At 46.7% G+C, this 142850-nt stretch overlaps 2 protein-coding genes across 4 annotated transcripts; one reads left to right on the plus strand and one right to left on the minus strand.

Moving 5' to 3' along the window:
- Positions 1-45800: 45800 nt before the first annotated feature.
- On the minus strand, positions 45801-68078 carry RRP1B (ribosomal RNA processing 1B). Of its 2 annotated transcripts, none has more exons than XM_033052433.1 (16): positions 67902-68078; positions 63821-63903; positions 62895-62952; positions 62142-62227; positions 60966-61027; positions 59469-59598; positions 58025-58089; positions 57358-57521; positions 57043-57137; positions 56123-56220; positions 55678-55697; positions 55155-55280; positions 53739-54475; positions 50907-51053; positions 50134-50200; positions 45801-49061 (listed from the first exon to the last, which is right to left on the minus strand). In XM_033052433.1, the coding sequence occupies exons 1-16, from the start codon at positions 68032-68034 to the stop codon at positions 48871-48873; spliced, it is 2262 nt and encodes a 753-aa protein (XP_032908324.1). In that variant the 5' UTR covers positions 68035-68078; the 3' UTR covers positions 45801-48870. The 2 variants fall into 2 exon arrangements, with proteins under 2 accessions (XP_032908324.1, XP_032908323.1); XM_033052432.1 differs by having other exon boundaries at positions 53739-54481.
- A 928-nt stretch (positions 68079-69006) lies between these two features.
- On the plus strand, positions 69007-100384 carry LOC117010461 (heat shock transcription factor 2 binding protein). Of its 2 annotated transcripts, none has more exons than XM_033084956.1 (8): positions 69007-69090; positions 71097-71247; positions 76528-76631; positions 80340-80489; positions 84283-84421; positions 85719-85836; positions 90210-90313; positions 99688-100384. In XM_033084956.1, exons 1-8 carry the CDS (start codon positions 69055-69057, stop codon positions 99894-99896), a joined length of 1011 nt encoding a protein of 336 aa, XP_032940847.1. In that variant the 5' UTR covers positions 69007-69054; the 3' UTR covers positions 99897-100384. The 2 variants fall into 2 exon arrangements, with proteins under 2 accessions (XP_032940847.1, XP_032940854.1); XM_033084963.1 differs by lacking the exon at positions 99688-100384 and adding an exon at positions 91740-92076.
- Positions 100385-142850: the final 42466 nt, after the last annotated feature.

Genomic DNA, 142850 nt, shown 5'->3' on the forward strand with positions numbered 1-142850 from the left:
CTGCGGGGTGCTGGAAGGGAGCACGGCGGATCACAGCCTGACTGCTAGCACACAGCACACGGTTGTGTCCATACGGCTCTGGAATGTGTCCAGTGCAGGACACTCCACACCCCCTCCGGGCTGTCTGTCCCAGTGCTCGGTCGCTGCGCACAGAAGTTCTTTCTCATGCTCAGGTGGAATTTTGGCGATCAGTTTCTGCCCCTCGTCTCCTGTCGCCTTGCTGGTGCCGCCAAGCAGAGCCTGGTCCATCCTCAGACAGCCTCCTTTTAGATATTTTTACCCATTTAATAAGGTCCCTCTCAGTCGTTTCTTCTCGAACCTGAGCAGCCCCAGCCTTTCTTCATGAGAGAGATGCTCCAGTCCCCCCCTCATTGTCCTGTGCTGGACCTGCTCCAGGAGCTCCGTGTCTCTCCTGTCCCGAGGAGCCCAGAATTCGACACAGTAAGGGAGCATTTTTGACCTGAAAAGAGATTGTCCAGTCTCATCTCTCCATGCCTACAGTGAGAGGACTACAGGAAATGGCCTTAAGCTGAGGCAGAGATGATTCAGATTTATTTGCAGTTTTAGGGTGCTCAGACATTGGAATGGGTTGCCCAGGGAAGTGGTGGAATTACAATTCCTACAGGTGTCTAAGAGACATTTTAAGAGGATGTGGCACTGGGTGATGTGGTTTAGTGGTTCAGGGGTTACACTGGTACAGTGGGCTGGACAAACCATGCTCTGCTGTGCCAGGCCATGAACCGCCCACAGCTGTCCACAGCCCACTGGAAAGCCAGGCCTGTCACCAACATCCCTCCTGTGCGACAGTTTCCCTTCCTCAAGTGTTCAGAAAACCCTGTGGAGTCACAGATGGCACAGCAATGCCTGGGGGTGGCACGCTGGCCCATGCTGTGGGTGCCCTGACAGAGCACCACCCTGGCAGCTGGGCTCGGAAGTGAGTGCAATTGTGTGTTATTGACCCAAAAGAGAAAAAAACCCCTTGGGAGAGCTGCCAAAGAGTAAAAGAAGATGTATGCGTTGGCTGGCAAGTGCTACAATACATCAAGACTCTGCTGAGATGGGACTTGGTAATGTGTTTGGGAATTTCATCATCCTCTGGCCATTTGTCATTATTGACCGTCACAGGTTCAGTCGCAGCTCACAACAAGAAATGGCACCTCATGCCTCTTGTTCTTCGTGGATAGCTTTGAATCGACTCTTGAAATAGCGTGCTTATTTCTTAACAAGGTGAAGGAGTATTTTCCTCATCATAAGTAATCTGTTGGAAATGGGGGAACGTACTGTTCTCTCTTCAGTTGTCACTTGCGTTAAAAAACTTAGGGCTTATTCTAGGCTGGCCTAACTACCAAGTGTTGTTTCAGCCCTTCAACACATATTTTTTTGAATTGCAGAAATCAGTGCATCTCCATGGAGGGCCAGAGCAATGAATTATCTGCATCATGTACACTCCCTCTCCTCTAGCTTAGAGGATAATTGTTGGAATACAGATTTTGTTTTTTCCCTTTTCCTTGGTCTTTATCCTTTGTTCAGCACTAGTGCTTATTGCACCACTTTGACCTTGTAAGCAAAGATACACACATACCAGTTCTATGCAGGATTGCTGCTCTCTTCCTAATATTCTGAAATGTCCAACAAAATCCAGTTCCTAGAAAATTTTATGCTTTCCCCAGAGGAATAGCTGAAGCTTCTCTTGATGGTTTTTAATGGATTAAGGAGTAGAACCTGCATACACAGAATATGTGTGACTCAACAGTACCCAGCAATAACATTTTTCAAAGTATGGGGGAATCTATATGACCATACACTAAAAAAGTTGTCATAAGCAAAAAAAAAAAAAAAAAAAAAAAAAAAAAAAAGGCCAGAAAACAATTATCCTTCCCTTCCAGAAACCAACTCATCTAAAGATGAGTACACAATTTCTGAGCAGACTTTGCTGTATTTAATGTGTCTCAGAAAAAAAAGTGAAGCTAATCTTCAATTTCATAGTGATCATGCTTCCTACTGTGCTACCCTTCTCAAAAAAATAACTCCCAGGCTCCCAGGTACTCCTCTAAATTTGGGGATTACTAAGATTGTTCAAAGAGCAAATAACAGTTCAGTGGATGACAGAAAGATTCATTAAGAAAAAAAGCAAAAGGCAGGGCAGGTTAGATCAAAATGTCAGCAATAGAGCAGCTGTTCTCAGCTCCCTACTACAGCTGCTGCTGTAGAACTGCTTGGATGACACCTCCTCAAGCTCCTGGCCTCAGTGGACTGTGCATGGAGTTCTGTGGTTTATTTTCTTTAAGGTAAGCTGACCTGTCAAGCCGAATCCCCTTGGTCAGAGCAGAACATTTGTTGGAAATAATAAAATCTGAGAAGTTTATCAGAATTCAATCAAGAAAGAGTAGAGTCAAAAAGACCACAGCTTATCAACAACTGGCAATCTTTCTTCCACCAATGTTCCTGCTGTGTTCTCGTTCTACAACTCACCTGGATGTTTCTCACATCTCCCTCACTCTCTGCTCAGCCTGGCAGTGCACCACAAACACACCCTGTGGCAGACCTGAGGCAAGAATACACATGAGAGTTGTCCAGCCAGCAGTTCTGAAGACACACATCTTTCCCTGCCTTTCTTGCTCCTGGGCAGACAGGAGCATCCTTTCTGGGCCAGTTGTTGCACAGGCTCCTGCTGCCTTCCTGTATCTGTATTGCTACCCTGTTGGAATCCTGGTCACTGAGAATTTGTGACTTTCTGTGCTGACAGGCACTGACTCCCAGAACAACACTGCCTTTGACCTGAAGCTGTGGAGAAGGCTTCCAAAATTGAATGATAGAACTGGGAGTGTATAGTTTGAATAGAAGTGTGTTTTATCACCTGGTGGAAAACTTAGAGTTCAAGGCTTTAGAATATAGTGATATATAGAAAGCAAAATGGAAGTATTAGGGCAGAGGTTTGTCCTTCTTCTTCAACTTCTTCTTCATGGGATTGGGTGATATTTTGTGATTGGGTAGAAAAGTCTGCATTGTGGGCCATGGATGGTTGTTATTGGGTTAAAAGTAAAAATAATTTAGGTGGCATTTCTTAGTTGGACAATTTACTCTTAAAAGGCCTTGTAGAGAGAGAGGTAGGTCTCCATTTTCAGTTTGTTAACTTGAAGTGCTGTAGAACTCACGGTTTGTGAGACTGTAATATAGATAAGAACTAATAAACGTCTGAGTCCGAACAAGAAATACTGTCTCACTCATTTAATCCCAACTGGCAAAAAGAAGATAAGACACAACCCTACCCTTTGGAATTCCAGCTCACTATGCATGAAGAAATTGTAAGATTACAGCGAATAACAAGCTTAACATGGGTCAACAATGTCACAATATTGCAATAAAGGTAATCACCTTTTGGACTGCATAAACACAAGCAGAGTCTGCCAGATATAGGAAACCACCCTGGACTCCTCAGCATGGTTGGATCTCTGGGGAAGTACTGCCAAGTTTTTGGAGTGGTGTTTTATTCAAAATGGGACAATGGCACAATGAAGGAGGCTGTAAGAAGGGTCCAAGGCTCAGAACACACAGCCAAGGAGGAAATGGTTTATTTAGTTTAATGAAAGCTCAACTGTAATGGCAGCCTGCAAATACACACGGCACAGAGCTGTGAGGGGAATAAACCAATTTCCATAATGGAGGGCTTGCTGCCATTATGCAAGAGATTATGAAACACACAGGAAGAAATTGCTTTAAAAGATTGAAGAGGTTTTCATTTTCTGTTTGTTTGTTTGTTTTTCATAACTATTGGAAGAAATATTTTATAAATATTTATGACTGTGTGTAAGTTTGTTTTGGAACAGGGGACAGACTTTTGCCTACCAAGGTCTCCTGAAGCCCAGGTTTTTGATATAAACACAATGGAAAAGATAGGGAGCTGCCAAGAATATGATACACTGAGCTTGATGGAAGATGCATAGAGAGAGGGCCTTAAATCACATTTTGTGAATTCTGTAAATCATCAGAGATGTGATGAAAATAGAAAGGTGATAGTTATGTGAAAGCAGTAGCAATACCCACTCCTTTCCTCAATAAGTCTTAAAGGTGGCAGAATGGGACCATCAGCAATAATTAGAATCATAGAATCTTTCAGGTTGGAAAAGACCATTAAGATCACTGAGTCCAGCTGTCAAGTCCATCACTAAATCATGTCCCTAAGCACCACATGATATCTCTCAAATACCTCCAGGAATGGTGACTCAGCCACAAGCAGCCAGTTTCAGTGCTTAACAACCCTTCCAGTGAAGAAATTTTTCCTAATATCCAATCTAAGCCTCCCCTGTTGCAGCTTGAGGCCTTTTCCTATTGTCCTGTTGCTGGTTACTTGGGAGAAGAGACCAACCCCTCCTACAATTTCCTTTTAGGTACTTGCAGAGAATGATAGAGTCACCCCTGAGCCTCCTTTTCTTCAGGCTAACTATGCTCAGCTTCCCCAGCTGCTTCTCACAGGACTCATGTTCCAGACCCTTTCCCAGCTCCAGTGAAGTGTACCAGTCCAAGCCATAAGCAGCCAGGTTTTTTCCAGAAGAATTCCATGGGAAAAAGGTGTCAAAGGCTTTGCTCATGTCTAGACAATTGTGCATTTCTCTGTCAGAAAACCATCCGGATTTAAGATACTGATTTTTGCTTTTCACTTGAATGTTTGCTAAGACAGATTGTTAAGTACCAATTTATCACAAATAATGGTGATAATTGCCATAAAATATTAGCAACATTTGATGTAGGAGGGCACTGTTATCCTTGTTTCATGCCAAATTTTCACTTGGCTTCATTAAAGTGATTAACTTTGTCAGCAATTGTCCGTATTAAGGGATGACAAGATCAGAAGATCAAGTGGGCTGTGTATTCCCTTACACTTTGACTCAAACCTGTTCTCTGTCACTGACTTGCCAAAGCTCCATGTAGTCTGAGCATTCTTGCCTCCAAATGTCAAGCCTAGTTTTGCAATCCTCACATCCATTGTTTTACTGAGGTAAATGGAACTGTTTCTGGGACAGCATCCAAGGGGCTGGGTGTCAAGCTGAGAGACAGGCCAGTGATAACAAAGTTCTGATTAAAATGCTGCATTGCTGTCACAAGTTGCCACAGCTGAACAGCACTGTATAGCATGGCATTCCTGATCCTCATCTCCTTCAGAAACCAAAAATACAGCTTTTGATAAAAACATGCAAGACCACTTTGCTGGGCAATTCTAAGCTAAAGCACTCCTTACATTGGTGTAACTCCCCATAACTATACACAAATATTATGACTGGTGCTGATGTCTGCCCATATTGGTTCCAGTGTCCATTTAATAAAATAGTCAAAGTTAATGAAAACCAGGAAGCCTCCTTTGCTTGGCTAAGGGAGCTGAAGTGCTTTGTTTTAGCTTGCAGTTTTGTCCTGAATGCTTGCACCTTCAGGAGCCAGTTCTGTTCCACTTTATATCTGCTGCCTAATGCTGGGGAAAAGTAACTAGTTGTCAGGAGTTTAATTCCACCTATCTCTTTTTTTCCCTTGAATTGTAATAATTATAATTTGTATAATAATGTAAAGGGTAGCTGAGTAAGTGGAAATACCTCTTTGTCAACAAATATATTTCCAGCAGAGAGAACCCTGCTCTGGAAAGCAAAGAAGCAGAGGATCCAAGCAGTTATGGGGTGACACAGTAGAACATGTGGTCAGGACACCAGCTCTAGAGAAATGTATGCAAATGTTTTTGTTTTGCTTCATTTTTAAGGCACTTTTGGGGAAAATGTGAAGAAATTGGTGATACTTTGTTATCTTCAACTCTTTGATTTCACAGACACTTCTGTACCTGGTTTTTGATCTTTAACCTTGAAAATTGTTTGACTTAGATTTTGGGTCAGAAATTGTGCACACACTGCGCATTTGTTTTATGAAACGTGGTAACAACTGGGAAAGAACAAGGCCTTTCCTGGCAATGGGAATAAACCTCTCAGTCATGAAGTGCATCTCTCAGCAGTTTGTCCCGTGTGTGTCTTGCATCACATGCTGTCGTCTTGCAGTCATGAGTCACTTGCTTCAGCTCCCACTGCTCGGGGATATCGGCTTGGCAAAGCTGCACAGCTTATTCCCTGGGGAAATGTGCACACAAAGCAGTGGGAAGCCAGGCCACTGCGGTGCTGGAAACAGAACAGATTTGCATTTGAGTTCAAGCTGCAGGCTGTACATGCTAAGTTGACTAATACCACATCTATTTCTAGTCCTGTTACCTGGGTAATGGTAATTTAATTTTGTTCTCTTCCTTCAGTGGTTACAAAGAGATTTTCTACTTTAAATTAACCTTTAAAAATCTGAATGAAATACAGTGAGTTCAGACATGAGTTACATAATTTTTACAGCTATTGTAATTTCACAAATTAGCAAAATACCAGTAACCAGAGGACAGATTTCAGGAGAGATACTGGTTCTGTCCCAGGATGGAAATTCCTTCTAATTTGCTCTTGTTTTTGTCTGTGTTATTAGGGGACAAGTTTCCCCACTCCTGTCGCTTTGACCATTGTAATTAGTAGTGAAGTCAAACCTATGGGATTCTGAAAGTTCCCTGGATTTTTTTTCTTAGTACAAAAGTAAAATAGTAGAATTAAATCACCAGGCATTAATGGTACCAGGATTTAATACCAAACTTTGAAACTTGCAATCTCAATGATTTTTCTCCAGGACAACTAACAACTTCTACAGTTGAATAAGCTAAACTGATAAAAAAGATATGAAAATTGCACAAGATAAATGGGGGAAAAAGAAGAGTTGTCATCTGGTTCTGGCAGATATTTGAGCTGTCTAACATTATCAGCAGCAGTGGCAGGTTCCTTGGGCAGATAACATCATTGTCCAGAGCCAGTTAATCAGCAAAAACGTGTGTGCAAACCCTGAACATGCCAGTGGCCAACTGCAAATTCCTGTGCCTGGCATTACAATGCAATGCAATACTTCCTACTCTTGGCAAGCACCTCTGTACAGCTCAGTCCCTCAGTGGCCAATTTTGCAGCTTGTGAACAACAAATTTCTTGCCCTCTTTCCAGGACAGGTTCCTGAGTGGATTTCTAAGGGAAAAAGGGTTGGCACACTCTGCTCTTTGAAGGTCTACTGGAAGACAGTGCAGGCCCTGTGAATGAATCCTCCTTTTCGAAGGGGTTAATTAAAGAGTTGAGGGCTTTATTTTCAGAAATAAAATTATTCCATGGCAATATTCTGCAAGGGCAAGTACACATTATTGAATGTTTAGAGTTTTAGCCTTCATTCTATAGAAGATGCGTCCCAGATGTTTACCGCAGTGGCAAAGCCTATGGAAACATGGGTCAGCACTGGAAGGACATCTGCTCCCTAAACTGAGACTGGACATCAGTTCCCTGAAGAGCCTGTTTTGCACTTTCAAGTTTTCTCACAGATTTGTCTCAGTGAGGTAGGATTTAGTCAGGGACTCTTTCCCCATCCCCATTCCTTACTAAAGAGCAAAATTTTCTTGCAGAGAGCTATTTTAGTATTGTATCCTCCTCTGAGCAAGATCATTGAGAAAGGTCGAGGCTGGAACCTGACCAAACCTTCATTGATTGAAATCATTCAACATCAGAAGGAAATTTAAAGGAATTACACAATCACAAATCTTACAGCACGTAGAGAAGTCTGGCAATTTTGTCATTAAGCAGATCTGGAACAATCGTTTCAACATTTTTCTGTTCAGTTTATTCTTTATTTTAGTGACCTAAATACTCATGGTTTTGTGCTGCTCTGACCACAGGAGAGCTGTGGGTTTGGAGGCTGAGCCATAAGAAATTGGCTGGAGGAACACAGGAATTATGTTCACTGCTCCATGTCCAGCTGCAGGACAGGGATGAGGGCTGTTCCTCAGGGCTCTGCCTTGGCCCCAGGGCTCTGGCATGGCTTCCCCAGTGACACAGACACTGGATCCAGCTCACTCTCAGCACATTTATAGGGGATGGGAAGCTGAGCAGGGCAAGTGACACCAAGGGAGGATGGGGCCATGCAGAGGGACCTGAGCAAGGTTGGGAAGTGAAAGCACAAGAACCTCATGAGGTTCAAGTGCAAGGTGCTGCACCTGAATCAGGGCAGTCCTTGAATCACAGAATCATCAGAATTGGAGGAGACCAGCAAGATCATCAAGTTCCATCATCCTCCCAGCACCACCATCACATCCTAAAGCCCATCCCAAAGTGCCACATCCATCCAGATTGCCAGGGACAGGGGTGGGGGCATGCAGGGATGTGTGTGTGGGATGGGTGTGCTGGGCACAAGTGTGAGAGTGCAAGCAGGGAGTGTGTGCAGAGCAGGAGCATGAGCAAAAGTAGGGTGTGCAAGCAGCACACCATGGTGAGAGTTGTAATGGTCGATTCAAAGATTGCCAGATCTGCCTCTCGACCATAGAAATGATTGGAGGACCCTGGGACCCTGAGGCCCTGAGGCCGTGAGGCCACAGCACTCGCTTAGGACAGGAGTTGCCCTGGCCAAGGTGGATGCGTGCCCAGGACTGTGTGCAGGTGTGTGCTGTACTGTCCCAGTACACTGCGTTCCAGCAGGTACAGGCCGGAGGGGCCGAACTTTCTGCACCTGCCTATCAGAGCGATAGGCCTCACACACAATAGTCCATAAATCTCTTCCCCTTTTGCCCAGAAGCCACTCGCTTTGGAAAATGACTATGAAATTATTACTCTCTGAAGAGACTTTGAGATCCTTTTCTCCCCACAGATGGAAAACGCGTTTATCGGCAGGACAACTCGAGGACGTCATCCCATCTGTTGGGAGCTATTCCCCCATCCTTTTTATCGTTCTCTCCATCCACTTTTGCTTCGTTACCTTTATCTCTCTCCCTCTCCCCTCTATCGCAAAACTGAGTTGTTGGCACTCAATAAACTGCATTGCTACTTGTTGCTGATTAAATCTTTAGCCTCTTCTCGTTTGTCTTTTGCACCCTGGGGTTAAATGAACCATCATGACCTCCCGTTCAGGTTGTGCAGACTGTGACAAGTGATCAAATAGCCAAGGCCCCATTGCAGACAGCTGAAGCAGCTCTGCAGCGTGGGAGTGTGCAGGGAAACCCTGGGAGTGTGCAGGGAACCCCTGGGAGTGTGCAGGGCACTGCCCTGAGCTTTTGATGTGCTGGAGGGGCTGGAATGTCCAGAGCTGCAGTTGGCAAGGGCACCTGAAAGCCTCTGGGGAAGGACTGAGGGACAAACCAGGGGAGAAGCTGTCACTGGGGCCACCCAGCCAAGAGGTCAGCGCCAAAAAATGATTCTTTAAGGAACCGAGGGACACCTCCAAATCAGCCACCCTTGTCCCTGTGGGGGAATTCAGCTTGCCAGGTGTGCCCTGGGAACACCACACAGCTGCTCCAAACAGCCCCAGCAGATTCCCCAAACACCTGGAGCCAAGTCCTCGGTGCAGGGACTCAGGGAGCTGGCTGGGACAGGAGCCCTCTGGGATTTGTTGCTCGTTCCCAGAGAGGCTCTCGTGGCTGATTTGGGATTGTTTTGGCCACAGCGACTGCACAGCCGAGTTTCAGATCTCTGCTGCTTTGCCTGCGCCCCTCTGGCTCCCGAGATGGGCCAGGCACAGATGAGCATGGCTGGAACAGCAGCAGCTTTTAGCAATGTGTCCATGGCAAAGCTGCTGTCCCAAAGCTGATTCTTTCCCCCCGTGTGCAAGAAACTAATCCTCACACAGAGTTCAGGTATTTCCTTTATTTACAATTCTGCACAGAAGGAGCTGCTGGGTGGCAGGTCCAGAAAGCCAGCACAGCAATTACCAAAACTTTTCACTACTTGTACGTTTTAGCCAACAAAGGCAATACTGTTCATTGGCTACCAGTTATATGGTTCTCTTACTAATTTCACATATTATTTCCTTTAAAAATTATTTTAATATTTTCATAGTATAATATCAAAATATTTAGATACTACATTCATATATAATATATAATATTGTCTATAATATATATCTTATAGTCAAAATATATTTTGAATAAATATTATGTATAAATATAAATATTACATATTTTTGAATATTTAATTTGTATGTTGTGATAGTATTGTGGTTTTTACTATTTATTCAATATTAATGTAGTAGTTTCTGTTATCATTAGTGAATATGATTAATTGTAATTTATAATTAGCTAATATAATAATATCTTATTATTATATTTTCTCCTATTGGATATAAGATTCCCTTGCTTCTTATGCTAACCAATCTTTCTCTATGCTCAGTCTTTCTTTTCTTTTGAAGACGTTCCTTCTTTCTCCCTGGGTTTCCGGGGTCACTGGGCCAGGAGTTGGTGGTTGCCATCTCCCTGTGCCACAAGTGCCTTTTCCCCAGCTGGAGCCCATTTCAGCACAGTTGCTGAGTTGGCTTTATGAGTTTGTTCCTCATCTGGGAAGTTGTGCCCAATGTCCCTGTGGCTGTCACTCGGGCATCCTTGGTGTCCCCTCTGAGCAGGAGCTCCTTCTCCCCAGGCTCTGTGCACCTGCCCTGGGCTCTGACATCGCTGCTGCCTCTCCAGCCCTAAGGCTCAGCCAGGCCATTCTCCCGACAAGGAAGTGCTGTCCCTGAGCCCTGGCCATCAAAGGCAGCCCGTGTGACAGCGGGCAGGCTGCGGGCACTGATTGTCCGGCTGTGGCCTCAGGCAGGGCCAGCAGAACAGCGCCCGCAGCACCCGCAGCGCCCGCCTGGCACGGGACGGGCGTTCCCTGGGAGGAGCCGGCTGCTCCCTGAGGGCCTGGGCTCCTGCCGGGGCAGCTGAGGGGCCTGGGGGGCAGCAGGGGCTGTGTGGGGCAGGGCCCTGGCTCTGGGCCCCTGCTGCCTGCACCTGCTCAGCCAAGGCCCCACAAGCTGCTGAGTCCTGGGCAGCAGCGTCGGGCTCCTGCAGGAGCTGGGGGTACTTGGGGTTGACCCAGATGGTGTGGATGGTGATGCATTCCCACTCCTCCAGGGACTCCTTTTTGTCACTGTCACCTCTCTCTTGGGACAGCTTTGGATACGGTCTGACTTCTCCTTTGGACAGCTCTTGGTCCATGGAGTGTCCCCACTGGAGAAACATTTGGTCACTGCTATTGTGGGACATCTCTTGGATTTCCATGTCCAACCACTTGGAGAGCTCTCGGTGTCTCTCACATTCCCAGTGGTACAGCTCTGGGTCTAATTCACCTTCTGAGAGCTCTTGTTCTCTTCTGTTGTACTGTTTGTACAGCTCTGGGTCTAATTCACCTTCTGAGAGCTCTTGTTCTCTTCTGTTATACTGATTGTACAGCTCTGGGTCTAACTCTCCTTGTGACAGCTCTTGTTCACTTTTGTTGTCCTCTTTGTACAACTCTTGGCCGTTCACATCTTCCTTTCGGGAGGACTCCTGGCATCTCACGTCTTCCCCATGGGACAGCTCTTGGTCTCTCTCAAATTCCAGTTGGGACAGATCTTGGCATTTCTCATCTTCCCACTGGGGCAGCTTTTGGTCACTCTCATTTTCCCACTGGGGCAGTTCCTGGCCCAGGCAGGGTTCCCACTCTCTCTCCTCAGTGACCAAGTCACGCTCCACCGTCTGTGGTCCTAGAAACTGTGTCCCCCCTACTACCCCCCCTACTACCCCCTCCTCCTGCTCCCAGAGGGCTTCCAGGCACCCAGGACAGGGGCTGGGGGAACACAAGGGGCTGGAGAGACATGAGGGGCTGGAGAGACACGAGGGGCTGGGGGGACACGAGGGGCTGGAGAGACAGGAGGGACTGGAGGGACACGAGGGGCTGGGGGAACACGAGGGGCTGGAGGGACACGAGGGGCTGGAGGGAGACGAGGGGCTGGGGGCACATGAGGGACTGGGGGCACACGAGGGGCTGTGCTGGGCAGGGCCCTGGCTCTGTGCCCCAGCTGTGGGGGAAGGAGCCGACTGCCTTGGCACAGCCCCCAGCCCGGCCCAGGCCTCCAGAGCGCTGCCCCCAGCCCCAGGCCAGCTCCCTCTGTCCCCTCTCCCTCCAGGCCTCGCCATCACCTGGGGCCTCATGCACAGGCCCTGCTGCTCCATGATAAAGATGGAGTTGGGGTTCCTTTCCTCCATGAGCATCTCCATCGTGCTGTGGCACAGAGGCTCTCAGGGGAGCTGCTTCCTCCTGACAGAGTGGCTCTGTGTCTCTTAGACACCCCTTGGATACCCCTCAGGTGCCCCTCTGGCAGGGCAGGGCTCTGCCATGTCACAAAGGGCTCTGGGCACCATCATGTCCTGCATCACCACGGGCCCTGGGACCACGGGCCTGTGTCACAAAGGGCCACACCCGACATCCCTTCAGCAGCCACCCCCACTGGAAGTGGCACAGCTCTGGCCCTGGCACTGCAGCAGCCCCAGAGCTGGGCACTTGTGGCCCTGCTGTGCCCAGGCCCCTGGGAGGCTTTGGCCACGCTCCCACACGACAGCCGCAGCCGTGCCCCACAGAGCCCTGGCTTTGGAGGCTGGGCCATGGGGGGCACGAGCCACTGGCCAGATGGACACAGCCAAGGAGTTGTGGGCACTGCTCCATGTCCAGCTGCAGGACAGGGATGAGGGCTGTCCCTCAGGGCCCTGCCTTGGCCCCAGGGCTCTGGCATGGCTTCCCCAGTGACACAGACACTGGATCCAGCTCACCCTCAGCACATTTATAGGGGATGGGAAGCTGAGCAGGGCAAGTGACACCATGGGAGGATGGGGCCATGCAGCAATCTCGGGAAGTGAAAGCACAAGAACCTCACGAGGTTCAAGTGCAAGGTGCTGCACCTGCATCAGGGCAGTCGTTGAGTCACCGAATCATCAGAGTTGGAAGAGACCAGCAAGACCATGCAGTTCCATCATCATCCCAGCACCACCATCACACCCTAAAGCCCATCCCAAAGTGCCACATCCATGCAGATTGCCAGGGACAGGGGTGGGGGCATGCAGGGATGTGTGTGTGGCATGGGTGTGCTGGGCACAAGTGTGAGAGTGCAAGCAGGGGGTGTGTGCAGAGCAGGAGTGTGAGCACAAGTGGGGTGTGCAAGCAGCACACCATGGTGAGAGTTGTAATGGTCGATTCAAAGATTGCCAGATCTGCCTCACGACCATAGAAATGATTGGAGGACCCTGGGACCCTGAGGCCCTGAGACCGTGAGGCCACAGCACTCGCTTAGGACAGGAGTTGCCCTGGCCAAGGGGGATGCGTGCCCAGGACTGTGTGCAGGTGTGTGCTGTACTGTCACAGTACACTGTGTTCGAGCAGGTACAGCCCGGAGGGGCCGAACTTTCTGCACCTGCCTATCAGAGCGATAGGCCTCACACACAATAGTCCATAAATCTCTTCCCCTTTTGCCCAGAAGCCACTCACTTTGGAAAATGACTATGAAATTATTACTTTCTGAAGAGGCTTCGAGATCCTTTTCTCCCCACAGATGGAAAACACGTTTATTGGCAGGACAACTGGAGGACGTCATCCCATCTGTTGGTAGCTATTCCCCCATCCTTTTTATCGCTCTCTCCATCCACTTTTACTTCGTTACCTTTATCTCTCTCCCTCTCCCCTCTATCGCAAAACTGAGTTGTTGGCACTCAATAAACTGCATTGCTACTTGTTGCTGATTAAATCTTTAGCCTCTTCTCGTTTGTCTTTTGCACCCTGGGGTTAAATGAACCATCATGACCTCCGTTCAGGTTGTGCAGACTGTGACAAGTGATCAAATAGGGAAGGCCCCATTTCAGAGAGCAGAAGCAGCTCTGATTCGTGGGAGTGTGCAGTGCACCCCTGGGAGTGTGCAGGAAACCCCTGGGAGTGTGCAGGGCACCCCTGGGGGTGTGCAGGGCACTGCCCTGAGCTTTGGATGTGCTGGAGGGGCTGGAATGTCCAGAGCTGCAGTTGGCAAGGGCACCTGAAAGCCTCTGGGGGAGGACTGAGGGACAAACCAGGGGAGAAGCTGTCACTGGGGCCACCCAGCCAAGAGGTCAGCACCAAAAAATGATTCTTTAAGGAACCAAGGGACACCTCCAAATCAGCCACCCTTGTCCCTGTGGGGGAATTCAGCTTGCCAGGTGTGCCCTGGGAACACCACACAGCTGCTCCAAACAGCCCCAGCAGATTCCCCAAACACCTGGAGCCAAGTCCTCGGTGCAGGGACTCGGGGAGCCGGCTGGGACAGGAGCCCTCTGGGATTTGTTGCTCGTTCTCAGAGAGGCTCTCGTGGCTGATGTGGGATTGTTTTGGCCACAGCGACCGTGCAGCCGAGTTTCAGAACTCTGCTGCTTTGCCTGCGCCCCTCTGGCTCCCGAGATGGGCCAGGCACAGATGAGCATGGCTGGAACAGCAGCAGCTTTTAGCAATGTGTCCATGGCAAAGCTGCTGTCCCAAAGCTGATTCTTTTCCCTGTGTGCAAGAAACCAATCCCCACACAGAGTTCAGGTATTTCCTTTATTTACAGTTCTGCTCAGAAGGAGCTGCTGGGTGGCAAATCCACAAAGCCAGCACAGCGACTACCAAAACTTTTCACTACTTATGCGTTTTAGCCAACAAAGGCAATAATGATGTTGGCTACCAGTTATACGTTTCTCTTACTAATTTCACATATTATTTCCTTTTAAAATTATTTTAGTATTTTCATAGTATAATATAAAAATATTTAGATACTACATTCAAATATAATATATAATATTATCTATAATATATACGATATAGCTTATAATCAAAATATATTCTGAATAAATATTATATATAGATACAATATATATTACATATTATTGAATATTTAATTTGTATGTTGTAATAGTATTGTGATTTTTACTATTTATTCAATATTAATGTAGTAATTTCTGTTATTATTAGTGAATATGATTACGTAAATATAATTTATAATTAGCTAATATAATATCTTATTATTATATTATATCCTATTGCATATAAGATTCGCTTGCTTCTTATGCTAACCAATCTTTCTCTATGCTCAGTCTTTCTTTTCTTTTGAAGAGGTTCCTTATTTCTCCCTGGGTTTCTGGGGTCACAGGGCCAGGAGTCGGTGGTTGCCATCTCTCTGTGCCACAAGTGCCTTTTCCCCAACTGGAGCCCATTTCAGCACCGTTGCTGAGTTGGCTTTATGAGTTCGTTCCTCATCTGGGAAGTTGTGCCCAATGTCCCTGTGGCTGTCCCTCGTGCATCCTTGGTGTCCCCTCTGAGCAGGAGCTCCTTCTCCCCAGGCTCTGTGCACCTGCCCTGGGCTCTGACATCGCTGCTGCCTCTCCAGCCCTAAGGCTCAGCCAGGCCATTGTCCCGACAAGGAAGTGCTGTCCCTGAGCCCTGGCCATCAAAGGCAGCCCGTGTGACAGCGGGCAGGCTGCGGGCACTAATTGTCCGGCTGTGGCCTCAGGCAGGGCCAGCAGAACAGCGCCCGCAGCGCCCGCAGCGCCCGCCTGGCGCGGGACGGGCGTTCCCTGGGGGGAGCCGGCTGCTCCCTGAGGGCCTGGGCTCCTGCCGGGGCAGCTGAGGGGCCTGGGGGGCAGCAGGGGCTGTGTGGGGCAGGGCCCTGGCTCTGGGCCCCTGCTGCCTGCACCTGCTCAGCCAAGGCCCCACAAGCTGCTGAGTCCTGGGCAGCAGCGTCGGGCTCCTGCAGGAGCTGGGGGTACTTGGGGTTGACCCAGATGGTGTGGATGGTGATGCATTCCCACTCCTCCTGGGACTCCTTTTTGTCACTGTCACCTCTCTCTTGGGATAGCTTTGGATACGGTCTGACTTCTCCTTTGGACAGCTCTTGGTCCATGGAGTGTCCCCACTGGAGAAACATTTGGTTGCTGCTGTTTTCCTCTTGGGACATCTCTTGGATTTCCATGTCCAACCACTTGGAGAGCTCTCGGTGTCTCTCCCATTTCCAGTGGTACAGCTCTGGGTCTAATTCACCTTCTGACAGCTCTTGTTCTCTTCTGTTGTACTGTTTGTACAGCGCTGGGTCTAACTCTCCTTGTGACAGCTCCTGTTCACTTTTGTTCTCCTGTTTGTACAGCTGTTGGCCATTCACATCTTGCTTTTGGGAAGGCTCCTGGCATCTCACATCTTCCCCATGGGACAGCTCTTGGTCTCTCTCAAATTCCATTTGGGACAGATCTTGGCATTTCTCATCTTCCCACTGGGATAGCTTCTGGTCACTCTCATTTTCCCACTGGGGAAGTTCCTGGCCCAGGCAGGGTTCCCACTCTCTCTCCTCAGTGACCAAGTCTCACTCCACCATCTGTGGTCCTAGAAACTGTGTCCCCCCTACTACCCCCCCTACTACCCCCTCCTCCTGCTCCCCGAGGGCTTCCAGCCACCCAGGGCAGGGGCTGGGGGGACACGAGGGGCTGGAGGGACACCAGGGGCTGGGGGGACACGAGGGACTGTGCCGGGCAGGGCCCTGGCTCTGTGCCCCAACTCTGGGGGAAGGAGCCGACTGCCTTGGCACAGCCCCCAGCCCGGCCCTGGCCTCCAGAGCGCTGCCTCCAGCCCCAGGCCAGCTCCCTCTGTCCCCTCTCCCTCCAGGCCTGGCCATCACCTGGGGCCTCATGCACAGGCCCTGCTGCTCCATGGCAAAGATGGAGTTGGGGTTCCTCTCCTCCATGAGCATCTCCATCGTGCTGTGGCACAGAGGCTCTCAGGGGAGCTGCTTCCTCCTGACAGAGCGGCTCTGTGTCTCTTAGACACCCCTTGGATACCCCTCAGGTGCCCCTCTGGCAGGGCAGGGCTCTGCCATGTCACAGAGGGCTCTGGGCACCATCATGTCCTGCATCACCACGGGCCCTGGCACCTCGGGCCTGTGTCACAAAGGGCCACACCCGACATCCCTTCAGCAGCCACCCCCACTGGAAGTGGCACAGCTCTGGCCCTGGCACTGCAGCAGCCCCAGAGCTGGGCACTTGTGGCCCTGCTGTGCCCAGGCCCCTGGGAGGCTTTGGCCACGCTCCCACACGACAGCCCCAGCCGTGCCCCACAGAGCCCTGGCTTTGGAGGCTGGGCCATGGGGGGCACGAGCCACTGGCCAGATGGACACAGCCAAGGAGTTGTGGGCACTGCTCCATGTCCAGCTGCAGGACAGGGATGAGGGCTGTCCCTCAGGGCCCTGCCTTGGCCCCAGGGCTCTGGCATGGCTTCCCCAGTGACACAGACACTGGATCCAGCTCACACTCAGCACATTTATAGGGGATGGGAAGCTGAGCAGGGCAAGTGACACCATGGGAGGATGGGGCCATGCAGCAATCTCGGGAATTGAAAGCTCAAGAACCTCACGAGGTTCAAGTGCAAGGTGCTGCACCTGCATCAGGGCAGTCGTTGAGTCACAGAATCATCAGAGTTGGAAGAGACCAGCAAGACCATGCAGTTCCATCATCATCCCAGCACCACCATCACACCCTAAAGCCCATCCCTAAGTGCCACATCCATGCAGATTGCCAGGGACAAGGGTGGGGGCATGCAGGGATGTGTGTGTGGGATGGGTGTGCTGGGCACAAGTGTGACAGTGCAAGCAGGGGGTGTGTGCAGAGCAGGAGTGTCAGCACAAGTGGGGTGTGCAAGCAGCACACCATGGTGAGAGTTGTAATGGTCGATTCAAAGATTGCCAGATCTGCCTCATGACCATAGAAATGATTGGAGGACCCTGGGACCCTGAGGCCCTGAGACCGTGAGGCCACACCACTCGCTTAGGACAGGAGTTGCCCTGGCCAAGGGGGATGCGTGCCCAGGACTGTGTGCAGGTGTGTGCTGTACTGTCACAGTACACTGCGTTCCAGCAGGTACAGGCCGGAGGGGCCGAACTTTCTGCACCTGCCTATCAGAGCAATAGGCCTCACACACAATAGTCCATAAATCTCTTCCCCTTTTGCCCAGAGGCCACTCGCTTTGGAAAATGACTATGAAATTATTACTCTCTGAAGAGACTTCGAGATCCTTTTCTCCCCACAGATGGAAAACACGTTTATTGGCAGGACAACAGGAGGACGTTGTCCCATCTGTTGGTAGCTATTCCCCCATCCTTTTTATCGCTCTCTCCATCCACTTTTACTTCGTTACCTTTATCTCTCTCCCTCTCCCCTCTATCGCAAAACTGAGTTGTTGGCACTCAATAAACTGCATTGCTACTTGTTGCTGATTAAATCTTTAGCCTCTTCTCGTTTGTCTTTTGCACCCTGGGGTTAAACGAACCGTCAGGACCTCCGCTCAGGTTGTGCAGACTGTGACAAGTGATCAAATAGGGAAGGCCCCATTTCAGAGAGCAGAAGCAACTCTGCAGCGTGGGAGTGTGCTGGGAAGCCCTGGGAGTGTGCAGGGCACTGCCCTGAGCTTTGGATGTGCTGGAGGGTCTGGAATGTCCAGAGCTGCAGTTGGCAAGGGCACCTGAAAGCCTCTGGGGAAGGACTGAGGGACAAACCAGGGGAGAAGCTGCCACTGGGGCCACCCAGCCAAGAGGTCAGCACCAAAAAATGATTCTTTAAGGAACCAAGGGACACCTCCAAATCAGCCACCCTTGTCCCTGTGGGGGAATTCAGCTTGCCAGGTGTGCCCTGGGAACACCACACAGCTGCTCCAAACAGCCCCAGCAGATTCCCCAAACACCTGGAGCCAACTCCTCGGTGCAGGGACTCGGGGAGCCGGCTGGGACAGGAGCCCTCTGGGATTTGTTGCTCGTTCCCAGAGAGGCTCTCGTGGCTGATGTGGGATTGTTTTGGCCACAGCAACCGCGCAGCCGAGTTTCAGATCTCTGCTGCTTTGCCTGCGCCCCTCTGGCTCCTGAGATGGGCCAGGCACAGGTGAGCATGGCAGGAAAAGCAGCAGCTTTTAGCCATGTGTCCATGGCAAAGCTGCTGTCCCAAAGCTGATTCTTTCCCCCGTGTGCAAGAAACCAATCCCCACACAGAGTTCAGGTATTTCCTTTATTTACAGTTCTGCTCAGAAGGAGCTGCTGGGTGGCAAATCCACAGAGCCAGCACAGCGACTACCAAAACTTTTCACTACTTATACGTTTTAGCCAACAAAGGCAATAATGTTGTTGGCTATCAGTTATATATGGTTCTCTTACTAATTTCACATATTATTTCCTTTTAAAATTATTTTAATATTTTCATAGTATAATATAAAAATATTTAGATACTACATTCAAATATAATATATAATATTGTCTATAATATATACGATATAGCTTATATTCAATATATATTCTGAATAAATATTATATATAGATACAATATATATTACATATTATTGAATATTTAATTTGTATGTTGTAATTGTATTGTGATTTTTACTATTTATTCAATATTAATGTAGTAATATCTGTTATTATTAGTGAATATGATTAAATGTAATTTATAATTAGCTAATATAATATCTTATTATTATATTACATCCTATTGCATATAATATTCCCTTGCTTCTTATGCTAACCAATCTTTCTCTATGCTCAGTCTTTCTTTTCTTTTGAAGAGGTTCCTTCTTTCTCCCTGGGTTTCTGTGGTCACAGGGCCAGGAGTCGGTGGTTGCCATCTCCCTGTGCCACAAGTGCCTTTTCCCCAGCTGAAGCCCATTTCAGCACAGTTGCTGAGTTGGCTTTATGAGTTTGTTCCTCATCTGGGAAGTTGTGCCCAATGTCCCTGTGGCTGTCCCTCGTGCATCCTTGGTGTCCCCTCTGAGCAGGAGCTCCTTCTCCCCAGGCTCTGTGCACCTGCCCTGGGCTCTGACATCGCTGCTGCCTCTCCAGCCCTAAGACTCAGCCAGGCCATTCTCCCGACAAGGAAGTGCTGTCCCTGAGCCCTGGCCATCAAAGGCAGCCCGTGTGACAGCGGGCAGGCTGCGGGCACTAATTGTCCGGCTGTGGCCTCAGGCAGGGCCAGCAGAACAGCGCCCGCAGCGCCCGCAGCGCCCGCCTGGCGCGGGACGGGCGTTCCCTGGGGGGAGCCGGCTGCTCCCTGAGGGCCTGGGCTCCTGCCGGGGCAGCTGAGGGGCCTGGGGGGCAGCAGGGGCTGTGTGGGGCAGGGCCCTGGCTCTGGGCCCCTGCTGCCTGCACCTGCTCAGCCAAGGCCCCACAAGCTGCTGAGTCCTGGGCAGCAGCGTCGGGCTCCTGCAGGAGCTGGGGGTACTTGGGGTTGACCCAGATGGTGTGGATGGTGATGCATTCCCACTCCTCCTGGCACTCCTTTTTGTCACTGTCACCTCTCTCTTGGGACAGCTTTGGATATGGCCTGACTTCTCCTTTGGACAGCTCTTGGTCCATGGAGTGTCCCCACTGGAGAAACATTTGGTCGCTGCTGTTGTGGGACATCTCTTGGATTTCCATGTCCAACCACTTGGAGAGCTCTCGGTGTCTCTCACATTCCCAGTGGTACAGCTCTGGGTCTAATTCACCTTCTGACAGCTCTTGTTCTCTTCTGTTGTACTGTTTGTACAGCGCTGGGTCTAACTCTCCTTGTGACAGCTCTTGTTCAGTTTTGTTGTCCTCTTTGTACAACTCTTGGCCGTTCACATCTTCCTTTCGGGAGGACTCCTGGCATCTCACATCTTCCCCATGGTACAGCTCTTGGTCTCTCTCAAATTCCATTTGGGACAGATCTTGGCATTTCTCATCTTCCCACTGGGACAGCTTTTGGTCACTCTCATTTTCCCACTGGGGCAGTTCCTGGCCCAGGCAGGGTTCCCGCTCTCTCTCCTCAGTGACCAAGTCACACTCCACCATCTGTGGTCCTAGAAACTGTGTCCCCCCTACTACCCCCCCTACTACCCCCTCCTCCTGCTCCCCGAGGGCTTCCAGCCACCCAGGACAGGGGCTGGGGGGACACGAGGGGCTGGGGGAACATGAGGGGCTGGTGGGACACGAGGGGCTGGAGGGACACAAGGGGCTGGAGGGACACGAGGGGCTGGAGGGACACGAGGGGCTGGGGGGACATGAGGGCCTGGGGGAACATGAGGGGCTGGGGGAAGATGAGGGGCTGGGGGGACACGAGGGGCTGGAAGGACACGAGGGGCTGGGGGGACACGAGGGGCTGTGCTGGGCAGGGCTCTGGCTCTGTGCCCCAGCTGTGGGCGAAAGAGCCGACTGCCTTGGCACAGCCCCCAGCCCGGCCCAGGCCTCCAGAGCGCTGCCCCCAGCCCCAGGCCAGCTCCCTCTGTCCCCTCTCCCTCCAGGCCTGGCCATCACCTGGGGCCTCATGCACAGGCCCTGCTGCTCCATGGCAAAGATGGAGTTGGGGTTCCTCTCCTCCATGAGCATCTCCATCGTGCTGTGGCACAGAGGCTCTCAGGGGAGCTACTTCCTCCTGACAGAGCGGCTCTGTGTCTCTTAGACACCCCTTGGATACCCCTCAGGTGCCCCTCTGGCAGGGCAGGGCTCTGCCATGTCACAAAGGGCTCTGGGCACCATCATGTCCTGCATCACCACGGGCCCTGGCACCACGGGCCTGTGTCACAAAGGGCCACACCCGACATCCCTTCAGCAGCCACCCCCACTGGAACTGGCACAGCTCTGGCCCTGGCAATGCAGCAGCCCCAGAGCTGGGCACTTGTGGCCCTGCTGTGCCCAGGCCCCTGGGAGGCTTTGGCCACGCTCCCACACGACAGCCCCAGCCGTGCCCCACAGAGCCCTGGCTTTGGAGGCTGGGCCATGGGGGGCACGAGCCACTGGCCAGATGGACACAGCCAAGGAGTTGTGGGCACTGCTCCATGTCCAGCTGCAGGACAGGGATGAGGGCTGTCCCTCAGGGCCCTGCCTTGGCCCCAGGGCTCTGGCATGGCTTCCCCAGTGACACAGACACTGGATTCAGCTCACTCTCAGCACATTTATAGGGAATGGGAAGCTGAGCAGGGCAAGTGACACCAAGGGAGGACGGAGCCATGCAGAGGGACCTGAGCAAGGTTGGAAAGTGAAAGCACAAGAACCTCACGAGGTTCAAGTGCAAGGTGCTGCACCTGAATCAGGGCAGTCCTTGAATCACAGAATCATCAGAATTAGAGGAGACCAGCAAGATCATCCAGTTCCATCATCCTCCCAGCACCACCATCACATCCTAAAGACTATCCCAAAGTGCCACATCCATCCAGATTGCCAGGGACAGGGGTGGGGGCATGCAGGGATGTGTGTGTGGGATGGGTGTGCTGGGCACAAGTGTGAGAGTGCAAGCAGGGGGTGTGTGCAGAGCAGGAGCATGAGCACAAGTGGGGTGTGCAAGCAGCACACCATGGTGAGAGTTGTAATGGTCGATCCAAAGATTGCCAGATCTGCCTCTCGACCATAGAAATGATTGGAGGACCCTGGGACCCTGAGGCCCTGAGACCTTGAGGCCACACCACTCGCTTAGGACAGGAGTTGCCCTGGCCAAGGGGGATGCGTGCCCAGGACTGTGTGCAGGTGTGTGCTGTACTGTCCCAGTACACTGCGTTCCAGCAGGTACAGGCCGGAGGGGCCGAACTTTCTGCACCTGCCTATCAGAGCGATAGGCCTCACACACAATAGTCCATAAATCTCTTCCCCTTTTTCCCAGAGGCCACTCGCTTTGGAAAATGACTATGAAATTATTACTCTCTGAAGAGACTTCGAGATCCTTTTCTCCCCGCAGATGGAAAACATGTTTATTGGCAGGACAACTTGAGGACATGGTCCCATCTGTTGGTAGCTATTTCCCCATCCTTTTTATCGCTCTCTCTCTATCCATTTTTATTTCGTTACCTTTATCTCTCTCCCTCTCCCCTCTATTGCAAAACTGAGTTGTTGGCACAAAATAAACTGCATTGCTACTTGTTGCTGTTTAAATCTTTAACCTCTTCTCGTTTGTCTTTTACACCCTGGGGTTAAACGAACCATCATGACCTCCGCTCAAGTGGTGCAGACTGTGAAAAGGCTCAATTGCAGACAGCTGAAGCAGCATTGCAGCGTGGGAGTGTGCAGGGAACCCCTGGGGAGTGTGCAGGGAACCCCTGGGAGTGTGCAGGGAACCCCTGGAATGTGCAGGGAACCCCTGGGAGTGTGCAGGGCACTGCCCAGAGCTTTGGATGCGCTGGAGAGGCTGGAATGTCCCGAGGTGCAGTTGGCAAGGGCACCTGAAAGCCTCTGGGGAAGGACTGAGGGACAAACCAGGGGAGAAGCTGTCACTGGGGCCACCCAGGCAGGAGGTCAGCACCAAAAAATGATTCTTTAAGGAACCAAGGGACACCTCCAAATCAGCCACCCTTGTCGCTGTGGGGAATTCAGCTTGCCAGGTGTGCCCTGGGAACACCACACAGCTGCTCCAAACAGCCCCAGCAGATTCCCCAAACACCTGGAGCCAAGTCCTCGGTGCAGGGACTCGGGGAGCCGGCTCGGACAGGAGCCCTCTGGGATTTGTTGCTCGTTCCCAGAGAGGCTCTCGTGGCTGATGTGGGATTGTTTTGGCCACAGCGACCGCGCAGCCGAGTTTCAGATCTCTGCTGCTTTGCCTGTGCCCCTCTGGCTCCCGAGATGGGCCAGGCACCGGTGAGCATGGCAGGAAAAGCAGCAGCTTTTAGCAATGTGTCCATGGCAAAGCTGCTGTCCCAAAGCTGATTCTTTCCCCCATGTGCAAGAAACCAATCCCCACACAGAGTTTATGTATTTCCTTTATTTACAGTTCTGCACAGAAGGAGCTGCTGGGTGGCAAATCCACAGAGCCAGCACAGCGACTACCAAAACTTTTCACTACTTATGCGTTTTAGCCAACAAAGGCAATAATGTTGTTGGCTACCAGTTATATATAGTTCTCTGACTAATTTCACATATTATTTCATTTTAAAATTATTTTAATATTTTCATAGTATAATATCAAAATATTTAGATACTACATTCATATATAATATATAATATTATCTGTAATATATATGATATAGTTTATATTCAAAATATATTCTGAATAAATATTATGTATAAATATTACATATCATGGAATATTTAATTTGTATGTTGTAACAGTATTGTGATTTTTACTATTTATTCAATATTAATGTAGTAGTTTCTGTTATTTTTAGTTAATATGATTAATTGTAATTTATAATTAGCTAATATAATAATATCTTATTATTATATTTTCTCCTATTGGATATAAGATTCCCTTGCTTCTTATGCTAACCAATCTTTCTCTATGCTCAGTCTTTCTTGTCTTTTGAAGAGGTTCCTTTTTCCTCCCTGGGTTTCCGGGGTCACTGGGCCAGGAGTTGGTGGTTGCCATCTCCCTGTGCCACAAGTGCCTTTTCCCCAGCTGGAGCCCATTTCAGCACAGGTGCTGAGTTGGCTTTATGAGTTTGTTCCTCATCTGGGAAGTTGTGCCCAATGTCCCTGTGGCTGTCCCTCGTGCATCCTTGGTGTCCCCTCTGAGCAGGAGCTCCTTCTCCCCAGGCTCTGTGCACCTGCCCTGGGCTCTGACATCGCTGCTGCCTCTCCAGCCCTAAGGCTCAGCCAGGCCATTCTCCCGACAAGGAAGTGCTGTCCCTGAGCCCTGGCCATCAAAGGCAGCCCGTGTGACAGCGGGCAGGCTGCGGGCACTGATTGTCCGGCTGTGGCCTCAGGCAGGGCCAGCAGAACAGCGCCCGCAGCGCCCGCAGCGCCCGCCTGGCGCGGGACGGGCGTTCCCTGGGGGGAGCCGGCTGCTCCCTGAGGGCCTGGGCTCCTGCCGGGGCAGCTGAGGGGCCTGGGGGGCAGCAGGGGCTGTGTGGGGCAGGGCCCTGGCTCTGGGCCCCTGCTGCCTGCACCTGCTCAGCCAAGGCCCCACAAGCTGCTGAGTCCTGGGCAGCAGCGTCAGGCTCCTGCAGGAGCTGGTGGTACTTGGGGTTGACCCAGATGGTGTGGATGGTGATGCATTCCCACTCCTCCTGGGGCTCCTTTTTGTCACTGTCACCTCTCTCTTGGGACAGCTTTGGATATGGTCTGATTTCTCCTTTGGACAGCTCTTGGTCCATGGAGTGTCCCCACTGGAGAAACATTTGGTCGCTGCTGTTGTGGGACATCTCTTGGATTTCCATGTCCAACCACTTGGAGAGCTCTCGGTGTCTCTCACATTCCCAGTGGTACAGCTCTGGGTCTAATTCACCTTCAGACAGCTCTTGTCTTCTGTTGTACTGTTTGTACAGCTCTCGGTCTAACTCTCCTTGTGACAGCTCTTGTTCACTTTTGTTGTCCTCTTTGTACAACTCTTGGCCGTTCACATCTTCCTTTCGGGAGGACTCCTGGCATCTCACATCTTTCCCATGGGACAGCTCTTGGTCTCTCTCAAATTCCATTTGGGACGGATCTTGGCATTTCTCATCTTCCCACTGGAACTGCTTTTGGTCACTCTCATTTTCCCACTGGGGCCGTTCCTGGCCCAGGCAGGGTTCCCACTCTCTCTCCTCAGTGACCAAGTCACGCTCCACCATCTGTGGTCCTAGAAACTGTGTCCCCCCTACTACCCCCCCTACTACCCCCTCCTCCTGCTCCCTGAGGCCTTCCAGCCACCCAGGACAGGAGCTGGAGAGACATGAGGGGCTGGAGAGACACGAGGGGCTGGTGGAACATGAGGGGCTGGGGGGACACGAGGGGCTGGAGGGACATGAGGGGCTGGGGGGACACGAGGGGCTGGAGAGACATGAGGGGCTGGGAGGACATGAGGGGCAGGGGGAACATGAGGGGCTGGGGGGACACGAGGGGCTGGAGGGACATGAGGGGCTGGGGGGACATGAGGGGCTGGGGGGACACGAGGGGCTGGAGGGACACGAGGGGCTGGAGAGACACGAGGGGCTGGGGGCACACGAGGGGCTGGGGGCACACGAGGGGCTGGGGGGACACGAGGGGCTGGGGGCGCACGAGGGGCTGTGCTGGGCAGGGCCCTGGCTCTGTGCCCCAGCTGTGGGGGAAGGAGCCGACTGCCTTGGCACAGCCCCCAGCCCGGCCCAGTCCTCCAGAGCGCTGCCCCCAGCCCCAGGCCAGCTCCCTCTGTCCCCTCTCCCTCCAGGCCTCGCCATCACCTGGGGCCTCATGCACAGGCCCTGCTGCTCCATGGCAAGGGGCAAGTTGGGGTTCCTCTCCTCCATGAGCATCTCCATCGTGCTGTGGCACAGAGGCTCTCAGGGGAGCTGCTTCCTCCTGACAGAGCGGCTCTTTGTCTCTTAGACACCCCTTGGTTACCCCTCAGGTGCCCCTCTGGCAGGGCTGGGCTCTGCCATGTCACAAATGGCTCTGGGCACCATCATGTCCTGCATCACCACGGGCCCTGGTACCACAGGCCTGTGTCACAAATGGCCACACCCGACATCCCTTCAGCAGCCACCCCCACTGGAACTGGCACAGCTCTGACCCTGGCAATGCAGCAGCCCCAGAGCTGGGCACTTGTGGCCCTGCTGTGCCCAGGCCCCTGGGAGGCTTTGGCCACGCTCCCACACGACAGCCCCAGCCGTGCCCCACAGAGCCCTGGCTTTGGAGACTGGGCCATGGGGGCACGAGCCACTGGCCAGATGGACACAGCCAAGGAATTGTGGGCACTGCTCCATGTCCAGCTGCAGGACAGGGATGAGGGCTGTCCCTCAGGGCCCTGCCTTGGCCCCAGGGCTCTGGCATGGCTTCCCCAGTGACACAGACACTGGATTCAGCTCACCCTCAGCACATTTATAGGGAATGGGAAGCTGAGCAGGGCAAGTGACACCAAGGGAGGACGGAGCCATGCAGAGGGACCTGAGCAATGTTGGAAAGTGAAAGCACAAGAACCTCACGAGGTTCAAGTGCAAGGTGCTGCACCTGCATCAGGGCAGTCCTTGAATCACAGAATCATCAGAATTAGAGGAGACCAGCAAGACCATGAAGTTCCATCATCATCCCAGCACCACCATCACATCCTAAAGCCTATCCCAAAGTGCCACATCCATGCAGATTGCCAGGGACAGGGGTGGGGGCATGCAGGGATGTGTGTGTGGGATGGGTGTGCTGGGCACAAGTGTGAGAGTGCAAGCAGGGGGTGTGTGCAGAGCAGGAGCATGAGCACAAGTGGGGTGTGCAAGCAGCACACCATGGTGAGAGTTGTAATGGTCGATTCAAAGATTGTCAGATCTGCCTCACGACATTAGAAATGATTGGAGGACCCTGGGACCCTGAGGCCCTGAGACCGTGAGGCCACACCACTCGCTTAGGACAGGAGTTGCCCTGGCCAAGGTGGATGTGTGCCCAGGACTGTGTGCAGGTGTGTGCTGTACTGTCCCAGTACACTGCGTTCCAGCAGGTACAGGCCGGAGGAGCCGAACTTTCTGCACCTGCCTATCAGAGCGATAGGCCTCACACACAATAGTCCATAAATCTCTTCTCGTTTTGCCCAGAAGCCACTTGCTTTAGAAAATGACTATGAAATTATTACTCTCTGAAGAGACTTCGAGATCCTTTTCTCCCCACAGATGGAAAACGCGTTTATCGGCAGGACAACTCGAGGACGTGGTCCCATCTGTTGGTAGCTATTCCCCCATCCTTTTTATCTCTCTCTCCATCCACTTTTGCTTCGTTACCTTTATCTCACTCCCTCTCCCCTCTATTGCAAAACTGAGTTGTTGGCACTCAATAAACTGCATTGCTACTTGTTGCTGATTAAATCTTTAGCCTCTTCTCATTTCTCTTTTGCACCCTGGGGTTAAACGAACCATCATGACCTCTGCTCAGGTAGTGCAGAGTGTGACAAGTGATCAAACAGGCAAGGCACCATTGCAGACAGCTGAAGCAGCTCTGCAGTGCGGGAGTGTGCAGGGAACCCCTGGGAGTGTGCAGGGAACACCTGGGAGTGTGCAGGGAACCCCTGGAATGTGCAGGGAACCCCTGGGAGTGTGCAGGGCACTGCCCAGAGCTTTGGATGCGCTGGAGAGGCTGGAATGTCCCGAGGTGCAGTTGGCAAGGGCACCTGAAAGCCTCTGGGGAAGGACTGAGGGACAAACCAGGGGAGAAGCTGTCACTGGGGCCACCCAGGCAGGAGGTCAGCACCAAAAAATGATTCTTTAAGCAACCAAGGGACACCTCCAAATCAGCCACCCTTGTCGCTGTGGGGAATTCAGCTTGCCAGGTGTGCCCTGGGAACACCACACAGCTGCTCCAAACAGCCCCAGCAGATTCCCCAAACACCTGGAGCCAAGTCCTCGGTGCAGGGACTCGGGGAGCCGGCTGGGACAGGAGCCCTCTGGGATTTGTTGCTCGTTCCCAGAGAGGCTCTCGTGGCTGATGTGGGATTGTTTTGGCCACAGCGACCGTGCAGCCGAGTTTCAGATCTCTGCTGCTTTGCCTGTGCCCCTCTGGCTCCCGAGATGGGCTAGGCACAGGTGAGCATGGCAGGAAAAGCAGCAGCTTTTAGCAATGTGTTCATGGCAAAGCTGCTGTCCCAAAGCTGATTCTTTCCCCCATGTGCAAGAAACCAATCCCCACACAGAGTTTATGTATTTCCTTTATTTACAGTTCTGCACAGAAGGAGCTGCTGGGTGGCAAATCCACAGAGCCAGCACAGCGACTACCAAAACTTTTCACTACTTATGCGTTTTAGCCAACAAAGGCAATAATGTTGTTGGCTACCAGTTATATATAGTTCTCTGACTAATTTCACATATTATTTCATTTTAAAATTATTTTAATATTTTCATAGTATAATATCAAAATATTTAGATACTACATTCATATATAATATATAATATTATCTGTAATATATATGATATAGTTTATATTCAAAATATATTCTGAATAAATATTATGTATAAATATTACATATCATGGAATATTTAATTTGTATGTTGTAATAGTATTGTGATTTTTACTATTTATTCAATATTAATGTAGTAGTTTCTGTTATTTTTAGTGAATATGATTAATTGTAATTTATAATTAGCTAATATGAATATCTTATTATTATGTTTTCTCCTACTGAATATAAGATTCCCTTGCTTCTTATGCTAACCAATCTTTCTCTATGCTCAGTCTTTCTTTTCTTTTGAAGAGGTTCCTTTTTCCTCCCTGGGTTTCTGGGGTCACTGGGCCAGGAGTTGGTGGTTGCCATCTCCCTGTGCCACAAGTGCCTTTTCTCCAGCTGGAGCCCATTTCAGCACAGTTGCTGATTTGGCTGTATGAGTTTGTTCCTCATCTGGGAAGTTGTGCCCAATGTCCCTGTGGCTGTCCCTCGTGCATCCTTGGTGTCCCCTCTGAGCAGGAGCTCCTTCTCCCCAGGCTCTGTGCACCTGCCCTGGGCTCTGACATCGCTGCTGCCTCTCCAGCCCTAAGGCTCAGCCAGGCCATTCTCCTGACAAGGAAGTGCTGTCCCTGAGCCCTGGCCATCAAAGGCAGCCCGTGTGACAGCGGGCAGGCTGCAGGCACTAATTGTCCGGCTGTGGCCTCAGGCAGGGCCAGCAGAACAGCGCCCGCAGCGCCCGCAGCGCCCGCCTGGCGCGGGACGGGCGTTCCCTGGGGGGAGCCGGCTGCTCCCTGAGGGCCTGGGCTCCTGCCGGGGCAGCTGAGGGGCCTGGGGGGCAGCAGGGGCTGTGTGGGGCAGGGCCCTGGCTCTGGGCCCCTGCTGCCTGCACCTGCTCAGCCAAGGCCCCACAAGCTGCTGAGTCCTGGGCAGCAGCGTCGGGCTCCTGCAGGAGCTGGGGGTACTTGGGGTTGACCCAGATGGTGTGGATGGTGATGCATTCCCACTCCTCCTGGGACTCCTTTTTGTCACTGTCACCTCTCTCTTGGGACAGCTTTGGATATGGCCTGACTTCTCCTTTGGACAGCTCTTGGTCCATGGAGTGTCCCCACTGGAGAAACATTTGGTCGCTGCTGTTGTGGGACATCTCTTGGATTTCCATGTCCAACCACTTGGAGAGCTCTCGGTGTCTCTCACATTCCCAGTGGTACAGCTCTGGGTCTAATTCACCTTCTGACAGTTCTTGTTCCCTTCTGTTGTACTGTTTGTACAGCACTGGGTCTAACTCTCCTTGTGACAGCTCTTGTTCACTTTTGTTGTCCTGTTTGTACAGCTCTTGGCCATTCACATCTTCCTTTCGGGAGGACTCCTGGCATCTCACATCTTCCCCATGGGACAGCTCTTGGTCTCTCTCAAATTCCATTTGGGACAGATCTTGGCATTTCTCATCTTCCCACTGAGACTGCTTTTGGTCACTCTCATTTTCCCACTGGGGCAGTTCCTTGCCCAGGCAGGGTTCCCACTCTCTCTCCTCAGTGACCAAGTCACGCTCCACCATCTGTGGTCCTAGAAAGTGTGTCCCCCCTACTACCCCCCCTACTACCCCCTCCTCCTGCTCCCCGAGGCCTTCCAGCCACCCAGGACAGGGGCTGGGGGGACACGAGGGGCTGGGGGGACATGAGGGGCTGGGGGGACACGAGGGGCTGGGGGAACACGAGGGGCTGGTGGGACACGAGGGGCAGGAGAGACATGAGGGGCTGGGAGGACATGAGGGGCTGGGAGAACATGAGGGGCTGGAGGGACATGAGGGGCTGGGGGCACACGAGGGGCTGTGCTGGGCAGGGCCCTGGCTCTGTGCCCCAGCTGTGGGCGAAGGAGCCGACTGCCTTGGCACAGCCCCCAGCCCGGCCCAGGCCTCCAGAGCACTGCCCCCAGCCCCAGGCCAGCTCCCTCTGTCCCCTCTCCCTCCAGGCCTCGCCATCACCTGGGGCCTCATGCACAGGCCCTGCTGCTCCATGGCAAGGGGCAAGTTGGGGTTCCTCTCCTCCATGAGCATCTCCATCGTGCTGTGGCACAGAGGCTCTCAGGGGAGCTGCTTCCTCCTGACAGAGCGGCTCTGTGTCTCTTAGACACCCCTTGGATACCCCTCAGGTGCCCCTCTGGCAGGGCAGGGCTCTGCCATGTCACAAAGGGCTCTGGGCACCATCATGTCCTGCATCACCACGGGCCCTGGCACCACGGGCCTGTGTCACAAATGGCCACACCCGACATCCCTTCAGCAGCCACCCCCACTGGAACTGGCACAGCTCTGGCCCTGGCAATGCAGCAGCCCCAGAGCTGGGCACTTGTGGCCCTGCTGTGCCCAGGCCCCTGGGAGGCTTTGGCCACGCTCCCACACGACAGCCCCAGCCGTGCCCCACAGAGCCCTGGCTTTGGAGGCTGGGCCATGGGGGGCACGAGCCACTGGCCAGATGGACACAGCCAAGGAGTTGTGGGCACTGCTCCATGTCCAGCTGCAGGACAGGGATGAGGGCTGTCCCTCAGGGCCCTGCCTTGGCCCCCGGGCTCTGGCATGGCTTCCCCAGTGACACAGACACTCGATCCAGTTCACCCTCAGCATGTTTATAGGGGATGGGAAGCTGAGCAGGGCAAGTGACACCAAGGGAGGATGGAGCCATGCAGAGGGACCTGAGCAAGGTTGGGAAGTGAAAGCACAAGAACCTCACGAGGTTCAAGTGCAAGGTGCTGCACCTGCATCAGGGCAATCCTTGAGTCACAGAATCATCAGAGTTGGAAGAGACCAGCAAGACCATGAAGTTCCATCATCATCCCAGCACCACCATCACACCCTGAAGCCCATCCCAAAGTGCCACATCCATGCAGATTGCCAGGGACAGGGGTGGGGGCATGCAGGGATGTGTGTGTGGGATGGGTGTGCTGGGCACAAGTGTGAGAGTGCAAGCAGGGGGTGTGTGCAGAGCAGGAGCATGAGCACAAGTGGGGTGTGCAAGCAGCACACCATGGTGAGAGTTGTAATGGTCGATCCAAAGATTGCCAGATCTGCCTCACGACCATAGAAATGATTGGAGGACCCTGGGACCCTGAGACCTTGAAGCCACACCACTCGCTTAGGACAGGAGTTGCCCTGGCCAAGGTGGATGTGTGCCCAGGACTGTGTGCAGGTGTGTGCTGTACTGTCCCAGTACACTGTGTTCGAGCAGGTACAGGCCGGAGGAGCCGAACTTTCTGCACCTGCCTATCAGAGCGATAGGCCTCACACACAATAGTCCATAAATCTCTTCCCCTTTTTCCCAGAGGCCACTCACTTTGGAAAATGACTATGAAATTATTACTCTCTGAAGAGGCTTCGAGATCCTTTTCTCCCCACAGATGGAAAACACGTTTATTGGCAGGACAACTCGAGGACGTGGTCCCATCTGTTGGTAGCTATTCCCCCATCCTTTTTATCTCTCTCTCCATCCACTTTTGCTTCCTTACCTTTATCTCACTCCCTCTCCCCTCTATCGCAAAACTGAGTTGTTGGCACTCAATAAACTGCATTGCTACTTGTTGCTGATTAAATCTTTAGCCTCTTCTCGTTTGTCTTTTGCACCCTGGGGTTAAACGAACCATCATGACCTCCGTTCAGGTGGTGCAGACTGTGACAAGTGATCAAACAGGCAAGGCACCATTGCAGACAGCTGAAGCAGCATTGCAGCGTGGGAGTGTGCAGGGAACCCCTGGGAGTGTGCAGGGAACACCTGGGAGTGTGCAGGGCACCCCTGGAATGTGCAGGGAACCCCTGGGAGTGTGCAGGGCACTGCCCTGAGCTTTGGATGCGCTGGAGAGGCTGGAATGTCCAGAGCTGCAGTTGCAAGGACACCTGAAAGCCTCTGGGGAAGGACTGAGGGACAAACCAGGGGAGAAGCTGTCACTGGGGCCACCCAGCCAAGAGGTCAGCACCAAAAAATGATTCTTTAAGGAACCAACGGACACCTCCAAATCAGCCACCCTTGTCCCTGTGGGGGAATTCAGCTTGCCAGGTGTGCCCTGGGAACACCACACAGCTGTTCCAAACGGCCCCAGCAGATTCCCCAAACACCTGGAGCCAAGTCCTTGGTGCAGGGACTCGGGGAGCCGGCTCGGACAGGAGCCCTCTGGGATTTGTTGCTCGTTCCCAGAGAGGCTCTCGTGGCTGATGTGGGATTGTTTTGGCCACAGCGACCGTGCAGCCGAGTTTCAGATCTCTGCTGCTTTGCCTGCGCCCCTCTGGCTCCCGAGATGGGCCAGGCACAGGTGAGCATGGCAGGAAAAGCAGCAGCTTTTAGCAATGTGTCCATGGCAAAGCTGCTGTCCCAAAGCTGATTCTTTCCCCATGTGTGCAAGAAGCCAATCCCCACACAGAGTTCAGGTATTTCCTTTATTTACAGTTCTGCACAGAAGGAGCTGCTGGGTGGCAAGTCCGGAAAGGCAGCACAGTGACTACCAAAACTTTTCACTACTTATTGGTTTTAGCCAACAAAGGCAATAATGGTTTTGGCTACCAGTTATATGGTTCTCTTACTAATTTCACATATTATTTCATTTTAAAATTATTTTAATATTTTCATAGTATAATATCAAAATATTTAGATACTACATTCATATATAATATATAATATTATGTATAATATATATTATATAGCTTATATAGAAAATATATTTTGAATAAATATTATGTATAGATACAATAAATATTAAATATTATGGAATATTTAATTTGTATGTTGTAATAGTATTGTGATTTTTACTATTTATTCAATATTAATGTAGTAGTTTCTGTTATTTTTAGTGAATATTATTAACTGTAATTTATAATTAGCTAATATAATAATCTCTTATTATTATATTATATCCTCTTGGATATGAGATTCACTTGCTTCTTATGCTAACCAGTCTTTCTCTATGCTCAGTCTTTCTTTTCTTTTGAAGAGGTTCCTTTTTTCTCTCTGGGTTTCTGAGGTCACAGGGCCAGGAGTCGGTGGTTGCCATCTCCCTGTGCCACAAGTGCCTTTTCCCCAGCTGGAGCCCATTTCAGCACAGGTGCTGAGTTGGCTTTATGAGTTTGTTCCTCATCTGGGAAGTTGTGCCCAATGTCCCTGTGGCTGTCCCTCGTGCATCCTTGGTGTCCCCTCTGAGCAGGAGCTCCTTCTCCCCAGGCTCTGTGCACCTGCCCTGGGCTCTGACATCGCTGCTGCCTCTCCAGCCCTAAGGCTCAGCCAGGCCATTGTCCCGACAAGGAAGTGCTGTCCCTGAGCCCTGGCCATCAAAGGCAGCCCGTGTGACAGCGGGCAGGCTGCGGGCACTAATTGTCCGGCTGTGGCCTCAGGCAGGGCCAGCAGAACAGCGCCCGCAGCGCCCGCAGCGCCCGCCTGGCGCGGGACGGGCGTTCCCTGGGGGGAGCCGGCTGCTCCCTGAGGGCCTGGGCTCCTGCCGGGGCAGCTGAGGGGCCTGGGGGGCAGCAGGGGCTGTGTGGGGCAGGGCCCTGGCTCTGGGCCCCTGCTGCCTGCACCTGCTCACCCAAGGCCCCACAAGCTGCTGAGTCCTGGGCAGCAGCGTCGGGCTCCTGCAGGAGCTGGGGGTACTTGGGGTTGACCCAGATGGTGTGGATGGTGATGCATTCCCACTCCTCCAGGGACTCCTTTTTGTCACTGTCAACTCTCTCTTGGGACAGCTTTGGATATGGCCTGACTTCTCCTTTGGACAGCTCTTGCTCCATGGAGTGTCCCCACTGGAGAAACATTTGGTCGCCGCTGTTTTCCTCTGTGGACATCTCTTGGATTTCCATGTCCAACCACTTGGAGAGCTCTCGGTGTCTCTCACATTCCTGGTGGTACAGCTCTGGGTCTAATTCACCTTCTGACAGCTCTTGTTCCCTTCTGTTGTACTGTTTGTACAGCGCTGGGTCTAATTCACCTTCTGACAGCTCCTGTTCACTTTTGTTGTCCTGTTTGTACAGCTCTTGGCCATTCACATCTTGCTTTTGGGAAGAGTCCTTACATCTCACATCTTCCCCATGGGACAGCTCTTGGTCTCTCTCAAATTCCATTTGGGACGGATCTTGGCATTTCTCATCTTCCCACTGGGATAGCTTTTGGTCACTCTCATTTTCCCAGTGGGGCAGTTCCTGGCCTAAGCAGGGTTCCCACTCTCTCTCCTTGGTGACCAATTCACACTCCACCGTCTGTGGTCCTGGCAGCTCTGTACCCCCTACTGCCCCCTCCTCCTGCTCCCCGAGGGCTTCCAGCCACCCAGGGCAGGGGCTGGAGGGACACGAGGGGCTGGGGGCACACGCGGGGCTGGGGGGACACGAGGGGCTGTGCTGGGCAGGGCCCTGGCTCTGTGCCCCAGCTGTGGGGGAAGGAGCCGACTGCCTTGGCACAGCCCCCAGCCCGGCCCTGGCCTCCAGAGCGCTGCCCCCAGCCCCAGGCCAGCTCCCTCTGTCCCCTCTCCCTCCAGGCCTCGCCATCACCTGGGGCCTCATGCACAGGCCCTGCTGCTCCATGGCAAGGGGCAAGTTGGGGTTCATCTCCTCCATGAGCATCTCCATCGTGCTGTGGCACAGAGGCTCTCAGGGGAGCTGCTTCCTCCTGACAGAGCGGCTCTGTGTCTCTTAGACACCCCTTGGATACCCCTCAGGTGCCCCTCTGGCAGGGCAGGGCTCTGCCATGTCACAAAGGGCTCTGGGCACCATCATGTCCTGCATCACCACGGGCCCTGGTACCACAGGCCTGTGTCACAAAGGGCCACACCCGACATCCCTTCAGCAGCCACCCCCACTGGAACTGGCACAGCTCTGGCCCTGGCACTGCAGCAGCCCCAGAGCTGGGCACTTGTGGCCCTGCTGTGCCCAGGCCCCTGGGAGGCTTTGGCCACGCTCCCACACGACAGCCCCAGCCGTGCCCCACAGAGCCCTGGCTTTGGAGGCTGGGCCATGGGGGCACGAGCCACTGGCCAGATGGACACAGCCAAGGAGCTGTGGGCACTGCTCCATGTCCAGCTGCAGGACAGGGATGAGGGCTGTCCCTCAGGGCCCTGCCTTGGCCCCAGGGCTCTGGCATGGCTTCCCCAGTGACACAGACACTGGATTCAGCTCACTCTCAGCACATTTATAGGGAATGGGAAGCTGAGCAGGGCAAGTGACACCAAGGGAGGACGGAGCCATGCAGAGGGACCTGAGCAAGCTCGGGAAGTGAAAGCACAAGAACCTCACGAGGTTCAAGTGCAAGGTGCTGCACCTGCATCAGGGCAGTCCTTGAATCACAGAATCATCAGAATTAGAGGAGACCAGCAAGATCATCCAGTTCCATCATCATCCCAGCACCACCATCACATCCTAAAACCCATCCCAAAGTGCCACATCCATGCAGATTGCCAGGGACAGGGGTGGGGGCATGCAGGGATGTGTGTGTGGGATGGGTGTGCTGGGCACAAGTGTGAGAGTGCAAGCAGGGGGTGTGTGCAGAGCAGGAGCATGAGCACAAGTGGGGTGTGCAAGCAGCACACCATGGTGAGAGTTGTAATGGTCGATTCACAGATTGCCAGATCTGCCTCACGACATTAGAAATGATTGGAGGACCCTGGGACCCTGAGGCCCTGAGACCTTGAGGCCACACCACTCGCTTAGGACAGGAGTTGCCCTGGCCAAGGTGGATGCGTGCCCAGGACTGTGTGCAGGTGTGTGCTGTACTGTCCCAGTACACTGTGTTCGAGCAGGTACAGGCCGGAGGAGCCGAACTTTCTGCACCTGCCTATCAGAGCGATAGGCCTCACACACAATAGTCCGTAAATCTCTTCCCCTTTTTCCCAGAGGCCACTCGCTTTGGAAAATGACTATGAAATTATTACTCTCTGAAGAGACTTCGAGATCCTTTTCTCCCCACAGATGGAAAACACGTTTATTGGCAGGACAACTCGAGGACGTGGTCCCATCTGTTGGTAGCTATTCCCCCATCCTTTTTATCTCTCTCTCCATCCACTTTTGCTTCCTTACCTTTATCTCTCCCCCTCTCCCCTCTATCGCACAACTGAGTTGTTGGCACTCAATAAACTGCATTGCTACTTGTTGCTGATTAAATCTTTAGCCTCTTCTCGTTTGTCTTTTGCACCCTGGGGTTAAACGAACCATCATGACCTCCGTTCAGGTGGTGCAGACTGTGACAAGTGAACAAATAGGCAAGGCCCCATTGGAGAGAGCTGAAGCAGCATTGCAGCATGGGAGTGTGCAGGGAACCCCTGGGAGTGTGCAGGGAACCCCTGGGAGTGTGCAGGGCACTGCCCTGAGCTTTGGATGTGCTGGAGGGGCTGGAATGTCCAGAGCTGCAGTTGGCAAGGGCACCTGAAAGCCTCTGGGGAAGGACTGAGGGACAAACCAGGGGAGAAGCTGTCACTGGGGCCACCCAGCCAGGAGGTCAGCACCAAAAAATGATTCTTTAAGGAACCAAGGGACACCTCCAAATCAGCCACCCTTGTCCCTGTGGGGGAATTCAGCTTGCCAGGTGTGCCCTGGGAACACCACACAGCTGCTCCAAACAGCCCCAGCAGATTCCCCAAACACCTGGAGCCAACTCCTCGGTACAGGGACTCGGGGAGTTGGCTCGGACAGGAGCCCTCTGGGATTTGTTGCTCGTTCCCAGAGAGGCTCTCGTGGCTGATGTGGGATTGTTTTGGCCACAGCGACCGCGCAGCCGAGTTTCAGATCTCTGCTGCTTTGCCTGCGCTCCTCTGGCTCCCGAGATGGGCCAGGCACAGGTGAGCATGGCAGGAAAAGCAGCAGCTTTTAGCAACGTGTCCATGGCAAAGCTGCTGTCCCAAAGCTGATTCTTTCCCCATGTGTGCAAGAAACCAATCCTCACACAGAGTTCAGGTATTTCCTTTATTTACAGTTCTGCTCAGAAGGAGCTGCTGGGTGGCAAATCCACAGAGCCAGCACAGCGATTACCAAAACTTTTCACTACTTATGCGTTTTAGCCAACAAAGGCAATAATGGTTTTGGCTACCAGTTATATGGTTCTCTTACTAATTTCACATATTATTTCCTTTTAAAATTATTTTAGTATTTTCATAGTATAATATTGACATATTTAGATACTACATTCATATATAATATATAGTATTATGTATAATATATATTATATAGCTTATATTGAAAATATATTCTGAATAAATATTATGTATAGATACAATAAATATTAAATATTATGGAATATTTAATTTGTATGTTGTAATAGTATTGTGATTTTTACTATTTATTCAATATTCATGTAGTAGTTTCTGTTATTATTAGTGAATCTGATTAAATGTAATTTATAATTAGCTAATATAATAATATCTTATTATTATGTTTTCTCCTACTGAATATAAGATTCCCTTGCTTCTTATGCTAACCAATCTTTCTCTATGCTCAGTCTTTCTTTTCTTTTGAAGAGGTTCCTTTTTTCTCTCTGGGTTTCTGAGGTCACTGGGCCAGGAGTTGGTGGTTGCCATCTCCCTGTGCCACAAGTGCCTTTTCCCCAGCTGGAGCCCATTTCAGCACAGTTGCTGATTTGGCTGTATGAGTTTGTTCCTCATCTGGGAAGTTGTGCCCAATGTCCCTGTGGCTGTCCCTCATGCATCCTTGGTGTCCCCTCTGAGCAGGAGCTCCTTCTCCCCAGGCTCTGTGCACCTGCCCTGGGCTCTGACATCGCTGCTGCCTCTCCAGCCCTAAGGCTCAGCCAGGCCATTGTCCCGACAAGGAAGTGCTGTCCCTGAGCCCTGGCCATCAAAGGCAGCCCGTGTGACAGCGGGCAGGCTGCGGGCACTAATTGTCCGGCTGTGGCCTCAGGCAGGGCCAGCAGAACAGCGCCCGCAGCACCCGCAGCGCCCGCCTGGCGCGGGACGGGCGTTCCCTGGGGGGAGCCGGCTGCTCCCTGAGGGCCTGGGCTCCTGCCGGGGCAGCTGAGGGGCCTGGGGGGCAGCAGGGGCTGTGTGGGGCAGGGCCCTGGCTCTGGGCCCCTGCTGCCTGCACCTGCTCAGCCAAGGCCCCACAAGCTGCTGAGTCCTGGGCAGCAGCGTCGGGCTCCTGCAGGAGCTGGGGGTACTTGGGGTTGACCCAGATGGTGTGGATGGTGATGCATTCCCACTCCTCCTGGGACTCCTTTTTGTCACTGTCAACTCTCTCTTGGGACAGCTTTGGATATGGTCTGACTTCTCCTTTGGACAGCTCTTGCTCCATGGAGTGTCCCCACTGGAGAAACATTTGGTCGCTGCTGTTTTCCTCTTGGGACATCTCTTGGATTTCCATGTCCAACCACTTGGAGAGCTCTTGGTGTCTCTCACATTCCCGGTGGTACAGCTCTGGGTCTAATTCACCTTCTGACAGTTCTTGTTCCCTTCTGTTGTACTGTTTGTACAGCGCTGGGTCTAACTCTCCTTGTGACAGCTCTTGTTCACTTTTGTTGTCCTGTTTGTACAGCTCTTGGCCATTCACATCTTGCTTTTGGGAAGAGTCCTTACATCTCACATCTTCCCCATGGTACAGCTCTTGGTCTCTCTCACATTCCATTTGGGACGGATCTTGGCATTTCTCATCTTCCCACTGGGACTGCTTTTGGTCACTCTCATTTTCCCACTGGGGCCGTTCCTGGCCCAGGCAGGGTTCCCACTCTCTCTCCTCGGTGACCAAGTCACACTCCACCGTCTGTGGTCCTAGAAACTGTGTCCCCCCTACTACCCCCCCTACTACCCCCTCCTCCTGCTCCCCGAGGGCTTCCAGCCACCCAGGACAGGGGCTGGAGGGACACGAGGGGCTGGGGGGACATGAGGGGCTGGGGGGACACGAGGGACTGGGGGAACACGAGGGGCTGGTGGGACACCAGGGGCTGGAGGGACACGAGGGGCTGGGGGAACATGAGGGGCTGGAGGGACACGAGGGGCTGGGGGCACACAAGGGGCTGGGGGCACACGAGGGGCTGTGCTGGGCAGGGCCCTGGCTCTGTACCCCAGCTGTGGGGGAAGGAGCCGACTGCCTTGGCACAGCCCCCAGCCCGGCCCAGGCCTCCAGAGCGCTGCCCCCAGCCCCAGGCCAGCTCCCTCTGTCCCCTCTCCCTCCAGGCCTCGCCATCACCTGGGGCCTCATGCACAGGTCCTGCTGCTCCATGGCAAGTCGCAAGTTGGGGTTCACCTCCTCCATGAGCATCTCCATCGTGCTGTGGCACAGAGGCTCTCAGGGGAGCTGCTTCCTCCTGACAGAGCGGCTCTGTGTCTCTTAGACACCTCTTGGATACCCCTCAGGTGCCCCTCTGGCAGGGCAGGGCTCTGCCATGTCACAAAGGGCTCTGGGCACCATCATGTCCTGCATCACCACGGGCCCTGGCACCACGGGCCTGTGTCACAAAGGGCCACACCCGACATCCCTTCAGCAGCCACCCCCACTGGAACTGGCACAGCTCTGGCCCTGGCATTGCAGCAGCCCCAGAGCTGGGCACTTGTGGCCCTGCTGTGCCCAGGCCCCTGGGAGGCTTTGGCCACGCTCCCACACGACAGCCCCAGCCGTGCCCCACAGAGCCCTGGCTTTGGAGGCTGGGCCATGGGGGGCACGAGCCACTGGGCAGATGGACACAGCCAAGGAGCTGTGGGCACTGCTCCATGTCCAGCTACAGGACAGGGATGAGGGCTGTCCCTCAGGGCCCTGCCTTGGCCCCAGGGCTCTGGCATGGCTTCCCCAGTGACACAGACACTGGATCCAGCTCACCCTCAGCATGTTTATAGGGGATGGGAAGCTGAGCAGGGCAAGTGACACCAAGGGAGGATGGAGCCATGCAGAGGGACCTGAGCAAGCTCGGGAAGTGAAAGCACAAGAACCTCACGAGGTTCAAGTGCAAGGTGCTGCACCTGAATCAGGGCAGTCCTTGAGTCACAGAATCATCAGAGTTGGAAGAGACCAGCAAGACCATGCAGTTCCATCATCCTCCCAGCACCACCATCACACCCTGAAGCCCATCCCAAAGTGCCACATCCATCCAGATTGCCAGGCACAGGGGTGGGGGCATGCAGGGATGTGTGTGTGGGATGGGTGTGCTGGGCACAAGTGTGAGAGTGCAAGCAGGGGGTGTGTGCAGAGCAGGAGCATGAGCACAAGTGGGGTGTGCAAGCAGCACACCATGGTGAGAGTTGTAATGGTCGATCCAAAGATTGCCAGATCTGCCTCTCGACCATAGAAATGATTGGAGGACCCTGGGACCCTGAGGCCCTGAGGCCGTGAGGCCACACCACTCGCTTAGGACAGGAGTTGCCCTGGCCAAGGTGGATGCGTGCCCAGGACTGTGTGCAGGTGTGTGCTGTACTGTCCCAGTACACTGTGTTCGAGCAGGTACAGGCTGGAGGAGCCGAACTTTCTGCACCTGCCTATCAGAGCGATAGGCCTCACACACAATAGTCCATAAATCTCTTCCCCTTTTCCTCAGAAGCCACTCGCTTTGGAAAATGACTATGAAATTATTACTCTCTGAAGAGGCTTCGAGATCCTTTTCTCCCCACAGATGGAAAACACGTTTATTAGCAGGACAATTCGGGGACGTCGTCCCATCTGTTGGTAGCTATTCCCCCATCCTTTTTATCGCTCTCTCCATCCACTTTTACTTCGTTATCTTTACCTCTCTCCCTCTTCCCTCTATCGCAAAACTGAGTTGTTGGCACTCAATAAACTGCATTACTACTTGTTGCTGATTAAATCTTTAGCCTCTTCTCGTTTGTCTTTTGCACCCTGGGGTTAAATGAACCATCATGACCTCCGTTCAGGTTGTGCAGACTGTGACAAGTGATCAAATAGGGAAGGCCCCATTTCAGAGAGCAGAAGCAGCTCTGCAGCATGGGAGTGTGCAGGGAACCACAGGGAGTGTGCAGGGAACCCCTGGGAGTGTGCAGGGCACCCCTGGGGGTGTGCAGGGAACCCCTGGGAGTGTGCAGGGCACTGCCCTGAGCTTTGGATGTGCTGGAGAGGCTGGAATGTCCAGAGCTGCAGTTGGCAAGGGCACCTGAAAGCCTCTGGGGAAGGACTGAGGGACAAACCAGGGGAGAAGCTGTCACTGGGGCCACCCAGCCAAGAGGTCAGCGCCAAAAAATTATTCTTTAAGGAACCAAGGGACACCTCCAAATCAGCCACCCTTGTCCCTGTGGGGGAATTCAGCTTGCCAGGTGTGCCCTGGGAACACCACACAGCTCCTCCAAACAGCCCCAGCAGATTCCCCAAACACCTGGAGCCAAGTCCTTGGTGCAGGGACTCGGGGAGCCGGCTCGGACAGGAGCCCTCTGGGATTTGTTGCTCGTTCCCAGAGAGGCTCTCGTGGCTGATGTGGGATTGTTTTGGCCACAGCGACCGTGCAGCCGAGTTTCAGATCTCTGCTGCTTTGCCTGCGCCCCTCTGGCTCCCGAGATGGGCCAGGCACAGGTGAGCATGGCAGGAAAAGCAGCAGCTTTTAGCAACGTGTCCATGGCAAAGCTGCTGTCCCAAAGCTGATTCTTTCCCCATGTGTGCAAGAAGCCAATACCCACACAGAGTTCAGGTATTTCCTTTATTTACAGTTCTGCACAGAAGGAGCTGCTGGGTGGCAAATCCACAAAGCCAGCACAGCGACTACCAAAACTTTTCACTACTTATCGGTTTTAGCCAACAAAGGCAATAATGTTTTTGGCTACCAGTTATATGGTTCTCTTACTAATTTCACATATTATTTCCTTTTAAAATTATTTTAGTATTTTCATAGTATAATATCAAAATATTTAGATACTACATTCATATATAATATATAATATTATGTATAATATATATTATATAGCTTATATAGAAAATATATTTTGAATAAATATTATGTATAGATACAATAAATATTAAATATTATGGAATATTTAATTTGTATGTTGTAATAGTATTGTGATTTTTACTATTTATTCAATATTCATGTAGTAGTTTCTGTTATTATTAGTGAATATTATTAAATGTAATTTATAATTTGCTAATATAAGAATATCTTATTATTATATTATATCCTATTGGATATAAGACTCCCTTCCTTCTTATGCTAGCCAGTCTTTTTCTGTGCTCAGTCTTTCTTTTCTTTTGAAGACGTTCCTTTTTTCTCTCTAGGTTTCTGTGGTCACTGGGCCGGGAGTTGGTGGTTGCCATCTCCCTGTGCCACAAGTGCCTTTTCCCCAGCTGGAGCCCATTTCAGCACAGTTGCTGAGTTGGCTTTATGAGTTTGTTCCTCATCTGGGAAGTTGTGCCCAATGTCCCTGTGGCTGTCCCTCGTGCATCCTTGGTGTCCCCTCTGAGCAGGAGCTCCTTCTCCCCAGGCTCTGTGCACCTGCCCTGGGCTCTGACATCGCTGCTGCCTCTCCAGCCCTAAGGCTCAGCCAGGCCATTGTCCCGACAAGGAAGTGCTGTCCCTGAGCCCTGGCCATCAAAGGCAGCCCGTGTGACAGCGGGCAGGCTGCGGGCACTAATTGTCCGGCTGTGGCCTCAGGCAGGGCCAGCAGAACAGCACCCGCAGCGCCCGCAGCGCCCGCCTGGCGCGGGACGGGCGTTCCCTGGGGGGAGCCGGCTGCTCCCTGAGGGCCTGGGCTCCTGCCGGGGCAGCTGAGGGGCCTGGGGGGCAGCAGGGGCTGTGTGGGGCAGGGCCCTGGCTCTGGGCCCCTGCTGCCTGCACCTGCTCACCCAAGGCCCCACAAGCTGCTGAGTCCTGGGCAGCAGCGTCGGGCTCCTGCAGGAGCTGGGGGTACTTGGGGTTGACCCAGATGGTGTGGATGGTGATGCATTCCCACTCCTCCAGGGACTCCTTTTTGTCACTGTCACCTCTCTCTTGGGACAGCTTTGGATATGGCCTGACTTCTCCTTTGGACAGCTCTTGCTCCATGGAGTGTCCCCACTGGAGAAACATTTGGTCGCTGCTGTTGTGGGACATCTCTTGGATTTCCATGTCCAACCACTTGGAGAGCTCTCGGTGTCTCTCACATTCCTGGTGGTACAGCTCTGGGTCTAATTCACCTTCTGACAGCTCTTGTTCTCTTCTGTTGTACTGTTTGTACAGCGCTGGGTCTAATTCACCTTCTGACAGCTCCTGTTCACTTTTGTTGTCCTGTTTGTACAGCTCTTGGACATTCACATCTTGCTTTTGGGAAGGCTCCTGGCATCTCACATCTTCCCCATGGGACAGCTCTTGGTCTCTCTCAAATTCCATTTGGGACAGATCTTGGCATTTCTCATCTTCCCACTGGGACAGCTTTTGGTCACTCTCATTTTCCCACTGGGGCAGTTCCTGGCCCAGGCAGGGTTCCCACTCTCTCTCCTCCATGAGCAAGTCACACTCCACAATCTGTGGCCCTGGCAGCTCTGTACCCCCTACTGCCCCCTCCTCCTGCTCCCCGAGGGCTTCCAGCCACCCAGGGCAGGGACTGGAGGGACACGAGGGGCTGGAGAGACACGAGGGGCTGGAGGGACAGGAGGGGCTGGAGAGACACGAGGGGCTGGGGGCACACGAGGGGCTGGGGGCACACGAGGGGCTGGGGGCACACGAGGGGCTGTGCTGGGCAGGGCCCTGGCTCTGTGCCCCAGCTGTGGGCGAAGGAGCCCACTGCCTTGGCACAGCCCCCAGCCCGGCCCAGGCCTCCAGAGCGCTGCCCCCAGCCCCAGGCCAGCTCCCTCTGTCCCCTCTCCCTCCAGGCCTCGCCATCACCTGGGGCCTCATGCACAGGCCCTGCTGCTCCATGGCAAGGGGCAAGTTGGGGTTCCTCTCCTCCATGAGTATCTCCATCGTGCTGTGGCACAGAGGCTCTCGGGGGAGCTGCTTCCTCCTGACAGAGCGGCTCTGTGTCTCTTAGACACCCCTTGGATACCCCTCAGGTGCCCCTCTGGCAGGGCAGGGCTCTGCCATGTCACAAAGGGCTCTGGGCACCATCATGTCCTGCATCACCACGGGCCTGTGTCACAAAGGGCCACACCCGACATCCCTTCAGCAGCCACCCCCACTGGAAGTGGCACAGCTCTGGCCCTGGCAATGCAGCAGCCCCAGAGCTGGGCACTTGTGGCCCTGCTGTGCCCAGGCCCCTGGGAGGCTTTGGCCACGCTCCCACACGACAGCCCCAGCCGTGCCCCACAGAGCCCTGGCTTTGGAGGCTGGGCCATGGGGGGCACGAGCCACTGGCCAGATGGACACAGCCAAGGAGTTGTGGGCACTGCTCCATGTCCAGCTGCAGGACAGGGATGAGGGCTGTCCCTCAGGGCTCTGCCTTGGCCCCAGGGCTTGTGCATGGCTTCCTCAGTGACACAAACCTGGCTACAGACTGCAGCTGTTTCAGTGTCAGAATTTCAAATCTCTGCTGTTTTCCCTGGCCCCCATGTCAGACCTGTCACAGGCGAGCACAGCTGGAAAAGCAGTATCTTTTAATGATGTGTCCATACTGAGGACACCCTGTGTCACTCCCTTGGGATGCTACACAGGCTCTGGGGCAGCCTTTTACAAAACTTTTCTCTGAAAGAACTCTGAGGATTCATGGTTTAACTTTACTAGTGACACTGGTAATGATAGATCCGTATTCTTTGAATAATTACATTCGCATTCCTGAAAATTATATGCCTGTTAAAACATGTGAATTGATCCTGAGCAGGTGCAGGGCCTGACACTGCTTGAGGTGGGGTTGCAGCACCGTGTGCAGGGCTTCTCTGTACACAAATTCGTTTGGATGTGTTGCTGGTAACAAGCAGGCCAACAGCTTTCCACGTGTCCATCTCTCACCTATCCTGGCACTCTGCAAAGCAGATCTTGCCATATTATCACTTCACTTACCAACTTTCACCACCAAGCAGTGACAGGGTGTGACCTACTCATTTCTCCTGAGCAATCTTTTAGGTGCTGCTATCTCTGACCCACTTCCAGAGGTATGAAGTTCAATGTGTATGAACATCTATGTCCTGTGCCAAGCATACTCCAAAGGTGTCTTAGTCTTCATTAGTTTGGGCTCTTTGTCTTATTAAATAAAAGACAGAGAGCAAGTGAGTGCCAGCAAGAACAACTTCCTTTGTGCTTTCAAGTGGGCCCCCAGATGTTACCCTCTCCAAACCTCCCAAATTCACAGATTTACCCAAAATACAATGTCCACAAAAAATATGGTTTATTGGATTAGATTAAATGATGCAATGCTTAGATATTGTATTAACAATGCTCTTGCAGAGGAACATAAAATGATACTTTATTTTCCTTCCCCTAATGAAATCTCATCGCAGGTAATTCATGACAAAGGGCACTGGATACTTTCCAAGTCACACCACTTTGACATCTTGCATATCCAGTAATTTAAATACAATTTCAACTTTTTGCCTTGCTGTGTTTTGTGCTTCTTAGTTCTCTTGAAGCTATGAAGAATTATAAACTATTAGAGCTTCACAAAGTTGATCAGATTTGTAACAAAAATACAGAGACAATCATTAAAAACCACCATTCTTTAAAAGTTAGGCCACATTATTTTTGACTCAGGGCATGGCTGGCAGCTAGGGAGCTGGAATAACACTGAAAAAAACCCATGAAGTGACATCAAACGGGTCAGATGAGTTTTCCTTTCTCTTTTCTTACCAATACATCTCTCCTCAGAGTAGCACTGTGCAGTGGATATTGTGAGTTACATTTCTTTTTTTCTTTTTTTTTTTTGTGTCTTCAATGTTATTGGCATTGCCACTATCCAATAATTTGGGTAGTGTATTCAAATGCATCCCAGCAATGCTGAACAAACTGCATTGACAGTGGTCAGGTTTTGTTTGTAAAGTTGTCCTGAATGAAATTCCAGATACCACTGAAGACAATATCCACCTCACAGATATATTTATAAAACATTGCACCGCTTTTGTGGCACAGATGGATTATGGATGCATCGCAACAAGCAATCACATCACTAAAATTTTAGATAAAAACCTGACTGCCATTTCTGCCCTCTCCATTTAACATCATGGGCAATAAAACAGTTGGACAAGCAACAGGTTCAGCGGATCTACAAGCAACAGAAAAAGACCCAGACAACCAATACATATCCATAATAAGTTATATGTATTAAAACCAAACCCAACCCCAATGTGTCTGGATCCTGGATTTTTCTGTGCACACCAGATCCACCAAGTGGTTGTTTGCATCTCTATCCTTGGAGGAACGTGGCATCTCCAACCTGAGGCATTCACAACCATGCACATACAAATGGTTTTATGCATATTCCACATGAGACTTTTCACCCACAGGACAAAGTACAACATATTGAACAGGTTGTTACACCCTACTCACCATCATCTTGTCAACAAAATCCATTATGCTAATATACAATGAGCTTTTAAAAACATAAATGAACAATACTTGCATAAACAAAGATCATTAATTTATCAAGGTATTCTCCAGAGTTCTTTATTGATCACAGAAATAGATACAGCCTAGACCAATACCATAACCAAATAAAATTCAGTCCTTCACCATAAATGAGAAAAGAGCAAAATTAATTTCTGACAGTACCACAAACCATGGACTGTCACAAACTTCGTGAGAGAACTGGGACGGATTAGAATTGAGCAGCTGAGCCCAACCAGCCATCTGGAAGTACCCCAGTATTTTGAAGCATTTGTAGATGAGCTACAAAAGCAGAGTTTCAATACCGTTGCTTATGAGGAGCAATCTGGCAGAGGCCAGACAACATCAGGGACTGGTAAAAAACAGCACTGAAGTATGCAAATATGTCACAAAATGTAATTCTGCTGGCTGAAGTAGCTAAATAAACATTTATCAGTTTATTTAACTGATAATCCAGTTATCCTAAGACAAGGTAATGAAGAGAAGTTCACCCTCTCTCTTACAGGGTCACAGGAATAACTGGTGTGAAGCTTCATGAACAGCTTTGCTCTGGCACCAGGCTGTGCTTCCAAGCTGAGCTCTAATGTAGAGATCTGCTGCAAAGCCTTTGCCTCATTCGCATAAAAAAAATTCCCAAAGATTTCAAATCTTCCAACTGCAATAAAAAAGGCTTTAATTTACTCCCCCCCCCCTCAGTGTTCCCATTCAAATTACATAAATGATCTCTTGCAGCAATGCACCTCAATCTTTACCAAAGAAGCAAACTAAAAACAAAACACGCAAAGAAGTAATAAAATATCCAAATAAAAACTGAACTCCAAGAAATGCCAGGTGGACATCTGATTCTACATCAAAACCAAAACCAAGTTGCATGGGCTGTAAAGTTTCACCCTGTACTGAGAGGCACCAAAGCTTTCAGAGATGTGTCCTACCCAAAGATGCACTACAGCCATCTAGCTCATTTCAGTCCAGGCACTGAATGAGGGCTGAGCTCTGGCACAATGTGGTGACAGCAGGAGTCTTGTCAGCCCTTCAGGAAAGGCAGCAGAGGGGGCTGAGGAAGACCTGGAAATAGCAAAGATTTCTCCTGCACAAGACCATGGATATCAGTTCAGTGAAGGAGCCAGCCCACAGTGTGACAGGCTCAAGCCAGCTTTGGCACTTGCATTACTGAAAATAATGTGGTGACTTGTCCCCAGCTCAGCAGGCTATGAAGGTTTATTTGCACCAGTGACCACTTGAGCAACAGCTAAGGGTTTCTTATCCCAGGGAAAGCTCATTTGCTAGCTGCAAAGCTACCCAAGTCCAGCTGTTATTAAACAGACATGAGGTAATCATTATTTCCAGAAGAATTAACAGGATGCCAGGGGTGACACATGAAAAATGACAGAGTAGAATTTTAAAATACATGACCAAGTAGGCTTAAAATTTGCATTGCCTTTTTCCAACTTAAATTCTGTCTAATTAAAGACAGTTTAACAGCATGAAGAGCAAGTTGTCTTATACTGGTTCAAAAAAAAAAAAAAATCACTGGAACAATCAAACCCTGAACATTCCTCAATTAAATGGACAAGTCTCTCGGGAATGACATGGGCAGAGACCATATTTTTGTAGACCAAACCTGAGCAGAGATTGGATTTTGTTTCTTTTCTGTAAAAAGACAAAACAAGTATTTCAAGGTAGAGCTGAAGTGGTTTCAAAATAGCAATGACCCAGGTCATAATCAGGATTTTGTATATACAATTTGTATTAACTTAAAAAAATAAAGAAGTTCAAAATACCTCCAGAGAACATTCTAGGTTAGCAAAATGTCCTGTACAAAGGTAGGTCACGTTTGTTGGTTTAAAAGAAGTCCACAGCAGTTGGTCTCTTCTTAGCTGACACATTAAATGGTCTCTTCATTTGGGGCTCTTTTGCTGGGGTGACTGAGGGTGACTTCAGCACCCCATGACGAGGTTTCTGTTCAGGATTGAAAGCCACACGGGAGGGTCCTTCTGGGCTCACCAAGATACTTTTGTCAGTCTTTTTAAATTCTGTTGGAAAACAAGTCAACAAGTTAAAAAGAAATGCAATCCCTGCAATAAGTGGGCTTGTCAATCAATTGTGTAATTTCCCAGCCCTAGAAGCCTGAGTAAGATCCTCAAGCCCAGCAAGGATCAGAAATCTAAGACTTGGCAGAGAAAAGAGATCGTGGTGAAGCACATTTCCCAGCAGAGCCCCTTGGGGAGCAGGGTCTGCTGCAATCCACTGTGAACCCTCCCTGTGGTTCCACAGACCACCAGAGACTCTGGGCCTTTTCCTCAGGGACAAGTGTTCCAGCTATCCTGAAAAACACCACACTGGACTGTAAAAGATGGCAGTGGGTAAGCAGTGTCTCTACTCTGTCTGCTGAACAGCTCTGGAGACTCCTGGCCATCCCTTCAGCCAGCAGGGAGGCATTTATTTTTCATTTTGGTCTGTTGTGTTATATTAACATGAAGACATTTACCTAAATGCACTGTTCCCAATTTGAATTTGACCTATTACACACCTCAGAGAGTTAAAAAGTAGCTAAATGAATACATGGACTACAATTCTATGCTATTGAGCAAGACATTTATTTAACAGGGAAAACACCACCTGCTTACAGAAGGGAAGTGACCTTTATCTACTCATGGCCACTAATAAACTACAAGCAGCCAAGATAAAAAGCAAACTTTGCTACTACAAAGTCTGATTTTATCAGCATGACAGCACCTTTGCCTTGGGAAACAGAAGTGAGCAATGAAGAGTGAAGTGCACGTTTCCAGAGGAGCCCTGCAAACAGGCAGCTCAGGAAGGTGAGTTCACCCTGCTGCAGTTTCCCATCCATGAGGCTCCTTCTGCAGCTCACTAATGCAGCACCCTGGAATTGCTCAAGTCTAGCTTCAGGGCTGCATGTCTTAAATGTTACCATCTCCTCTGGAAAGGAACTAGAGGAGGGTTTGTAAACTAAATACAAATATTGGGACAAAAAAAAGAAAAGAATCATCCTGTTTTAGAGGTGTTCCACAGGTGTGTGAGTGTGTTCAGCTTCCCCATTCCTCAGCTAAGCAGAGACTGGACACACACAGAGATCAGACTCACCTGCAGTCATGTTTTTATTCAAGCCAAACGTGACTCTTTTGGAGGTGGGTGTCTGCAGTTTGTTCAGCTACAAAGCAAAATAAAGACATGAAATGAAAATAAGATTTCTGAGGCAATGCTTTGAGTTCTTTCACCTGCACCCCACTCATGTACAGCAGCCTCCTTCTTCCTTCATTTGGTCTAGAACTGTCCCAATCCTCTGGCACTGACTGCTGCTAAGACAGCAGTGTTTTCCTAGCCAAAAGCAAACATATTCCATTTGTGCAGAAATCACATACTCTCCTTAATGTCATTATGTAATTCAACAACAAACAAGAAGATATTTGTGTGTTAAATAGATTGGCCCCACTGCACTTGGGCCTCAAACTGCTAAGAGGACTTGAAAAGCTTGAAATGTTAAAAAGCTCTAGAAGAGGGCAGCCTTTTGAAGCCCTGCAGTGTTTCCACTCTCCACAAATGAGAAGAAATGGAGGCTCAAAGTCTCTTTGCAAGACTGAAATCAGTTTATGTTTTTGCTTTCTTGTGAAATGAGCAGATTCAGAATGGTGTATGTTCAACAAGAAGGCTGAAAGCAGAGGAGAAGGAAGAAGAGATTTCAGAGACATCCATAACTCATTTTCTGAAACTCTAGTGCCATGTGTGACTCTGCTCATATTAGAAGACTAACAGGGAGTGGAAAAGAGAGCACCAGTGAGGTCACACCCTTTGCTGGGGAGTTTGCTTGGGAAGACACCTGTCCCCAGACTCAGCTGCCCTTTTTGAGATCACCTCACCTGCAGGGATGTCCTGGTGGAAGAGATGGTGCTTCTGGCTTTCCTGAAGAACACTGCCTTTGGTACAGTTGATTTTTCAAATTTTACAAAATCACTTCCTGGTTTCACTTTCTTTTTCTTTAATGGTGACAGAGCAGCACTGCTTTCCTGTGAAAAAGGGAAAAATGCTTCAGTACAAAGCACAGTAGTTAACTAATACCTAGTGCTGTGACCAGTGCTGACCACACACTCACATCAGTTAATCATCATGTTCAGATCCCAGCATGGAATTTTGCAATTAGCATAACTGAAAGCAGAAGTTTAAGGCAAGCTCTGTGCAGAAATAGGAAAGGCTTTGCAAAGCACAAAGGGAAGAATTTGCAATAGATTTGCCAAGCCATGCAGAGTGCAAACAAGTAAATTTTCTCCATGTGCATGAAGATACTCTCCAATTGATCCAGCTCTCCTGCACACAAGTGATCTTTTTTTTTCCTTCACCATAAGCAAAAACTCTTCTGTGGTACCTCTGGATGAATAAGATGAATAACTGATGAACAAACACAGCTTTGGGCTAAAATGGAGACTTTGAAAAAAAAAATGGAGTATGAAATCTGACTATACTTTCAGAAATTCATCTATTGTGTAGTGCTACTGGTCTGCTGCCTAAATTTCATACTTTTATGGCATTTAAAACAATTCTTGTGTCCAGCACAAGGCAATTCTAAGGACTTGGACTGGCAGAGCTTTCTAACCTGGAGTGTGATGAGGGGAAGTTCAGTTATGCTTCTGACATGGAATTCTGAAGGCATTCACTGACAAACTGTGGAAAATGTACAGCAGATATGGCCTCTTTTGATTTGAAAATCACTTCTGCTTCAAATAAAAGGGAAAACCACAAGACTTTTAGTTTTCTGAATTGCAGAGACAGCTCTGAAATAATGCTGGTTTTGTCTGGCTTCTTCCCCCTTCTCCTCCTCCTCTTTCCTCCGAATATTTGAAGCTAATTCTCTGGAGGTGTGTGTTGTCCTTGAAATCAAGAATCAAAACATGCCCCTCATTTCTGGGCACAAGGCCAGGATTACATAACTAAAATCAGGAAATAAAACAACATGTTATTTCTCAAGCAACGAAAACAAAATTAGCAAAGCTTAATTTCCTCCGCATTTGTGCCCTCTTCTTTCTTCCATCAGTATTCTCTCTCTCCTGACTCCACTTCCAAGTTTCTTTCCTTGTCTCAATCCCTCTCCGTTTTAACACACATACTCACACAACTATGTGGACTGAGCAAGAAAATGCAAATGCCATAATTTCTTTGGAATTCCACATGAAGAGTGACCCAGTAGCCCATGCCCTGCTGGGGTTGTGCTGCTGCCTTTCCCTCAGTGCCTATGCTAAGTTGTGCCAACAACTCATTTCCATGAAGTTTGCATTCTTATCTTGAATTTATCACAGGTCTTGGAACCTGTAGATCACCTGCAGCAAGAGATGGGGGTGTCATAATCATATTTTCTTAAAAATTAAACTTGGAATATTGAGGCAACAGGAGACAAAGCCAATGGTTCCTACTTTGGAAGCCCCACAGTGAGAGAAATGCAGTTTCAACAGTAGGGAGAAAGAAACCTTTTGGATGTTCCCTCTCAGCACCTCATCATCAAAAAATAGAAAATGTCAGTTATTTTATTACTGTTTAAGCAAAGTTTCAGTATGAATTTTTTCTCCTATGAAGGACTGACTAGTTATTCCATATACAAGGCTGCATTACTTAACTAATCCTACAGTTTTAAACTTAAGTCAAACAGAAGTGAGCTCACAGGCTCATAACATGCAATTTTAACTCGTTTTTTATACTCATAATCTAATCTGTGCTTTATGAAATTTTTTTCCACCAAAGTGAGACTCTCAGCAAGACTTCCAAGAATGTAGCTAAACCTCTGAATGTGTTAGGGTGAATATGCACATGGGAAATGAGCAGTTAAAAAGAATTTCAGTAGCAGGAGAGGGAAGAACACCTGCACTCTCTTAGACACACTATCAAAACTATACAGTGCAAAATGCTTTTTGACTCTCAAATCACTGAGAAAAATCAGCCCTATTCTACTTATTACAAAGAAGAAAATGGGGGTGCAAGGTAGAGAGGTCAAAAGAAGAGCAAGGCATACATTTTTGAAGAAGACATCAGACCTTTCTAGGGAACAAACACAGAATTGTCTTTATAAAAAACTGGACCATTCATAAATGTGATCACACAGCCACAGATGACAATTAAAGGTCCCAGTGTCATACTGTCTTAGTCCAATGTTCCAATGTCTATTCTCTTTCCCCAAATACTTTCCCCAGACAGTTGCTATCAGGCTTTTTAAGATGGAGCAGTGAGCAAGCAGAAGAAGCCACTCCTGGAATTGAAGTGAGCAGTCTCACAAGGAGCTGATCCTAATCTTTGGTGCTGCTGCTGCAGAAGGGATGTTCCATCTTCCCATTTCTCATTGTTTTACAAAATATGGTACCCTTTATGAGCATGCTGTAAAGCTCAACCAGAGACCCAATGCAAAAAGAATAATTAACCCAGGGACCAAAGAAAAAAAAAACAGACAAAAAAAGACGAGCCCATCTTGCCCCTAACATCCCATTTTTCAGCTGTGTGGCTGGCACAGGATTTACTGTCATTGTACAGGAGGGTGTGACACTGTATAGCAGTGTGTGGATTTTGGGGGAATCAGGTTTTTTTTTGGTGACAATGCATGATGACATCAGCAAGTAGCCTGTGCACCCCCCTGCTCAGAAAGCTAAAGCCAAATTTGAAAATGAGCCTGGCAGCTCCTGAAGCAGGCAGAGAAAACAATGAGATGTACATACCACCTTCTTGCTTTTCTTGCATACAGTCTCCAGAACTCCATTGGTTTCAACAGAGTTCAGCACCTCTTTCACTTTTCTCTTCTTTTTCAGAGTTGCTGCATTCTGACTGGAGACTTTCATCCCTTCCAAACCAGCTAAATTTGTCTTCAGTGTGACCTTTCTGGAGGGTGCAGATTCAGCCCCTGCCTTTCTTGGCAGGGTCCCCAGCAAGTCTTCCTTGCTGGGTTTCAGGTCAGTTTGCTGCACAGGGGGATCCCCATTCACCAGGGCAGCCCCTGCTTTCTGCTTCTTTTTCACAGCCTTAGGAGGTAATGGTGTGACAGATGGGCTGACATCCTCTGCTGCACTGGCAGCGACTGCTCCATTCTGACACGCTGGTTTTGCAGGAACATTCTGCACTTTGGGATTCATTTTCTTCAACTGACTCTTCTTACTCTGTTCTGCATCAGTCAGACTGTTTTGCACACAGATATTGTGATTTTCTCTGGTATCAGTTGTTGCATTTGTGGTCTCACTGGCCTCATTTACTAGCAATTTCTTTCTCTTCCTCTCCTTGTTATTTTCTGGCACCTTTTCCTGGCTAGAAGCATTGGATCCAGATGTTTCAGCTTTTCCCTCCTCAGAATTTCCATGAGCTGTTCCAGAATCAGCACTTGGGCTGTTCCTCTTCTTCCTTTTTTTCCTCTTCCTCTGGGAAACTGAAGGTACCTTCACACTTGACAGCTCTTCCTTATCCTCTAAATCTATCCCAAAAAGAATGCCATAACACACATGTGAAACACGAAGGTACTTACAACAACTGAATTCTATTCTTTTTTTTTTCTTTTCTTTTAAAATAGGTGCACTATTTTCCTGTTACCAGCCTGCACAACAGTTTCACTGTTACAGCTGCTCAGGATGCTGCAGTCTGATGATGTCTGGCCTAATTATTACTTTGCTGATTTTGTCACAGGTAAGATCTAAACCATTCCCTGTGGCAACTCTATTTTTCATAGCAACATCCCTAAAAAGAGGTGTTATTCCCCACCTGTTAAGCCCATCAGAAGGGCAGCTCAGGAGTTCAGTATTCCAACACCCCAAATTCTTATATTCTAACACTCATCCTGTTTTAAGACTCAGATGTTTGTGCTTTCCTACAGTAAATGCACCTGCTCAAAGGAGCAATGCAAACAGCTGCTTCCAGTTCTGCTTTTGAGTGAAATTTTTAGGTGATGCTTGCCTCAGAATTGGGAAGAGAACTCCTCCCACTTTCAAACAGAACTTATTTTCACATTTAATCTTCATCACAACAGGGTACAAATCAGCACATCCTGAACAATAGTGTTGCCTTCCTCAAAACAGCTGGTATCTGACACTTTGCCAAACTGCACAAGACACTGTAGATTGTCTCTCTCCCAAGTATTGATCTTGCCTTACCTTTTACTTTTTCCAGCTCGTTTTGCTGCCAGGGCTTGACAGCTTTTTTCTTTCGCTTTCGCCTACCGGATTCATCATCGTCTTCATCTGTAGAAACATCTTCAGGGATATCTTGGGGGAAGATTCCTGTTGAGGAAGGATAAGGTATCACAAAACTGAGAGTCCTACTTTTATGAGCAGTTATGGTGTTCATATACAGCATAACTCCCACAGAAAGGAAAACAACTCCTTTTTCCTCACCTAACCTCAAAGAAAAGCATACAAACAATTCCTTTTTATTTAAACAAAAATAACCATTTTTCATTTAAGGACAAGGTACAGGGTTGCTCAAATTGTGAAAAGAATTTGGCTGTCTCACAAAAGATGTGTAATGTATCTTAATGAGATCTTAAAAACCCACAAACCCCCCAACTTGAAATACACATTAAAAAAAAGAGGAAAAAATATTCCAATACACATTGTATGGGAATATTTTATATGATTTAATGGAAAATAACTACTGTCTCTGCTGCTCAGTCCTTACCTTCTGCTAAGTCCTGGAACCTGTGGTGAGAGGAAGGGAGAAAAGAAAAACAAAAACATTATTACTCATTCAGTACCAATAATAACACTAGCAGAACAGCACCACTGTACTTACTATGGTTTTGTCAAAACAGGAACAACATATTTTTGCACAGGAAGCTACAAACTCTAGAAGAGATCTGCCTCAGAAACCCCCAAACTCAAACCAAATACTGAAATTATTGAGAAAACAGCAATTTAACACTTTTCTTGCATCTGCTCTTTGCATCACACCCAACCTGATGTCACATCCTGAAGCTCAAACCCACACTGTGCAGATAAACCGCAGCTGGCTGCAGTTGTCTGGTACCAATGAGGAACAGCACGACAATGTCACCAGGACAAGAGAGGCTGGGCACAAAGAAAATCAAAGCACTGAGGACAAGGTGTATTTCAGCAGAACTCACTTTTTGACCAGCTTGTACAACCGCTTTCTGTTCAGGGAAGGTGTATTTTTCTGGCTTGCAAATTCGAAGATATTGTCAGCAACAGCCTTGTAATCAAACTGTTGGAGGGAAGTACAGCACAGCTCTTCTTAGTTTATCCATGCAAGATGACCCAGTGCAATTCATGTTATATCAGATATGAAGTTCAATAGGTAAAGATACACATCTTGAAACAGACACTTCCTTTAAACCCCAAATGCTTTCCACTGTTGAAATTCACTCCCCCTTCACACACTGACTTGTACAGATGGCTGCTTCATTAACAGAACAGCTGAACTTGGTATCACATTCTCAAACATTCCTAACCTTAATTCTTACATGAGAGAGAAGCCAACCCACTTCAAAACGCCCATAAATATTTCGCTAAATATCAGATTTAAAGTGTGCCATGTCCTAATTCTTGCTTAAAAGCCACAGATGCATGAAGTGTATCCACCTGCATGAGTGTTTGATGGGAGGATCTGTCAAAATCACTACACTGCACTGGTCTAGAAAACTAGAAAAATTAGAAAACTAGAAAATTGGAACATATTAACCTCTCTCCTATGTATCCCATCATCCATGTTCAATGAAAATCAGGATGATTTCTTCTCCACCCTCACTGACTTGATTTTTAGCATACACATTTTTTAACTCTTGAAACAGGAAGGGAGGAGCAGAAAACAGAAGGTATGGGAGAGAGAAAAGAGGCATTTAGACACAAATTTATTTTACTACCACTCACAGAATACACATTACATAAATACCACCTTACTATAAATTAGAAGGAGATTAAAATTTTGTAACATGTTTATCCATTACCCTTTACTTCTGCACCTCTGGAAGGAATGGGGAAAAAAAGAGAGCAGAAATATCAGTAACAGGGCAAAAGAGTCACAAACCTGAAGAACAGTCCCAATCCCATCATCAGCATTTTCACTGATATCCTCTGTTTCTTCAGAGTTCTGTGCTGATTTTCTTGACAGACCTCTGTCTGCTATTATAGAAAAAAACCTGAATATTAATGCTTTGTCTGAGATAGTGACTCCAAAAGAACAAGCTTTATTAAGCACATCTGAAGGGAAGGAGGGAAAACACAATTATCCTTCCAACACCCTGAACATGTGTTTGATTGGTTCAGAGCAGAAATATATTTTCAGGAAACAGGTTCTTCCATCCTAAAAACTCTTACCATGGTAATTTAGTTTCCTCCTTACCTTTGGTTTTAAGCATCTCTTCACTTTCCTGTTTGCTGTCTCCAAAAACATCCTCCTCATCACTGTTGGTACCCAGCTCTTTCATCAGGTCCTCGATGGCGAAGGGGGACTGATCCACAATCATCTCAAAGACACCAGTGGCCACAGCATGGAGCACACGGCGGCTGGGTCACAGGAGAGCAGGGTGAGCACAAAGGCAGGCCATAAACACCCTCCCCTCCAAGTTAAAAAGGGGGAATTTGAGGGAAAAATGGATGAGAAAGAAGGTGGAAGAACATAGAGTTCTTCAGATGGTGAAAGTGAACCTGTTACTCCCTAAACAGAAGTGCTTTAATCCAAGCAGTGTCCTGCTAATGTGCCCCTCTTAAATGTCACTGTTTATATGCTGACCTATGTTACACTGCAAAGAAGCAGCTCAGCTGCTCTATGCATTAAAAAAACTAAAATAACTGGACAAATTAACCAATAAAGCTTGATATAGTTCTTATAAATCCATGGATTTATCTACAGCTTTGATAAACACAAGTTACCTTCAAAGGATTGTGTACATTGCTGGTAAAATACCCTTCTTTCTCTACATTCTGAAATTATGATTCTTTGATCCATTTATTACCATATTCAGAGTTTCTTAATTCTTAAAAAATACTTATCCTTTCATTAAACTTACTCCTTTGATTTGGCGGCAATTTTGCAGAAAGGTTCTATGAACTTGAGATTCTGGTCTGCTGTGAGCTGTTTGATTAGAAAGAAAAAAAACCGTGAGCACAGAAAATGTTGTATGTGTACACTGGAATTCCTTGAATATTGGTGTTTGTACAGGAATTGGTGTTGGGGGATCTTCTTTAACAGAATATTATCTAATTCCAACTGGCACAGGTATCCAGGCCCTTCTGTTACCACTGCTACCACTAACTTCTAGATATTCCCTGGAAGTATTATCAAAACACTGACTGCCTTGCAGACTTTATCCTGCTGAGTGCAGAAATACAACAAAGCTTCTTACTCTAGATAATGAACCATGAGGCAGAGAAAGCTTAAATCATTTTGTGTACTTTCCCAAAGGTCTGTAGAAGACAAAAATAAGATTTGGGTTTCTCTTAACTGAGCTGCTTGCACCAAAACTTTCAGCTACAGTAGAGCTAAAGAGAAAGACCCTTCCCTTCAAAATCCAATTTATAAGCATCATCTGTGATTTCAATTAGTCTGAGGGACTTGCTCTCCACTCCAGGCTTCCAGTGAGTGGCTTAGCTACAATTGTGTGACTGTGGAGCTGCAGAAATTATTTGAGTTCCAAATGCCCACACTTCTCTGGTGCTGACTTCTTCTCTCTCTTGATCCACAATCCAGAACCTCAAAACCTGCAGGCAGGATTGGTTTGAATACTGACTGCAAGGAATAGGAATAGGAAACTGCTGACAGCTTTGTCAAGGAGAAGTACCAGAGGCCAGAGACAACGGGAGGTAACTGAGGAGGAGCCTGGAACAAATGTGGGGCAGCAGGAAGGGTGGAGGGACAGCAGAGATGCTCCTTGGCTTTGCTGCTGCAAAACTCTGCACCACTGGAACAGCAGCCAAAATTCAGGGCCATACATTGTCACAGCAACACACAGCAGAGCAATACAGATGTCACCAGCAAAACAAACATCTGGATGTGGAGGGTAAACTGCACAATGCACAACAATAAGCAAGTATTAGACAGCTGTGAAAGCTCACTTTCCTCCTCTAGGTGTTACACAACCAGCCAAGAGCAGCCTTTATGTCAGCCTTTGCAAAAGCAGACTGGAAAACATGTTCACACAAGGGAAATGACACTGAGTCCCCTCTGAAACAAAATGAGAATACTCGAACTTTTCTATCACTATTTTTCCAACCTCAATTTGAAGCAGCATAGCAGTACTCAGGAACTTGAGAGAAACTACCACATTCCCACTGTCAAAGACATGAATAAAAGTAAAAGCATAACTTTTAGTAAGTCACTTTCTTCATGCTTACTCAGTGTTGTTATATTTAGACCCATTAAAAATTACATAATCTAAAAATTACACTCCTTCTAAGATGCTTCATGCCACAGTAAACGTCAATCAGGAATAAAATGACAAAGTATTTTCTAACCTCTTTTGCACCAACTTTAGCCAATTCATCCAGATAGATATCAATGAAATGGAACTTTATCCCCATGGGAGAATTGCTGTCTGGGTCCATAACTTCTTTCATTAATAGCTGCAGCAATGGTTCAATTAGACTGAAAAAAAATAATAAAGAGAGAAAAAAACCCCAAGAGATTAATATTCAATTGCTCATGACTTATTTGCCTTGAAAACAAAACCTTGTCTTGACAACAAACTCCACTTCTTTACAGTTATGGACAGCAATCCAATTTGAATTTTTTTCCTATTTTTTGGTTTTTTTTACCCTGAGGCCTATCATTGCTATCTTTCAGGTAAGTGAAGTGTTGTATATTCCTTTCTTCCCTGACATTTTTTGGGACCTGCCACAATTTTGCCCAGAACAAACATTTCCAGTCCCAAAGAGAATTCCAAACATTGAAAACCCATTAACATTCTTTCAGGTTTACTTTAATACACCTTTCTTCAATAGCATTTTGAAAGACAAGGGAAGGAAGTCATACTAGGCAGCTTCTCAGCTCCACTCAAGAGGGAAAGACAGTTCTTGAGCTCCCTCCCTCTGCAAAGAAAGGAATCATGATCCTCTCTTCCCACACTGCCTCCTTCCAGTGAAAGATGGAGGCCAAAGAATGAGAAACCTTGTCAGAGATCAGTTTGGGTGACCATGTGTGTGGGAAGAAGGGCTTCAGCTTTATCAAACCCCCTCCCACACCTTCTGCTCCTGTCAGGAACATTTTCATCTCTCCACCTGAGGGCATTTACCCAGTGCAAAATTAAGGTGGGATGGGGTGTCCTTTAGCTCTGCATTCCCTTCTGTTTCCACATAAACATGCCTGTGTGCATCCCACATTTCAGAGGGTGAAAGAGAGAAAGGATAACCTTAACACTGGGTTAACAAGCACTTTCAATTAAAAGATTTCAATCTCTTCATCCATTTAAAGACAACTAGCCTAGAAGTGGCACAAGAACTCTAGACAGAGCAAATGACTGCAATTATTTGCCTTTTAATAGAATATGGAAGAAATAAAACCAAAACCCCTGATGGTTGCAACAAACAGGAGGGTAGTTTACAATTAAGGGGTTCTGTCTTATCAGAAAAGTCACCCACCATGATCAACCACAGTAAAAGAAACACTTTAAAAAATCAGAGCCAATCAGAAAACCATAAAAAACAAAAAAATTCCTCTTCTGTATTTTCTGGAATGCAGGTTCCCTGTCTAGTCTCTCTGTAGGTGATATTTCATTAGCAGCTTTTCTGGCTACATCAGAAAATGAAATACATTAAACAATGTATTTAATTCTATGACGTGTAACACCTTGCTGTGTTACTAAACAAAGTGATACAACAAATAAGCCTTAATGTTAAAACCTCATGACAGTGGCATCTATGGAAAAAACGATTCTATTAAATTAAAATATATTTGAATACAGTTATATTGGGTGACTTGTTAATGATTGTAACACAATTCAGAAATCTGCTTACCCCTCATCCCATTCATTTCTTTTCAGCACTTCAAAGGATTGCCTCAAAATCAGACGCATCAGCTGCAAAGCACAAAATCATTAAACACATTGCTGATGAAAACAGGTAAAGGAGTCACTGTGACTGTAGTATGAACAGATTTCTTGGTAAACTTCTATAGCACAAAGTGGAAGCTGCCTCACATGAAAGTTTTGACAGATTGTCATGTAATGCAACAGAAGGGTGCTGTGAAGCAAAAAAGACAACAAACTATTTTCATATGCTAAGCACAAAAATCCATGATCATTTCTGCTATACAGCTTTCTCTTGATTCACACCCCTGATTTCCTCATTAAGTGCTGCCTTGAACTAAGAAAAGCCACAGCTTACACTGGTCACAACAATATGGGACAAATAATAATAATAATAATGATAATGATAATAATATAACTTACTTGAAAACTGCACTAAGAGACAGTCACATAAAATAGCCACATTCAACTGGCTCAAAACACTTCACTTACTGAAATAACTTATATCTGCTAATATTGGGAAAGAAAAAACACCAATGAATGTGCCTGCAATTAACTTCTTTCAAAGAAGAAGATAATGGGATTTTGTTCTTTACAAAGGCATGTTTTTTAAGATTTTAGTTCCTATTTAATATTCTGTTTCATATAGAAAGCATTCTGACTACTGATTGTACTACAGCGAATACTTTACTAGTGGAGAGTTAGGGCTCTAGTGTAAAGTCATAGCAGAGTCTTTAAACAGTTTGATCTAAACAACTGATGCTGATACAGTGTCCTTTGAGACAATATTTATATTCCAGTATAGAAATCAATGAGAAAAATCACTATGTTAGAAGGGAGAGCACTTGAGCACAAGAGCACAACATAAACTGATACTGATACAGTGTCCTTTGAGACAGTATTTATATCCCAGTATAGAAATCAATGAGAAAAATCGCTATGTTAGAAGGGAGAGCACTTGAGCACAATATAAACTGCACTGGCTTTTAGATTCATGCAGTGAAGAGTGAAAGCCTTTAAAACAAACATCTCTTGCAATATGTCAAGAAGATGATACCTTGTCTTCTCTTACATTACACACCAATACCTGTGCAGGCAGAGCTGCCTTCCAGCACACCAGCACCACACATTTTCTAGGAAACACCACCCAGAGAGGTACAGTTACCATGTAGTACTTGTCCAGACGCAGATTGTCAATCCCGTTCCATTCCCGGTTCATCGTCTGCCAAAATGTCTGGATGAACAGGTGTCCTGCAAGGGAGCAAGGAAAAACACCTGCATGTCTGGCACAGTGGGCTATTCTGCTAATCTGAAAGAATCTCAATAAAGGATGCAGTTCCCTAGGACAGTTCTCTAGTGACAGGGACTGAGCTGTGGGAAGGCAGGCTTGACATTGGTATAAGAATTGATTAAACTTGAGAACAATACAAGAAAAGGCACACAGCTACTTTTGAAACCAAGTTTAATTACAGGACAGATTTGTATCTATTTTGTGTTGCATATACACAAGTTTGAGCAAAATATCTATTCTACACCCATTTCTACCAATGCATTTTTGGCATTGACTGAGTATTCCATTTCATAAACATTTTGAATACCAGCAGTTTAACAGATCATGAAACAATGTTGGTTTTAAGCAGGAAATACACAGAACAGTCTATGCAGAATGGAGAAGTAAGGGGACAAGTTTGTTTTGCTACTTGTCCTGAAAAATTCCACCTGCATCACACTGAAGACACAACTCTTCTGCAACAGCCAGAAAAAACCTGCAGCTCATGCTCTGCCAAGTTGGACAAAAAGGAAAGAAAAAAACCACCAAAACAGCCCCTCTATCTGTCTGTCTTTATTCTGGCACTGTGATAGTGGACTCAAAGAGGGAAGTACCCTACAAAGCATTAGGTAATTAAACAGCACTTACGAGCTTCTGTATTCTGAAACACGTGGATGAGCTGAGAGATATTGGCTGCAAGTTCCTCCTAGAAGTAAATAAACATAGTTAGTGTAGCATGTTTTAGAGTTTGGTCTCCTCACCAAACACACAACCAGCAAACAGCAAGAAGTATGAATTTCATGAAACATCCCTCAAAATGAAAAATATTCTCTCAACAGCTGCTTTAGTACTGCAGTCATCCTTGTACTGGGACTAGGCCAGCTGGAAGAGAAGTTTCAAGGGTATCAAAACCTGTTCATTTCACCAGATCTCAGCACGAATCATCTTTCTGACAGCAGACAAATTAAATTAGGATGAGAACCCCACATATTTGAATTAATAAATGATGGAAAACTTACAGGGCACTGCTCTCATATAGGTCTCTGGGGAGGGGTGTGAGCTATGTTTGAGAAAAACCTTGTTCACACAGACAAGTGATGTGAAAACTGAGGTTACTGAGAGCTGCTACTCCAAAACCTGTAGTTTTGGAAAGTAGGGAGACAAACTAGCAGAGGTTGACAAAAATATGCAGTAAGGACAAAGTTGATAGTAGAGGAAGTGCTACTGAACTAACAAAGGAAGTGTGGAACTTTCACACTAAAATCTACAGTGATGTTGTAGCTGCAGTTAAGGGCAACCTGCCATTACTGCTTTAGTTACACAAAATCAGCATTTCATGAGGCATCTGTTTTAGCTCTCCTCTTAAAGGTAAACAGCTACACCTGCCCCTCAGAAGGTGACTCCAAAGATGATTTGTTCTGTTCAGATCACCAAGTTACAGTCACCGCTTCTCCTGCATGTGCCACAGATGAAGAAAAATAAAAAAAGATAATGTTCCCCATTCTAAATTAGTATGTCCCTAGAGTGTATTTTGGAGGGGCCCCCTCAAGCAAATACAAACCCAGTTACTATACCTGAAGCAGAGGTTTATCCTGCATCCACATACAATAGAAAAGGCCCTTCCATATTTTCAGCAATTCTTCCTGACTGAAGCCACCTACAGTACAGAACAAGTCTGAATGAAAGGAAAAAACCACACATTTCCACCAAAATATATTCATGCAGTTCCCTCTGCTCCCTGTTTTCTTCTTTGTTTTTGTTATTTTTTCTGGGTTCCTATTGTAAGCACATAAATTAGAAGGCAATTTGGCACAGAACGGTGATTCAGTGACTGTAAGCTTCTACTTTTACTGAAACAACAAAGATTTCAAAGCAATCACATGTAAGATGAATACCAAGATAATTCTGATAAATATCTGTAGCATATTTTTAACACCAAGTCTGAAAGAAATTTTTAATGAGAGAATCAGATATAGTTTTACAAGAGACATGTTTTTTGTTTTGTTTTGTTGTTTTTAATGAGTCTCACTTTCTAATCCTTACTAGGGGTTTGTTTTGACAGAATAAATTAGTAATCAATACATTTATTTCTACATTAAGCTTTATAGTCAAAGAGCCTGAGCAAGTATAACGTAAGTATTTCTTGGGATGTAGTAACACTGGAATTTTAACAGCAAAAAAAAAAATATTTTCACTTTCCAGAAGTAAAGCACTACATGGAAAGTCACTACTACCTGCTCCAGAACTGGATTTTTCACTACATCAGCTAAATTTCTGTGAAGTAAAATTGTAACAGTACATTGCTACAAGGCAACTGCAATGACCTACTACATCTATTTTCAAACTATGGCCTATTAAATACTCCCAAGCAATCTCATGAAAAATCCCTTTGAAAATATCTCCAAAAAGATCACTGCCAGTCAAAAAGCCTGAGACCCAGTGCAAGAACTAAATTGTGCACCTTCTCCTTGGGCCAAGTCATTTGGAAGCAATCAAACAAAAACACCTGCTTGCTTAAAAAGAAAGGAAGTGAGGAAATATGCAAAATGCTATGTAGGAAGCAATGTGTCCAGTAATATTAAGCATTAATTACAAATTTAACTTGGATTTAACAGTACTGTTATGATAAAATATGAAACAATTTGATTAATTAATTTAATATTCATTGGAATATTAAAATTAATAGCATTTTTTAAAGGGAATGATATGTGACATACTGAGTGGTAGGAAGCAGTTTTAACCTCACAGCCTACAGAGGCATCACCTGCTACCTATAAATGTGGCTCAGGAGTTCACAGAACTGAATCACTGAATTATTTAGGGTGGAAAAGACCTCTCAGATAATCACTGCCAAGGCCTCCACCAAACCATGTCCCCAAGGGCCACATCTACACATCTTTTAAATCCCTGCAGGGACACTGACTCCACCACTGCCCTGGACAGGCTGTTTCTGGGCTCTGAGGGAAGAAAACACACTTCCATGGGGTTGCTTTTCATACACACAGGGCTTTTCAAAGTGTCCTAGGCAGTCCTGTGTCCATTCGACATAAAACTCTGACCAAATATTAGAGCAATTTTCTTATCCTAGTGGCTCAGAAGAGTAGTTTCAAGATTGTGTTTTCTGTTTTCCAACTTTATGTGCTGTTCCCAGTCACACCTGGCAAATAACAGCCATTAAAGTAAGGTTATTTTAAAACTTGAATGCATTGTATTAGCAACCAAGGTGCCAGAACTGAAGGCATTCTATACCTTAAACCTATCCTGAAGAAGATTTTGGTTCTAGGGTTTGACTTTTAACTGTCCCTAGTCACAATAACTCTGTCCTATGTATTGTGGGAGCTGGGATTAACATGCTATAATCACTCTCAGCTACTTTAATGGAAGCCTAGATAGCATTTCTGTTTGGGAGTTGGGCTGCTTTGGCACTGCTACAATTGAATTTGTTAGTTTTTCCTATTCTAGATAATTGCAGTGGACCAGACCCAGACAGGAACATTCCAGTGGAAATTACATAAATCCTTTACACATCCAGGCCCAAGTAAGTGCAGCTCTATCAGACAGGAAACCCTCCAGCAATCTTCCCTCTTTTACTAGAAGTTATTTCTGTTCACTGTTCTTTCATTGATTCATTTGGTAGTTCAATGCCTTCCACAGAGTTTAACTTCTTGCTAAAAATGAAGAGCTCTGACTCTCTGAAGAAGCTCCCTCAGCCTTAGCACAAAAAAACCTGTGTTTACCTGTCTACCTAGAAAACACCTGACAGCCCTGAACATCAGGTGAAAACTCCAGCACTTCTCCCAAAAGTCAGCACATTCTCAACTCCTCAGGTTAGGGCATCTTACCTGGATTGCCTGATGTGTGAGCCTCACCCCACTCAGAACACTGGAGGGGTATAAGGCTGCTAAAAAAATAAAAAAAATTAAAAATCCTCTCTGCTGTACATGATTTTTCTCCATCATCTCTCATGATGTTAATCTTTGTTTCAATACTACCAGTTTGGATAGTACCTAACAGCAAGTAAACCTAAGAGCTCTAGAAATTAGTCAACCTTGTTTCCTACTCATTTGCATTCCATGGTGTGCTGATTTTAACATGCAAAAAGTTCACAGCCCAACTGAGCAATTTCCCTGTGATGGTTTCATGACAAGCAGTGCCTGAACCTGCAGCTTTTTCCCTGACTTATGGGCACTCCTGTCCTTCTTGTGGCTGCTTCCACAAACTGCAAGGAATCTGCACTTTGCAGTGAGATGCACAGAGCACTACTGAACACAGGGTCCCCCTCAGAAAGTCTCCAGAGCTAAAAAATAGAAAGTTCTTGGGAGGTACATGATGTACACCATCCTAGTCCCCAGGCAATCCCTAGATCTATTTTAATTGTCAGAAATAGGATAATGATTGTTTGGCTCCTTGGCCTGTAAGGCTGTTTTAGGTGTCCTTCCCTCTGTCAGATGTACCTAGTGGGTCAAATACTACTTGGAGAGGTGAGAAACAATATTAATTCTACAGTCTTTCCAAATAATTCATTGAGGTCCAACCAGCACTCCAGCTGCAGTTCAGCTCTTGGGGCCAGCTGGTTCCCCAAAGCCACATAAATAATATATACCAACATATAAAATGTATGCAATAATATATAATTTAAATATATGGTAATAAAATAATGTATAAAACAGCTTGTAAACAATATGTTTTATATTAAAAACACATAAAATACAGATTATACATTACATTATATATATTATATGTAATGTAAGATGTAGGAATAACACATATCCATGTGGAAACTGTGAACATGAGCCACTTTAAGGTGCAGGAAGCTTCAGACTTCCTTGCAGCCCCAAAATGACTCCAGGGACACCACTGAACTCTTGCTTCTAAGTGCCAATATGCAGCTCCGAGTAGAATTTTTGGAAAAACATAGAAAAAAACCTTTTGATACCATGAAGGTAATGGGTAATCCAAATGGGTTACACAGAATCAGCTGCAATTACACAAGTGCTGAAACATAACCTAGCTTTCTTTGATTGTTATCCAGAATATCAGTGATGGAGACAGATAGATATCACCTCCCAGAAACAACAGAAGATAAAACTTTATGTTGCACACATGGAGATGTTTCTGGCTTGGATCAGTTCAGTGCACTGCACATTCACTGCTCCTTGGGAACCAGAGCACACGAGCCATCCTGCTCCCATCCTGGATTTGTTAATGCTGCCAGTAAAACCCTCCCTGGATCCTGCATCCAAGCTGATCCTTCCCGAGCCCCTCCAGTGCCCGGAGACTTTTCCCGAGGGAGGATCCACGAGTCCCTCGGCTCCCGGGTGCTGGGGCTGAGTTTGCGGCAGCACAGGGCAATGCGTGTGTATACATACGTAAAAGTAAAAAGTAAAATAAAAATAAAAAAAAATAATAATAAAGGCAAAAAGTAAAGTAAAAGAAAGAAAGAAAGAAAGAAAAAATAAAAAGAAAGAGCCCGAGATGTGCCCCTGAGGAGGCGTGCCGGGCTCAGGGCACACACGTGGTGCTTCCTTCCCTCCCCACGCCGCCCGTCCGCCGGGGCCGCCGCTGCCCCCGCAACAGCACCGGGACCCGTCCTCGTCCCTGTCCCTGTTCCTGTCCCCGTCCCCTCTGCCCAGCCCGGGCCGCCCCGCTCCGTACCGGCGGGCCGCTGGGTCCGCACGCCGATGTAGCCCCGCAGCTTTTTGAGGGCGCGGTCTCGGATGCGCTTCTCGTTGGCGGCCAAGCGCTGCGCGAACTGCACCTCGGGCGGCTGCACGGCCGCGGGAGCCATGGCCCGGTCTGCTCCCGGTCCTGGCCCGGTTCTGCCCCGCTCCCGGCCCGGCCCGGCCCGTGCTGCCCGCCAGGCCCCGCCTGATGCCGTCAGCGGCGCCGGGCTGTGCCGTCACCGCGGGGAAGGCGGGGCGCGGGGATGGTGTGCGATGGGTGAGGGCCCCCTCAGCTCTCCACCCCTCACATCACAGTCATCAAGGCTGGAAAAGAGCTCTGAGACCATCGAGTCCCGTGTGGGACCGATCACACCCACGGCACTGAGTCCTTCCTGAAGAGATGGGCCCAGGGATGGACACAGCACTGAGGTGTGTCCAGTACAGAGCCACAGTCATTGTCCTCGTCCTTCTCGGCCACCTGGGCACACCTGGCTCATGTTCAGCCTCTGCTGACCAGCACCCTTTTCCTCCGGACAGCTTTCCTACTCTCCTTCCCCAGCCTGGAGCTGCAGCGGCTCGTTGTGACCCAAGTGCAGGGTGCAGCAGCTGAACCTCACACCACCGGCCTCGGTGCTTCCATTCATCCTGCCAGATGCCCCTGCAGATCCTCCCTGCCCTCAGCACATCCTCAGCATTCCCTCCCAACTTGGTGTCACCACCTGGAGCCTCCAGCCCCAGCGGCACCGCAGCAGGGCCGGGCTGCGGCTCCCCACAACCCTGCCTTGCTCTGGCCGCCTCCGGCAGCCCGGTATCGTCCCGGCATTGCCACGGTGTAATCCCGGTGTTATCCCGTTATTGTCCCGGTGCTATCCCAGTGTTTTCCCGGTATTGTCCCGGTGCTATCCCAGTGTTTTCCCGGTGTTGTCCCGGGGCCGCTCGGGGCGGGGCTGGAGGCGGAGCCAGATGCACAAACCACGCCTAGACCACGCCCACGAAGGCACCCATCCAATCAGAGCCGGCGTGGCCGCAGGGGGCGTGGCCATCGCTATTTCCCTCCCGCCCTCACGCCCTCTCTCCGTCCCCCCGTCCCTCTCGACGCCGCTGTCGTCGGTGTCGCCTCTGTCGCCTCTGTCGCCGCTGTCGCGATGTGGCGCAGCGCCGGCCTCGCTGGCGACGCGCAGGTATCGCGAGCGGCTCGGGGCCGGCTCTGAGGCCCGGCCCGGCCCGGGGAGTCCATGGGGGCGTGGTGCCCTGAGGAGCAGAAGGAGCCGGGAGTTGTGTGGTGGTCCTGGGCCTCATGGGCCCTGAGGGGGCGATGGCGGGGGCGCAGGTGGAGGGAGCGAGGTGGGGCTGTAGAGCTGGGGCTGGTGGGGAAAGGGCTGGCAGTGATTCCTTGCTGGGTGCTCTGCCCTGTTGGCCCCTCCCGGCTGGCAGGGAAGGGATTCCCTTCGCTGGGCTCACACCAGGCAGGACCTGAGCTCTGAGTGACTCCACCCCTGTGAAAAAAATCAAATTTCCTACCTCCAGGCACCTGCTGTTACTGTAAGGACTGGACAGAAAACTCCTGTTCTCTGCCTGTATTTGCCATTAACATACTCTTGTGCTGCAGACAGATGTGGAGAAGCTGCTTAAACAAAAAATAAAACTTGTCTGCTGTAACTGCAGCGCTGCAAAGACCTGTGCTTACAGTGGGAACTACAAATGAGAATTTTCTCCTTACTGCATATTGCATATCTCCACACCAGTGATTCACAGTGTAGTTTGAGTTCAGCTTCTAGTGAACAGGGATATTTTTATGCACTAAATTTTGCTCTGTAAGTCTGAGCAATACTGAATTCTCTGTCATTCGTGGTTGCTGACATGCATTCCTCTAAAGATTCCTTTCCCATGTGTTTGTTCCATGCTTTCTTGAGACCTAGATGAGTGAGTTTTTCTGGGATCATGTTGTGTGGTGCAGTAAGCACTTCCTAGATGCATCTTAGAGCTTACAGTCCAAATTAAAGCAAAATCTTTCTTCCATACCTTCATTACAGCTCTGAACCTGCAAAGGTGGGACTGACCTGTCCCAAAACTCTCTGAATTTGAAAGACAGCTGTGAAGGAAATAGAGTAGGAAGCAAAACTGAAAGGAAATGCTCCATCTGAAGAAGCAGGGAAGCAGAAAGAATTGTAGGGAATGGGTGGAGAGGATGACATCTATTTGTGTCTGCTCCTGAGAGGACTGTGGGGATGGCACCTTTTGAACCTGTAGGAGATGAGATTTTGGTTTGTTAGCTTCCACCCTCAGGAGTAAGATGTGATACATTAAAAATCTCATTTTGTCAGCACTGTACTCAGTGCAAAGCAATACTAAGACATAACTTTGCTTTCTGAAATCATGTTAAGTGATTGATGTTTTAGTCAAAACATGTTAAAACTTTCTTATTGTTGCTGTGTGTGTATGAACCTTTTTAACATCCAGCAGAGTGCATCTGTATGTACATCAGAAATTGGACTTTATGGGTTTTTTGTACAGAAATTACTCTATAAGTTTAAAATTAACACACATTCTGCTGGAATATTGAATGAAAACTATTTTATAGCTGTAGTTTGGCAGGAGAGGAAGCTAGTAAAAATTTATCTTACGTTGAGATTAAATTATTTACGTGAGATTGGGTCGCAGATGGCTGCAAATAATTTTTGCTCTTAAAAAAAGATAAATGGTTTGAAAACTGTGTGGTTTCCTCCAAAATAGTTGTTGTAATTTGGGACTGAGGATCTTGCAAATGTTTGAATTAATTAAAAAGCTGAGTAATCGTATCCTTTACAACAGTCATGAAACAACAGCTTGGTGTATGCTGCTCACATTTAAAATGTCAGTGGTGATTTTTGCAGTGTTCTCAGAGGCATTGCACATTTGGGTGCACATTCATTTTGGGTGAAAAAACACATGCCGAGAGGTAATACTGTTAACTTTAGGCCACAGTGGCAAAAATTAGGGTTACAGTAAAAAGGTCAACCTCAGAGACTTTTGGGTTTGATTGTTGGATAGTTCTCTTTAAAAAGTTACAAATTTCTGAAATTATATCATAGGAATATTTTTGTCCAAGAAAAGAAATTGAAGCAGAAAAGCACTACAGAACTGTAACAGTGTCTTTGGTTGGTTGTTGGTTTATTTGTTTTTATTTTGCTTTGCTTTTTTATTTCAGAAGGCTGAGACCAAAGAGGAATTTGTAAAAGTTAAAAGGAGGGATTTGGAAAGGCTGACAACTGAAGTTATGCAACTGCGGGATTTCTTACCCAAAATAGTAAATGGAGATATCTTGGGGACATTCCAGAAGCTGGATGCTATTGAATCAAGTGAGTAGCACCATCTTACAAGCTCTTGCAATTTCTGCCAGAGCTGTTTAGAACAAACTGTTGTGCCCCAGAAATAGTTGTAGAGTTTGTGGAGCTATTCCAAATTCAACAGTGTTGTTCAGTAACTGCTTCAGTAAATTAATGTGTTTGTGGTGAAGAAAATTACAGGCTGCCTTAGGAATAATCAGACATGTCAAATTAATCTTTAAAAATATTTTACTGTGGATAAAAACATATATAGTTCAGGTAATAGGGGAAGCTGTATGAGGGAAAAAAAAGTGTTTTCTCTTTGAGAAAAGGCAAAAGCATTTTGTTTTCAAAAGGTCACTGCACAGGAAAAAAACACCTACAAAATAAATAAATAGCAGTGGGTAAAAATTTGAAGGAAGAGTAAGTTTATCTTGTATTTGGCCTGTCTTGTTTTTTAGCTTGTGTGCTTTACTAATTAAAAAATAGATTCTGTGATAAAAGTCCTTTTACTACTGTCCCCAAAGTCCAGTTTTTCAATGTTGGGTTTCTCTGTGCATTATTTTTTTCAAAAATTACCCCACTCCAACATGCCATCGGGTTTGGGTTTGCCATTGAGTTTGCCTGAAAAGACATGGAACAAGCACTGAGACAGATTATAGAGAGTGTGTCTCTTTTAGAATATCAAGTGGTAAACGGGAATTAATTTGCAATAGCCATCTAAGGAAGAGCAAGCTGGGGGCTCAAGGCCTGTGTCTGGCAATGTAATACATTGGGGCAGAGCATCCAGTGATCCACTCTTGGGAAGATTGTTCCATAGCACCAGCAGTGAACAGGATCTGGAATTCTCTTTCTGCTCTTGCAAGGCATCAAGATTGCACAACATCCAGTTGTGTTAAGTGTTCAAGATCCTCAATTAGTTGTTACCTACTTGTCTTGAGATTCGTCTCACTGATCCTTCTTACATTCCTTGTGCCAGGCATCGAGGAGATGCTGTTGGAGCCATCCAGAGCAGGCTCATGGCATCAACATGGGGATTTAAAGGCTCCTTGAAATGTTCTGCTGGCTGCCCAGCATTCTCTGGGTCCTCTAGGGCAGGACCTGAAGCTGAGTCAGACTTTGAATTCTCGTGAGTCTTTCTCCACAGTGGAGATTTCTCTTGCAGGTAATGAGGTTGTTAGAATATTTATTCAGCTCTGGCCATCATGTGCCTCTACAGCTGGATGAGTCAAGTGGAGATTTTTGCTGCTCCAGTCTTCCCCTACCTCTGCAGTATGAAGTAAGGCAGACTGAAAGGAGGCTTTGGAGCATCCAAATTGCTAAAGGTTGGACATCATAGGGGCACAAGCAGCCCTCACTCTCAGAATGGTGCTGTTTGCTACATCCAGCCTCTTGGTGTGGCATGTGAAGCCCCAGGAGTTCTGGCAGCTCCTAGAGATGTTTTTTCATGTTCTTATAGAAGCCTACTGTGTGATTTGTACATCTCCAGACATCCCTCAGCTGTTGCAGTTTTCTGGGTACTGTTGAAGTGTCTCTTGATCCTCAAGTAGTGCAGATTACAGTCAGAGACTTGCAACACCTCTGGCCCATTCAGTTGTGAGACTGATGGTGTCTTGAACACTGCTGGGTGTAGGTCAATAGACACCCATTTCCTGGCTTCCCAGGGGTGATGTCTGAGATCTCAGCTGGCAACACTCAGTGCAGCCAACACCTACTTTTCTGGCTGCTGTCAGGGTCTTCATAAAGATTTTTGCCAGAGTAACTGTTCATTTCAAAAAGAGGGTTCTGTTTTGTTCTTATTACCTTTCTCACAGGAAGAGTGCTTGGCTCCAGTAGTCTTAGAAGTACAGCTCCAGCAATTTTTCTGTATCATTATGGTTATGTTCAGTGCAACTTGCACCACTTGGGAAGTGTTAAAAATAGCATTTAACTTTGATCTAGCATTTGGATCAGTAGAGTTGGAATTCCATCACTTGTACTCATATTTGAATACAATCAATGAGCATATTGTACTCAGTTCTCCACCTCCCAGAGCTTTGAGATTAGATCTCTGATCCAGAAAATCTCCTGGTATGTTCCTGTGGATGAGAACGAGTCTGCCTCATCTGAAATGGGAGCCTTCCCCTTCTCTTTCCCCTTCTCTTTCCCCTTCTCTTTCCCCTTCTCTTTCCCCTTCTCTTTCCCCTTTCTCCTTTCCCCTTCTCTTTCCCCTTCTCTTTTCCCCTTCTCTTCCCCTTCTCTTTCCCCTTCTCTTTCCCTTCTCTTTCCCCTTCTCTTTCCCTTCTCTTTCCCCTTCTCTTTTCCCCTTCTCTTTACCCTTCTCTTTTCCCCTTCTCTTTCCCCTTCTCTTTCCCCTTCTCTTTCCCCTTCTCTTTCCCCTTCTCTTTCCCTTCTCTTTCCCCTTCTCTTTCCCCTTCTCTTTCCCCTTCTCTTTCCCCTTCTCTTTCCCCTTCTCTTTCCCCTTCTCTTTCCCCTTCTCTTTCCCCTTCTCTTTCCCCTTCTCTTTCCCCTTCTCCTTTCCCCTTCTCTTTCCCCTTCTCCCTTTCTCCCTTCTCTTTCCCCTTCTCTTTCCCCTTCTCTTTCCCCTTCTCTTTCCCCTTCTCTTTCCCCTTCTCTTTCCCCTTCTCTTTCCCCTTCTCTTTCCCCTTCTCTTTCCCCTTCTCTTTCCCCTTCTCTTTCCCCTTCTCTTTCCCCTTCTCTTTCCCCTTCTCTTTCCCCTTCTCTTTCCCCTTCTCTTTCCCCTTCTCTTTCCCCTTCTCTTTCCCCTTCTCTTTCCCCTTCTCTTTCCCCTTCTCTTTCCCCTTCTCTTTCCCCTTCTCTTTCCCCTTCTCTTTCCCCTTCTCTTTCCCCTTCTCTTTCCCCTTCTCTTTCCCCTTCTCTTTCCCCTTCTCTTTCCCCTTCTCTTTCCCCTTCTCTTTCCCCTTCTCTTTCCCCTTCTCTTTCCCCTTCTCTTTCCCCTTCTCTTTCCCCTTCTCTTTCCCCTTCTCTTTCCCCTTCTCTTTCCCCTTCTCTTTCCCCTTCTCTTTCCCCTTCTCTTTCCCCTTCTCTTTCCCCTTCTCTTTCCCCTTCTCTTTCCCCTTCTCTTTCCCCTTCTCTTTCCCCTTCTCTTTCCCCTTCTCTTTCCCCTTCTCTTTCCCCTTCTCTTTCCCCTTCTCTTTCCCCTTCTCTTTCCCCTTCTCTTTCCCCTTCTCTTCCGTTCTCTTTCCCCTTCTCTTTCCCCTTCTCTTTCCCCTTCTCTTTCCCCTTCTCTTTCCCCTTCTCTTTCCCCTTCTCTTTCCCCTTCTCTTTCCCCTTCTCTTTCCCCTTCTCTTTCCCCTTCTCTTTCCCCTTCTCTTTCCCCTTCTCTTTCCCCTTCTCTTTCCCCTTCTCTTTCCCCTTCTCTTTCCCCTTCTCTTTCCCCTTCTCTTTCCCCTTCTCTTTCCCCTTCTCTTTCCCCTTCTCTTCCCCTTCTCTTTCCCCTTCTCTTTCCCCTTCTCTTTCCCCTTCTCTTTCCCCTTCTCTTTCCCCTTCTCTTTCCCCTTCTCTTTCCCCTTCTCTTTCCCCTTCTCTTTCCCCTTCTCTTTCCCCTTCTCTTTCCCCTTCTCTTTCCCCTTCTCTTTCCCCTTCTCTTTCCCCTTCTCTTTCCCCTTCTCTTTCCCCTTCTCTTTCCCCTTCTCTTTCCCCTTCTCTTTCCCCTTCTCTTTCCCCTTCTCTTTCCCCTTCTCTTTCCCCTTCTCCAGTCAGCTTCTTAGGACTCACATCCACATACTCAGAAGTGCATGAGACTGAATTTTCTTCACTTGACAGAAGGGAAGTTTCTTGCCACTGACCAGAGTTATCCTCAAAAACTCAATGAATCCATTCTTCCCTTCATTCTTTTCCTTTGGGCTGCAGGTTGAAAAGGAGTGAGTTGCTCAGAGAGCATGTCCTGGCACACAGATATTTCTCAGCTGAACCCTTGCCTTGCCTCTTTGCTTTCTGCTAAAAAGTGTTGCTGGCTTGGAATCACACAGAGTGGGAATGTGTTCAACCTCTTCACAGAAATCAACCACAGCTTTTCTCCTTTTGTACAGGCTACTCAAAGCAATGTGTGACTATTTAAGATGATAAACCTCTCAATTAGGACCAAAACAGGAAGGTATTTCTTTTCAAATCAGGTAGAATTACAAAGTAGAATGCCAGAAGCCAAGTCCATTGTTTAATAAGAACATATTTGGATAATTTTAAATGATGTTACTTTTTATGATAGAATTTGATATGCTTTTTGGTAATTACATTAAAAAATACTGTCACATGTTAGGGGAAGTATTTCAAGTGTGTTAAGCCATAGACCGAACTGTCATGTTCAAGGGTGGTGTTTGAAGTGGGATGTAATTTATTTTTTTTTAACTAACCAAGGTTACAGTAGATGTTGTTTGGATTTTACTTTTTGGAACTACTTAAACATGTTTCTTTTCTTCAGTATAAATACTAAGAATCCAAGATCTGGTTGTTTAAAGTAAAATACAATATACAGCTATATTGTATTTTATTTTAAAAAAAGTAAAACGAACTGAACTGTCTTTCAAAGAGAATTTTTTTTTAAGAGGCAACATGCTGATGAAATGGAATACTTTAAACTTGATTTCTGTTCACTAAAATAAAGTGCCTAAATTAGAATGAGTTTCTGATAACATAAAAAAATTGATAACATCAGAAATTAATTTTATAAGGGAATCATAAAATTTGCTTGTAACTGACAATGTTTACATATTTTGCAATCATAAAATCACAGAATGTGGTGGGTTGAAAGGGATCTTAAAGGTCATCCAGTTCTAGCCCCATTACTGTGGCCAGGGACAACTTTCACTAGCCCAGGTTGCTTCTACTACTTTATAAACATTGTTTAAAATTATTTGGAATAGTTGCTTTTCATTCTTGCTATCCATGTAAGTTACAAATTGTAGATTGAAGCACTCACTTTTGACTACTGTTGATATTTTTCTTATGTTTTTAATAAAGTCACTGACTTAGGTGAAATTTCACTCACGGAGTTTTCATGGAAAACAACATGCAAACAAAATAGAAAACTGAGTAAAGTTTCAAAAATCTTCTCAGCCCCCAGTGTTTAACAGCTAGATGTGATTCCTTTAAATCAGATGTGTTGTTTGCTTTCTCAGAGCCGCTGCCACACAGCAAATTGTGAGATTCCCGTTTAGCCACAGGGAGGTGATCTCGCACAAGCAAACGGCTGAGGCACCTCTGTAAAGTCGCACTTGGTGGATTCTCTTTGCTTTAGTGCAGGCCCGATGACCATCATGTGTTCTTTCTTTTATCTGGTTTATCCTGTCACAGACCTGGAGAAGAAGGAGGAGGAAATAGAGCAGCTGAGAATGGATTGTGAGCACTTCAGAGCCCGTCTGGAAACGGCCCAGGCAGATTGCATGAGAGAGAAGAAGGTAGATCTGCTGCCAGGATATTGATATCTGTGTGATTGAATTTTAATAACAAAAACAGTAATGGCAAAATTTTCATTTCCATGTCACAAAATGAACCCTCAGTTTCAGAAACAATTTGGGATTTCTATCCCAAATAGTCATGCATATCCATATTAACATGACAAAGTAGAAGATTGTGATTGGGAAGATTGTGGCATAGCTGGAATCAAAAGGTCCTTCACAGAATCAGTTCTTGTGAATTTGACATTGCTATAACATATTTGCAAAGAGGACAATAGAAGATAGTTTAAGCAGTGGGATGTGCAGAAGGAAAGCAGCCTCTCTTGGTTTGCTGTGTACCTTTGTTTAGTGTTAATAGTCTTTCTCAAAGCACCTATTGATCCAATTGCCATGTACAGCTGAGAATCAAAGAGCAATTTCAGGGCTGCTCTTGCTCTGTCAATATTGTATTTAGTGATTATGAGAGGGGGTATTCTTAACAATTAAGGAATAGCAAAGACACTGACTTCTCAGACTGTGAAGCCATGTGGGTTCAAATGAGTCTCTGTGAGAATCAGTGGTGATTACTTGCTGCAAAATTTCATTTCCTTGGAGCCATCTTCAGTAGCCAGCAATGGAGGTTGTACAGCTGGCATTTGCCAGCCTTGTGATTGCACAAGGACAGATGAACCACAAAAGTTACTTCATTTTTGAGAAGGGAATAATGAAGAGTTCAGAAATGCACTTTCAGTGCACATCTGCCTATATGATACACTGTGGAATGAAGTTTGGTGTGATGGAATAGTTGTCAGTCTGGATATTCCTTGTTTCAAAATAAATATCTTCTGGGATGCATGTTGCAGTTCAGCAATAGGTACAGAGTTCATTTTGCTGTGCACTGAGGTCTTCACTTGCAGGATAAAATCCCTGTAAAATTGAATGCTGCTGCTTTAGATATTAACAAAGCAAGTCCCACCCATGGTTCTTGTTAATAGTACAAAATAAAGTGCAGGTGCTTTGGGTTTGATTTCTTTTGGATGAGTTTTACTTGAAGCATGGGTAGTTTCCTAGGAGCAGTTGTTTTGGTATTTTGGTGTTTCAAGGCTCTTTTCTTCGTGTCTTTGCTGTTGTGCAGTGTGTGGCAGTTCCCTGACTGGGTTCTGTTAAATGCCAGGAAGGAGTATCTCAGTGCACTGTGCTCATGATGTTGTGAAGTCCTTCAGCTCTTCAGGATACAACAAGATGATGTGTGTATATGAGTGATTTTTGTCCCTGCTAATCACTTTACTGGTGTTTTTCATTTAGTTGCTGTTCTGCTCTAGCCATCCTTGCATGGAGTTTCTGAATTTATGTTCTGAAGGAGAAGAAAATTATTCACTGAAACAAACATGGAATAAATGCATTTCTGGTTGAGCAGTGTCCTTTTCTGAGGCCATCATAAATCAACATTTTGCATTCCAAATTCTCTGTGCAGAGCTGTATCCCTGATTAGGGCATTGCTGTGCTTTCTGAACCTGAGCAAAACTTGAAGTGCACATGTTATTCTTGGCTAATGGCTCCTTTGTCTGTCTTTTTGCAGTTCCATACTTGGGCACTGCTGTGTTCTTGTGCCTTGACCTTTTCCTGAAGATGGTGGTGTTGCATAGCACAGGGATTGCTGGGTGATGTGAGCTCTTAGGAGTGTTGCTTCCAGCCAGGTTATTTGCTTTTGCAGGCTCTGTTTATTTTCCTGGCTCTTGCATGTACTATTTTGTTTTCCTTGCCTCATATCTTTGTTCTGATGTTGCTTTTGATCTATTAAAAAGTCTGGCTTTCTTTTTGCTGGCTTTGCATGCTTGTTGGGGGATCTAGGTTTGGTATTACTGGGTTTTATGTCTTACTCAGTATTAGCATCCAAATGCAAATAAAATGTCTTAAAGATAGATTTCCCTAAGACTAGGACAGTGTGGAAAAGACAGGGAGAATATAGGGATTAGGCAGGAAGATGCCTGAGGACATTTTGTGGATGCACATGGTGGCAGAAAAGCTGATGTGCCTGGCAGTGAGTCATGTAAAAGATGGAATTTGGCTAATTTGCTTAAAAACGATCAAAGTATTAAGAAATGAGAGACTTTTCCTGGGAGGTTCTGCCTATGGAATCAGCAGCAAGTGTCAGTCTTTTGCATATATAGATGAGAGAGACTCCAAAGAGTAAATACACACAGAAGTCTACTTGAGAAATGAAACTTGAACTTTACAAATCCTCACCTGCGTGTTCCATCAGCAGCAGTGCAGATCAGGCTGGCAGGTGTGATCAGGAGGCTCAGTAGGTGGCTGGTGACAGAGCACACATAGCTCTGTGCTGGTTGACACCATATTATGGAAATTTTCAGATGAGTTTACATTTCTGTTCTTTACAAACCCTCAACGTGAAGCATTGAGGTGAACCCCAAAACCAACAAGATACTTTAAAGTCTTAATGACAATACATGGTTGAATGTCTTGTTCTGTTTAGTTGCTTTCAAAACTGACATAGGAAGGATTCCTTCTCATTTCCCCATACCTCATCCTGACAGTCAAACACACTGGGAAGGTTGAGCTGAGGAAGGTGTTTTCTGCAGTGAATTTGGAAATATCATGTCTGTAAAATGGGCAGAGTGAGATTCTTCTGTTTTTTGACATTGTGCAATCTGTGATTCTCTCTTCTAATACTTGAATTAATATCATTTTTCTGGACTGGCCTTGGTCCCTGCAGCACAGTCTAATACCAGCCTACCTGGAGTTAGCTGGGAGCCCCCACCCTGAGACAGATGGCAGAATCCCTGCCTTGATCTTGCTCTCTGTGCTGGCTCTAAACTGAGAAGTGCAGCAGTTTTGCTGCTCCTGTGGCAGCTGGTAGGAAGAGACCCAGAATCCTGCCCAATTCTGTGATATTCTTCCAGCCACCTTCCCATGTTACTGGAAAAAGGTACTGCCAAGTGGAAGTTGTGCTCTGGTTCTGTAGGGTTGATCTGTTCTCTCTTTATTCTTTGTGACAAGAACCACTTAGCAGCTCACTTATGTGATCACAGAATCATTGTGTCACAGAATAGGTTGGAAGAGATCTTGGAGCTGTGTTACCTCTTTCCAACCCCACTACTGTGGGCAGAGACAACTCTCACTAGACCAGGTTGCTCAGAACCTCATGGATACACAGTGGTGCCTTGGCTTTTCCCAGACTTCAAACCTTAGGTGTGTTTTCTGGGGGCTCTGTCTTTGCCATTGCTGTTCAGGACTGTGCCAACAGGAAAGAGTTGGAAGAGACAACAGCAGTATTTATCCCAAATATCCAGCAAATGTCCCATGTTGGCTAGAGCAGAAGCCTGTCTTGAAAAAGAAAACAGCCTCCCCTCCTGTGAGATGTTTCCTGTATCTTTTGGAAGGTGTCAGGGAAGGCTGGCCCCTGCTGCTGAAATCCCCTCTCTCTTGCAGAGACATGGAGCTGTTTGCTCAGCAGATGTCTCCTATCAGGCTTCTCCAGGTGCCACTCCGTCTCGGTGGGTCGCTTGGTTTGACCTCGTGGACAGTTTCTGGTTCCTGTCAGCCTGCACTACTTAGAGACAGCTCAGGAGAAGGAATGAGTCTGCAACTGCTCTGGGTTACCCTCCATTTCAGAAATGGCCATGATTGTGTTTCTTGTTCTGTCCCTTAGCCTAGAAACTTGGTGTGGGAGACGTGAAGTGCAACCAAAATTTCCTTACGCTGTTCCAGGAGAAACTGGACCTGCGGCAGCAGCTGAACGAGGCCAAGCAGCAGCTCCTGCAGCAGGCAGAGTATTGCACAGAGATGGGAGCAGCAGTGTGCACCTTGCTCTGGGGGGTATCCAGCAATGAGGAGGCTGTGAAATCCATTCTAGGAGGAGTAAGTATGGCAGCTGAATACTGGCTCCTGGGAATGCTCTCAGGCCTTTGAAACAAGGAGCTTTAAAGTAAGGGCCTGGCTGTGGAACACACTTTAAGGATGTATTTCAGAAACTGGACAGCAAAAATGTTTTCTGTTGGCACATTCTTTGGGAACCATCTATTTTTGTTTAAGAAGGGTGTGAGCTGTGAAGTGTTATGAATAAATGCAGTAATTGTTTCTTGTGGTACCAAGTGGGGTTATCAGTTTTCCACCACACACCGCTGAACTGGAAGTAGGGCTACAGTAAGCACAATGTAACGTCTTCACAAGCTAACAGGAGAGAATAGTTCCTGGGCACATGCAGGAGTTTCCATGCCTTAATATATAAATTACTCTTGGAAATTTAGAGATCCTCACTGCTCATGGATCATATTAAATCATCAATATTAAACATGGGCAAGTAGACTGTTTGGAAAAAAAAACCCAATAACAAACCACAAAACCAGAACAACAACAGTTAGTGGCAATGGTAATATTGCAACTATCACAATTTCAATGCTAAGTGCAGCTGATGGAAATAGGAGAGACTAGGGCAACAGGCATGATAAAAATGATTTTCATTCTTGACACAGCCAACATGAGAAGGAATTGCTGTACTTAATCTGAGTGAACTGATGCCACAGTTTCTTTTGGCTTGATTTTTCAGCAACACGATGAACAACTGAATGAATAGGATTAGTTCATTATAGTAAGTGGTAAACCAATGTGTTTGTGAGAGTTGTTCTAGTTGGGTGTTCTAAAATACAATTACAGCTTTACATTGGGTATTAGAAAACTGTACAGTGATTCCTTATTAGTTATACCTTCTGATGATTCCAAATCAGCAGCAGCAGTTACTAGGAAAAACATCTGTAAAACACTGTATGAAGCAGTTAAAATGCAAAGAGCAAGGCTGATTGCTGAAAGCAGTCTTTAGTATTGTTATTCATTTGAATTAGTTAAAAACAAAACTGTTGCCTGAAGATTTGTTTGAAGGTAAAAAACCCAACTGTGAAGATGCAGTGCTTTGAGGGTTAGGTTGGTTTGAAATGCAAAATACTTCTCTTAGTCATTTCCAGCAATCATTAAAGCCTGTTGAACTGCTGTACTTCTGGTGAAGATCAGAGCAGCATTTGGGGGCATCATTTTCTTGGGATGCTGCACATAACACAGTAAAAAACGTGCCTGGGCTTGCAACAAGATTCCTAGGAAAAGCATAAATGGATTGTGTGGAGTTGTGTCAACCACAGATTGCAACTGGCAGTGAGTCAGGTCATTAAAAGATGATGAAGATTTGTCATACAACATATTTGGTTTGGGTTATTTTGGGACAAGTTGTACAGCTTGTAGCTTCTTTCCTCCTCCCCTGAGAAGGTGCTGTGAAACTAAGGAAATGTATGAGAACATCAAGGGTGCTTTGAAACTGTTGCTGATATTTAAGCACAAGGGGAAGGTGGCATCAATTCAGAATCATGTCATGCTTTATGGAACAATGCCCGAGCTTTTCTCAGTCTTTGAAGCAATACAGAAGTAGGTCTTTCTTCTAGTCCTGTAATGCAAACAGACTGATGTTAGTGTGTCCATAAGGGTTGGGAAAATCACAGCTTAAGCAGCAGATTTGAAATGTGGCACAGGTAGTTCTCAAAGCAGTGGGGGAGAGATGCCTGCTGGTTTTGCCCATGTTCCTAGAAGCACCATGAGAGAGTTTTCAAAGTTTCCTACCTGCATGTACCAAAAAAAGAAGTAAATTAATTCCCATGAGATTGTTTTGGATGTCTTTCAAAAAGCTTCAGCCAGGTATGACAGGCTTCTCATTTGGAAATACAACCTGGAGGCTTGACTTCAGAGCAGCATCAAGGCTTGCTTCAACTTGAGAAATTTTGGATCCTACAAGGTGTTTTGCTACTTCAGTTGTCTGATATGGTGACAAACGACTTTATATTTTGTGGCAGCAATTTTTCATGTTACCTGGAGCTTTCACACAGGAGTTCCACAGACAGCAGAGGGTTCATTGCACCATCTGAGCTCAAGCACCTTAATGGCTGCTTTCAGAACTGTCCTTATCTCAATGTGTGTGGGTGAGACATTCTTCAGTCCCATCAAAATGCCGTCAAGTTCATAAGAGACTGTGCAGAGTGTGCAGTGTTTGCTATTTATAAACCTGATGGGTCTCTGCTGGAGCTCAGCACTAGTTAAGTAGTGGCTGTCTGGAAAGGAGGATCAGCAGAGAGGGGACATCAGTGAAACCTCAAGAGGTTGGCACATAGAAGATTTCTCTTGTTTTCTGTGTTTTCTCTGCAATATACCAACTACTCAGGGTGCTTAGTGCCCTCATGTTCCCATGTGAATGTGTTTTCATAATGGGCTGGGCTCTTCATTTTCTATCACACCCTCTTGCTTCTTGAGCTATAGTCAGTGCTTGTGTTAAAATTGCTAACTTTGAGGAGTGGTGTCCATATAAAAACTACACCCAGCACATGCAGAATTGCACTTATCCTCCTCCTCTTTCTCTGTGATCCCTCCATTCCTGTTGTTCTGCAGCCCCAGCATCATTTGTGAAGATGCTGTGTGTTGTGCCTGCTTTTTGTCCCCTCTTGCTGAAGTCACCCCACAGGAATGGTACATCTTTAATGTGGTGAATGTGCAGCATTGGAAGAATAAATGAATAAATAAATAAATGTTACTGCTAGCTTTGCACATACTGTGAAAGCAGTAATTTTGCAAAAGTGTTAAGTTTTTCAGTCATTTTACAAAATGAATAACAGTTCAGGAATTTCTTGAACTCTCTCATTGGGTCACTGCTGGGAATGACTAAAAGTTTCAGCTGCTTCATGAAACAATTGGAAAAATTATTAAAGACACTGGGAAACCCAGCATTATGGGCTCCCTGCCACACTGTTTTGGTTATGAAAGCCTTCATCTGCTGTATGAAATAGAGTTCAGCAGTGTTTTACTACTCACAATTACCAATAAACAGAAATGGGTCTCTCTGTCCTTTGTGGACTCTGCACCTCAGGGCAGGCTCTGACTGCCCTGAGCTTTGTACCAGGTGCTGCTCCCTCAGCTGAGATACCTCCAAATGGAGCAGGACTACAGCAGAGGAGAAAAAACTGTCCCATAATCACAGCCTATGCTGTTTGTGTGCTCTGCTGTGATTTTTTTTTTTCTTTCATGACATGGTTGACTTAAGTTCAACCTGTGGCCCAGGAGAGACCTCCATTTCCTTTTCCAAAGAACTGCTGCAGAGCCTGTTACTCTCCATGCTGTATTGAGCAATTAATGAGTCCTATTAGGATCCATTTGAATTCTGTTTTTTTTTTTTTTTTTCCCTGGGGACTTCATTGTTTTCTTAGGAATTTCATGTTAAGTCTCTAATCTTCAGCGGATGTTGACAAAAGCTACTGTAGTAGGCCAGGTAAACGTAAAACACCTGATGCAACTGCTGCAAGAAAGAGATAATATTCTTAATTCTGATAATAAGCTTTACTTCTGCTGGTTGATTATATATTATTGTGTGCTTAGGAGATAGATATGCAGTAGCTCAGTATTTTTATGAATAAATGTAGCATTGAGTAGTTTCCTGTTTTCTTCTGAGGTAGTGGTTTCAGATATTAGGGGATCAAACATGTCACTCAGTGAATACCGGCTATTTCTGTAGTTTATTTGAAGTAACTGGATGTTTTAATAATTTGGAAGATTGACCAGTGTTTCTGTAGCATCTAATAATTACAGTTGCTATAGTGTGTGTAATCTTTCTTCTCCATACTTGCAGAGTAAAGCAGTAAAGTTTTTCACAATCACTGCCCAGACCATGGAGAGCTTTGTGAAGTCATTAAGTGAAGACATGAAACAGCAGGATTTGGATTCTGAGGAAAATCAGTTTGTATTAGCTTTGGCAGGGATTGTAACAAGTAAGTTAATGTTGTGTCTCAGAATAGCATTCTACACCTACTGGGAATGTGTATTGCCTCAAAGAGGCTGCAGTGAATACAGCTTTTCAAAGTTAAGTTGTCAATGCTGTTATCTTGGATGACTTTTCTGGTTTTCTAAAGTTCTAGCAAATTTTGTTACTGACACTTCTGTTACAGGCACTTCTGTGCTGCCTGTGACATTGTTAAGGATTAGATGGGTAAGAGCGATTGAGTTCTGAAATTCCCTGTTGTATCCCTCAGCCTGCAGTGAAACAAGGATCATTGTGCCAGTGAACATTGAACAATTTACTTTGTGAGTCACCAGTGATGCCAGCATCTACAAGATTACAAATTGCAGATGGTGCAAGTAGATCAGCCCCAGCTTAAGGCATGGACTGAGGATTTTGAAAGTGCTTAACACTTTTGTTACTGTCACATACCCTGCACCTTCACTGGATAAGAGAAGGTTATAAACCTGACTTCCATACTAAGTATTTATTTTTAGGGCTAGAAAATAAGTAAAAAGCCACATAAGCACATACCTGTTGTAGAATGACTCTGCTTGGTTTGGGAGGCTGTGAGGCATAAGGTTGATGCATCATCTGAAACTCTGTGAAACTGTAACTGTCAAAATTACAGTAAAGACATGATGCAAGATAGATGAAACAGTGGATATTGGTATAAATAAGTGAATCCTGAATGAACAGCTTTTCTAAATGTGGGATTTGTAGCTGTTGGGATGTCAGTAAAGGTAAATAAAATAAAATTATTATGTGATGCATTATGCCTCTGTACTGAGTAGGGGGCAGGTATATAAGGGAAAATAATAAAGGAAAGTCTGCTTTGGAACAGTAGCCTTTGGAAATAATTTTGTCTTTTGGTTTGTGCTTGAATAATGTCACACCTGCAGAGGGTAGGAAAATAACTTTGGAGTAGATGTTCATAAGAGTTTTGAATTGAGTGGTTGTAAAATTCTGCAGTTCTTTAAAGTGGAACCTACAGTGATCAGCTTTGTTTCAGTCACACATTACCTGTGGATGAATACAGCCTTTTGTTTCACAATTTACTGTGTTGCTGTTGAGACACTGAGCATTCTGAGTAAATGCTTTACTTCCCAATGCAGAATTCTGAAGGAGCTTGACCAATTTGTTGTTCAGTATTTGCCATGTAGGTGAATGCAGTCTAAGTTTATATCAATGCCATAGTTCATTCTTCACAGCTGACCTATCTTTTTAGTGAAAATTAGCATGAACTTGTGTTTGAAACATGATTTTTGATGTTTTGTGCTTTCCCACAGACGTGGCTGCGCTGGCGTGTGGCCGTGAGTTCCTGGTGAGTTCCAGTCGGGAGTTACTGGACACAATGATGCATCTCCTGGGAGACATGAAGCCAGGACTCTGTAACAAATTTAAAGTGTATGTTGACTTTTTTTGCCCCTTTCATATGAAATGCATTATCTTGCAGTGCAGCTCAAGTGATGACAGTAGTTTTCCCACTCCCCCATTATTCCTTTCCCATAGAGCAAACAATTTTTGGAAGCTCTTTTCCCAGTAACATTCCTTGCAGATACACAAAGTTTATCCAGGTTTTGTGTCTCTTGGGAAGTCTCTTAAGCACCATTTTAAAGGTGAGCAGGGGTGCCCTCTTGTAGCTTGGGAGGGGGTCATGAGTTTGGTGTGAAATAAGGAAGGTGTGAGGTCAGGTTTTACAACAGAGAAGATGTGGGAAATGTGAACTCATTTTTATTCCCTTAGTGAAGAAAGTGAGTTGCGGATCTGCTAAGAGCAAAAATTAAATAATTTTAGGGTCTGTGGCAGCCAGACTCACCACACCCTTCAGTTTGTAAGAGGCAATGCCTGAAAAGTGACCTTGCAATACAACTTTAAAGGCAAGGCCCTGTTTCACAGTTTCAGCTGCAGCAGAAGTGCTTTTCAGCTGATGGAGAGATTAACAATCATCTTTGTCTTTTGCTCCAAGACCTTACAAGCTGAGGATATATGGCCTTGATTGAGCAAATGACTGTGGCTTAACAAGTGGCTCATCTGCAGAACTGTGGGCACTGGTCCTGTACACCTGGTTCATTTGTTCATGAAGGTGCTTTGAGCCACTCTGGTGGTTTTTTCATAAATACACAATTCATACCACAGGCAGCTGCCACAGCTCAGCTGACACACAGCAGCCCTGTCAGCTACAGTAACCTGACCACATCCAGGCACACATTTAGGCAGGTTGGATGTGATAGTCATGAAATCAGGCTCAGTCTTCACTGGAGAGGTTTTATCTTGCCTAACCTCAGCTGTCACAGAGGGGGATGTTGAGCATTTGCTGACTGACTGGGCTCCCTCCCACAGTCCCTGGGAGGAGATGGTGCTGTCAGGTGATTGCTCATGTGAGGGGGAGCAAGTTGCCCTCTGAAGGTTTTTGCCTTTCCCTGTTGGGTGGTGAGGGGAAGCTGAACTGCCTGTGCTGTAGAGATTGCCTTGATGATTTGAGATCAGTTGTTTACTCTGCTTCCCAAGCACTGGGCTTGAAGGTCAGTGGTAGGGGTTTTTTGATAACATCCCAACTGAAAGAATTGTATGAGAATCTCAGTTTACAAAAGAAAAAGTAATTTGTGCCTTCATGTGTATAAAAATATCAAACCAACCAACCAAAACCAAAAAGCAACCCTGAAAAGAGGATCCATACTGTTTCAGAATCTGTAAATGGGATAAAAATAAAAGAGGACTTTGAGAGGAGGAGAGAAGATGTTCCTACACACACTCTGAATTTCAGGTGGATATGTGTCCATGGGTCTAGATAAACTATTTTTGATCATTTCATATTGTATGAATGTAATTGGATTTAGGGGCTTTCTTGGAGTTTATACATTGGGTTGCTTGTTGTTACACTTCAAAATCTGCCTGCTTTGCAGAAGAATTACCCATGGTGTGGTAAGCTTGGCTGCCAGTACAGCACTGCTGGTAAAATATACCTAGAACAATCCTGTGAGGTGACAGGGAATTCAACAGGGGAAGCTTTGTAGGGTAACAAATGGAGGGAAGCTTGGATGAGACATTGCTCAAGGTGGATGATAAGTGAGAAATATTAGCAATGTTACAATAGTTTGAATGCAGTGCAGTGATGATATTTTCTGATATCCCACAGAACCAACTTTTTTTTTTCCCCTTACTCTGAACTTGCCATTGGATTAAAAAAATTTCTCTATTCTGACATTAGAACAAATACCAAAAAGGACATTTCTTCATGGCCTTGTCAGAGAATGAGGGAGCCTAATTTGCTCAAATGTTTTAGTTCAAAATGTTTCCCCATGTTTGTCTTTCATGTCCATAATTAAAAAAAAAAAAATCCTTTTTTTATGAGCTCTGTATGTGTCTTGTCACTGCTCAGTTTGAAAAACCTGTTACTAACTAACATTAGACTTTTTTCTTATCCTTTTGGGGAGTTTTCCAGTTTGCAGTTCCTCAGCCCAGAAAAGAAGGGTTTTGGGGGGTTGATTGATTTGTATTTAAATTGTTCTTTGCATGTAAGGTTTTTTTTGCTGCTGGTTAACCTTGATCAGCATTTTCATAAGCAGATGTGTCAGAAGAGCTCCCTCTTCTCCTCCCATAGGGAACATAAACCAGGACAAAGTGAAAGACAACTGTGAGATAAGGAAAATGAAGGTTGCCATAAATTTTAGGGCAATTTCAAAGTTAGGTGAAGATGGACTCTGGAGTCATCATAAACAATGTTTGCACATACATTTATATACATATTCATGCAGACAGAAACATTTTTAAAACTGCAACTCACATGAAAATGTTCATTATTGTGGAAATGCAATGTATTTTTCTTAAAGCATCACCATGGAACACCATGGGAGAGCATTAACTTACAATCTGATTAGTTGAAGAAAAAAGTTGACTGTTAATTTTAAATGTTGTGGTTGTCTTTGCTTAGGTCTGAGGTTTTATGATTATTTTCTAGCTTTTCAAAAATATTTTTTATTGGTGTGTGACAAATCAGGGGAAACTGTGAGTCCAATTCTAGTAAGCTGATAAAGAGAGGAAGAAGCTGATGACTCTTTTCTAGTTCTAGCAATCCTGTGTTCTATTTGGGTGAATATATAAACAAAAAAATTACAGGGAGAACCTGTCGCTTACCCCAAAACTGCTGTGATATCCACTGTAGTCTGTGAGTATGGAATAAATAAATCCAAGGCATCAACCTGAGTGCTGAGACTGAAATCTCAGGGATGTCCTTGCCTTTCTGAAATAGCAGATGTGAAAGATTTCAGGTGTTCTTCTCATTGGTGTAGGGTTTGTTCAATGTTTGTAATTGTTACACAGTCAATAAACATTTACATAATTGTTTGTAGCTATAATTAAGTGGTTGAGAATATTCAACTTTGCTTTTGTGGCATTTGAAAGTAACCAGTAAAGAGACATATTTAAACATAATAGTGCATTTTATGTACTAATCCCATGTATTAGCAAGACAAGAAGAGGCTTTAGCTGTGCATTTAGTTCTAGATTTTAAAGAAAGCATTGACAGATACAGTAGTACAAGATGTTAATTAAATTTGACTTGTCTAAGTAGGAAGATTATGAAATGCATAATTAAGACTCACTTCAGATTTTAGAAAAGAACACAAAAAAGTATTGTTTATCCAGTAATCATTTATGTCAGGTTTGCTTTAATAAGCACTTTTGTAATTATTATTGCAAAAATATTTACTAAAATGTGCTGATACTGAAGGTGAAGATGGTTATAAAGGGCCTGGAAATGCTCCTCTATTGTGCCTAGGTGAGTGTGTTTAATTAATTATGCTGTTACATATTAATATGCCACTGCATTGCCTTGTGGGGTAATCCAGCTCTCCAAAAACCTCAGCACTTCCCTGGATCACCACCACCAGTCCCTTTTGTCTGCACAAAGCAAACAAGTGAAATGAAAATACAAACACAGCAGTGCCATTTTACGTCACTTTATTTCTAACTGCAAATGTCAAACAGATTAAGGGTGAAAGACATTCTCAAGAAATGTTAACATTGCCATTATAAGATGATGGTTTATTGATCATTTCCATTCTGGCTGATTATAGGTAGTGCTGTGCTCTTTTGTCAGGGCTTGTTCTGGAAGGCCAGAGCTGCAGGGGCTGTGTGAAAAGCAATGTATAGGTTTTACCAGCTGCAATTTCAGATCCAAAGCACCTCTCCCTGCTTGGCAGTGGCCACTGGTGCAGTAGATTTAATAAATCTGCTCTTTCTTCTTTCTCTTCCTTAATAACTGAGATGATCAAACTCAGAGCACATAAATGACACCTCTTAAAGCTCAGTTTAGCCTGCAGTGGATCACTGCCTTTTCTGCTTTCTGAAGGTGACCACAGAGTGTCCTAAAGCTGCTGGGGGCATAGGAGCTGAAGCCATGAGACCTTGTTTGAGAACTGGAGGTGTGAAGTCCATTTGGAATGATCATTTCCCTTTTGTTTGGACATGGTGGCAGTCCAGTGTCAGGCAGGTTTATCTCAGGCATGAGACAGAGCAGTAGCTAAGCTGGCTCCAGAACAGACAGCATTCCAGCCCCTCCATGAGACTTTACTCTTTTTCCATGTGTTTGGAATATGTGATTTAAAGTAGAAACAAAGGTTGGCACAACATTGCTTATACATAATTAGAGATTTATCTCAAAATATAAATTATTAGCACAGGCTTCTGCATCGGTACATGCTTGAAACAAATGGCAAAAGATGTTGAAGCATGCAAAGAAATCAAAGGCCCTCACATCTCTTTTATTTCATTTCTAGGCTAATGCTAATGTCACTTTACAATGTGAGTATCAACATGAAAGGCTTGAAGTACATCAGTGAAAGTCCAGGTTTTATTCCCCTGCTTTGGTGGCTGTTGAATGGTAAGTTGCTCTAAGAACCTTGCCAACTGTGACTTTCAGGATTCTGTAGATTTGCAGTGGATGTTGCAAATAACAGACCAGAAATTTATATCTGTAACCTGAGTAGCTTTTGACAGAATAAAATATAAAGGGCAGATAGCTGGAGGGAGATGTGCATTTCCCACAAAGTTTTTGGCACTGTATGTAATATTCCATTAATGTAAAATTTAAGGGTGGTAGATTTAAGGAGTACAGAATGGAGAAATTTGATGAAGTGTATTTTAAAAAAGCCACTTGTGTCTTCACATACCAACTTTAAAATAAACCTTAAGGGGAAACTACATATCAGTTCACTACCATTAACAAAAGGAAATGCACACATTTGGGGGGAAGAAGCCAAGTCTGTAACTTCACTGACCCATTGCCAAAGTGTCCCTTTCTGAGGAGAGGCCTTGTGCTTTAATAGAATTTGAGGCTCCAGGTCTGGAGAACTATTCCCAGCTATGCCTTTGGCCAGTGCAGCACTCCAAGGAACGTCAAGGACTCGTGTTGTCACTGTCAAGTACATGGGTGACATCAAAGCTCTGCTCTTTGGGAGGCTTCAAATCCCTGTGCAGGAGCCAGCAGGGATTGACGTTGGACTGGGCTGGCAGCTGCACACACAGCTCCTGAGGGACAGCAGGGGGACAGAGCTGTGACACTGCCCTGCCTGCACTTTTCAAGATTTACGAGATTTTGGTGTGCAGATAGGACTGGGGAGGTTAATTATCCCTTTGTTCTGCTAAAGCCCTGCTAAGGTACAACTGCTTAATACTTAGAGCAGCTGAAATGAGAGATTGCATCTGGTTTTTTCCAGACATTATTTTGATGCTGAATTTTTGAAAAAGCTTTGGTTAGGGTTGGTAAACTGAAAGCTATTTGTATAGCTCATGGTTCCCTTAACTATTTTACAGAAAATGTAACTGCTCAAGCTTTTCATCAAATAATTTCCTGCTGTGGAATGCCACAGGCTCTCTCTTCCAAGGTCTCAGGAAATTAAGTAATTCTTGCAAGGGAAAACACCATTTCTATAGGGGTTTTTAATATATTTTGATAAAAATGGGATCCTCAGAGAACATCAAATACATGGTCTTTTGTTCACTGTGCTTTGAAATTTTACATGTCTTAGTATAGGTTTTCCTTTTAATTTATGTTGGCTAATATACACATAAGCTATTCTAGCGAAAAATACTAACCCAAAAAAACCCTCAAAGAATCCTGTAGATCTCTGTAGTTTTCCAGCATTTAATCTCTCTCTAAATGTCTCTACTTGGAAAATTCAGCGGCTTCCTCCCACTTTTGCTCCTCTTCTGTTTCCCTGACCAGCATCTTCAGGTTCTGCTAGCCATGATTCAGCTCTCAAACACCTGGAGCTGCTACAGTTTAAGGTCCTGTTTTTTTCATGCAGGAGAGTAGAGCACTTCCCTGTGCTGCCAGAGTATCCTGGATGTGCTGCCTGCCTGCAGGAAGCTTCTTCAAAGCCTGTTTTGATTAAGGCTTATGACATGACTCAGCTTTCCAGTTTGGTATGCTTTTATCACCATTCCCACTAAGAGAGGCCCCAGAAATCATCCTCTGATTTTTTTTTTTTGTTTTCAGAGAATCATCCTGTTTGCTTTTCCGTTGCCATTCTACAAGTGTCCATGACCTCTGCCTGTACATCAGGCCCATCTTTCTCCCACTGCCTTGCATGAGCTGATTATTCCATCAAATTCCTTCTCTGAGTTCTTAGTCTCTACCTGTCCTTGTCCTCTGAAGAAGAATGTCCTTCCCATTAAATGAAGAGAGAAAATAATTGACTCAATTGTCTTTATTTCCCTCTGTTGTATCTGAAGCAAGGAGGGATTTGACTCAAGCTGTCTCAGAGCATTTTTGAAGAGACAGAAATGGGCCTCAATGTTGAATACACTGATTGGAAGAGAAAGAAAGGAAAAAGAATCTAATAAGGGTTCCTAATGGAGTAAGAATGTTAGCAGCAAACTATCCTGCTGTCCTTGGGAAATGTGGATGAGCTGGTGTGACTTCATGTTCACTAACAAGAATTCTTAATAGCTCTTTCTGCTGGAGGCTGTACTGATCACAGGAGAAAACCAAATGTTTGACAATTTTTGAAGATAATGCAGGTTTCTGCAGCTTTAACACTTCATGAGGTGGGCTGTCTTTTTCTTCCTTATTTTTCTGCCTTTTTAAAACATTCTGAAAGATGAACACCCTTTAATAACCAACAGTGATCACTGAATCCTCTGAGTAGGTATCAGCTGTGCCTGCCTACACCTTCCCAGCCTGGTGCCAGCACAAAGCACATGAATGATGACTCAGATTCCTGTCCATGGAGCAGCTTGTGGGATCAATGGAGTTCTCCTCTTGTGGAGCACCATTTGTTTGCAGAGCAGCTGTTCCCATTTTGGACAAAACAGGCAGCTTTAGCTTCCTGCATCAGCTGCTGTCCCTGTGTTGGTGTCCTGGCTGAGGGTTTCACATAACTTTCAGATTAAAGAAGCCCTGACCTCAGCCACAGAAAAAGAAGCCTATATCATATTGGGCAGAAATCCACCTGAGATTTGTAATTTTTTTTTTCCATCTAAAGAAGGAATAAGACATCCATTCTGTAACTCCCAAAGAAGTGGATTGGAACATTACTCTGTCAAGGATCTGTTGAAGAATAAGAAGTAACGATCAGCTCAGGTATTAATAATAAAGACTAGATTTAATGTTTTTCATTTCTGATCATGCAGAACATCTGCCAGCAAATGAGTGCTGGAGAAAAGGGGTCTAAGCTCTTCTCTACTTTCTCTGTTTGGCTGAGGTTTTTTGGGCTTCTTAACATTGTGTTTTATTTTGGTTTTTTCCCAGCTTTTCTTTTTTTTGAATACAGTTTAAAAAAATTGTCTCTTTGCATAGTTGAGAAAGCATGGAATTCAGAGACACTTTGTCAGTGACATTTCTTGTCCATAGCTGGCAAATTTCTCCAGGTACTTCATTAAACAAAACACAAAAAGAGGAATAGGACTGATTTCTCTAGGACTAATTTAGATCTTGCCCTTCAGTTTCCTCCACCACAGTTCCATGTGGAAATCCAACCTTGTTTTCCAAATTCTTTGCAAACGATGGTCTCTATTAGAAATGCTTGTATGAAGCACATTCTCACTTTGCTGCCTGCACCCTCAATATTTGCTTTTCATGACTAACTCTGAAGGTTTCTAATGCCTTGCTCTTCTGTCTGAATTCATTATGGCTGTGAGAGCTTTTGAAATTTCAGGTTATTTGCATGGCAGCATGTTATTTTAAAAACATCTGGACAAACAGAACCATCATATTTATAAACTGATGTCTGTATTAAATCAAAATTTGGTTCATAAATCAAAACCAGTCTTTCAAGTGCTCAACAATTTCATCCTCCTGTCACAGAACCATAGAATATACTGAATTGGAAGGGGCTCATCAGGATCGCTGAGTCCAACTCCTGACCCCCAAAAAAATCTCAAGAATCCCACCATGTGCCTGAGAATGTTGTCCAAATGCTCCTTGAACTGTGGCAGGCTTGGGACTGTGACAACTTCCCTGTGTTGCTTATTCTGGTGCCCAGCCACGCTCTGGCTGGAAAACCTTCTGATATCCAGACTAAACCTCCCCTGACTCATCTTCATGCTGTTCAGATGGTGAAATGGATCTGAAGGAGAGGATTGCCCTTTAAGACACATCATCTGGGTAAATGCAGGGCTGTCAGCTGTGACACAGAGTTCCCTGAGCCTCAGTTGTCTGGGAGGCTGGAAGAGAGGCCAGGCCAGTCCCATGGAATGTTTGCCCTTTTCCATACTCACACTGCTCCATCCTGGGCTGCGTGCCCGGGTGGAGCTCGGGGCTGTCCTTGCCATCTGAGCAGGAGCTTCTTGACAAGGTCCTTGCCCTGCCTAACAACTCATGCAAATTGATGTTCTGTGAGGAGCAGTGTTACCCACCAGCTACAGAGCTCTGTGCAAATTCCTGTTTACTCTCATCGCTTGAGTAGAGGCCAGGCAAATTGGGACTGAATTGCTGCTTCAGTTTGGACTCTGGGAGTCTTTCTCAAGGATTTCCCTGATAAAAGCATAACAAACATGTCTGTAGGAGACTGGGGAATTCTCCTTAGCTGAACTCCATGTGGGAGCAGCCCCCCAGCCAGAGTGGAGATTGGCAGAAACTCAGCTGTAACACAGGAGCTGGGGCAAAAATTTTGCAGAGAGAAAATGCATTTGTGTCTGTAAGAATTGCAGCAGCAAAGTTTGGGCTTTTTTTCTACTTTGGTGTTCCTTCTCCTTCCCCTCAGAGCATCTTTATTACATTTCTTGTCTCCTCAGACCTATCAACAGTATGGAAATGTCTGGAAAACTCTGCTGCTGCAGATGCTGCCTCAGCCCTGCCAGCATTGGCAATGCAAAGGAATCTTACACGGGGGAAGCCGTGGCTGTCTCTGTTGGACACAGATACTCTGACAGGCTCATTACAAGGAAGGGCTGAGAGGGAGATTGCTCCTTCCTGCTGGAATCAGACAGGAATTGAATTGAATCATATCTACAGCAGTGGTGGGAAGTTTTTGGAATTGTCAAGTCATAGAATGCCTGGTTTAAGTTGGAAGAGATCTTAATAGACCATCTCATTCCAACCCCCCTGCTGTGGGCAGGGACATCCTTCCACTCAACCAGGTCACTCAGAAGTCCATCCAATCTGAATTTGAACAATTCCAGGGATGAGGTATCCACAGCTTCTCTGGCCAACCTGTCAGTGCCTTATCACACACATAGTGGGGGATTTTCTTCCTAGTATTTAATCTAACTCTCTTCCAGTTTAAAGCCATTGCCCCTTGTCCTGTCACTACATTCCCTTGTGCAAAGTCCCTCTCCAGCTCTCATGGAGCTCTTTTAGGCACTGGAAGAGGCTCTAAGGTCTCTCTGAAGCCTTCTCCAGGCTGAACAGCCCCAGCTCTCTCAGCCTGTCTCCATAGCCCTCTGATCATCCTTATGTCCCTCCTCTGGACTTGCTCCAACAGCTCCATGTCTTCCTTATACTGTGAGCTCTGGAGCTGGAGGCAGCTCTGCAGGTGGGGTCTCACCTGAGCAGGACAGAGGGACAGAATCCCCCCCTCCCCTGCTGCCCACGGTGCTTTGGATGCAGCCCAGGACACTTTTGGCTTTCTGGGCTGTCAGTACATGTGGCCAGCTCATGTCCAGCCTCTCATCCACCAACACCCCTGAGCCCTTGTCCTCAGGGCTGCTCTCAATCCCTCAGCCTGTGTTTGTGCTTGGAATTTCCCCAACCCATGTGCAGGACCTTGCACTTGGCCTTGAGAACTTCTGTGCTCATGTACACAGGCACAGCTGTAAACAGTGTGCTGGCAATAAATCTTGCATTCAGGTGGCCAGGGGATGGTGTGGCCACGTGTAAACTGAGTTCACACAGCTCCAAGCCAATTGTGTGTCAGATAAGCTGTTCAGCACTGATGTAATGCAATTACTTAAACACTGCTGTAGGGGACAGTTATCTGAGAGCCTGGTGCTAATGACAGATGTGACTAAAATCCCCACGTTATCAGCTGCCTTTTGTCAGGGACTGAAAGCCAGTGACATCAAAACTGAGCTGGCAGCTTGCAGGACGTCAGCAAACTCCAGCAGTTTCAACACCTCGGTAAAATTACATCAGCGCCTTATGATGGTGCTAGGTTTGTGCTACGCCTGAAATCCTGGCTGAGGCAAGCAGCTTCATTTCTCCCCCTCTTCTCCAGAAATAATGGTGATAGTTTTGAAATTGGAGTTGTGTGTGCTGCTGGTTGGGAGGATGTGATGCACTGATTTGATTACAGCTAAAGGAATTTTTTGATCTTGTACAAACAAAATGTTACTCAGCTAGTGCAGAAATGACTAAATCTGGAAGTTGTTGACATAAATATAATGCTGAATAATGAAGATTCCTTACATTTCTCTGAGTGCTTTGTAGACAGGGCTTTTAGAAAACGTCCCTAATGATATTGGAGACAAGAGAAACATTTCTCTGGTATTTTTAAAAAATCCTCTTAGGAAACATGATTATCCTCAATAAGTAGTATTCTCAAAACCACATGTAATCCTCAGGGAGTGTATTTTAAGGCATATGTATTTATTTAAGTCAGAACATCTCAGAATACATTCAAAACAATGGCAATCTGAGGTTAAATGTGTATTAAGTCATCTTCTGGTGCAGGATCATTTCCTTCCTTTGCTGGATGCCCCCGTGCCTAATCTGTTCTTCATTTGAGTGACTCAAGATGTTGAGCTTCCCTGGCTGCTGCTGGAGATTCTTCCTAGAACCTCCCTGCTCTTACTGGAAAACATTCTTGTTCATCAAGCTGGAAATAATTTCCTGATCTCCCACAGATCTTCATTTTCTTGGCTCCCCTGCTAAGGCTTCCCCTGATCGATTCTTTAATTTCTACAGCCTTTAAACACTTGCAGATAATGCTAATATTGATTCCTGTAACAATATTAATAACAAAGCTCTTTTCATCTTACATATATGAAGCTTCCCAGCAGTACTGCAAGCCATTAAAAGTATTAGTAGCTTTATTTCATGGAGGAATAATGTCACACAGAGGAAGATTGTAAATGAACTACATAGATTTCACTCCCCTCACTTCTTACCTATTTGGGTTATAGTTTGTGGCTGCTATTTCCAATGAATAAGTGTAGAATAATACCAAGAACAGAAAAAGGGGGAGGTGATCTGTGCAGTTTTTGAACTGCATCTCAGGCAAAAAAATAGGCATAAAAAAATACACAATGTGGAAGGCATGGAGGGAAAACAGGAAGGCAAGGGAGGACAAATTCAGGCTTTTAGTCATATTTGATTAGGTCAGAATAAGTCTCAAAACCAAAACTTGTACTCAGGTTTTTTCAAAAGGATTCACTGAAGTGGTGGCCAGGAAATTGGGCATAAAGTCTTGCTGCATTTCCCCAAGAGTTACCACTGCTCATCACTCAGAAAGTTGCACCTGCTGCTACTGCTGGAGCTGATGATGGAAAGAGACTCCTCAGAGCCCTCAGCCTGGCTGTCAGCAGTAAGAGTGGCTGTGCCATGGGTGTGCAGCACTAATCACAGGGATTTTATTGATTTGACATGTTTAAAATTGTCCAGCATGCCTAACAGCTAGGATTCTCATTGCACAGAAAAGGAGAAAATGCACGTTATTTTTTGGGTTTGGACAGTACCTGTGCCCTCAGACTATATCCCACCCTGCTGGTTTTCCAGGAGAAAGTAGAACTCCTTTTTTAAGAGGTTAATACTTGGTTATTTCCATTTATGATGGAAAATGGGGGAAGAGAGAGAGAGTGCCTGGCTTTTGGGTGTAGATCAGATGTCACAGTCTTTAATATTGTTCTTCAGACTTGTGCTGTTGGGAATTACTTAAAAATCCCCATCTCAGCAGTAAATTTCATGCTGAAATCCAGAGTCTTCAATGTCCATCACATCTTATTCTCTGCCCCCCTGGGTGCTTTCAACCCTTATGCTTTAATGAATAATTCTCCTCAGTCCTTTTTCAGGTCACCAGTGTTACGTGTGAAATAAGCCAGGAAAGGAAAGAACTCGCCTCAGCCCCACCAAATACCTCCTCCCATCTCAGTGCACTCTGGTTCATTACTGCACTGGTTTTATGCTCCTTCAGTGAGATTCTGGTCTCTCTGGTGATTTTGTGCTCAAAGTGATCTGAATTAATTTTCTCAACCTTTCTGCACAACCCTTTATCAAAGGCTTGCTGAAGACTAGGTATGGTAATGAAAAACACATTAAAAATGCATGGGCACGTGGGACAAATAACTGCTTCAGCTATAAAAATATATTAGATGTTTTCATTTGGAATATGCAGAATAGGGAAGTCTTTCTACCACATGCTTTTTATAAAGCTGTAAACCACTAAATGCAAATGGGCCATTGCGAATGATTAAAATGTAATGCTCCTAATGTTTCAGTAATTAAAAATGCATCCTGTGTTCTTAGCAGTGGAGTTATTACATGTCTTCCTGGCTTAAGTCAGTCAAAGGTCTTTGCTGAATTTCCCTGGCACATTCCTGAGCAGCAGTGCTTCAGTACCCATTTCAAGTTTGTGCAGACTGAATTAAACAATTGGAAGGTTGATATGTGGTTGCTAGAAAGTTTTATATAGATTAATATTTTATTGAGCTTTGAGGAAATCCGAAGCCTCATATAAAAAGAAATTGAAGAAAAGCCTGATGATTTACTGCAGATTTGATTTGTTCGTCTGTTTGTTTTTTAAGTCTGAATAATCATGGGATACAGTTTGTTCTGCTCTTAAATTGGATTGCATCCAACAGTACATCCTGGGTACTGACTGGATAAATTCAGGTTGATAAATTCCCTGCTTTACAGCAGTTTCAACATCTGAAACACAAGAGAAAAGTTCCTGGTTATCTCTCCCTCACTGTCCTAGTTTGTAGGACAGGTGTCTGCTGAGAAAAGCAGGAGCTTCTCTTTGAAATGGAGAATGTAAACCCCCTACCTCCACATTATTATAATTTTGAAATTAAGGGGCTCTCAGCAAAGATATGGGAAATAGGAATAACAGTTCTTTACTAGGGAAATTAAAATAGAAATACAGCACTACAAAGAAACAAACCCCAAACCCTGACACAGTCAGAGTACAACCTGACACCCGTCAGGCAGGGTGTTGGCAGCAGTCCCATTCCATGGTGGCTGCATCCTCCTGCAGTGACAGATGTGGCTCAGTTGGAGCAATGCTCCTGTACAAGGTGCAGTTTCCCTCCGGAGCTCCAGTGGTGATGTGGAGAAATCCGGTTTTCCTCTGGAATCCAGTGGAAAAAGGCTGCTTTGGTGTTTCAAATCTCAGTTTTTATCTTGGTAGGAAAGGCTTGGCTTCTCCCCCCTGGGTGGAGCATCTCCCAATGGGATGATGGAATTTTATCAGTCATGCAGTGGTACTCAATGGCCATTAACAGGAGTTATTTCCCTGGAGGAAGGATGGGTTGTGAAAAGATAAAGAACACTGCCCCACCTGGTTTTTAACAGATGGCCCATTAGCAGAGGATATCTCCCACAGAGATAAGGATCACTGCCCCACCTGGTTTCAGCAGATGGTGATAGAATCCACACTTTTGGTTACATCCTCTATTGCCACCTAAGACACTCACAAACACTGCTGGGCAGAAGCTGCTGAGGAAGGACAAAAATGTGATTTTCAGGTACCTCCCAGATCCAACCAGCAGCACAAAGCACCTGGGAATGACAACACTTCCATTATTCCCTGTCTGCCTGGTAGATCCCTTTCAGCCTCACTTCTAACAAGCACTGGATGCTTTTCTCCCCTGTTGCAGACCCGGACACCGAGGTTTGCCTGCACACCCTGCGGCTGCTGCAGTCGGTGCTGCTGGAGCCGGAGGTGCTGGCCAGGTCGGGCGCCGAGGTGCGCGAGACGCTGCCCTTGCAGCGCATCATCGCCCTGTCCCACAGCCGCCACGCAGAGCTGCAGGCCCTCGCCAAAGAACTCCTCGAGGATCTAAAAATATTTGACTACGAAGCGTAGAAGAGCTCTACAACACCAGATGCTTACAGATTTCCTGTATTTTTATGCTGCAAGAGTTGTTGGAGGTGGGCTTGACTGAAAAAAAAAAAGCTTGTGCCTGAGTTCCTCTGACAAAATCCTTTTCGGGAATTCGAATTAACCCAAGGAAAATCGTACCCCATTGGGTTTTAGATGCCCAAATAAAACCTTGGGTGATCTGGTAGAGATGGGACAGGTTTATATTCTTTGAGCAGAATTTTATGGATAATGGGTTTCCAGAATGGTCTGTGGTTGTGCTGTGTATTTCCTGTCTACAAGGGGTAAAATATTCTCACTCCCTGATAACTTTTCATTGCAGTGGTAAATAATCCTTTTGGTCCATCCTTTAGAATTACTGTACTGTGGGGAAAACTCTGTTGCCTTTCATAACTCTTCTGTGTCTGAATGCACCCCAAGTTCCAGTTTTATTGTTGTTATTTCCCACCTCTTTCTATTGTAATAAAAGAAAAATTCTGTAGCATGTAACGGATTCTGCTTTCAAAATTTGTATTCAGATTCACTCTTAACTGCAAGTCAAGCTGGTCTGTGGCTGCCAGGCATGCTAGAAACTGGGCTATTGTTTTTAGAGAAGCCCTGAGAAGGGAAATAAATTGCTGTTGTCTGTGGGACCCAGTTGTGTGCTGAAGAGGCTGCAATGAGCTGCTGCTCTGTCGTGTGCAGCATCACATCCCCTCACAACCCTGGGGTTTGTTGGAGCTTCTGAGTACAGCTTGCTTACCTCAGGGCTAAATACAAATACTTGGTGCTGGATATTGGTAGAATTTCTAATGTTTTTAGAAAATAATAGCATTGTTTCTATGAGGTCAGAAACAGAGGCAGTTAAGTGAGGCTATTCAAGGGATCAGCAGAAGAGACACAGTGCTGTGGTAGCACCTTTTTCCATACTGCAGTTATTGCACCTCATCTGGGAACCCAGTGTGTTAACAAAATACAATGTGCTCTTCAAATTACAGAAAACACAAAGTAAACTTCGTGGGATTTGAATATTATGATTGGCAGACAGCTTTTAGAGGGAGACCACAGTAAAATGTGTAAGTTGAGGTATGGGGCATCTCCCTTTAGGCTGTTTGCAGAATGATGGATGTTCAGAGTTAGAAATGTAATAAATCAGCTTGAAATTGGCTCAGATGCTGCAGATGCTAGCAGTCTGTTTTGGGGCTGTAAAATGAAGATGAAGATAGAGATCTAACATACATGGGTGGGTTGCAGGGGTTCTGCCATGTCTGATTCAGCACTACACTGAACTTACCAAGTGCAGATTTGTGGAAGGCTTTAAATCTTCTGTTAAGTGTGCTTTCTTTGGATTTGTTTTCTTATCTTGCTATCCTACTTAATCCTCCTCGAGTTTAATCCTAAAGGGATCAAAATGATAATTGGTAGTTTCCTGGAATATCAACTCATGAAAGTGATTTCAAGAAACACTGAAGGGCATCATCCACTTTGCATTGAATTATCTGCTCACAAAGGTCTTTCATCAAACTTTGGAAGCCAGAAAATAACAGAAAAAGAAAAAAAGTAGTTCTGTGGGAAGAAAAGCTGATGGAGCCTCATGTCCTGTGCATTTGAGATATTTCTTGAAAATTTCCCTGCCCTTCCCAACCTGAAACCAAGACTTTCCAAGGGTGAGTGTGGTGTGCACAAGCTGGGAGTGACACAGGTGGTGATGGGCCAAATCCAACCTTATGGGAGGCACTGGCAGTGCATCTGCACCTCATTTCCATATGAAATCAGGAAACAAAGCAATCAGGACCGTTCATCTTAATTTTGTGTCCACTGGCATGGTCAGCCATGCTCAAAGTGGTGATTTGAGATACAGTTTCCCCAGCAAGCTGCTCAGATCTGGTGATAAGTTCCTTCATTGTCTCCCAGATGTGTCTGTATTTTCAGATGTAGCTTGCCAGGACTGTTTCTTCAGAGCCAAATCATCAATGACCCACCAACCTCGAGAAAGCCTTTTTTCTGTACAAAGTGTTTCATTATGCAAGACTGAAAAATAAGAAAAAGTCACCTCATTTGTGAAATACAGTGTATATTTAAAAATACTAGAGAGGCAAAGTATCAGAAACATCAGAGATGAACCTGTGTCAAACAGTCCTCTAGGTAAGTCTGTGTTTTCCCTAAGTTTACTTTATCTAGGTGTTCACAATTAATTGAGTTTATGGAATAGAAAAAGACAGCATTTGAGGAAAACTTATCACAGAGAAGCAAATTCAAAATACTTTTTTTGTTTGGAAAAAAAGGTGTCACTGGAGTCAAATGATGCTGAAACAAGGTGAGTGGATAAAAGCCAGGGATAAGCCTGACCCTTTAACATTCCAGAGTATTTGAAATGTTCAAGGTGTCTCAGATGTTTTAGTGAAATGAAGTGGACATCAGTAATTGCAGATGGCATGATGAGCTGTTAGATCATTCTGCTGTTTTCAGGTTCCTTCCTTCCCTAATCCCCTCTTTGATGGAGCCAGGGACCAGCCACTCCTGCTCCTCCTTAGGTCTGGGGCTGTGTACAATTAGTTGAACCTTTCCACTGTGGAGTGAAGCCTGCAGCTTTCCCCACTGGAGTTTGTTACACCCTGTGCATACCCTTGGACACATCATGGTGGAATTCTGCCAGACCTTGGCATCTGTTGATCAGATCTATTGATCTGTTCTCCCTAGCAGCATCAATGCCTTCTGTGCTGTTCCTTTTTCCATCCTAACATAGGAGGGAATCTCATGCCATTGGCTGTAGAGAAAGTTGCAGTAACTTGTTGAGATGAGATGCCAGCTATTGAGATGGCTAAAATTAGGTGAGGTGAATCCTACCCTTTGGTGCCTATTTTGCAATAACAGATTTTGCAAGTTTTCAGATTGCCCTACTGTTTGCAGACAGCATTTTATAATCTTGTGTGTTGATAAGCTTGAGAGATCCCTGTTGGGAGAGAAGAGTGAAGGCCTAATTTGTCTTCATGCAGTTAGTGCTAGGAATTAGGCTATTAAGTGACTGTGGATCTCCTTTGAGTCTCCTGAAAGACATCTTTTTTTGACAGGTTATAAATAAAAGAAAGCCTCTGAATAACAGAGACTCTGAAAATTCAGAGTGTGCCACAGCTGTATGTATGAAGCTGAACAATGCATGGCACTCAGGACATGGTATGACACAAGGGGCTGCTGCATTTAAAGACTGCATTGCAAATCTCAGTTTTTATTTTGCTTCAGATTTGCTTCACTCTGAAACTCAGGACCATTAGAAAGCTTTATTGGTTTAAAATCAGGAGTTCAGCATGGACTGTAAAACACCAGCTTTGGAGTGTTGCTTTTTTTGGATCCTTTTGAAAAGTTGGGATTCTTCTGTGTAGTATTTGATTAACTGAAGTATTTAATTGATTAACTGGATTGGTAGCTCACAGGAGTAAAGGGGGTTCACACAGTCACAGCATGAGTTTCAGTAGCTGTGTTCAAAGCCCAGAGTTACTCCAGCTTTGCTTTTCCTCTGTTGTACAATCTCAGAGTTTCAGTGGAGGAGAAAATGTGACTTTTGGTGCTGCTTTGACATTATCAGCTACTCCAGACTTAAACCCATATAACTGAAAGTAAAATTTGACTCTTAGCTGTCTCAAAAGATGAAAAATCTGTTTTAACAACTTGTCAAAGAAAGTTCACAATATCAGCTGCACAATTAAAAGTGAACTTTGCTCCTTTCAGTCTGCATACACTGTACAGAATGATGAATGATGCCTGTCTGCTGATGCTCCAGAGAGATACTGCCTCTTCACAATTGATGCTGGTGGTAAATTAGATGCAAAGATAAAATAAATGAGGATCCCCTGAAGTTACTTGCTGCAGTTGAAGAAGTTCAGCTGTGTAATGTACTGCTCCACCAGTTCTTTGTGTGGTACCTCAGGCTGGTTCAGCCTGAGCACGATCTGGCTGGACAGAAACTGGCACATCTCAGTAGGAGAAAGCGAGCTGGTGGCTCTGTGCCCTGTGCTGAGGGACAGGAATGGCAGCAAGAGGGGCCTGGCATCTCTGAAGGGTGCTGTGAGAGCTTGGGTGGAACAGCAGCCGGCTGTGCTGAGGGGAGGTGCTGTTTGGGTACATGGGGACACTGGGCCATTCCCAGCACTCGGGAGCAGGGCAGTGAACCGGAGTTCAAGGCACATCATCCTGTTGTGGTTGCTTAAGAGAGGGAAATCAGTCCCTTTTAAGGAAAAATTGGAAGAAGAATGGGAGATGTGACAATTTGTTCTTGTGGCCACAAATGAACTTTCAGATGATTCAATTTCAGCTGGTTGCACCAGTCATTTAGCTGCTCCTTTATTATTTGCACTTGCTATATGTGCTGATTAGCACAAATTGGCTTTCAGAATTGATAAGATTCTACAAGTCTTGCAAATATTGTATGATTCATCTCCTCTGCTGCCTCCAGTCCTGTGAGGATGCTGGAGGTGAGGAGAAAGGAGTTTTCCTGGGGAATAAGGAACCTCTTTTTGCTCTGTTATCCCTGCCAGTGCTTGTACTACAAGTTATGATCCATGCAAAGCATGGCTGCCCCTTCATTTCTCTTCACAGCATTTCATTTGCAGCTGCATCTGGCCGTGTCTGTGTTGTTTGGAATTTTCCAGGTTTCTATGCAGGAACTTTTGCAATTGCTGGCTTGCTGCTTGAATATGTAAGTTCCAAGTCACAGCTGATAAAAAGTCATTAGAGAGCTCTTGAGGTCACAGAGATTTAAACTTCTCCGCTGCTCTACGATGACCTTTACAACCTATAACTTGCTCAGTCGGAAGCCTTGAAAAGACTTTGACCAAATTGTAGTTGCACATGTCATTTATGGGAGCTATAATTTTTACTGTGGGCGTGACTGCAGTGAAAGCACTTCAAATGCCAGGTCCTTCCAAATGCACGTGTTTGTGCTGCTGGGCTGCAGGTGGGAGAGGCAGCAGGCACCGAGGGCAAGGCTGGCATGGGCTGGGGATGGGAAGGGGCTGTGTGACCTGGGCTGGATGGAGAAGGTCAGCTCTGACTGATCTGCCTAAGTGGCTTTTGTGCCACCTGAGCCTTGCTTTGAAGTTGTATGAAAAATCTGAACTTTGAGTCTTGCTTTGAGGCAGAGGATTGGGTTAGGTGTTAGGAGAGCAGGTGAGCTGCTTGAAGCTCTCTGCAGAGATAAATCCCTCCTTGCTTCTGTAGCTCTGTCACCACCAGGGTCAAATAAAGTGCAGCAGTCACCCTGTACTAGCACAAAACAGAAAATGGAGAATGCAGGGAAAAAAGCCCAGTTCTTACACCTTCCTCCTGAGCGGGATCTGTGGTGTCCAGAATCAGTTTCATAGAATCCCAAATGGTTTGGGCTGGAATGGACCTTGAAGATCATCTCATTCCAGCCCCCTGCCATGGGCAGGGACACCTCTCATTAGACCATGTTCCTCAAGGTCTTACTCAACCTGGTCTTGAACACTACCAGGGGTGGGGCTTCCCCAGCCTCACAGTAAAGAATTTCTTCCTAATATCTTACCTAAATTTCCTCTCTTTCAGTTTGTACCCATTCCCTCTTGTCCTATCACTACAGTTTCTGACAAAGAGTCCCCCTCCAGCTTCTCCCATGTCAGACTGGGCCCTGCTGCCCAAGAGAGAGTCTGCTAAGGGGGAGTGAGGCTGCTGGAGAGGCTGGGGCAGACATGCCCAGGGTTTCAGCAGTGCTCCAGGCTCTTCTCCCAGCAGTGGGGCAGCATGTGTGTGCTCAGGCTGGGGGGCACTGGGATACACTGTCCTGAGTGAGTGTCCTGACCTGCCTGGCTTCAGAGAGGTGACTGATAGCACCAGGGCCTTGCTTGTGCCAGGAAATGGTGCTGGCATTTTGTGGGATGCCTTTTCCAAGGAACAAACCTGGGCAAAGGGACAGCTGACCCTGGAGGTGTGTGGGCAGAGCTGCTCACAGGGAAAACAGGACTTTTGAAGGATCTGTAACACATAATGGACCCACAGTGTGGGTGGGCAGATGGTCACCTCTGCTTTGCACGTGCAGACTTCACAGGACACAGAAATACACAAGCTCTCATCATTATTCTGCACTCCACACCTGGCTGGGTGCAGCTGCATTTTGGAAAATGGCACAAAGGGACACAGAGCTCTCCATGCACTCGGAAATTGCTCAGCAGCAAGAAGTTACCAATAATGACTGCTCTTCCCAAACATCCTCTCTCCTCTTAGTATTGCAGCAACTGTTTTTTCCTGGGGATTTTCAGGACCATCACCACTGCCCTGGTGCTGCAGGAGTGTGATGTCTCTGAGAGCAGTGAGTCACCCACATTCCATGAAGGAAGCCCCTTCAGGAAACCTCTCCAGCAACGATCCTGAGCAGCCCTGCTCAGAGCTAACAATGCTGACAGAGTGTAACACTGCCCCGGAAACCTTGTGAGACTGCTTGTCAGGCACAGCCAGTGCCTGCAGTGCCCAGGCAGCTCAGCCAGCAGCAGACACATCCTGGGTAAGGAAGCCAAGGAAAGGAGGTGCCCTCTTGGCTGTAAATGGCAAGTCACCAAACGGTGCTGGAGACATTTCATGAGCACTGATGGCAACCTGGAGCACAGTCAGAAATGAAAGGGATGGCCCCTGGGGATCCTGAAGTCAGCTGAAAAGTGGAGCTGCTAAAAACAATGCTGCCGAGGGAGAGGCAGCATTGTTTTCGAGGGCAGATCACAAGCATGAGAGCACAGCCACACTGATGAGGGAGCAGCCACATAGCCCTGCACAGAGCCTCTAACAGAAAGTGCTTGGTATCCCACAAGCTTTTGTCCCCAGAATGATACACATTCCTCAGGATGGAGAGAGGGAGAGAGTGCATTTGCCATTAATTTTTAACTATAATGGAGTGTTCTGTAGTGATAGGGAGCTTCTACTGTACAGGCTGTCTGCGTCAGGGGCTGACCCACTGGCAACCTTCTCACTGATAAAGCTGTCACAAGAGGAGAACAGAGGGAAGGACAGGAAAGTGCTACTAAGGCACTGCTGTAATGCCACACAAAAAAGAGGAAATATTACAACACAAACTAAGCATTTCCTCTGAAGTGCCCTGCTGCTATTAAATTTCAGTTTCTTAGACCTGCTTTCCAGTTTCTGTGAGCAAAAGAAGATTGTACAGCTTGTGCTCCACTGGTGGCCAGGAGATGTTGTCTCATGGCTCCTGTTGGGGCAGGAGATACAGCCCTGGGGCCTGAGATAAGCTGCTGGGCTTATCTTGGACTCAGGGATGTGGATTCAGTTCCCTGTGCAGTCACAGACCTCCTGTGTACACAGGTAAACCACGTGGAGCAAATTTGCTGAGGGGCTGAGCTTCTGTTTGAGCATTCCTGATTTCAGAGGGAGCGTGCTGGAGTGTTCAGTCTCCAAATCAGTTTTCTGCTTTGGTTCTCTTTCCATGTAACTCCCCTCCTTTCTGCCTTGGCCTGATCACTTTTACTTGGATTGCAGAAGTCTTTGGGGTAAGTCAGTAAAGTTGTCTGGCAGGCACAAGGAGGATGATACTGCAGCCCAGAGTGGCTGAGGGAAGGAGGAGAGGGAGCCTGAGGTGTTGAGGATACCCAGACCTGCTCCCAGCCAGTTGTGCAGCTGTGACATGTCCTCTGCTGTCCTGACAGCCCTCCTGTGGCAATGACTGAGACCCCTGCAAGCTGCTAAAAGTGCCCATCTTAAGTCCTACATGTCACCTACAAGATGTTGCTCCTCCAGGTTACCAAGAGCCCTGTGGAAAAACAGACCCTGGGCTTTCAGCTCCTGCCTATCTGCAGCCCAGCTTGCTCACAGCAGTCTCCATTTGTGTGAGCTCTCTTTGGCTCATGCTATGAAAGCTTAATGTGGGAGAAGCCAAAAGGAGCAGCTCCTCTATTAAATTATGGGAGGGAGAATTTCTCCAGGCCTGTGCTCCTCTGCCTCTCCAGACTGCTCCGGTCCTAAATGAGGATCCAAAGATCCTAAACTAAATGCTAAAATCCTAGATGAGAACAAAACAATCCCTCCTACAGATCTTGAGGGAAGACAAAAGGGCATTCTGGAGCTAAGAGGAAGAGAAAAGCTTGCTTCCAAGGACTCAGCCCTTGAGCACAGTGACGTAGAAAGAAGGAGATTCTGTTTACGGAGGAAGTGAGAAAGGAAATGAGGGTGGGGAAGGGATAAGCAGTTAGCCAAGGAAAGCTCATCCTTGGGACTGGGCAGAGAGGTTGGTCTGTTCCCTGGGGAGCTCTCCCAGGAGCAGAAAGCTCTGTAGGTGGCTGCACAGCCTTTGGGCCAGGCTTTGAGGAGATCTCTGTGTGCTGTGCTCTCATTCCTGCTGCAGCACAGGCAGAGCTGGCTCCCCTCCCTGCCCTGGGCACATCCTGGCTGGATGCTTTGGGAATACTGAATCTGCTCATTCTTGAAGAGCTCAACTTCCCTGGAAAATAGAAGTATAGTCAAGGAGCAGGCAACCTAAAATTTGGAGTGTTTCTTGGAAACTGGAAAATGTCCCATGTGTTTTGTTTCTGATGCTAGTGGGAGCCTGGAGAAGCTGCTTGAGTCTGCAGAATTTTCTGCCTGTGAATCAGCACCTCCCAGGCCTTCAGGCAGGCACAGCCTGTGTTAGTGCTGCTCCTACACCTCATCCCCCTGTCAGGTCTCAAAACATTCCTTCCTTCCTGTCACAGGGAGTAAGCTCCCCATCCTGAGCCAAGGCTCCCTTGGAGTGTGTGTCTGACCAGCTGGCAGCAGGGAAGCTGCAGTGATGCCACCCCTGAGGGGCTGCAAAGCCTGTCTTAACCAACCAGGCTGATATTTCAGCTTCTGTGCATCAGCAGTGAGCACGGATTGCAGCAGGGGAAGAAGGGAAAACAGCAGCAACAGCAGCAGAGTGCTGCCTAAAGTTACCTGTCCTGTCTTGGGCAATAGGTCCAGGGCACCAGGAGCTGCCCAGTTGTGGCTTCTTTCTGCCCCATGGCCACAGCCATGAGAGGAAGGCAGGTGAGTGCTCTGAGCTTCTTTTTATCCAGACCCTCTCCCAAGGGCTCTCTGGTTCCCTTCCTTCCTCTGCCCTGCAGGGCATGCTTTGTTTTTTTTACCTTGAAAGTCTCCCTGTCCTTGAATTCAGAATAGTAGCCAAGGCCAAGGATACAACAACAGGGACAAGGAAGAAGGTCTTACAGTTGTCTGATGATGGGAATATTTTTGCATTTCCTGCCCTTTTCACTCTTCTATAAAGACAAGCATCTTCCTCTGTTCTGCTCTCTTTCCCCCTATGGCCATTCAGCAGCAGGAGATGTGGATGAGCCTTTCTATTGGAAAAGGTTGAGAAGTGCTGTGCTGGCTCTTGGCTCTTATCAACAACACCTGATGCTGGTCTGGAGTTGTGATGGGCTTGCAAAAGCACCTTCAGCATCATGTCCTGCCAGCTATCAACTGCAGGGCTTCAGGAGCCTGTGCCACAGGGGCCAGGACAGCATCAACCATGGAATGCTGCACAAGTAGCACCTATTATTATGTCCTGTTTAACAGAATTTCTGCCAAAGCCAGAACTAATCTGCAGCTGAGCAGCAGGGGAGCTGTGTGCAGGCTTGGGCTGGGTTTGGGGGTGACTCAGCTCGCTGAGCATTTGTGTCCTCAGATCTGGTCATTTCCCACCTCCTGCTTGCTTGACTTCTCTATCTTACAAAAATATTTGAAGAGCAAACTGAAAGTATGTGCTCAACAGCATGACAGAGGGCATGGGTTTCTGTGAACAACCCAGGTTTTCTCTTGAGAAAACCAACGTGGAATGTTTGAGAAAAAAAAAATTGGATTAGGTTTTACTCTTTCTCTTTTTTCTCGTTAGTGGTGTAAGACATGATACAGAGCAAAGCCAACAGCACAAAAGGACAGAAGTGAGACTTTGCCAACAGAGAACTGAAGCAAAATGTAAGCTCAGCATTAATGATATCATTTTTGCAGATGAGAAGCACTGAAAGGCATTCCCAAGCCATTTACAAACGCTCTGCTCCTCACCTACCACTCAGGCAGAGCCAACCTCATGTGTGAGCACTGCAAAGCAAATTTCTGCCAGAGTTCCTGCTCTTCCAAGGGCTCTACATTGCCTGTGCACCCTGGAGTGTATCTCTTGGCTCTTGGGGCTGGCATGCTCTGGAGTTCACTCCCAGGCAGTTAAAAGGAAATTTGCCTGTCCTTCCAGGAAAGTATCAGGGAAAGCAGTGGGAGGTTTTGAAATTTCTTTCCACACCTTCTCTGTGCAGAGCAGCAGCTCAGGGCATCACTACTGCCCTTGGCCACGCCAGCCAGTGGAATTTCCCTGAGCCAGAGTCCTTCTAGGTGGAAAGGTAGTGGGGTAAGAAAGAAACTTGCAGAGAAGACAGTTACTGGTGAGAAATCCACCTTTTTATGGGCAAATTTTTCCCAAAACCTTGCTCCTTAGAGTTTTTCATAGGTAAAAATAAGTAAAAATATGTCCCTGTGCAATGAGTGCAAATGGGTTTCTTGCACCTCTAAGGCTCCTCTCCCTGCAGGTGAGGAAGAATTTGAAGGCTTCTGTGAGGATGTGCCACTGATCCTTGCTCCAGCAGAATTAATATTTGCTTCATTTCTTTAGAGATGAGTAGGAAATTCCAGCAGCTGCCATCTCAGAGGAGCACTGCAGAAGGGAATGGTTGAAATCCAGCATTATGTGGAGCTCCTGGGAAGGCATCTCTCTCCTAATGATGACATTTTAAAAAACACTCCAAAGGTTTGATCTTGGTCCCATTGGGCGTTTTGCCATAGATCTTAATGGCTCTGTGGCTGATCTCTTAATCTCCAGTGCACCTGTGCAAACTTGACAGTTTATTGCAATTTCATGCTTTTTGGAAATCGTCTCACACTAACGCCATCAGAGAGAGCAATTTTTAAGGTCATTAGCTCAGGACATAACAAATAAGTACTGAGAGAAAACAATCTGTAAATGTCATATTTGTTTAACACACAAAGTAGCTCCTGAAGAGCAGTTATCCTTATGTCTAGAGACAGCATGAAAATTGCATTCTGTGGCTTGAAAATGTGCATCTGCTGAAAGAGAGAGGAATATACATAACATGGCTGTTTGTCTTCACTGCTCTCCTCCCTATCTCCTCATTGTTCCCTGTGCATCTGTTGTTTGACTTGTTCAACAATATTCTTAAATTTTTGGACTGCAGACCCGGCCTCAAGGAATAAATAAAGACCTTCAGGTTCTGCTGCTGAGATTTTATAACAGGGTGGTTTTTTTTCTGCTCAGAGGATGAATAGCACTTTCTAACTGCTATTCCCAATAAAAAGAATTCTGTGAGTGGGAAGTGTTATCTCTTCTCCACATCAGTATAAAAGACAAGTCCAGAGATGTAACCTGATGTAAATGCTCTCTGAACAAAAAAATAAAAAAGGCAGAAACAGGTGAAACTTTTATCAAGCCTATGCCATCAATAACTCTACTTTCTGTATTGTGTTAAGATTCCCTGGATAAGAGGCTTTGTTCTCTCTGTCTCCATCTACCCTTCCTCTCCCATTCTCAGCACAGGATCCACTTTCCAGCAGTGGTGGAGCATCTACCTGTGAGACATCACAGATGTACTGATTTGAAAGAGACCCTGACTTTTTTTTTTTCTGGGTAATTTTTAGAGTATCTGTGGGAAATCACTTCCAGTGACTTTCCCATTGGTGAGACTGGAAGAGGGTGAACCCTCAGCTCCTGAGATGAACATTTAGTAAATACTCACCCTGCCCTGCTTTAGCCATCTGACTTGATGCGTTTTTCAGCTCTACAGAGACTGACTGCAGCCCCAAGTGAGTCCTTCAAAGCACCCAAGTGTCTCTTGGTTTGTACACTTGGGCCTCCTAGGGATTAAATGCAGTGGTGTCCAAGATAAATGGGGTGAAATAAGCACTGCTTTATGTGCTGCAGGAACACCAGGTTATCAGCAAGCCCAGATAAGCCCCAGTCATGGATAATTATTACAAGGCATTGTGTCACACTTGGGTTAAGCACGACAAGAATTTCCCCAGTGTGAGAAGATGTCAATGTTTGCTGGAAGTATGTGCATTTTTCTTGCCTACTTAAAATACTTGTTTGTTCATTCTGGAGTAAGTTAACACTGTAAATTTACATTTTACAATGTAAACATTAGTCCACTAGCTGCTTTTTCTCTTTTTGGCCAAGTTTCTTTAAATATTAGCAACATGTTTAATGGTTGCTTTATTCATTTCAGTTTCGTACATTCCTCTAATTAATCTCGTAACTCAGCAGGGTGGTTGAGGCTTGAAGCAGGACTTCACTCCTGTTATGATGACGTCTGTTTGCTTTTATCAAGCCCAGTGACTCAGTTTCAATTGATTTGTACATCCAGAGTTTCAGCCACTCTAAGGTGTAGATGCAATTTCAAATGAAGAGGCACAAACTGAAGTGAATATAGCAATTCTGTTGGTTTGTCATGGCAGGGGATTTGGCCTCTTTGGAAATTCAGCTTCTGCAAAAGGCTCGGAGTTTTGTGGAAGTGTGAAATGCCAGGGTTGGCTGTTCAAGTGGCAGGTGCAGGAAGTCAAAATCTTCTGGATGCTGAACGAGCTGGCACTGCCATAACTCACCTCAGCAGCGGCACAGACATCCCCACCAAGGTGTGCAGTCCATCAGCACCGAGACAACACCAGGAGCAGCTCTGCCACAGACAGGTTGTTTCCATCTGCTGGGACTGTGCAGGCACAGCTGTCCCAAGTGGAACCACAACCCATGAGACAGGGAACCCCACCAGGTACTCTCAGGGAGAATGCTGAAATTGGGAAATTGGTACTTTCCCTAGGAAGTGCAGGGAGTAGGACATTTATTTCTGAGCCCCTTTGTTTGCTCTGAGCATGAACTGGCCCCTTGGCCTTCAACAAACATCCCTTGGCCACTGCCTCACTCTCTGCCAGGAGAAGGTCCAGCAGTGTCTCTCCCACCCCAAAACACCCCCACCATCATGCCCAGTGTGAGTGATGCTTTTTGGGCTACCTAAAAACAGAGGCCAGACAAAATTAAGGGAATATAAAGCTGTTACATTTATTGAAGGGCCTTCAGGTACATTTCAGGCAGATGAAGCCCCCCAGGGTTACACCCAAAATGGGTGATGGGTCACAAGTTTTCACACTTTTATAAGTTTGGTCCATTTGCATATTGGGGTTAATCTTCCAAATACAACTTCAGGTAGTGAAGTAATTTACCCCAAGTTTGCTGCCCCCCCAACTCACTTTTGTTTAGATTTCTTGGGGCTCAAGACAGTGAGGTGTCCTTGATTCCCAGCCTGGAGAGGAATTGTGTTGTCTGACCAAGATGGGAAAGCAGCAGCCAACACTCTGTATGGAGTTTGGAGTTATAGACTAAAGAATTTCAGGATTACAAATACATGAAAAATACAAAAGCTACAATCCTAAGGCATCACAAGGGGCCAGCCTGCCCCTGGTCTGTGCCACAGCCAGTCCCAAGTGTGGTGTGGCACAGGGACAAGAAGGGAGGGCAGGGTCAATTGTCTGAGCCAGAATTGCTGCTGATGGCCTTGTGTTGTGAAAGCTCAGCCTGCAGGTCCTGATGCCCTTGTGCCCACAGGGACTTTGCAGATGAAACCTCTGCTGATGGTAACAGCTGTCTGGTAAAGTTAGGAGAAGAGTTCTAATTTGCAGCAGCAAGCAGTGATTTTAGAGAATATCCCATAGCTCCAAACACTCCACATCAATCCTACCCAGCCTGAGAACAGGTTGCTGTCCTGTGGCAATGATCTCTGCAGGCTGCCAGAGCTGTGCTGCATCGTTTGTAGTCCTACAGGTACAGATCTGAAAAAAATATTTTCTCTTTCTCATTTTCTCTCTCTTATTTTTCACATGAATAAAGCTAAAAAAGCTGCAGTTTTTCCAGATTTGAATCCAAGGTTTTTAAAATGCCTGTGGCTTTTTTAAAATTTAATTTCTCTGTTAAGAAAAAAAGAAAGTAGAAAATATATTCCTACATATGTATAGGCATGTGAAAATATGTTTATATATTACTGCTGAGAAGAGTAAGTCCTATTATTGTAACAAATTTAGGCAAGAAATCGTTCTGTGAAAAGCAAAGAACAGCATATCAGTGAAAGAAATGCTGGTATAAAACAATTGCACAGATTCCTCTGTGAGCTCTGATTGCTGTGCAGCTTTCTGGGAATTCAATATAGCCAGAAACTCAGCTTTTGGATGGCAGTTTATGGCTCAGAACAGTCACTCTGAGTGTGTGGCTGGATTGGTAAATCATTCCCATAAAATGGGGAGATGTTTCGAGTGCTGATGCTGTGTGTGCTGTGGGGAGCACAGCAGGGACACAGGGCAGGTGGGAGCAGAGCATGCACTGTGTACAGCAGCAATGTCTGTTGTGCATCTCCTATTCTGCAGCCTCACATCCCGTGATCCATTCACCCTTTGGGGCAAAATTTCCCTCTGGAAGCAGAGCAGCTTTCTGTGCTCCAAAGTCACTGCTAGCTCGCTGAGGACAGCACGGACCTGTGGCTCTGAGGGGTTTGCTGCACCTGAAAACCCCAAAGCAGCCCCTTGCTGTAACAGTGGTGAGCCCAGCGCAGGGGGACAGGGTGGGACTGAAATCCTGGCAGCACATTCCTCACTGAATTATGGGCCTGAGGCACAGACCTCGTTTTGTCCAGATGACTCTCAGGAAATACCCTCCCCATCAGCTATTATTGCTGAAATAACAGGGAGGGAAGTGCAACTGGCTGGAGCTGTATCTGAGGAACTCCACAGGGCACATCCCAAATCTGGTACAGGGCAAGGCAGCCCAGACAACTGATTGTAAAGGCACTCAGTGGGTGTATGCAGCTCTCCTTTTGCCCCAGAGTTATGAGGTCGTGTGGAAAAATACAGGTTCTTGTTTAGAAATAGGTAGTGCTCTGAAAAGAAAAGTTACAAAATCTGTTCCTGGTCAACATTTGTGCATTGATCTGACTTCAATGATGGGGCCTCTAGGTAGGAAAACACACGTACAAATGTTTGCAGGATTAGAATCTTAAATGCTAAGTTTCCAGAAAGTCCAGTCCAGGAAGGGAAAAGCCTGTTGAGGGAGAGGTCTGCTGGGATTTGATTTATGAACAGGACATCCTGCTTAGTTCTGAGATCTTGCAGATACGATTCTAGTGAGGCTGCTGGGTTATTGTGATGGCAAAGAAAAGGAGCTCACCCTCTCCCTTGTCTGCCAAAGGCACTCAAACCTGTCTGGGCATCGTATCAGTGCTAAACATTTGGCATTTTTTATCATGTTTCATCACCACTGTTTACTGAGCGATGTGAAAAATGCACGGCATGTGTGCAGCTCCCTGCTGGAGGCTGACGTGGCTGTCATTAATTAGTGACATGCTGTCATCTGTGCAGTTAAGATCAGGGTTGATTCCATGACCCAGCCACAGAAGGTGACTGGCCAGAAAGCTGGGGCAAAAGGCAGGGTGAGACAGAGCTCTTGGGGCAGTGTGAGGAGAGGTGGGGTTCTTAGGAGGGTATTTCCCAGTTTTGGATCACTGCAGCTGCATCTGAGTTTTCCACAGGCTGTGACATGGGTCTAGCTCAGCCTGTGCACTCAGATTTCCTCTGTGTGGGAACCAGGGTGCACTGGGGATGTGAGAAAGGATGTTTCCCTCCCACACCATTCTCCAGCAGCAGATAAGAGACCTCCAGGACATGCTCTGGGGCAGTGATGTTGACACTTCTTCAGAAAGCTGCTTTGTTCTCTGGGATGCTCCAGCCACTGAAGGGCTGGCTGCCTGAAACTGTCCCCTGCCTTTGGCTGGAGCTGCAGCACTTCAGCACCTCCAGCTACTTCTCTGCTAATTAAATGATGCCAGGGCACATTCCCAGACATTAAGGCTGAGTCATCTCTACTGTCCAAAGCACATCTGTGGTCCTTCAGATGTTTCCCAGGCACAGCTTGGAAGCCAGCAGAGCCTGGAGACCATTCTTGGTAGACATTTGAGATGAAACTGCCTTGTTTTGGATGATAAGGAAGTTCAGTAGACTGGAAGGATTTCATGCTGGCTGGCCTTGGTGCCAGAGGAGAGACCTGGGCAGGTCTGAGACGCTGTTCTGGACATGGTCTGGGTGTCTCCAGCTGCCTGTCCTTAGGATAGAAAGCTCTTTAGTTTACAGAGTGGTTGGAAAGGATTTCGTGGTGCTTTAAAGATCCGTGCTGGAGCTGGCTGTTCAACTCAGGATAGTACAGTGTAGCTTGGTGGGAGCTGGTATGGAAGGAGCTGGGTAAACTCACTTGTCTGGCTGCTCCCTCACACTCCAGGGAAGGAAATATCTGCATTGGAATGGCTAAACTGTGCTTTGTCTCCTTCTGTCCTTCTGACCACTGACAAAGCTAACTTTTTAGCTTGCTTTATTCCTGGTATGTAATTTATTCACTTCATTCCTCTCCACCTGACGCCACAACCCCACAGATGGGTGGTGAATATTGTACTTTATTGGACACTGCAGAAAATCTTGAGCCCACCCTGTTGCCAGTGGGTTATTGGGAGGCATAATTCATCCAGCTGCAGATGAACAGCAGAGTCCTCCAGGGAGAGCATCCTCCCTGCCTCATTCATTACCTTGTCACTGGCTGAATCCCTGCAGTTCATCTTCGTGCTTTGTCATTTTCCTGGGAGCACTGGCACTTCACTTTTGCTTTCAGATGAAGGGAAGCCAAAGCAGAAACCCCAAGCACATTCCTTGTGGCTGCCTTCTGCAGCTCTCTCTGCCTTCCCATTGCCAGGGTCCAGTTATAGCCCTGTCACCTCTGGAATGAAGAAACTCAGGGTGGGTCTGGCTACCCCCAGTTTTCACTTGGAAATCCCCTGTTTCTAACCTTGTAAGTAGCCCTGAAGGTATGTGGGGCTGCTAAAATTAAGAGTCTGACCCAGGACTGGGACGGGTGACATGACAGCTGCAAAGTGGCCTTTGCAGAGTAAGGAAGGGTGATTGAGCTGTGCCAGCCACACACATCACAACTGCAGCAGTACCTGCTGGGGATGTGAGCAGAGACCCTCCCTCAGTGCAGGGACCCCTTCCCAGGCTGTGTCCAGCGTGGGGACAGCCTCAGCCTCAGGGCCATGTGTTGGGGAGGTGACAAATCTGGGGTTAGAGCACTCTGTCCTGGGTAGAAGAGCACTGCAGCCCTGTGACAGAGTGCTTCACAGAAATAACATTTCTTGGCTCAGTCAGAGAGGTGTGAAAAATTCCAGCTGGTGTTTGCACTGCTCTGTCCCTTCAGAGCTCTTGACTCTTCCCCAGGATTTTGCCCAGTCATCACATCTTTCCCTTCTCAGCTCTCCTGGGCTGTGGCTGCAGGAGTGGCCCACACCCTTTAAGCAGGTTTGTGCTCATACACATCTTCTTCCACTCAGGTGCTCCTCTGACTCAGGTAATTCCTTTCTGCTTCCATCTGTTTTGTGCCAGCCTTCTGCAGCCCAAAACTTGGCTCTCCTGCCACTTGGTCTCATTATAATCCACACTCTGGGACACACTCTGGTGTCTCTGCCCGGATGTACACACAGGGGTGCAAACCACCTTTGCTTTCAAAGCTCCAAATGGAGCTGCACACAGTGAATTGGGGTGGGGTAGGTCCCACCAGGGAGGCCATGCAAAAATCCCTGAGTTCCCAAAAGTGGAAGCACTGGAGAGAGGGTGGATGAGAGGACAAGCTGTGGTGTCAGGGAAATTGAGAGCCAGAGGGCTCGACTGTCCTCCCCAATCTCATGCAGGGAGCCCATGGCAAATTGAAACAGCAACTCAGACTTCTCATGTCTGGGTCCCAACCACAAAAGAACAGCTTCTGGTGTGATGAATGAGGAGCAAGCCCAGCACATGTGCTTTATCAGCTGTCTCTGTCTGGGACACAGCAGATCTGGCCACACACAGGATGTCCTGGGGCAGGCTGGGTGGGGCACTGGGCACTGGCAGGGACACATGTGACTGGTGACAGGCAGGAGAGCTGCCCCTTCTTGTTCACAGGTGATTTCAAGGTGACTTGGAAGTGGTCTGTGGGATTTTGAGCAGCTTTGTCTGATTTCTGAGGGGAAGCTTGAAGTGTCTGCCATTCCAGAAGTGGAATGACATGCCTGACAGCAAAGCTCCCAAGGCTCATCCCCTGTGGATGTAAATCAGCACTGTCCCCTTGGTCCCATCAGAGCTACTCTGGCTCCCAGCCATCCTCCTGGGCAGCCAGCAGCACTGGAACAAATTCAGGTGTAATTGCTTCTCACAGAAAAAACCCAAACCTGTAAGGGAAGGCAGCCCACTCAGAGGATACATCTAGGTCTCACTGTTTTCCTTGAAGGAAAACAGAGTTGTGATGGACAGGCAGCAAGACAGGAGTGCCATAAAACAAGCAAATAAGGGTGGAAAAAGGTTTGCCATCTCACAGTCTTTTTTTTCTCCCCCTACATCCTCCTGCCACACAGCAGCTACCCAAAGGGACTTGCAGAAACCAGAGGGGATGGCTGCATGAACAGCCTTTGAAAGAGCCTGGGCTGGTTCTCACCATTGTTATGTTGGGTTTTTTTTCACCAGTGCTAGTCCACTGATTTTCACTGCAGTGACACAGCTGTGAAACAGGCTTAATGTAGGGGAGAATTAAACCTTATGTATCTAGATTTGTTTTTCAGAGCTGTGCTTTTCTTACAGGGGGAAAAAAAAAAAGTGCTTTGAGTTTAAAGGTAAGCTCCAAATCTTCACCGCACCGTGAAGATTTGCAGATATAAATCCCATTTAGATGACTTTTATAAACCACTGAAGTGCTCCACAGCAGTGGGATTTAACCTTGGGATGTTCACTTGCTGTAATGTGATTAATGAGCCTTTCCCCATGCATAGCAGATATCTAAGCAATTTTTTGTGTATGGAAGTGGAACAATTGTCCAGCTTTACGCAAATGAGGAGCTACTTCAGTGTCTGCCCTGTGAAGAGACTTCAGTTTCAATGGGCTTCAAGATTGCACTTTTGTGTTAAGTGGAGCTGTGATCTTTTTCCAATGAGTGTTGCTATGCAGGGCCAATTTGTGACGTCCATTATTCTAAAATAAGTAACTTCTGCACAGCAGAAATATGCTCCACTTGCACTGCTAATCTCTCACACAAAGGCGTGTTTGGAAGAAAAGTTATTTATTGCAAGTAATAAATGCAGGTTCTCAAAAGCATTTATAACTTAGTTTCCAGAGCACTCCAGTTTGAAATAATTTCCTTTCAATTTTCTATATTTTCAATCTCTTTCCTGGCTGTTTTAGACCATATATTGCATACTTAATTATTCTCCGAAGGAGGATCTCAGCCATTGAAAATGAGATGCACTTAACAAAATTCTTCATGCAAGAATCTGTTCTTCAGGATTCAGCTATGACCTGTTATACAAAGGGAAACGTGACTGTGTTAAATATGAATGTTATGTCAAGGTCTCCTGCCTCACCTACAAATGGTTATAGATCTCACCTGTGCAGTTTATGAGCTCTTCTCAGTCATTGATATAACTGTCCTTTAAATGTCCTCTAGTGGAAAATGCAAACTGTAGTTAACACTCACCCAGTTTTTCTGAAATTACACAGAGCTGGGGTTCAGTGGGATTTGCAATAGGCTCATCTGGTTTTTTATGCTTTATCTTTCCCTCTAGATAAGCTGCCTCATTCTAAGAGCAGAATGGTTTAAATTTGTCCCAGAAGGACCCAGAAACCTTAATTTCATTGAAACCACGTGAGTTACCATCTACTGAGAACTCCACTTACATGAGGAGTTTGCATGGGTGTTTTCAGGCTGTCCTTAAGCAGGTAGAATGCAAATATATCAATATTTGGGAGAGTTTTTAATATTAGTTTGACAATTCTTTGTAGCTTTGACCATCAGGTGCCATGGGACTGGGAAGTGCAACTGGAAAACTTCATGGCAGCAAAAAAATGAGTGTCTTGCAGTCCTGTTTAATGCCTGTGTGAGGCTGGCTAAGAGATCCTGACCCTTTTCCCTGGCTGCAGCTGGCTGGGGCTGTGCAGCTGCACAGCTCTTGCAGTGGGACAAGGGCTGGCTCCATCCTGGTTGTGCAAAGGGTTTGCATTCAGGATGAACTACAGCTGCATCCCTCTCTTGTTTCATAATCAGGAACGAATTTATAGTCATCCAAGTAGGTCTGAGGATAATTAGCCAAGTGGAAATGAATGTTTCTAGCAAATAATTCATGGGCTTAAAATCCCTACTTGTCTTGTTTGTGTGTGACTTGCTGATGCCCCTCAGGAATGGGAGGAGCTGCAGGTGTTCCTGCATCTCTGCCTTTGGAGGGAGGGAGAAGTGAGAGTTCAAAGGGGGAGTTAAACCACTTTGGTTGTTCTAAAGTCACAAAAAATCTCTGTGTCTGTATGGAAATATCCACATTTCCCTCTCATTTTCAGAAAACTTCCAGGATTTCATTCTTTCTGGCAGACTGTGTTAGTCAACAGAGGTTTTTCTCTATTCTCTGAAAGACCTTTGATTGCTCTGCCATCTGAGGAAACACTTCCCCATAACAAGTTTTCCTTGAATTGGTTTGGTTTGATTTTTATTTCATCTTATAACCCACAACAAAACTTCTACCCCACTGTAACCACTTTTCACGAAGTTCCCTACTAAATTCAGGGCAAGCTATGTTGGCTGCTTGCTGTGGGAGTGGGAAATGAAAGAGCCAGTCCCTTGTAAAAACTGTGCTCAGGTTCATCAGCTGAGTTCATGGAGTGCAGGCACTGGGCTGTGAGATGGGAACTGTCCATAGCAGATTGCAGAGCACAAATTTCCATCTGCAGCCAATTCCAAGGCATCCACACATTGCTGTTCCAGCCTGTGTGATGCTGCCTGGCTGGGATGTGCTATTACATCGTTCAGGGAGGCTGCTGGCTGTCTCTGGAAAGCAGAGTTTAATCCTTTAAGCATCATGCTGTGGTCACTGGTTGTTCCAGGGGTGGTTTGAACCCCATGAGGAGGGGTTCCACACATCCCCATGAATATCTGCAGAATTGCTGAATTCCCTCATGCTGCCAAAGTTCTGGAGGCTGGAAATTCAGCTACACTCCCAGAAAGCTTGAACTCTTACCTAGGGGTTGAGTTAGCAAGTATAAATAAGAGTTCAAGTTATTTGGCTGATCCATTGGAGAGGTGCTGTGGTTTTTTACAGCTATTTATGCAAGAGTGTGGACACATGTATACACACACAAAGAAGAAATATGGGCCGTTCCCTTGGCCTCATCCCACTTTCCATGAGCAGAAGTGCTGCCCTGGAAGCTGTAGCCTTTCACATTTTGCAATCTGCCACCTGTCAGAGCAATCAGATTTGCTGGTGACAACTGAGTGCTGATGTCTGCCATCCTTGCCCTGCAAATAGCCAGGCATTCCAAGTCCCAGGCCCCCGGCCCTTGCGTCAGCTCTCCTCCCTGGGATTAGCTCAAACTCAGCCAATCACCCAGTGGCCACTTGGAGTGATTCACTCTTAGCAGTATCTTCAACACTCACCCAAACTTCAAGGGGAAAATGAGTCATTTCACATTATAGAAAGTCATATCTTGCCCTTGGTATTTCTATGTATACATGAGTGATAATCATTTATTTTTAGATCGATTTCTCCAGCATAAATGCTGCTGCCTTTGATAAAGACCATCTTGAGAGCCACTGCTAATACTCTGCTTATTGCAGAAAAGCTATAGGAGTTCATTTATTTATTCATGCTGTTGAATGACAGGGAGCCACGGCAGTGGCTGATTGTTGGGAGTCAGCCTGCAGACAGGGGCCCTGTTGCTAGGCTTATCTGCCCAATATGTGTTCAATAATGCAGTGAAATCATCCCCTTTCTGGCATTTGCTCGCTGCTTGAATCACTCGGGTCTGCCTCCGAGACCGTCTGGCGATGACGCAGAAAATCCTGGCTTTTCAGGGGGAGCCATTAGACAAGGTATTTGTCACGGTGTCCTGGAGAACATCTTGGCACTGGATAACCAAGACCAAGCAAAGGGATAAAGCCTCAGGCCTCATTAGCTCCTGTCAGCATCCCAAGGAGCCAAAGCATTCACCACGGCAGCTGTGGGTGGACGTGGTTTTGGTCCAAGCGTTCCCACTGTGCCTGTGCCACCCACAGCTGGGATGTGCCAGGCCTCACTGCACCCAAAAGCTTCACCTGCAGCACCCTCTGGGTAACAGCCTGGCTTTTTTTGTGCCCAATACAGCAGCACTCCTGCCTTGGGGTTGCCTGGCCTCGCCTCATCCAGTTTTGCACATGGCAGGTCCATCCCTTGCTGATCCTGTGTGAGGAGGGCAGCACAAATTCATTGGTAATTCCAGAAGGTCTAGCCCTGGGCCAACACAACCTTCCATCACCTTCTCATACCTCAGCAGGGAGATCAGGGAATACCCTGTGGCCAAGGGAAGCATTTCAGAGCCCTGCCTGAAGAGACAGAGAACACCTTCCTGCTGCACTTTAACATCTTTACAAAAGGTCTCTTGAGTTTTATACACATATGCAAGTAAATGTATGTGTCTGTTCCAGATAAACATGCAAAATGATATTTAAAAATCCAAATGCATATCTGTGTGTCCCAGAGAGGGACTTTGCAATTTGTTGAGATTTTTCTGGCTGCCCCCACACCCCCAAACTGAGGAGGATCCTGATATAATTCCATAGTGAAGCAGCCTTCAGCCCAATCTGAGATGATTTTATTAATGAACCTAGAATAACAGCAACCTTTACATGAGGGGATCTGTGTGGCTCTGAACTCCTGGGGGAGTTTTCCCCATGCCCACCTGCAGCCTCTCTGGAGCAGGGATCAGTGCCCCAGCTGCAGGGGCAGGATCCCATTCACAGCCCCCAACAGGGAATGTGTTCCCCCAGTTTGGGGCTGGCTTTGGGCTGTGTCCCTGCAGGGATGTGCAGTGTCCCCAGGCACAGAGGGGGAGCAGGGGGAGCTGGGCAGTGCCTGTGGATGAATTCCTGTCTCCTCCCAGGGCAGCACAGTGGGTCAGGCTGTCTCCTGTGCCAAGCCCTTCTCATTTGAGCCTCCTGCCCTGTAGCATATATTTTTTGGGAAATTCCAAGTGCCTTTGCCCTTCTTTATGGAGATGTTTTTCCCTCCCCACTCCTCTCCTGCCTCTCCCCTGGCCTGCAAGGCCAGAGTTCATCCCTGCTCTGGATGGGTCTTGTTCCCCAAGAAATTCCCCCTGCAGTTCCCTCTGCAACCAATAAAACCTGCTCCAAACTGTGACTTGCCCTCCTTCCCACCCTCCAACTGCTAAATGCAATTTTGGATATAAACTATCCAGATTAAAGAGACAACTGAGACATTTTACTATCATGCTGGCTCCTAAGTTAGATAAATACTATAAATTGTGGAGCCAGGCTCAGCTCTGACTGAACTTTCACATCAAGCTTTAGCTGGATGTTGAAATGAGGTGACACCCCGATTTCAAGAGTACTGACTTATCCCCTATTGGTGTTTATGTAAAGAGAGTTCAACTCATGGCCTTCTTCCTGCATCATGGAAATACTGCCAGTGTGACTCCAAGGGGTGTTTTCCTTCTCTTTGTTCACCAAATGTTTGCAGGGAAAATGGGGCTCAGGCAGCATCTGTGCAGGAGCAGTTTGAGCACAGATGTTGCATCACTTTGGCTCAGGATGACAGAACGTAATGATCAGAAAACATTTCGAAGTAACAGGCTCATTGTCTGCTCTATTGAAAATGATTTCTGGCAAAGGATCATATCACAGGCACAAGAGCAGCCATCTTCTTGTGGCAGGAGGGATGTGTGTGATGGATATGCATGGAAGGGCCGGAGTGAGAACCAATCTGTGACACCTCTGTCTCCTTACAGTGAAGCTTTCTTGCCACCTAAAAGAGAAAATAAGGAAAACCAAGGGGACAGACAGTCTGTGCATGATGGAAGATGTGTGCCTGAAATGTGACATTCAGTGGTTTGGCTGTTTTTACTGCAGCAGCAAAACATATTCTCAGCTGACTTAGGAGAGGAAGTAAGGCAAGTACTTTGCATGCCTCCATTAGGGCATATTTATGTTTTATGTGACTGGATGACATAAACCACTGGTTCTCATCTCTTTCTGGAGCTGTGAAATCTGGCTGTGTTCATGCTGCACTGGGCCTGCTGGAAGTCTGCACATCAGTGAGGATCTCTGTTGTTTGGCAACCATGGCCATAGAAATTACCAAAACAGACAGCACAGTGTAGTGCTGCTTGATATTTTCCCTGCCTGCAGTCCAGCTGCAGAACACACTTTCCTGTTCTCGCTCTCCAACACTTCTGGCAGAGAAAAAAGCTCTTCAAATCTTTTCAGTTATTGCTTTTGTTGTCTTCAATGTTTTTAAATCCTTCACAACTGGCACAGGTTGCCCAGAGAAGCTGTGGATGCTCCACCCTTGGAAGTGTCCAAGGTTGGACAGGGCTTGGAGCAATCTGGGATAGTGGAAGGTGTCCCTGCCCATGGCAGGGGGTGGGACTGGATAAGCTATAAGGTGCCTTCCAACCCAAACCATTCTGTGATGATTCTCTGATTCATTCACCCTGCTTGACCTTTGTATGATGGAAGATTTTGCATTTCATCCTCCAGTTCCAAAAACCAAGTGAGCTTTTGGTTGAACAGCGTCTTTTGTGGAAGTTTCACCAGATGTAAAGGAATGGAGTAATGACCTTGTTAATGAGTGCCTTGCCTGATTGTGCTTGGTGTGGGATGTCTGCCAGAACTCTGCTTTCCTCAATCCAGATTCTCTGCTCCCTTTACCAGTCCTTTGCCTGGTATGATCAGGAGCTGTGTCCACTTTGTGCAGCTCCCTTGGCAAGGCACTGGTCACTTCTCCCTGCTAGGACTGAGCTCTGATGGGTGCCAACCTTTGACAGGACCCATTCCCACCACAGAGGGATTCCTCTGTGCCTGGAATTCCACAGAATGCTCCATGGCCATGTGTCCCTAGGGCTGGCCCTGGGAGGTGCTCACCTGGTCTGTGTGATGCTCACCTCCACCCAAACACCTGCTGGTGGGGGACACCCCGTGTGCCTCAGGCAGCCTTGGGTGACCAGCTGGTGCAGAAGGAGCTTCCTGACACCCAGAGTGACTGTCCCTGCCAGGCAAAGCTGCTGTGCTGGACAGGCCACCCCAGGGGCTGCCTCTTGGCCAGCGTGAAGGTAATTAGGGAATCCCAGGCAAACTGCAGAGGATTTGTTGGGCAGTTGTGATGGAGCAATATGAGGGAAATGGAAGGCAGGAAAGAGGACAGTAGCACTTAGAAAACATTCATGTTATTTATTTAATTACAGCTTGTTTGTTGATTTTTGTTGTTTGGTTTTTTTTTTCTTTAAAACAACTCTGAAAGTCTTAATTGCAAAGAAGCATGATGTATTTATCAACAGCAGAACACAGAACTGTTTGTTTTGAGCTGTGGCATTTTTAGCTTCTGCTCTCTTGAGCTGCTGCTGAGACTTTGAGAAATACTTGTTTAGTGGTCTAAGAGTTGTGTGAATCATTTTAGTCAACAAACTTGGCTGCTCTGTCAAGTTAAGGTGACCTTAAAATGCAATAACATTAGACCATTTGTTTTTGCAACGTTAATGTAAGTACTTCTGCTTATAAACAAGAAGCAGCTATAAAAAGGACTCAGTCACTCCTGAGTGTGCAATAGTGCTCCTTCCACAGGGACAGCCTTTTCCAGAAAAAAATCTAAATTACCATCTGGCTGAAGCCTGTGGAAATATTTCCATTCACTTCAACTAAACCAAGATTTGGCTCAACAACAGAATCAGTTCTGGGTGTCCACACTCCCTACTTCTCCCAGATGCACAGACATGGATTTTGGCCCCCTTTATTTATTATTAATAAAATCCCCAAGCACTCCTAAACTCCATAATCAGAAAATGAAGGTGCAAACCCTAAAGCTCTCCCATTAGTTCAGATCTCCTTTTTCTATGGAAGACAATTGTCTGCATGTCAGCAGCTTCCCTGTTGTATGGATTACATCCTCTGATTTGCATAAATATCCTTAAATTTAGGTCTTTTTTCCCATTAAAGCCCTGAGAAGTACAAGAAGAAGGAGAAGGAGGAGGAGGTCTCAGGATTCCAGGGGCCAGAACAGAAAAGCAAAAGCAGAAACAACAGGGAAATCTATTTCCCATAGAAAATGATGATAATTTAAGTTTTCCAAGCCCTTTCCTGATGCATCCATAGTGACTGTAGAGATAAGAGGTGTGTGTGTGTGAAGGCCTTGGGAGGACTGAGGTAAAAAAAAAGCAAACCAAAAAAACCCCCAAAAGCCCATAAAAAGCTGTATGCAAATGACTTTCAGAGCTATTTGTGACACTGACAACATTTCTTTACTCCTGAAACAATAATGGGAATGAAGGAGGAAAGTGGGAGGAAAAAGAGGAAATGAAATTAATGGAATTTTGGCAGTAGAATACATAAGGAGCACTTAGGTACTTTTGAAAATGTTATTCAAATTTCCCAAGTAGCCGAGGCCATGGCTCAATGAGATCATAAATCAACTTTCAGGGCACTTAGCAGTGACCCAAATCCATTACAACCACACAGCACAAGACACTGAGCTGCTACTTGAATCCCTTTGCTGCATGCCATTCACCAGACAACACAACTTTGGGTGGGTTTATGTTATTAAAGCAGCTTTCAGGCAGACCAGGTGCTCTGTGTCCCCCTGAGGTGGCACCAGGCCAGGGTGATGGGGTGGAGCTGCACAGACACTGGGCCATGGGTTGTGGCTTGGAGAGGCAACAGTGTGAGAGTGATGGCTCAGCTCAGCTCTGTCCTGCCAGGGAGAGCAGTGGGGCTTTGGGAAGCTCCTTGGTGCCCAGCCTGCACTGAAATAAATGCCTTGGGAAAGTGGGATCTTTTGAAAACCCCTCACAAACGTGCCTCTGGTGCTGAATTCTCACCAGAGACCACCTGAATTGGGAATTTTCTCCATCATTTCCACAGAGCTGGACATCATCTTCCCCTGTGGTGCATGCATGGTCCATGGGCTGGACCAACCTGCTCATCCCTGGGAATGCCTTTGGCACTTTGCAAGATGCCACGAAGAAAATTTGGGACGTACAGTAATTTCACGATTATAAGCCGCACCATTTTGACTAAAATTTTGGTCCGAACCCCAAGTGCGGCTTATAATCAGGTGCGGCTTATATATGGACAAAGAACGGAAAGTTACTGTTTTAGTTTGGAGGACAGGTGTCTGCTGAGAAAGGCAGGAGCTTCTCTTTGAAATGGAGAATGTAAACCTCCTCCCTCCAAATTATTATAATTTTGAAATCAAGGGGCTCTCAGGCAAAGATATGGGAATTAGGAATAACAGTTCTTTACTAGGGAAATTAAAATAGAAATACAGCACTACAAAGAAACAAACCCCAAACCCTGACACAGTCAGAGTACAACCTGACACCCGTCAGGCAGGGTGTTGGCAGCAGTCCCATTCCATGGTGGCTGCATCCTCCTGCAGTGACAGATGTGGCTCAGTTGGAGCAGTGCTCCTGTACAAGGTGCAGTTTCCCTCCGGAGCTCCAGTGGTGATGTGGAGAAATCCGGTTTTCCTCTGGAGTCCAGTGGAGAAAGGGGCTGCCTTAGTGTCCCAAAACCTCTGTTTTTATCTTGGTAAGAAATGTTGGGCTCTTCCCCCTGGCTGGAGCAACTTCCAATGGGATGCAGTAATTTTATCAGTGCCACAGTGGGACTCAATGGCCATGAGCAGAAAATGACTGGCTGGAGGAAGGATGGATTGTGAAAAGATAAAGAACAATGCCCTGCCTGGTTTCAATGGATGGCCCATTAGCAGAATATCTCCCAGGGAGATCAGGATCACTGCCCCCACCCTCAACAGATGGTGATAGAACAGATACCTTTTATCACACTCTGTATTGTAACGTGCGGCTTATAATCAGGTGCAGCTTATAATCGTGAAATTACTGTACCTAATTCACAAGGGCTTCCACTTCCCAAATTCCAAGGATTTTCCTGGTGGAAGGGATGAGGAACTGAGGGAGCTGCACCTGACTGAACCCCTCCTTCCCTGGCCCAGGGCTGGGGAGCACAGGGAAGGCACCACTGGCAGAACCTGGATCCAGATGTGACCCTTCAGCCTGGAACAGGCACTGGGGAGCCTCATGGAAGCTCAAGGAGGAAAAGGAGGAGCCTCTTTCATACCTAGCAGGAGGTGGGCAGCCTCAGGGTTTCTTTCAGCAATCTCTACATCTTGGAAACTCGTAGGATAAATTTTGGGGTGCTCTGCAGAGCAATTATGTGATGAAAGGGACCTTGGGGTAGGAATTTCAAACTGAAAGAGAGTAGGAACTCTAAACTGAAAGAGAGTAGGTTTAGATAGGATTAAATTAGGAATTAGGAATTATTAGGAATAAATTCTTCCCTCTGAGGGAGGTGAGGCCCTGGAGAGGTTGCCCAAAGAAGCTGTGGCTGCCCCTGGATCCCTGGAAGTGTCCAAGAGCAGGTTGCTCTGAGTAACCTGGGACAGTGGGAGGTGTTCCTGCCCATGGCAGGGGTGGAATGGAAGATCTTTGTGGTCCCTTGCAATTTAAACCATTCTATGATTTTATGATTCTAACCTGGTTTCTGTGAGAAGCTCCAAGGACAGTGAGGCATGGAGAGAAAACACCTCCTTCTGAGGAGCTTTCCAACGTGAAGCTGAAACATTCTGCACCATGACAAGCTGAGGACCTGGACAGACGAGTTCCAAGGCAGGAAGCAAAGGCCCCTGAGGTCAGCTGAGGTGCACAGGAGACACTGTTTGTGCAGTGTCAGTGTGGCAGTGATGCAGGGTCAGGTGAGGCTGGCTCCAGTGGCACACAGCTCACAGGATGCCTGGGGAGCCGCCGGGAGAGGGGCACTCCAAGCTGCTGATGCCTTCATCTGGGTCAGCAGCTAATAGCCAGACACTGATTCACAGAACTTCCCTTCCCTGAGAGCTCCTGTAAATAGATGTATTTTGTTAAACAGCGAGGAAGTGAGCAGCCCTGCTGAGGATTAAGTGCTCCCCATGTCTGACCTCAGGCACGCTGGCTTTGCCCCAGCCCAAGCTGCCTCAGGCTCTCCTCTCCAGCTTTCTCCACGTGTCCCCCTCATCCTTTCCCCCACTCCCTTCTCCTCCCTCCTCTCCTCATGTTGGGGCTATCCAAAATTGAATTCCTGCTGGAGTAGGGAACAAGTGTTGAAATCCTTTTGTTTTTCTTTTTTCTGTGAAATGCAATTCTTGCTCACTGGTCATCTTATTCTGAGAATATCCCCTGCTGGACGGAGCCCTTGCCCCTTGCCCTGATCCCAGCCCTGCTCAGCTGCACAAAGAGGTCAGTGAAGTTGCAAGAACAGCTTTTCCCCTTTTGGTCTGGCCCTGAAAGCCCCAGTTCCTGTGCTCAGGAGATTCCTGCTCACCACAGCTCCAGCTGGCTGGCTCAGAGCTTGGCTGGAGCCCACTCACACTTCCTAGGGGCTATTTCAGTTAGGGCTTTAAATACTGCAAAAGATGCTCAACAAACTTCAGCAGGATCCTTTTATCACAACCATGAAAGAGTGGAGTTTTCAGTTCTTGGAGAAGTAGGGAATGGGATCAGCAGAACTGCCACCCTGGATTTCCAGAGGACAGGCTCTGGTCTGTTTAGAGGTCTGGTTGATGGAGTCCCTTGGGAGGCAATCCTAAATGTCAAAGAGGTCCAGGAAAAAAACAGAGATTCCTGAGGAAATCCTAAAGGCACAGCAGGAGCAGGCCATCCATCCCCTGTGCCAAAGGATGAGCCAGAGGGGGAGAAGGACTGGCCTGGCTGAGCAGGGAGATTTGGCTGGAACTCAGGGAATAAAGGAGCATTTATGACTTTTGGAAGAAGGTGCAGGCAGCTCAGGAGGGCTACAATGATGTTGTGAGGTCATGCAGGGAGAAAATCAGAAAACCCAAAGCCCAAGTAGAACTTAATCTATCTACTTCTGGAAAAAAACAATAATATTTGTTTCTATAAATACATTATCAGCCAGAGGATTGCTAAGGATATTCTCCATCCTCTCTTGGATTTGGGGGGAAATACAGTGACAAAGGCTGAAATGCTTTTGTGCCTCCTTTGCCTCAGTCTTTAGTAGTAAGACCAGTTGTTCTTTGGATTCCTTGATTTGGAAGGCAGGGACAGGGAGCAGCATGAAGAATCCAAGGGGAAACCACCAGCAACCTACCCCAAGACATACAGAATGCAGTGATCTGCACAGGATTCATCCAGGGGTGCTCAGGGAGCTTCCCAAGCCACTTCCCATCACCTACCAGCAGTCCTGGCTGAGGCAGCTGCAATGACTGCAAGTCAGTAAATGTGCTGCCCAGCTAAAAGAAGGACCAAAGGAGGATCCTGGGAGCTCCAGGTGTGTCAGCCTGACCTGGTGAAGGTCACGAGGAGAATCACCCCCAGTGCCATCATGTGGCACATGCAGGACAACCAGGGGATCAGGTCCAGCTGGCCTGGGTTTGGGAAGGGCAGGTCCTGCCTGACAAACCTGATCTCCTGTGACCAGCTGACCTGCTTAGCAGGTGAGGGAAAGGTTTTACTGGACTTCACTACAGGCTTTGATGTCATTTCCCACAGCATTATCCAGGAGAAACTGGCTGCTCAGGGCTTGGGAAGGTGCACACTCTTTGCTGGGCTAAAAACTGGCTGGGTGGCCAGGTCCAGGGGGAATAGAGAACAGAATTACATCCAGCTGGTGACCAGGCACAGGCAGGGCTCCCCAGGACTCAGTACTGGGGCCAGTTCTGTTCCACATCTTTATTAATTAGATGGGGTGATTGAAGCACCCTCAGTCAGTCTGCACATGACTCCAAATTGGGCAGGAGTGCTCTGCAATGCAGGAAGGACACTGAGGGGCTGGAGGGTGTCCAGAGCAGGGCAGTGGAGCTGGGGAAGGGTCTGGAGCACAGGTCTGATCAGGAGCTGCTGAAGGAGCTGGGGGTATTCAGTCTGGAGAGAAGGAGGCTCAGGTGGGACCTTCTCACTCTCCACAGCTCCATCACCATCCCTGGAGGTATTTAAAGGATGTGCAGATGTGGTGCCTGGGGACATGGTTCAGTGGTGGCCTTGGCAGTGCTGGGTTAATGGTTGGACTTGATCTTGGAGGTCTTTTCCAGCCTACACCATTCTATGTTTCCGTGATTTAGGTCTCACTATTTCCTTCTCATCCCCAATCTCTGTCCTCCAAAGCCTGGCCATTTCTGTAAAGGACATGTCCTTCAGGGCAGTATTTTATGCCTTTCTTGCTGTCTTCTATTTATCCATTAATGTAAACTCTGTCTGTGACAGGTTTTTAGCATGACTGTTTCTGTGATAAGTTGTTTACTTCTTTTTCCTTTGGGTTTTGCCTGTTACAAAAATGATTTACCATTGGGAAGCCTTTCCTTGCCTGTTTTTTATCCCACATTTTCTGCCTCTTGTCATCTTTTTCTTTTTTTTTTTTTTTTCATTTCCCCTAGACTTACCTCTGTGTGTGTTTGCCACTGCATTGCTCTCCTCAGCCAAGCTGACATTTTTCTGGGCAAAAGTGATTATTTCCCAAACCAGGTTAGGTAATTCAGGTAAGCAAGCAGAGTAAGCAGAACTTAGACCAGCAGAAGAGCACAGCTTTATTTTATTCAGGGAGAACATGAAGATAAATCTTCCAAATCACCCTCCTCTAAATATAAGCTGAGTCTTCTGACACAAATCAGCCAGTTTAGGTGCTGTGAAGGCTTGGTAGAGAAGGCAAGTGCTCCTAAGTGGAGCTGGCTGGAGTCCTCGTGGTTTCACTCAGTTGCTGCACATCTCAGTGAGGTCACTGCTCCCCTGGTGCAGCTTTTCTGCAGGTTCATGCAGATCCCCAAGGGAGAGATGCTCTGCAGTGAACTTTTCTGCATTTGTTGTTCTCACATCCCGGGTGTCTCCTGGCAGCGCTCATCACACGCATCATTGCTCAATTCAAGGCTCTCTGTTCTCAAGTCTCTTTACAGGCAGGGTGGGATGTGGCTGGTGGAGCTCAGGGTTGTCTGGGCTTGAGTGGAGTGAATCATCCTCACAGAGTAATCTCCCTCTGCCACTGGTGCTGAACTGCTGCAAGCTGTTCCCACTCAGCAAAGCACATAAGCCAATTTCTGGCTCCATTTCCATTCAGCAGAACATTTAACTGTGAGTTTAATATTAAACTCATGCTCAAATCCCTTAGCTTATTAATGGGTTTAGGTGAAGGTCCACTCTGCATCGCTGAATGAGGCAGGGATTAATTACAGAGAGGAGCTCTGCAGAGCTGGGTTCAGACAGAAAACTGCTGCACTCCCACCCCAAGGCTTCTCTCCCCACAGCTGTGCATCCAACAGTTCATTCCCAGTGTAGATACTTTAATCTTGCTCATCAAGGGGTATTTTTGTGGTGTTGGATCTGCCTGGTGAAAGAGCCTGTGAGGTGGCCAGGGCCTTGGTGAGGTCCCAGCTCTGCTGGTGTGGGAAGGGTGTTGGCAGCTGGGTGATCTCCCCTGGCATCCAGAGGCCATCCCTCTGCACACCTGGCTCTTCTCATCTCCTGCTCCAGACAGCAGGGGTGGAGGATGCACACAATGCACAATGGGCTTTCCCACAGCAGGTGTCACACAAGCTCAGAAAGGGTAGGGGTTGAAATCCTCACTTGCTGCTGTGTGTTTTCAGAGGTGAGGAGGTGGCAGCTCCCTTTGTTCACTGCACAGGAGCCTGCTGGTCTCTGTGAAGGGGATCTTCATTTCTGCAAAGGAGATTCCTCCCTCACTCTTTACTCACTGTAGAAAATGCTGAATTGAAGATGCTTTTAGAAGCATGTTGTCACAAAGTCCTGCAAGTTAGACATATCCCTCCCTCTGTTGTAGGGAATGACATAACATTTATGAAAGTCCTGGCAAATGTTGTCCAGATGGATGCCCCATCTCTGGAAGTGTTCAAGGCCAGTTTGGATGGGGCTCTGAGCAACCTGGTCTAGTGGAAAATGTCCCTGCCCAAAGCAGAGGGCCTGGAACTGGATGATCTTTAAGGTTCTTTCCAACTCAATCCATTCTGTGATTCTGAAATTCTATGGTCGATGCTGTCAGTCCCTGAGTGCTGGAAAAGGCCACAACTCTGTGGGCACAGAGCAAGCTCTCAGTCACTGTACCTCACTTTTCCCATCTTTATAATGGAAATAATATTAGTATCAACCTACAGCAGTGTGGTGTTGGCTGTGTTTAAACAGAAAGTCTGAGCACACTTGGTGGAACTCCCATTTAATTGCTCCTGGATCTAAATTTCCAGTGTTCCCATTCTACCCATTAGCCTGGACAGCAGGGGACTGACCTGTGACTTCCAGGTGACAAGGGACAGGGGGAGAGGGGATGGCCTCTAGCTGCACCAGAGGAAGTTTAGATTGGATATGAGGAAAAATTCCTTTACTGTGGAAGGGTGGCCAGACACAGGAACAGAATGTCCAGGGAAGGGGTGGAATCACCATCCCTGGAAGTGTTAAAACATGTGGTGCTCAGGGATTCAGTAGTGGACTTGGCAGCACTGGGTTGATGGTTGGACTTGATGATTTTAAAGATCTTTTTCAACCTTAATGAATCTGTGATTCCAAGGGTGCAAATCCAAAGCCTTTCCTTGAAGTGAGTGGAGTTGTGCCTTTGCCAGGCTGGGGTAAGGAGAGGATGTTTATCGCAGACTGTTTTGATTTGTAGAGTGAAAACACAGAGCTTAGTCATCAAAAACAGGGGTTAGTCATCAAAAAGAGTTTACCTTCCTCTCAAAATATGAAAAGGCTTAAAAAGTTTGGTGAGGTTTACAGGGCATTAAACAAACACTGCTATCACAATTGCCGGTGCTAATTCTCATCAGGTAGCCTTCCTTCCCCATTGGAGGGGAGACTCAGAGCTCCTTGTCTGCTGCCAAATGCTGTGACCCTGGTGCCCATAAAAGGTTTCTGCTGTAACTGTCTTGTTATCAGCCCATCAATGTCCTGACACTTCCTAGTGATTAATCCTGTGTTGAAATGAAATTAAGTTTCCATATATTTGGCCAGTGACCCCAGGACTTCCTATTTGGGGAATACAAAGAATAAAGCATCTGTAGCCTGCAGGAAGCCAGAGTCTCTGATTTCCTGCAGAGGCAGAACAAGAACAAACAGGGAACACATTTTTCACCGCGGCAGTCGAACGCGCACGTAAGAGCCCTGTGGGCCCCCATGATGAAAACAATTGGAAGGGGGAACATCCCTGCTCCCAAAATTATTTGTGGGTGTTTTGTTACGTACACAATATGCCATTAGAAAATAGATGTAACTCAAGTTAATGTTTTTTCCAGGTGCCTATTAAAGTTTTCTTTGGCATAGGGCTTTTGGTTTCCATCAGCGAGATTGTGCTTGTCAGGCAAGTGAGTTTTGCTTTGCCTTTTGCTGCACTGGGCTCTCTGAATTCATCTGAGATTAGGAAAATGTAGGTTGGTTTTTTGGTTTTTTTTTGAGGGGGGTTGTTTTTTGGTTTATTTTAACAGCTTTGTTTAAATGAGCCAGCCCAGATTCAGGCTGCTGTAAATGCCAGTGAAAGGGGCAGGAGGAGGTGATAAGGCAGTAAATGCTCCTTGCAGCCTAACTCTGACTTGTGATGAAAGGCATGTGGGGAAGTAGAGGCACCAGCCTGCCTTCTGAGGATCCCTGAGGGAGAGCCTTTGCTGCCTCTACCATCCAATTCAGCTGCTCTGTACCCACAGAAGGAAACATTTCTGAATGCTTCCAAATTGCTGGGTATGCCTGGCACTAGTGGGCATCATCAGCTTGGAATGAACCTCTGTCTGAATAATGCTCCTACCTGAATGCACAAAATGGCACATGTGCATCTGCACATACAGATGTGTGTGTGTGTGTGTACAGACAGAGAAAATGCTGTTCTGTGCACCCATCCCCTCGCTGGGGCTGTCTTGGTCAATGGAGTGTTTCACCCAGCTCTGTCAGATGGGTCTCACTCCCCTCTCCCAGGGCTGGTGGTGCTGTTGCTGCTGGTTCTTGTAAAAAGAGATTGCCTTGGTTTTGTCCTGCAAGGGTACCATGTTATCATAAACACTGTGTTGGAGAGTCCCTTGTTTTCTGCAGTTTCCCATCAGTAAAGCCTCTTCTGGTGCTTTCTAACCCAAACTGGGGCGAGAGGAGACCCAGGAAGAAGCTGCAGGATGCTGGGCTTGGTCTGACTGGTGGCTGGTTAACACAGCTGTCCTTCAGCAGGCAGAAATGGGATTCCCTAGGAAGTTGCTTGCCTTGGCATTCTCAATAAATTGCTGCCTAGAGGGAAAATGTAAAATATCTCCCTCCTTGAAACCAGGGGGGATTGGCTTTGAAGCTTTAGACCTGAGAGAAGACTCAAAGTCTAACCATGATATTTGTCTGAAAAGGCATCTTTAACATTTTGTTTGAGTTGCCAGCCTTGGAGTGGGTGTTCCTGTAGCCCTGAAAGTACCAAGTGCCTGAGGAACACAGGATGTGGCTCACAGGTCCTTGCTGTGGTGACACTGGGATGATCATGTTCTATTAAACAAGTTCCAGGAGTGCTACAGAGAACTGAGAGTGAAGTAAGGACAAGTTTGCACCACAAAATGCTTCTCACCACTGGAATGCCAGAAGCAGTGGGAATCAAAGCTGGTCTGCAGCATTGACTGAATGCAGTCTAGACACACTGACTTGGCAAATGCCTGGAGTTAATCATCTCTTTTTCTTAATTCAGGCTCTTGTCTATGGCCTTTGCCTGCCCTACAGTTTGGTAGAAGGCTCAAGGAGTACCTGTTTGTGCTGAAATCTGCAGGGATGTGGGAACACAGCAGGGAACATGGGCATCCACAGAGACAGGCTGGACCCACAAGACTGTCACACTGAAATTCTGTGCCTGCAGCAAGCTGGGCTGCACTGCTTTTTCATTTTGTTCTCTGCCCTGAGTTTTACAAGGCACCGTGTGTCCCTGTCTATGCCAGCAGGCTGGCTAAGTCTCTTCTAATTATTCTAGAATGAGTATTGAGCAGACAAATGCAGGCAGTGCTGCCAGCTCTTGTGATTTTGTCAGCCTTGCAATATTTGCTTTTTGCTCTTGTGCCTTTTGCTCCTAGATTCATGCAATGAAATTCCACGTTCCACTGGCAAGCAAGAGGAAGGGAAAGAAAAGCACTCCAGGTGTCCAGCCTACCTGGCAGGGAAGGAAAGCCAGGATCTGTGGCACAGAACTGAGCTCAGACACATCAGCCCCACCAGAACTCCATCAGTGCACCATGGATATTGCAAATAATCCCTGCTCAATAAGTCAGAGTAACAAACTCCAGCTCCTCTCTCACCGCTGCACATCACCATCCACAGTATCTCATCACTCTCTTTTCTTACAATTCTCTTTCCTGCTGAGAGCTGCCTGTGGTTGTCTGCTCTTCCAGGGGAAAAGCTTGCAGGGAGAGTGCTGCCTTCCCTACCCAGGGTGGTGGAGCCAGATGGAGCAGGGCCCTGACTGAGCCAAGGCACAGCTCTGACCTCCCTGGCAGCTCTGGCCTGAAGAGAGCCCAGTGGAGAGACCAGATCCATGCAGGATCTTTCCTCAGCAAATGTGGGATGCTGCCTGGGGGATGGACAGGTCCCCCCAGGGGTGCCCAGTGCCTCACCCTGCATGAGAACCACACTCCTCTCCTTTCTGACAATGGACACCCCTTCCCCATCAGTCAGGGCTGAGCCCCTCAGCCACCCCTTTCAACACAGATTTCCTGTTCTGCCCTCTCAAAACCCATGTCCTGTAAGAGAGGCACATGGGACACAGCTTTTCTTGTGTTCTTTTGCCATCTGGCCACTGCCTGCAGCACAGGCTCTCTCTGCACATGTGACTCAGCAGCCCAGATGTCCCAGATGTTTGCAAACCCTCCCCTACCCTGAGCCTGGTGCACTTTCCTCCACAGCCCCCAGGCTGATAAGGCTAACCCTTATCACAGCAACACTTCAGTTTTGGTCAAAAGGAGCACAAGCTCTCATGGGGGCACCTTGATCTAAAGATTTAAATAAAGATCGTTCTTTAAGGAAAAAGTAGTTGGATTGCAAAGGTTGCTGTATACAGACTCAGATTATCTTGTTCAGAGTGTTTATTCTTGCTTTTATTCTTCTCCTTCCTGTTAAAACCCACCATTGTCACTGAGTTATAGATATGATGCATATCTGGAGATGGAGAAGTCGTTTTCCTGCTGCTCCTGTTGGTCAAACCCTGCTCCTTCTGCGAGCACATCAGGTATGAGCTTCCCTTTCTCTTTCTTACCAGCACCAAGCTCTCCTGGCTGAGGTTCCCACCTTCACCTGATGGAACACAGAAATCTGAGCTCTCCTGCTCCTCTTCCACACAGGGATAACCCCATGGAAGTCACCAGCACTGGTATCTAATGTGCAGCACAGAAGGAAAATGCTGTAATTTTTCTTCAGTGGTGTGACTCTCCTGATGTAATCATTACCCAATGATTTCATCAAAATCACTGCTGCGTTGCAAAGGTGTCAGTAAACAGAGAATCTCTGATATGTCAGAGGTGATAAGGTTTTCCTGATGCAGCACATAAATTGCCAAGTAAGTGCTCTCCTCATCTGCATCACTTTTACCCAACACAACTCCACTAATTTGACGATTGCAGGAGGGGTGTGTGTCTCCTGGGAGGAAGCTCACCTTTGCAGTTCTGCAAATTGATGATCTCTGGGTTTGCAGCCGCTGAGCTGTGATTGTTCAGCAAAATGAGCTCTGCACAGAGCTGATGGGGCTGCAGGGTCATTAACAGGCAAGGAGCAACCAGACCTTGTCTGCTTTGTTCCAGAGACCAGTTAGAGCTGGAGCTGCACAAATGAATGACAAGGTCCTCAGAGGAAAGAGTGGGTTAAACATTCTGTTCTTTGGCAGTCACTAACCCGAGTAATAGCAGAAAATTTGGGTTCTCTCTGATCCATCCTCTGCCCAGTGACAGAGAGATCAGCTCAGAGGAAAGTCTGACCTTGTTCTCTTGTCCTACCCCTCTTGCAACACCATGCAAGGGACATTTCTGCTTTGCCTTTTCACCAAATCATACTCATTTTCCCACCCCTTGGGTCTGAGAAGAAGTTGGGATTTTCTGCTTTAAAGCTTTTATCACTAGATCACTTTAAAGCTTTTATCCTAGAAAAATGCACTCTAGGAGCCAAAAAGGTTGCTGGCTCTTGTGTGAGGTTGCTTGCAGTTTATATGATGCCTGATGCAAACTGAAAAACTTTGACGTTTGAATGGAGAAACTGTTGGTCTGCACTGTAGGTTTGGCTGATAGGAAACCCTTCTGTGCTTCAAAGCTTTCCTAAGATGTCAAACATTTTGAGTTAATTAGGGTTAGGAGCCATTTCACTGTTTGAATTTGTGACAGCAGAGAGTTAAATAAAGCTTTGCTTACAAAGTCTCTCACTTGGAAACACACACAAAGCTGTTCAGCCTTAATTCCCAGGTTTGCTTTATGGTTTTTGGGTAAACATTGTCTCTTCTTCAGCCTCTGTGAAGGAGCTCTTGCAGGTCTTTATTTGCCTTCCTTTCACAGCAGTTTGTCTAGGCTTGGTGGGGATTGTGCTAACTTTGCCACCAAGCCTGCAGGAACACAAAACACTTTCTCCTTGTGCAGCAGCCCTTTGAGATGATTGCTAGCAGAGGGCTGGGGCTTCAAACACAACAGCAGCACTGAGATGATGAGTTGAGAGTTCACAGATGACTTCTGACCAAGCATTCAGAGCACTAAGGGAGGCTCACCACTGAGGAGTTGAAAAAAGCATTCAGGATTGTCACCTGAGCAAGGTGGGGGTGCCTTGGTTAGGTTCATTCTTGACATTTTCAGTAGCCCTGGAAGAATTTTGCAGAAAAGATCTGCAACTTTAATTTTGTTAGGATGTAGAACATTCCTCCTTGGTTTTATTTTAATGTTAAAATGTTAGGTCTTGTCTATACTGGAAAAAAATTGCAATAAACTGTTTTAGTATCAGAAAACCAAAGCAGACAGCTTCATGCAGACTCTACAACACAACATTAGAGTCTTTTATCAATTTCACTTATGCCTCTTGACAATCCCTCACATTTAAAGTTAAATATCAAAGGTCATTTTTATACTGGGCTAGGGGTTTTTCCATGGGGAAGAGATGATGGTGTAAAAGCACCACACACAAGTAATTTCCAATACTTTGATAAGTAGACAAGGTCTTTGAGATTGCATGAGGGAGTGATTCCAGCCCTAAATCTTGGCCCAAAGACAAGCTTAAGGCTTTTTCCTACACACCAGGGCTCAGGCCCTCAGCTGGGGTATGCTGATGCCTCTCTATTGATTTCTGAAAAGCTAAACCAATTTCCAGCAGAGGAGAATCTGCTCCAGATTTCCCAGCTGCCCTATCAAAAATCTTCTCAGAGCATTGACTGGGGAAAGAAAAAAGGCTTCAGCCTGATTTGAAAGAACATAATAGACCTTTAATTTAATTGACTTAATTTTATTGGCAGCCATTGAATGGTGAAATGAAAACAGATGATCTGGATGAACAAGAAAAGGTTAGATGGGAGTAACCCATTAGTAAATATCAAGGCATCATCCTATTGTCCTCATTTAATAAAGGAACGGGTCAGTAAGTATAACCATAAACATTTTTACATTTTAGTGAAGATTTATTTGACATCATTACTAGCAGGGAGATGGATTCTTGGAACAGCAAAAGATGAAACAGTCTAACAAATGAGAAGTTAGTTCCTTTAGCTGGCAGAGAGTGGCACAGCTCTACAGCCTGACCTATTTAATTCCACCTTTTTAGCAGCTGAGCTATTACTTTGGACTCCTGTGGGATAGATGATATTTTTTAAATGTTTTCTTTGACAAATCTCTCATGCTTACATCTTTCTCTTGCTGATTTGGCATTGCTCTTGTGAGGCCCTCAGAGCCAGCAGGTCTGAAGTGGCTGGACCAGGAGGTTGGACCCAGAACTCTGTGGAATGAGATGGATCCCAGAACCCAGGGATTTCTGAGCTTTCTGTGCTTTCTGGCACTGACCCCCTGGAGAACACTGCTTGTGACCTGAGGCCTTGGAGAAGGCTCCAAATTTGACTGATGGAGTTAAAATCACTGGTGTGTAGTTAAATAGAAGTGTGTGATTTCACATGGTGAAGGGTTTTAAATTTGAGGGTTTTATAGTATAATAATGGGTATAGGACAAGGTGGAGTATTTTGGGAGGTGTCTCAGTGTTCACTTTCCTTCTTCTTCATGGTTTCAGGCAGTAATTTCTGATTGGTCAGTCAGTGTCACACTGGGGGTCAGGGGAATTTGGTTATTGGGTTAAAAGAATAAACAATACAGGTGTTAATTCTCTGTTGGACTGTTTAGCTTTCAGAGACCTTGTAACAGCTCCACCTTTCTCCATTTTCCTCACTTCTAGCAGGTAGCTGGAAGTGCTGTTGAATGCTTTTTACTTTTTGATAAGATTTAATAAACAACCAAGCCCAAACACAAAAAATCCATTTCCTTCGTGTATTTTTTAATCCTGGCTCTGAGTGCAGGCAGAAGAAACTGAGACAAACCACTAATTAAGTGGTGCAAACTCCCAGCACTGTTAGAGGCATTTAGAGGGGAACCTGCCCAGCTCAGACCTGGTCTGGAGCAGCAGCTTCTCCCTACCCCCACATCCTGTCCTGCGTTCTGTGCAGCCAGCCTTGCAGCTCTCAGGGCTGGCTGGAAGTCCATCCAAACAGGATTTAGCAGCCACACTGAAACCTCATCCAAGGACAGCAGCACCCTGAGGGGTAGAACAAGTATGATATGATGTGAAAGAGGGAAAATTCTGATTAGATGCAGGGAAACCAGACGTGACTCCTCACTCAGTTCCTTACAATTCACTAGTGGTGGGTCCCTTTGTGTGGGAGATTTAACAGAACATTGTCCAGACCAACTTTGAAGGTGTGTCCTTCTGAATTTTCTGAATCACTGAATTAAACCAACCCTGAAAATAAAATTTTAAAACGGTGAAAAGCTTAGATTTTTCTTCATTTTGGATGGAGTTGGTTAGAAATATGATACTTCAGGAGTGCAGACTTTTTGCAAAGATGGGACCCCACAAGCTTCACTGTTTGCTGGCTTACAGAGAGCTCACAAAAACCAGTGTTACAGGCATATCCTCTCCTCCTGGGGGAGGGCAGAGTGTCTAATATTGCATTCCCACATGGCACAGCCCAAACCACTGCAGGTACCACTGCTGCTGTGAGACCAAGCAGCTTTCACCTGAAAATCCAAACACTTTCTCTAGACATAACCCCAATCCAGACCCTTCCCCTAAAGAAAACCCCAAATACAACCACAGCCCCATTCTAAATATTATAGATTTTGGCACTTTTCAACAACAACAACAATAACAAAACCAAAACACAAACAAAAAAATGAAAAAAAAAATTAAGGTCTTTCTGGGAAACCAATTCTTGATGAAATTTTTCGGTCTGGTCCAGAACAGAACATCTTGCAGGGGATCTCCCTGTTTGAATTCCAGCACCAGCCTGTGACTCAGATCCAGGGATGCTTTGCTTGGCTCCCAGGGCTCTTGAAATCTGTGCAAGCACCACAGACTGTGCCTGGCGAGGGATGGGCTCCACAGAGGGAGGGCTGTTCCTGCTGCAGAGGAAAAGCAGCTTGTATCTTAGCACGTTTTGCCTGGCAGGCATTTCAAAGGCTTCTCCTCTGAATCAGGGCTGCAGGCACTGCCTACATTTCCTCTTCACAGAAACTGGCAGGTTGAACTATGCAAAATTCCTCAATCCTGTTTATCTGCTGTCTCCTTCCGAAAAGGCACAATGCTCCTGTGGCCTCTCTGAGCTTTCCTCTACTCCTTTACCAGAGAAACATTTGCTCATTTGAAGGGCAAACACAGGCAGGAGGGGAGCAAGGCAACCACCAGAATTTGGGATTTCAGTAGGACAGGTGAAGGAACTGTGCCCATTTCGCCTTTTCTGGACTAATCAAGTCCACAATGTCCAGAGCAGATGCTGAGCACATAAAAATGATCTATTCTGAACTATTCTGAACGTTCTGCTCAAAGCAATGACCTGAAGGGAGGAGCAGTGGAGGTCACACTCCTTTCCTGCTCCTCCTCCCTGCAGTCCTGATGGGGCAGAGTGGATTGAGGATGCAGGCAGGGGAGCCAAAATTCTGCCTTCTGGGCCAAAATCTTGATCTCAGTGCTCTGAGCTGCTCAGAGCAGGGATGCTGCTCTGTGCAGCTGAACTTTGTATCCCTGAGGGCAAGGAGAAAATAAATCAGCTCTGTCCTTAACCTTTGCACAGGGAAAATCACTTCTCTGCTTGCCAGGGAGGAGCAGTGGTCTCAGAACCCTCAGGGGCTCTGCTGGACCAGTTCTGGGTGTCCATGGGGATACAGAGTGACCTGGGGGGCTGAGCAGGGCCTGGGTTGGGGATGGTGACACTGGGTCAGGCTGCAAAGATAGGAAGTGAGGCACTGCTGGAGTGGAGGAAGAGGAAATGCTCAGGCAAGGTGTCAGACCCCAATAAACCATCTTGATGAGCCTTTTAAAAGGGCTTAACAGTGGCTCATGCACTCTGAGTTGCACAGGAGGAATACCAATGAGATATTCTCAACACAAAAGGCTTCACTGACAAAATTCAGAAAATCAGCAAAAGTTTGGCAAAAAGAAATCCACTTCTCACAACATCAACTTGGAGTGCTCCTGGCTCACCCCTCTCCCCTCCTGCAGGTATCCTCTTGGAGTCCAGAATGCAAGAAATTCTCAGAACATTGGACTTGTAAATCCAAGCCTGGAAAAGAACACAGGATTTAATCTGAGGTCTTAGGAAAAGCTTCCAAGCTTAAGTGCTAAAAGTAAGAATGTAGGTTT

Source organism: Catharus ustulatus, chromosome 2 (genome assembly GCF_009819885.2).
Source record: "Catharus ustulatus isolate bCatUst1 chromosome 2, bCatUst1.pri.v2, whole genome shotgun sequence".
Classification (NCBI taxonomy): domain Eukaryota; kingdom Metazoa; phylum Chordata; class Aves; order Passeriformes; family Turdidae; genus Catharus; species Catharus ustulatus.

What these genes read in the sequence shown, in the direction of transcription:
- LOC117010461 (XM_033084956.1), top strand. Translation starts at nt 69,055, where the DNA reads ATGTGGCGCAGCGCCGGCCTCGCTGGCGACGCGCAG. An exon ending in CTCTGTAACAAATTTAAAGT is followed by an intron (nt 85,837 to 90,209) that starts GTATGTTGACTT and finishes TTTCATTTCTAG; the next exon opens with GCTAATGCTAATGTCACTTT. An exon ending in GCTTTGGTGGCTGTTGAATG is followed by an intron (nt 90,314 to 99,687) that starts GTAAGTTGCTCT and finishes CCCCTGTTGCAG; the next exon opens with ACCCGGACACCGAGGTTTGC.
- RRP1B (XM_033052432.1), bottom strand. Translation starts at nt 68,034, where the DNA reads ATGGCTCCCGCGGCCGTGCAGCCGCCCGAGGTGCAGTTCGCGCAGCGC. An exon ending in GCGGACCCAGCGGCCCGCCG is followed by an intron (nt 63,904 to 67,901) that starts GTACGGAGCGGG and finishes TCTGTACTGTAG; the next exon opens with GTGGCTTCAGTCAGGAAGAA. An exon ending in AGAAATGAATGGGATGAGGG is followed by an intron (nt 59,599 to 60,965) that starts GTAAGCAGATTT and finishes ATTTTTTTTCAG; the next exon opens with TCTAATTGAACCATTGCTGC.